Genomic DNA, 144,179 nt, shown 5'->3' on the forward strand with positions numbered 1-144,179 from the left:
ATGTTCTCCACGATGATTTGATAAAGGACACTGTCTGAAATCATTCGTCCTCCACCTCTGATAATTCATGTGGAGAAGTTGGCAGTTACTTGTGGTTAACAGGTTTGTACTGGTACAGAATCCAGGAACACTGGTTAGGTTAACTGCCCGCCGTTACATAACTGAAATACTGTTGAAAAACGGCGTTAAACCCAAAACAAACAAATTATGCAATTTAAGGTCTATGATTCTGTTGCAAAAAGAGTATTTTATTGCAAAAAAATTATAATCTCCATACTAACAGACTTATTTAATTAATAGAATGTTGTGAGGGGGATCTCTTAAAATAAATTGACCAGTAGCCGAAAGTTTTTGGGCGAGCACTGTAGTATTGGTGGACGAGGTCATTGACTGAAACTAGCACTGTAGTGTTGGTGGATGATGTCATTGACTGAAACTACCGGTACTGCTCACAATTACACAGTTAGGTCTTTTGCATAGACTTCTAGATACTAGATTGTTTTTTCTAGTGTTCACTTGACTGGAATCGGCCGAAAATCAAATACATTGTGGGGCCTCCAAGGCCAAATTGATAAGGTGCTGTCTTCAAACCACTTGCCCGTCACCACTTTTGGTAGTAGAGTTCTTTTATGCGAGGAAGCCATTTAGATTTCCCTGACAATTCACTTACTTTGAAAAAAAAACAACATTTTCCCCAGATTTTTCAAGGTAAGTGGCAACCCTGAAAAATCGGACAGAAATGCTAAATTTTCACTCGTACAACATGGGGCAACTCGGACATTTAATTTTGCTGGCACAAGGTTAGGGGTACTACCACTGCATTATCAAATCAGAGTTTCGATAATGTCACTTTTTGAAACTATAACCTAGGACCTAGGAGTTAAATTAAATTAAATGTTACCCTCAATAGTCTTGGATGAGTTTGATATTGGGTCATCCGGGGTCAAAAACTAGGTCACCAGGTCAAATCAAAGGAAAAGCTAGTTTACACTGCAGAGGCCACATTTATGACCATATCTTAATGAAACTTGGTCAGAATGTTAAGCTTGATGATAGGTCAAGTTCAAATCTGGGTAAGGTTGGGTCAAAAACTAGGTCACTAGGTCAGATCAAAGGAAAAGCTTGTTAACACTCTAGAGGCCACATTTATGACTGCATCTTCATGAAACTTAGTCTAAATGATGATCTTTAGGTCAAGTTCGAATCTGGGTCATGTGGGGTCAAAAACTAGGTCACCAGGTCAAATCAAAGGAAAAGCTATTTAACACTTTAGAGGCCATATTTATGACCATATCTTAATGAAACTTGGTCAGAATGTTATCTTGATGATCTTTAGGTCAGTAGGTCAGGTGAGCGATACAGGGCCTTCATGGCCCTCTTGTATAAGATATTTCAACATAAATATATCACTTTGATGGATTAAAAGGATAATTAACTAGAAAAATCGGCGTTGGATTGAAACCGCTCAATATTTGTAAATATCACGGTAAAGTATTCTTATATGGTAGTCAAAGTTATTCGACGTTCAGATTGTTATATATTTGTGACGGGCAATCTAAAACTTTGAAGGACCAAAATAATGGAAGCTAAATCACAGTACACAGTCCTGTTAAGTTATTGGTTTTATATGGCATGTAAACACACGGTAAACGTTGATCGTGTACAGTACATACAAAGGTTAAATCACCAGAAAATCCGTAATTTTGGATATTATTTGACAATTTTAACACAGATTAATGAGGAATTGAATCCCCTTTCGATACATGTAAGTTATAGTTTAATTTATGGCCAATTCGTGAAATAATCGACATTTAAACCTATAGCATGTAAAGTGTAGGCAGCGATGAAAATTTCATCCGAAGTTGCTTCAACTATTTCGGTCATTCGAGTGTTTGACGCGGGTGGGGATATTGCCCATATGAAAAAAATCTCAATATTTCCTAGGATCGTGTCAAATTAGTTGGACTATCTTATATGGGTGCTGTACGTAAGAATAATTGACTGTGATACTTACAAAATTCCCCATTTGGGTGAATTTCTTAATTTCATTTACTTCAAAACTATGGAACAAAATGAAAAAATAATAATCTTTATCATTATTCACCAATGAATTATATTAACATTTTACAAGCACTGTTTTGGATGGTAAGCGCAACGAGAAGTAACATTCATTTTCAGCAGTTCAGGATTTTGAATTACCGTCTATAATTCAAGTCGTGAGCGATTTCTATGCTTCAATGCTGATTTTTCTAGTTAATTATCGTTATAATCCATCAAAATGATATATTTATGTTGAAATATGTTATAAAAAGTCATAATCTACGAAGATTTGATCATTCCTATCAAGATTTGGGTAAGATTTGGGTAGATTAGGGTATTTCGTGCTGCCGCCCTGGTTGGTTATACAAAATAGCACTATTCAGTCCATTCTATATTTTACATTTATTTCACATATCTTCCAATAAAACTGACATTTCTTCAATTGTATTTATCAGCATACTGTACACCTGAAAACAGAAAAATGAAACAAATAAATACTTCAGGATTTATCTGAATTAAAACTACATTTATTAACCCTTAGCCTGCTGGGCGGCAAGTGTTTCTGTCTTTGCGACCAGTGCAGACCAAGATCAGCCTGTATATCCTTGCTGTCTAATCATGGTGTGTGTGTTCGGGTTTAACGTCTTTTCAACAATTTTTCAGTCATATAAACGACGGTAATCATGGAGTGCACTATTCCCTATTTAGTCAGTAAATTTCAGTAAACACCCCTTTAAATGATAAAGTGAGCCATGCCATGAGAAAACCAACATAGTGGCTTTGTGACCAGCATGGATCCAGACCAGCCTGCGCATCCGCTGTTCACTAAAGGTTTCTCTAATTGCAGTAGGCTATAAAAGAGAACAGCATGGATCCTGACCAGAATGCGCGGATATGCAGGCTGGTCTGGATCCATGCTGGTCGCAAAGCCACTATGTTGGTTTTCTCATGGCACGGCTCAAGTAACTTGATTCTTGTAGAGAAGTTGTCAGTTACAAGTAAAGTAATTTAGTATTGGTAAAGAATCACGAAACTGAAACTGATCGACATTACTTAACTGAAACACCATATATTTTATAAGACGCAGCATATAAGATGCACCCCGAAATCGGATATACAATCTGGGGTTTCTTTTTTTTATTTCCTTGTACAAGATGTTCCCCACTCTTGAACTGCAAATATGACCCCTAATAATGCATCTTATAAGGAAAATATACGGTAGCATTAAAGAGCACAGTTCAATAAAAGTAAGTACATATCATGACAATACCTCCAAATAAACTTTTTCATCATACTGTGCTAGTTCTGGGCAAAATTTCTCTGCATTGTCAGTCCTAAATTTATCAGCAGCTGAGAACACAAGCTTTGGTACTTCTGGCGAGACTGTCGGCTCGGGAACAGGTGCTGCTTCTTCTGGTGACTTCCCTTTCTTACCTCCCTTTGAAGAGTTCGGCTAGACAATGGAAGAATGGGAAAACGTAAATCAAGAACATTCTCTACCTATATAATACAAGTATGCCAACGGGCAGAATGTTGAGCCCGCCAACTGTCAAGTGTGATCTTGACCTTGGACCTAGTGACCTGGTTCTTGCGCATTACACTCCGTCTAATAATGGTGAACATTCATGCCAGGAAGTTACATCAAAATCCCAGCATGCATGAAGAAGAAATGCTCCGCCTTTGACCTCAAACTGTGACCTTGACCTTTGAGATAGGAACATGGGGTTTGTGCATGACACGCTTCTTATTGAGGTAAACATTCGTGCCAAATATAAACAAGGTCCATGCATGTCAAAGTTATGGTCCGGACAAAATTGGATGCACGGACGGACGCACATACACCAAAAGTGGCGACTATATCAAGCTCACCGCAAGCGGGCTCGAAAAAAAACACTTTAAAACTAAAAGTCTAGAATGCCAGATCTGTCCCCTACCCCCTTCAAACAACAATTTTTTAGGTCCAAAAAAATTGACCTTATTTGATGAACCTGAAAAGGAGAAGCTGGCCCTCAACTCCAAAAAGTGAATAATTTTTCTAGACCACACTTCTTTTAAGCAGCAAAAAAATACTCTTGAAAATCGATTTTGAAGGCAGTCAGAATTTTGACACTGGCATGATTATGTCCATGAATACTTATTATAATAAATGGTGTTGTTTCATACAGTAACTAAACAAGATCATTCAGTGAACTTGTATCCACCACCAAACTGGATATTAAAGATTTTACCTTTGAAGAAGCACTCTCTGCCTAGAAAAAGCACATAAATGTAAGTGAATTTTTTAGAAAGCTCCTCATTCTAAATTATTGATCAAAAATCTTTCTTCTTCACATAAAATTTTAGGAAAAATGACCTTGACCAAAGCTACCTAAAACCCAATGATGCTACCCGTTGCATGTGCTTGGAGCAGATAATTAAGTAGGTAAGGTAGAGTTATGGTTCTTTGACACTGTACTTCCCGTCAATGGCCTCTTATCATTTTGTGAAGTTTCAATGAAAGTAATGTTCTTGACAAAGCCTTATTTTGTATAATAAAGGGAGATAATTCAAAAACTAGGTAAAATAGTTATGATTCTTTGACACTGCACTTTATCTCAATGGCCTCTATGATTGTTTAAAGTTTCAATCAAAGTCCGTTTATACTTTTCAAGATATACACTGGACAAGCCTTATTTTGTATAATAAAGGGAGATAATTAAAAACAAGAGCTGTCACTAATGGTGACAAATGCCCCCCCGCAGCACCTTGACCTTTGACCTGGTGACCTTGACCTTTGACCTGGTGACCCCAAACTCAGTAGGGGTTTTGTACTCAATAAGTACTATCAGCATGTGAAGTTTGAAGGTCCTGGGTGCAGTGGTTCATGAGAAAAGTGCCTTCATGCAAACAGTTAACCTTGGCCCCTGTGACCTTGACCTTTGACCTGGTGACCCAAAAGTCAGTAGGGGTGGTGTACTAATTACGTACTATCAGCATGTGAAGTTTGAAGGTCCTGGTTGAAGTGGTTCGCGAGTAAAGTGCCTTCATGCAAAAAGTTAACATTGTTCCCTGTGACCTTGACCTTGATCTGGTGACCCCAAAGTCAGTAGAGGTAGTGTACTCAATAAGTACTATCAGCACATGAAGTTTGAAGGTCCTGGGTGCAGTGGTTCACGAGTAAAGTGCCTTCATGCAAAAAGTTAATGTTGGCCCCTGTGACTTTGACCTTTGACCTGGTGACCCCAAAGTCAGTAGGGGTAGTATACTCAATAAGTACTGTCAGCATGTGAAGTTTGAAGGTCCTGGGTGCAGTGGTTCGCAAGTAAAGTGCCTTCATGCAAAAAGTTAACGTTGGCCACTGTGACTTTGACCTTTGACCTGGTGAACCCAAAGTCAGTAGTGGCGGTGTACTCTGTAAGTACTATCAGCAGGTGAAGTTTGAAGGCCCTGGGTGAAGTGGTTTGCGAGTAAAGTGCCTTCATGCAAACAGTTAACGTTGGCCCCTGTGACCTTGACCTGGTGACCCCAAAGTCAGTAGGGGTAGTGTACTCAATAAGTACTATCAGCATGTGAAGTTTGAAGGCCCTGGGTGCAGTGGTTCGCGAGTAAAGTGCCTTCATGCAAAAAGTTAACGTTGGCCCCTGTGACCTTGACCTTTGACCTGGTGACCCCAAAGTCAGTAGGGGTAATGTACTCAATAAGTACTATCAGCATGTGAAGTTTGAAGGTCCTAGATGCAGTCGTTCGCGAGTAAAGTGCCTTCATGCAAAAAGTTAACGTTGTGACAAACGAACTAACGAACGAACGAACGGACGGAGAGTTGAAAACTAATATGCCTCCCTTCGGGGCATAAAAATAGGTAAGATAGAGTTATGATTCTTTATAGCACTGCACTTTGTCTAAATGGCCTCTGTGATTATGTGAAGTTTCAATGATACTTTTCAAGTTATACTCTGAACAAAAGTGTGACGGACGGACAGATAGACAGACAGACGCCGGACAGACAAAGCAGCAACTATATGCTTGCCCTTCGGGGAGCATAAAAATTGTCTCTATGAAAGCCACCTATTTACCAGGTTTGGTCTGCTCACATCGTACTGAAGTTATCATGAGAAAGCCACTTTCCTATTTTCCATAACAATGATACTGACCCCAAAATACATCTAAAGCCATGCTTCCTAAATTTCAAGTTAAGGCGGTGGGACATGCAAGCTTTTCCATAACAATGATACTGACCCCAAAATACATCTGAAGCCATGCTTCCTAAATTTCAAGTTAAGGCGGTGGGACATGCAAGCTTTCTAAATTGCAAGTTAAGGCGGTGGGACATGCAAGCTTTCTAAATTGCAAGTTAAGGCGGTAGGACATGCAAGCTTTCTAAATTGCAAGTTAAGGCGGTAGGACATGCAAGCTTTCTAAATTTCAAGTTAAGGCGGTCGGACATGCAAGCTTCCTAAATTTCAAGTTAAGGCGGTCGGACATGCAAGCTTCCTAAATTTCAAGTTAAGGCGGTGGGACATGCAAGCTTCCTAAATTTCAAGTTAAGGCGGTTGGACATGCAAGCTTCCTAAATTTCAAGTTAAGGAGGTGGGACATGCAATCTTCCTAAATTTCAAGTTAAGGCGGTGGAATAACAAGATCAGGATTGTAAATGGATCACATTACAGTAAAGACTGTCTACTGTGACCAACCTTCGGAGAATTTCAAAAAGGTCGTTGTAGACAGGGAGTCTCTACACACAATCTGACTAGGAGAGGTCTTGGTTTAAGGCAAATAAGATATGTTCTAGTTAGCATTTTATTTAAACACTCTGATAAAACATGGTATATTTTAAATAAATGACTTTTCAGTCTGCTTCACTTATTTTTCATCGATAAGACAGTGAGGCAGTTATTAAGATCAAGAACCACACTCCATGATTTGTACTGGAGAAGTTTTCTCCCTTTGAGAGGAGGGGTCAAAAAGTCGTTATAAAGGTTCAAAGTCTTGGTTTGGGGCTAAGAAATCATGGTCCCTGAATGCATCAGACAGGGGATCACTAGAAACAAGCCAATTTTAATGTGAAATGGATCGGGAGGAAATAAAAAGGTCGTTGTTGACAGAAAGTTGCTGAAAGCAAGGGCTCGCTAAGGCAGTCTTTACTGTACTTGATAACTATATAACATTTATGTCATGTAGTCGAGAGACTTTGATTAAGAGGGGTTCTACTGTAAATATATTGGTTGTGAATCATCACATGTTTAAGGTATTTATGCATTTTCAAGGTAATTGTGTATGTTCAGTTAAAGTTTCCACAAAATTTGATTCAACCCTGATTTTTCAAATGGCAAAAACCATCTGGTTGTGCCTTTAGTATTTACTAGGCTGACTTTGAAAAATTTAGACATTCCACATATCTTCAGATTGGAAGTCTATGCAATTTTATGACATTTTCAACAGATTTTGATTAAATTTCTCAATAACAAAAATTTCCACAATATCATCTTTTCTTCTTAACCTCGAGTCTGCTGTCAGCAAGTGACAGTGCAGACCAAGATCAGCCTTAACATCTGTGTAGTCTGATCATGGTCTGCACAGTTTGCTATTTAGTCAGTAAATTTTAAGCAATCACCCCTTCAAATAATAAATGGTATTGCTGAAACTGAATGATGAACCAGTCCATTCTAGAAATTTAGGGTTAATATTACCTTTCCTTTATTTTTCTTTCCTTTTTTATCTTGCTTTTGTGTGTTATCTGTTTCTTTGGCTTCCTCTTTAGGAACCAGTCTGAGGCTGTTTGCCAGATCATGGGCAAAACTAACCATGTGATCTATACCAGTCTGCAGCATTGTGTACCTAAAATAGAAACAGACAGTGTTAATTTTCTGTCTCAATAATTTTTCGGTTTTATTAAAAACAATATTTAAATGGAAAACTTATACAACGCTACATGAAACGACCAACACTAACAATATTTTCCTAAACAGTAAATAGATTTCAATACTGGCTAGTTACACAAAATTGTTTGGTATAAGTAATCATGTTTCTCAAACAAAAGGACCCCAAACATCCTGTATCGCTCACCGGACCTTGTTATTATCAAAGATAAAACAGTACATATGGGTAATTTGACTTTTGCAGAGAAAAAAAAATATTTTGACCATGTTTTACGTAAATCAGGTAGATCATTAACAAAGTTTTTCAAGATTTGACCTAATCAGACAATTTTTGACCTCGGATACCCCATTTCTGAACTAGACCTAGATTTCATAAAGAAACCCTAACCCTAACCCCATAAAGATCAAGTAGAGTATGTGGCTGTGGAGTCTATCCCCTCGAGATCCCCAAGCCCTTGAGATCCCTAAGATATTGCGGGCACTTTGATTTTACTGTGTGCTATATTATTAAACCCATCCCCTTGCGAACTCTAAGCCCATCTCCTTGAGATATCTGAGGTCTTCCCCGTAAGATATCTAAGCCTAACCCCTTAAGATCTCTAAACCCATCCCCTTGAGATCCTTAAAGCCCCAACTTTTACTACCCTGGCAGTAAGTTTTGTAGGAGGAGCCTATCAAATAACAACGCTACTCTAGGCTGTCTGTTAGCTAAAAATAGCTCACTTTAAATGATTCACAGGCAAATGTAAACAATGGTCAGTTGAAGAAGAAATTTGAACTACTTTGCATGTTTTGATGGTAAAAAACTATTATTACCCATTATCCATATTGTGCATCCATATCAGTATCAATCCTATGAAAAACTGAGTCAAGACTAGCATTCCTGATTTTTAATCTTGTTTATGTAAATTTAACAATGAAACTCAAAATCAAACATTCATTTAACTAAAATTCTGTCATTGCTGGCTGGTCCATTAATTGAGATAACCTAGCAATAAATGTAGAAATAATAAACTTTAAGTCTGGGATGCAGAACAATACACACAAATTAGCAAGTGCTGCTGTGATAAGGACTAATAAAAATGATAAGCTATTTGAAATTATTTTTATCACTGTATGTCTGTAATTAGTAGTTCCCTATTTCTTTAAAACATTTTTATGATATGACATATAAAAATATAACTGTAGAAATGACTATGATATTCTATTTGGTTTAAAAATTCAAAATTACTTTCTGGAGAAGTTTTGCAATGCACTCTAGCTAGGTGTTAATTCCACTGATACGAAGCCTTCTGACGATCAGGTTTGTTGATAAAATTAACCACGTGGGAATTGTTTACATTCTCTGTTCCTCTAGGGTTCATGACCTCATTAGCTCCTCCCAGCAAATTCAAATTTTTGGCAGTTAGGTTTAAATAATTTTTTGAAACTATACTTCAACATTTTTTGTTTTAAAAAATAAAAACACCAATTGATAAAGAATATTTCAATGTGTATTTATGCAATTTTTCATAACTTTTTATTCAGTGGTTTATTTAAAATTTAGAAAAAGGGCTCTCTGATGTGAAACATGCATAATTTATGTAAAAACCTGCCCCGGCACCATCTTGTGGCTTTTATATGGCAGTTGGGGGTTTAAGCCTATCCCCTTGAGATCCCTAAGCCTATCCCCTTGAGATCTCTAAGATATTGCGGGCACTGAGATTTTTACTGTGTGTTGTATTATTAAGTACTTACATCATCATACATTTCAACTGAAAACTTGACTGTAAAAGTACTATGGGCCGAAAAGACAATGTAGAGATATCACTGTACAGCTGCCATAGTAACATTTGTTTGCGGGTCAGATTGGTGTAACTCTGATCTTCAGAATCACTGTCTCCCTCTACATCATCATCCGGTAAGGCAAGGTATGCCTGAAAAGTTAATTCAGGTTTTTTAAAAATGTTAAAAACATGGCTATGTTTAATTAGAACAAGACCAAAGTATGGGTATGTCTAAAATATTCATTCAGTTTATTTCAAACACAGTTTCCTCATATTGCTGAGGGGAGCGGTGGTCTAGTGGATAAGGTGTTGGCTGCTCAATCCAGCAATGTGGGTTCGAGCCCCACTGGGGTCACAACCATGATTTCTCATATGACACCAGTACTGGTTTTTCCAGGAAGCGGACTCAGCTTTCATCACAATCGGGCTAAAACAAATGAGTATAAACTAAACTATATTGCTGTATCACCTTTCCACCTAATTACTTCTGATATTTTTAAGTCAATACCTTTGTTTTCTCAACTCAAAACAGCCGAGGCTATTTTAAAAGCATGTTTTCCCTGGCTCAAAATTTTTGTGAATTTGAAATTTTAAGTATGTTAGCGAGGTTTAATATTCATAAAATTGTAAAAATGGTATTCTACTTAATATGAATTATACTGGTAAATATTTACGCGAAGATTAATTTTTGCGAGACGTAGGGCCTTGTGAATATACCGGTAATGAAAATCAAATCCTTGTGAAAAATCTGCCACTACAGTATTTTTGGTATTTACCATATTGTATGATTGTACAAAATAACAGCAACAAAAATTTGTGCTTTTATATATCTTTTGCTAGTATGTGGTACACAATTTGTACTTAAATATTATTTCTAAAATAAAACGCTAAATTCTTACCGTTTTACTGTAAAAGCAGAAATTTTTGCAAGGTTTTAATTTTCACTATATTTTGCGTCGCTCTACATTTCGTGAAAATCAATCTTCGCGTAAATATTCACCACGCATATAATCAAACAAGAGGGCCATGATGGCCCTATATCGCTCACCTGTTATCATTGCACTTAAGGACAAGTCTTCAAGGTCAAAAGATCATAATAGAAATCAATCAAAAGAATTATGAGAAAATATAGTCGAAATTTTCTTTAAGTAACTTTAAAAACAAGATTTGAAAACTTTTTGTAGAGGTCCACTAGGCAATGCTACATGTCAAATATCTAAGCTCTTCTGGTTTATTTTTAGAAAATTTTGAATATTTTTCTATGTACAATCAAGTAACCCCATGGGGCAGGGTCAATTTGACCCCAGGGGTCATGATTTGAATAAACTTTGTAAAAGTCTAATAGGCAATGCTACATGTCAGATATCTAAGATCTAGGCCTTCTGGTTTATTTTTAGAATTTTTTTTTAAGATTTTCCTATGTAAAATCAAGTGACCCCTAGGGCGGAGTCAATTTTGACCCCGGAGGACAAGGTTTGAACAAATTTTGTAGAGGTCCACTAGGTAATGCTACATGTCAAATATCTAGTCTCTAGGCCTTCTAGTTTATTTTTAGAAAATTTCTGAAGATTTTCCTATGTAAAATCAAGTGACCCCTGGGGCGGGGTCAATTTTGACCCAGGGGTCATGATATGAAAATTTTTTGTAGAGGTCCACTAGGTTATGCTACACGTGAAATATCTAAGCTCTAGGCCTTCTGGTTTATTTTTAGAAAACTTTTGAAGATTTTCCTATGTAAAGTCAAGTGACCCCTAGGGCGGGGTCAATTTTGACCCCCGGGTCATAATTTGAACAACTTTAGTAGAGGTCCACTAGGCAATGCTACATGTCAAATATCTAAGCTCTAGGGCTTCTGGTTTTTGAGAAGAAGATTTTTTAAATATTTTCCTATGTAAAATCAAGTGACCCCTGGGGTGGGGTCAATTTTGACCCCGAGGGCCATGATTTGAACAAATTTTGTAGAGGTCCACTAGGCAATGCTACATGTGAAATATCTAAGCTCTAGACCTTCTGGTTTATTTTTAGAAATTTTTTGAAGATTTTCCTATGTAAAATCAAGTGCCCCCTGGGGCGGGGTCAATTTTGACCCCGGGGTCATGATTTGAACAATTTTAGTAGAGGTCCACTAGGCAATGCTACATGTCAAATATCTAAGCTCTAAGGCTTCTGGTTTTTGAGAAGAAGATTTTTTAAGATTTTCTTATGTAAAATCAAGTGACCCCTGGGGCGAGGTCAATTTTGACCCCGGGGTAATGATTTGAACCAACTTGGTAGAGGTCCACTAGGCAATGCTTCACACCAAATATCTAAGCTCTAGGGCTTCTGTTTTTTGAGAAGAAGATTTTTAAAGTTTTTCCTTTCTGTTGCCATGGCAACCAGTGTTCTGCATAGAATTCAATTCTTTGAACAATTTTGAAAGGGGGCCATCCAAGGAACATCCCTGTGAAGTTTCATCAAAATTGGCCTGTTGGTTTAGGAGGAGATGTTGTTTAAAGGAAAGTGTGGACGGACAGACGGACGGACGTCGGACGGTGAGCGATCACAATACCTCACCCTGAGCTCAGGTGAGCTAAAAAGGATACCATTTTTACAATCTCGAGAACAAATTTCAAATTCAAGAAATTTTGACCCAGCGAAAAAATGTGCTTTTACAGAAAGTTCAATGACACGGTTATTATTCTTTTTTACCTTCCAAAGGCTAGACACAGAAACAACAAGAACACCGTTCTCTAACTTCCTATGTTCCGTCTCGGGAATGAAGGACTCGCACAACAACTGCAATCTTCTTATAACATGGGCGTAGTAATACAACTAAAAAACAAATATTGCTTCAGATCTTTGTCCTAGAAAGGGTTTTTTGTTTCTCATTAAAAGATACAAAAATTAACATGCAAGGTTTTCGATGGGCATTGACATGACAAATAAATTTTCATGGAAATTATGGACATTTTTCATCAGGCAAATACTGCAAAAACCATTCAAAAAGTAGTCCGTTTGATTCAGATTCTGGGGTAATGAGAATAAATGATACATCATCTGTACAAATCCCGCCATGCATTATAAGTTGCATACTAAACTATAATGTAGTTTATTTTCTAAACTGAAACTACAGTCGAGACTTTTTTAAGAGACCGACTTTGGGAAGCAGCGAAAAAGGTCACATATGACAGGGAGTCTCTTAAAACAGTTTCACTTAACAGGATGACGCTGGTTTCATATATTTTTCCAATTAAAGTACATGTATATCGGATACTTATATATTGGCCTCTTTTAAGGTACTGGTAGGAGTGGAAAATGATTAAATACTATTTCTTTAATTGCATATTGATAAAATATAAATTTCAAATAATTTGCATCATTCGTATGATGTTGATAAAACAAATTTAAGCTCATGATCTGGCAAGAAAATAAAGGGGAGCAGTAAAATATAAATGTTCCATTTGAACTATTTTACACACTGAGGTTTATGATATTTATATGTTTGTGTACTTCTTGTTCATTGGCATTTATTCGACTGCATATTTAATCCGTGTTTACTTCGTCGTTTCCTGTTAAATACCGCCATATTTTTGTTTCACCAGGAATAAAGTAAATTTATGCACCGACTCCGAATTCTTCAGCGACTTTATACGCTGGTTTTCCTTAATCGAGCAATTCAAGTGCCTTAACACGCTGTTCTAATGTCAAAACAGTTCTTTTTTATGATTTTCATCGGCCATTTTTTGTAAACAAAATAGTTCTCGTCTCAAACAACTTCAAGCAAGATAACGAACTGTAACTCTGTCGTGTAAAATCTTGCGAGGGAGCGTCTCAAAGTCGCTGAAAACGGTCTAATAATCGATTCGGGAGCCTGATTTCACAGTCGCTTGTCGCGTAAGGCAGGGGGTTGCTTAATTCAGACTCTTTTCATAGTAAATTGCATCCGGAGCATAAAATAGGGTCGCATACGACAGGGAGTCGCTAAATTCAGGGGGTCGTTAAGGCAGTCTCGACTGTAATTTAAATGTTTAAAACGTGGCCGCCACTTTTTTCGTTACGAACACTACATCAATTCCTTGTTTATCCTATTTACCAGTATGATAATCGTTTCCTCTGATATCTGTGAAAGGTTTGAATATTGATGAGCAAAGTAGAAAGTTTTATTGAATTTGTTGCTTTTGATTACCTCCCTTTAAATAATGACTAACTGTAAAAGTTCATGCGCAGTAATAAAAGTAGCACTTTTCTAAGCAAATAATTATGCATGTTTAATCTGTTTTTAACATAAAATTTGATAATGTATGAAACTTTAATTGAAATGCTCAACTTATATGTGAATAATCAAGTTGCTCATCCATGAAAGTAAGTGCTAATCCTACAAATACAAGTTTGATCATACACCATGCTAGCAGACCTGAATATTTTTTTTTTTCAAATAAAGCAAGATTTACCCCTGGATTTGTTTGCACGAACATTTCCTCTATGGACGGTTCCACAGGATCGTATCTCAGGCAACCAGGTTTCAGTGATGCTTTCAATAGGGCGTAGTCCAATATAGATTTTGTCTGTAGTGAACACAATGTCTGAGCCTCCTTCTCTTTCAAATAGTCCTAAAATAATATTCATAACAATCATACTGTGAAATCATTAATATTCGTGGGGGACTAATTTTCGTGGATTTCATGGTGGAGTCAATCCACGAAATTTAATCCCAATGAACAAGTAAAATTCCCATTCATTTTTTGTTCAAAAGTTCAAATCCACGAATTCATTTCCCCACGAAATTGCCATTTTGATCAAAAACCACGAAATTAAATGATTTTACAGTATTTTTTTTATTTATTAGAATATAAAACAAACATTTCATGTTCTGTAACGAAGTGTGAAAATCCAGCTTTTTGTTAAAAACAATACAACATTTTAAAGGTTGAAATTTTTGCTGGTACCTGAACTATGAGATATCATACTGTTAAAATTTAAATGAAAATGCCTTCTGGACAGAACATTAACCCTTATCATGCTGGACACGATTGATTCTGCCTTTGCGACCAGTGTAGAACATATCCATGCAGTCTGATCAAGATCTGCTCTGTGTGCTATTCAGTCAGTATCTTTTTTGGTAAGCACCCCTTTAAACAGTTAATGGTACTGACCAAACTGAAAGATGGACAAGTTCATTATAGAAATTTAGCAAGGTAACGGTTAAGTCAGCCCAGGTGATGCATTAGCGAGCAGCGTTTCAGTGTTTAACAAATATTCACAATACTTCTAATAGTATATTATGATATTTCACTATTTTCTCTAACCTCAATGTCCTGAAACTGCCTACTGAAATCTGGTTCATATCTGGCAATGGCCTTGAAGGTAAACTTCACTTTAGCCCCGCCTTCTAACTCTGGTTGTGTTGACAGGAGCCATGATTCGGTAAAATATCCAGGTATCTGACTTTTGAACAACACCGGCACAGAGACTGTCTCCTTTGGCAACATAACACCTACAATATAAACTGCATATTAGCCATGCATTCTGTTGGAGGTTTAGTGTCGATACAGGTTAGTGTTCCATAAAGTAAATTTGTATAGAAAATGAGATATCTAGACTGTCTGCCTTGACATATATCTAGACAGTCTCCCTTTGCACATATCAAACTGTTCCCCTTGCCAGATATCAAGATGTCTACCTTGGCAGATATCTAGATTGTCTCCTAGACTGATATCTAGACAGTCTCCCTGCGCACATATCAAACTATGTCCCTTGCCAGATATCAAGATGTCTACCTTGGCAGATATCTAGATTGTCTCCTTGACTGATATCTAGACAGTCTCCCTTACTTACTTACCTTGCTTAGTTACAAAGACAGTCTTCCATCAGTCCATAACTTTCAAGTGACGTTATAGATTGTGTAACCCTCAGAAGGGCTTTTTTTTCCTACAATATTTGAAAATACCTGTAATGCTACTTGCAAGTTCAAAACAGTTGAATCATCCCTTTTAACAGTTAATGGAACTATCCAAATTGAAAGATGGACAAGTTCATTATAGAAATTTAGCAGGGTAAGGGTTAGATAATAGAAGACTTTGAAAAAGGTGACAAATCAGTTACCCTGATCATCCAAGAAATAGAAGAACCGCCTGTGAGGTCTGGGGACAGGTAGTGGCCTATTTTCTGGAACTCGCTGTTAGTGAGACAGGAAACAGGTAGAGTGAGAAAGGATACAGATGAATTTGAGAAATATAGCTATCTTTGTTAATGACAGAAAATAGAGCAGAAATTAAAACAAATAATGAAAATAATGTAAAAGGTATCAAGAAATTCGAACAAAGAAATCAAGATGTCACAAACAGAAAGAGAACAAAATGTCAGAATAAGAAAATAAAATGGAAGTCATTCAGTATATGATGTCATCACAGAAAATGGCTAGATATGGCTCAAATCTGAGTTTTATGAAGGGTTCAATTTAACATAACCTCACCTTCATTAAATACTTTTATGTGATATACCAGTTTTAAATATTATGTTGTATTAAATTCTCTCCCAAGAATATAAAGGCAGCTGCATTACCTTTTCAATAATCCTTGCATTCTGACTCAGTTGTATTATAGTCTCAATCCCAAAACAGTTTATATAGTCTCAAACCCGAAACAATTTATAGTCTCAAATCCAAAACAATTTATATAGTCTCAAACCCAAAACAATTACCTGCCAGGAGTATCTGATCACTGTTGTTCCAACATTTTCAAACTGGGCACATCCCCTCAACATCTCTCCTGGTTCTCCTTTGATAAGAACAAACACTTCCATCGATATACTGTTACCATCCTCCTCACTACCACTGCTGCCGCACCACTGTAAAGTAGTTCCATCTATAAATAATGCAGGTCCATCAACTTCTTCCCTGAAATAAACGATGTAATGGCAACTGAGATATAAACTAGAGATGCTTTGAGAGAAGCACACGTCTCCCACAAATGCCTAATCATCTGAATAGTAGTATATGAGTCAACCATGCACTCAGACCTCAACTGCCTTATCAGACTTTGAGTGCTTTGATTATCAAAAACAAGTTTCAAGGGCCATAATTCCTAAGTGCCTGGGCCGATTTGGCTAGTTATTTAACTTGGTCGAGGACTTATTGGCAAACACATTTTGTTCAAGTTTGTAGAATATTGGATGAGAAATGTTCGACTTAACAATGCGGACAAGCTTTGTGACAACTTTTATGGAAAAATATCTTTCACGTTATCTCAAGATCCTATTTTGCTATTTCTTGTCAAGTTTTCAGTATTTGTCGCCATAGCAACTGCATTTTTTACCATAGTAACAAAAAAAGAATAAACATAGTCTCCATTATGCCTTCTATGCACCAGGTTGCATGAGAAAACATCTTGTACTCCTAATGTTATTGCACTATCCAACTTTGTATAATGGACTGACAGACTGGGACAAACAATACAAGTCCCCTCCTCTGAAAGTCAGGAAGAACCTACCTCTCTGGTCCAATGAATTTGAAATCAAGAACCGTTCTGGTATCTTTTAGAGATCTCGACAATTTGTCTAACATAGCGATATGCTTGTGTAATGTCCCCCTTCTAGAACGATTGAAAAAAGCCGATTCAGCCTCTCCACAAAAATCATCGTCTGGTTCCGCAGAGATCCCCTTGAACTTCATCAACTCTCGTGTTTGTCTCACTACTTTTGACATTCTTCTTGCCGCAAAGAACTTGCTGAACACTGAACCATAGGTGTTTTCTACATCAGCATTTTCAGCCTTACTGGTACCATGTATGTCCTCTCCGTTTTCGAATTTCACATTCTTTACATTCCTTACATTACCTCCTCTAGCATCAGTTACTTCCCCTTGCAATAGTAATTTATCAAAGAGCTGAAAAAAAGACATCTTGCATCAGTTACTTCCCCTTGCAATAGTGATTTATCAAACAGCAGAAAAAAAGACATCTTGCATCAGTTACTTCCCCTTGCAATAGTGATTTATCAAACAGCTGAAAAAAAGACATCTTGCATCAGTTACTTTCCCTTGCAATAGTAATTTATCAAACAGCTGAAAAAAAGACATCTTGCATCAGTTACTTCCCCTTGCAATAGCAATTTATCAAACAGCTGAAAAAAAGACATCTTGCATCAGTTACTTCCCCTTGCAATAGTAATTTATCAAACAGCTGAAAAAAAAAGACATCTTGCATCAGTTACTTCCCCTTGCAATAGTGATTTATCAAAGAGCTGAAAAAAAGACATCTTGCATCAGTTACTTCCCCTTGCAATAGTAATTTATCAAACAGCTGAAAAAAAGACATCTTGCATCAGTTACTTCCCCTTGCAAAAGTAATTTATCAAACAGCAGAAAAAAAGACATCTTGCATCAGTCACTTCCCCTTGCAATAGTAATTTATCAAACAGCAGAAAAAAAAGACATCTTGCATCAGTCACTTCCCCTTGCAATAGTAATTTATCAAACAGCAGAAAAAAAAGACATCTTGCATCAGTCACTTCCCCTTGCAATAGTAATTTATCAAACAGCAGGAAAAAAAGACATCTTGCATCAGTTACTTCCCCTTGCAATAGTAATTTATCAAACAGCTGAAAAAAAAGACATCTTGCATTAGTTACTTCCCCTTGAAAAAACGACATCTTGCATCAGTTACTTCCCCTTGAAAAATGACATCTTGCATCAGTTACTTCCCCTTGAAAAAAAAGACATCTTGCATCAGTTACTTCCCCTTGCAATAGTTATCAAACAGCTGAAAAATAAAGGCATTCCAGTCAAACTTTGTTCTCTCAAACTCGACGTGGCATGCACAATCAGAAAGAGTTACTCCGTTACAAGGTGAGGAGAAACAAGAGCTGTCTGATGACAGCGCACTCGACTATTCGAAGAATTGATAGAAGAATGGGGTCAAAATATTTCCACGGATATTCAGACAAAAGAAATAAATAGATTAGACAAACAATGTTCCTGTATTACTTTGATTTTGATAAGTCTTGCACTAAATTGCAATATATGAGCCAATTTCAAAGTCCAACAAGAGTGCCAGAATGTCACAATATACGCCCGTCACAGCAAATTTCTTTACTCTAGCACTTGTATTTGCAAATGGAATTTTAATTTTGTGGTTGTTTAGTAATCATTGTAAGTCTTTTGTTTTTGTAAGTCCACAAAAAAACTCCTTACCAGGTAGAGATACCTTAAAATACACCTAAAATTTGAAAGTAACATCTATATTGTACCACAGAAAAGTGGTCTTGTTTTTTCTCTACGGTCAATTATAAAAAAGTTACAATATAAGTTATTTATAGTAACAACTAAGGGAAGGTAATCTTAAAAAAAAAAAAAAAAAAAAAAAAAAAATCCAAAAAAAAATTCTAAGTCCACACAAAAATCTTTACCAGGTAGAGATTGGTCAAAATACACCTCATAATTGGATGTAGCATGCATGTTGTACTACAGAAAAGTGGTCTCGATTTTTCCCTGCGACTAGTAATGAAAAAGTTACAATATAAGCTATTTATAGTAACAACAAAGGGAAGTAATTCTAAAAAGGGAACTGCGCATGACACTTCATCTCATGATGGTGTATAATTGTGCCAAGTTACATCAAAATCCCTCCATGCATGAAGAAGAAATGCTTCGGACAAAGTCATTCTTGTATCTGACCTTTGGCCTCTAAGTGTGACCTTGACCTTAGACCTAGGGACCTGGTTCTTGCGCATGACACTCCGTCTCGTGGTGGTGAACATTTGTGCCAAGTTATATCAAAATCCCTCTATGCATGAAGAAGAAATGCTCCGGACAAGGTTTTCATTCTTGTATCCTTTGACCTCTAAGTGTGACCTTGACCTTAGACCTAGGGACCTGGTTCTTGCGCATGACACTCCGCCTTGTGGTGGTGAACATTTGTGCCAAGTTATATCAAAATCCCTCCATGCATGAAGAAGATATGCTCCGGACAAAGTTTTCTTTCTTGTGTCCTTTGACCTCTAAGTGTGACCTTGACCTTAGACCTAGGGACCTGGTTCTTGCGCATGACACTCCGTCTCATGATGATGAACAACTGTGCCAACTTTCATCAAAATCCCTCCATGCATGAAGAAGATATGCTCCGGACAAAGTCATTCTTGAATTTGACCTTTGACCTCTAAGTGTGACCTTGACCTTAGACCTAGGGACCTGGTTCTTGCGCATGACACTCCATCTCATGATGGTGAACAACTGTGCCAAGTTTCATCAAAATCCCTCCATGCATGTAGAAGATATGCTCCGGATAAAGTCTGTGGACGCCGCCCGCCCGCCCGCCAGGGGCGTTCCCATAATACGTCCCGTTTTTCAAACGGGCGTATAAAAAGGGCCATAATTCAGTCAAAATAGTTATGTACTCTTGCCTACAGATGTAAATCATAATGATAAGCAAGTGTTCAAAGTTTAAAAGCCATATGTCAAATAGTCTTGACAAAACATGGACTTGTATGAAAACAGAACCAATTTCAAAGTCCAAAAAGGGCCATAATTCAGCCAAATTAGATGACAGAGTTAATATGTTCTCTTTCCTACAGACTATTATACTAAACAAGTGATAAAAGTTTCAAAGCCATATGTCAAACACTTTACAAAAAATATGAACTGGTACGGAAAACTTAACCAAGTCAAAAGGGGCCATAATTCAGCCAAAATCCTCGATGGAGTTATGTACTCTTGCCTATAACTGGACATGGTGATGGTAAACAGGTGTTGAAAGTTTCAAAGCTTTATCTCAAAAGACTTTGTCAAAATATGAACTGGTACGAAATATTAACCCAGATTTCTAAGTAGAAAAAGGGCCATAATTCAGCCAAAATCCTTGATGGAGTTATGTGCTCTTGCCTATAACTGGACATAGTGATGGTAAACAAGTGTTGAAAGTTTCAAAGCTTTATCTCAAAAAAATTTGTCTAAATATGAACTGGTACGAAAAACTTAACCAAGATTTCTAAGTCGAAAGGGGCCATAATTCAGCCAAAATCCCTGATGGAGTTATGTACTCTTGCCTATAACTGGCCATGGTGATGGTAAACAAGTGTTGAAAGTTTCAAAGCTTTATCTTAAAAGACTTTGTCAAAATATGAACTGGTACGAAAAACTTAACCATGATTTCTAAGTCAAAAGGGGCCATAATTCAGCCAAAATCCTTGATGGAGTTATGTGCTCTTGCCTATAACTGGCCATGATGATGGTAAACAAGTGTTGAAAGTTTCAAAGCTTTATCTCAAAAGACTTTGTCAAAATTTGGACTGGTACGAAAAACTTAACCAAGGTGTGACGCCGACGCTGACGCCGATGCCGTGGTGAGTAGGATAGCTCTACTTATTCTTCGAATAGTCGAGCTAAAAATATCTGGATGGTTCCTTAACTTAATAAGTTTTGTTTTTAACTGGATGGTTATCAATTTACTGACTTGATTCGTATCTGATTGGTTCCTTACATCCCTATCTGGATGATTCTTAACTTAACACACTATGGTTTACCTTAACTTACCACTTTGTTTCCTGTCTGGATAACATAACTTATCACTTTATTGTATGGATTGTCCTTAACTTTCAAATTCGTTTGCTATCTTAATGGTCCCCAACTAAAAAACATTGTTTGCTATCTAAATGGTTCCCAACTTAACACCTTGAGTTCTTAACTTACCACTTTGTTTGCTATCTGGATGGTTTCTAACTTACTACGTTGTTTGCTATCTGGATGGTTCCCAACTTAACACGTTGTTTGCTATCTGGATGGTTCCTAACTTACTACATTGTTTGCTATCTGGATGGTTCCCAACTTACCATGTTGTTTGCTATCTGGATGGTTCCCAACTTACCACGTTGTTTGCCATCTGGTTGGTTCCCAACTTACCTCATTGTTTGCTATCTGGTTGGTTCCGAACTTACCACTTTGTTTGCTATCTGTATGGTTCCTTTGACAGACTGTATTCTCTCTTGTACTGTGTCATCCTTCAACCTCTTGCATAATTCGGCATCACAAGTTTTACCTGCATGAAACATTACCGGATGATGTAACAGCCCTCTCACATATGCAGTCAAACCTGTATTAAGCAGTGAGTCAAGGAAACAACACAATCTGGTTTCTTAATACAGGAGGCCACTTAAGACAATTTGAAATTAGAACAAAAATCAATTCTGGACATCACCTGACGGGCTGCTAAATGCAAGTGGCTGCTTCAATCATTTTGAAACTAGAACTGCTTTTGAGAAAAGCACATGTCTCCCACAACTGCCTAATCATCTGAACAGTAGTATATCTGTCAACCATGCACCAGGACCTCAACTGCCTTATCAGACTTTCAGTACTTTGATTATAAAACACTAGTTTCAAGGGCCATAATTCTGAAGTGCCTGGGCCGATTTGGCTAGTTATCAAACTTGACTAAGGGCATATTTGCAAACACATTTTGTTCAAGTTTGGTGAAGATTGGATGAGAAATGTTCGACTTAAAGAGTGCGGACAAGCTTTGTGACAGCCACACAGACAGGAATAAATCAATGTCTCCCACAACACTGTGTGATGGGAGACATAATTAGAACACAAAATTTGTTATGGATGATCAACCTCCATATAAAGTTTCGTGATCCTATGCCAAAACGTTCTCAAGTTATCGTCCGATAAATGGTTAAACTGTTCTGGGTCACTGTGGCCTTGACCTTTGGCCTACTGACCTCAAAATCAATACTGGTCATCTGCTGATCATGACCAATCGCTCTATTAACTTTCATGATCCTAGGCCTCAGCGTTTTTAAGTTATCATCCAGAAATGGTTTAACTGTACCTTTTCACTGTGACCTTGACCTTTGACCAACTGACTTCTATATCAATAGGGGTCATCTGTTGGTCATGACCAACGTCCCTCTTAAGTTTTGTGATCCTAGGTCCAAATGTTCTGAAGTTATCGTACAGAAGCTGTTTAACTGTTCAGAGTCACTGTGACCTTGACCTTTGATCTACTGACCTCAAAATCAATAGGGGTCATTTGCTGGTCCTGACCAACCTCCCTATCAACTTTCATGATCCTAGGCCTAAGCATTCTTGGGTTATCATCCGGACACTGTTAAACTGTTCCTGGTCACTGTGACCTTGATCTTTAATCAGTAGGGGTCATCTGCTGGTCATGACCAATCTTCTTATGAACTTTCATGATCCAAGTCCTAAGCATTCTTGAGCTATCATCCGGAAACTGTTTAACTGTTATGGGTCACTGTGACCTTGACCTTAAATCTACTGACCTCAAAATCAACAGGGGTCATTTGCTGGTCATGACCAACCGCACTATCAACTTTCATGATCCTAGGCCTAAGCATTCTTGAGTTATCATCTGGCAACCGTTTAACTGTCCCAGGTCACTATAACCTTTGACCTACTGACCTCAAAATCAATAGGGGTCATCTGCTTGTCTCGATCAACCTCCCTATCAACTTTCATGATCCTTACCTAGGCCTATGTGTTCTTGAGTTATCATCCGGAAACAGATTGGTCTACGGCCCGAACAAAATACCGACCGACAGACTTCTGCAAAACAATATACCCTCCTTCTTCGAAGGGGGTGCATAACTAAGACAGAATAACTGCAATGTCATGTAAGTAATGTTCTCCCTGGGTGCTTATGAGCATCGTCAAAACAGCTGCACTTTATCACTAAGCAATGTTTTTTTGTAACTCTGACCTCTTTCCTTCTGCAGCCCACACAAAATGAACATCAAAATTTGTAATGGAGTGAACAGGAAAAAGTAAATATTCTACTATAAACATTTCATTTAATTAAAAAGTTACTTACCTTTTTCTTTCAAGATAGTATCTGCATCTCCACTGAGAACAGGAGTAGGTAGCTGACCTCTAGCTGATTTCGGCAGTGTTTCACTGCAACAGGAAATAAAACAGTTTTGACAAATTCATTATAGCTAAAGAAATACTATAAATTCAACAAGAGAACCGCAATGCGAAGCAATTTACGCTCGAAGGTATGACCTTTGACCCCTAAGTGTGACCTTGAGCTTGAAGCGAGCCATCCAAAACATGCGCTCTGCACGTCGTCTGGATGTGGTGAACATTAAATTTTGTGCAAAATTGCTTTAAAATCCTTCAAGCAGTTCAAGAGTTACAGAGCGGATACAAAACAAAGTCATATGACCTTTGACCCCTAAGTGTGAGCTTGACCTTGAAGATGGCCATCAAAAACATGCACTCTGCACATCGACTCAATGTGATGAACATTTGTGTCAAGTGTCAAGAGTTACAGAGCAGAAATAGAATTGCTAACAGACAGACAGACGGATAGACACCGGCGTTATATAAAAAGTTCACATCTCTATAAAAAGGTAAAGTTTCTTGTTTAGTGTGGGTAACTGATGGAACTACTTATTTCCAGTTAACAACCCATGACGGATGTCATATTTTTACCTTCAAAGCATCCAGTCTTGGCAAATATTGCTGGAAATAGTCTTAATTCGATCAAATTACCCAGTACTGACCACTAGTCAGATCATCAGACGTGAATCGAACCTGGCATTGTAGTCCAAACTACTAACCATGTCCCACTGACTTTCAATAAACTGGTCTGACAGAACAAAAGCAATCTGGTACAATGTGAACTGAATTAACATGCTTTAGTGAAACAACCAAGTTTTACCTTTCAAGATTTGCTTATTCACCAAAGTTTAAATCATACGATTTGATAATGACAGGGAAAAACTACAAACATTTAAATCTCATGAAAAAATGTTTAACATGTCTGGAATAAGTCTTCTTTCACAGAAAAGTCTTGTTCAATCTACTGGTGTACGAGTTGTTAGCAAATTAAAATGAACAAGATGATACTGAAACTTCAGCTATGATCTAGGAGATCTAGGAGTTTCATTATTATTGGATAATGTCCAAGATAATAAAATTGTAAGTAGGTCCTATCAATTGGAATCCTCTGACTTTATCGCTGTTTTGCCTATGAGATATCTCTGTTCTAAGGTATGAGATATCTTGCATTTCGTTAAATTAAATGTCTGGAATGTCAAAATTAGACACTTTGGTGTTTATAGAATATGTAGATGAAGGCATTTTTAAATCAACAGTCATGATGATCAATGACTAAGCTTCATTTACATCATATTTTTTCAAATAACATAGCAATAACAACAGAGTAATCCAAATGAAAGGACCTACTTACTTTCATAGAGTATGAAAGGGAGATAACTGACCAAAGTCTCCCAATGAGAGATCATAGCTTCAAACCATACTGGAACCACAATTGTATCTCCTCATACAAAACATTTTAAGTGCTGGCTTTTGAAAAGAACAAAGATACCTGTAGCTCCAATTAATTTAGTTTACAAAAATTCTATTTAAACTGTTCATATATTGTTACAATAATCCAAGAAGACTGGAGAGTAAGCCAGTGTGTCTGAAGTAAAGTAAATACTTACTGTAAATGTCCTGCAGTGCAGTGTTGCGCGAGCCTCCAGAAACAGACCCGAGGGTCGTTACTCCAGTCCTCATACTGCAGTATGTTTATCAACTCTTTGTCAGCTCGGGTTTCACTTTTACACATCAACAAATCCTTCTCCCGACAGTTGAGTATACCTACATAATAAGACTTCAAAATCAGATATTTTTGCATGACAAAAATTTCAATATTTCTGTAATTAAACTCTGTAAAATATAGTGTCATAAAATGAGGGCAGTTTTTTTTTTCACAAAGTAAAGATTTCAATATTTCTGTAATTGGAATACTGTAAAATATATAATGTCATAAAATAAGGTATTTTGGCATGACAAAAATTTCATGTTTCTATAATAAATTATTAGAATACCGTAAAATATATTGTGCCATAAAATTATGTATTTTCTACGGGCAAAAATTGCAAAATTTCTATAATAAGAATTAGTTCCCGTGGTAGAATGTTCTTGAACAGCGTGATTTGCAAATTACAAACAATTATGCATACTGTCTTTTGTTTTTGTTGGGTTCATCATCACAAAGACACAATTATATAGCAACTTCTAAGCTTTTCATGGTGGAGGAAGACCCCAGGTGCCTCTACAGGCATTTTTTCATCATCGCTTAGGGTGCAGGGTTTCGAACAATCCAAACATAGAAATTATAATATGCTTTTTATGACTTTGTTGAGTTTAAAGTCACACTGACAAAATGCCCCCTTAAGGCAATGTTTCAGGGATGGGTGGGTAACGGAACAGAAACAGCCTTATGTCAGTTGGATAGATTCTTAACATAAAGATTTCTTCACATAAAGCGAGGTATCAAACCCACACCGGTAAGGGGCAAGTGATCTTAATTCAAATCAGTGAAATTAACTGTTCGGCCAGAGGCCCCAAGTAAAAGGACAACTTCTGGAGACATCATAAACTGATCCAGTAAGTTGGTGCTCAAGTCACGTTTTTCACTGTACCTGCAAGTCTATTCTGCTCTTCACATCTCATTTCCATTTCAGTTTTCCATGTCCGCAAAGCATTTCCCTGATTCAACAATGGATTGTTAAACATACTGGTTTCCTCGGAACTCTTGTGTACAACTGCTCGTGTTTCTGACGGATGGACAAGCAATATATTGCTCACTTTGGCTGCCTGTCCAGAGTGTTTAAGGAAACTTTCAACGTCACCCAGAATGCTGTGCGGAATGATTCTACCTAAAGGGTCATAGCGTGGTCCCTTGTAATCTGAAAGAGAAAAATATTTAAAATGCATATACAGTGTTTCTTCCCTTAAGCAATATGTTTGAATCATTTGAAAAAATTAAATATATTGCACACAAATAATGTAAAAGTAAATATTTTTGCTGGGTCAAAACTTCGCGAATTTGAAATATTGCGTATGTTCGCAACATTTAATATTAGCAAAACTGTAAAAATTATATCCTACTTGAATTAGAACTACACTAATGGTGAATATTTATGCAAGGATTAATTTTTGCGAATTGTAGGGCCTCGCGAATATAGCAAAATATTAAACCCTCACAAAAATTTCTTCTTTTACAGTTATTAATTTTCATTTAAATATAACATTTTATCAGTCAGTAACAATTTTTTTTTCTTCTTCTTACCCACAATGCAAATAATAAAATGAATTGCCATAGATTTGAAGAGTAGGGGAATACTAAGAAACCATTAAAGGTATCTGTGGGATTTCAAATGTCTTGAAATGAATGGCAGTTTCGTTTGAAGGGATTAAAATTTGTTGAATGACACAACCACAAAATCCATGAAAATTAGTCCCCCATGAAAACTAGACATCATAAAAATTAGACCTCCATGAAAATTAGTCCCCTATGAAAATTAGACCCCCATGAAAATAAGACCCCCATGAAAACTAGACACCATGAAAATTAGTCCCCTATGAAAATTAATCACCCTTGAAAATTAGTCTCCCATGAAAACTAGACACCATGAAAATTAGTCCCCCATGAAAATTAGACCCCTATGAAAATCATACCCCATGAAAATGACTCCTATGAAAATTAGACCCCCATGAAAATTAATAATTTAAAAGTAGTCGAGCTAAATGTTCATGCACTTACTTGGCTTCATTAGCTCAGCACCAGGATGCGCTGCCTTCAGTTCAAGTGCACTTCTGAAATATAAAATCTCTTAATAGTTTTGTTTTGTTTTTAAAGACACTGGCCTTCATATCGTATGACAACAAAAAATGAAAGCAAATTTAAGTGTCTTAATGCTATATTTCTTAAGACAAGGCAGTCTGAAAGACAGCTAAATCCCCCGCCACTGCTATGGATAGTGAAAGGGTAAAACCTTTGATTTTAGCTGTGACCTTGACCTTGAACTGACACGGCTGACTCATGAATTCTGCACAACGTCTTGATGAGGTGATCATTTGACCAAAGTTTCATGAAAATCCTTCAAGGGGTTTAGGAGATACAGTGCTGAAACCTTTGACCTTCAGTTGTGACCTTGACCTTGAGTTGACATGGCTGACTCATGAGTTCTTGATGAGGTGATCATTTGACCAAAGTTTGATGAAAATCCTTCAAGGGGTTAAGGAGATACAGAGTGGACACCAAATGGAAGGCTCAAACCTTCGACACTTAGTTGTGACCTTGACCTTGAGCTGGCATGGTTGACTCATAATTTCTGCACATCGTCTTGATGAGGTAATCATTTGACCCAGGTTTTATAAAATTCCTTCAAGGGGTTTAGGAGATATAGAGTGGACACGAAATGGAAGGCTCAAACCTTTGACCTTCAGTTGTGACCTTGACCTTGAGCTGACATGGCTGACTCATAAGTTCTGCACATCGCCTTGATGAGGTGATCGTTTGACCCAAGTTTGATGAAAATCCTTCAAGGGGTTTAGGAGATATAGAGCGGACACAAAATGGAAGGTTCAAACCTTTGACCCTAAGTTGTGACCTTGACCTTGAGCCGGCATGACTGACTCATGGGTTCTACACATCGACTTGATGAGGTGATCATTTGACCCAAGTTTTATAAAATTCCTTCAAGGGGTTTAAGAGATATAGAGCGGACACAAAATGGAAGGCTCAAACCTTTGACCTTGAGTTGTGACCTTGACCTTGAGCCGGCATGGCTGACTCATGGGTTCTGCAAATCGTCTTGATGAGGTGATCATTTGACCCAAGTTTTATAAAATTCCTTCAAGGGGTTTAGGAGATATAGAGCGGACACAAAATGGCAGGCTCAAACCTTTGACCTTGAGTTGTGACCTTGACCTTGAACCGACAAGGCTGACTCATGGGTTCTGCACATCGTCTTGATGAGGTGATCATTTGACCCAAGTTTCATGAAAATCCTTCAAGGGGTTTAGGAGATATGGACCGGACACGAATTTGTTACAGACGGAAGGACGGACGGATGGAAGGACGGACGCAGACCATTCCTATAATCCCTCCGCCACGGCGGGGGATTAAAAACTTTAAAACTTAATTACTGACAGACTATTATGTTATGAAAACAGATGAGATTTAGTTGTTTTTACAAATTTAGAAATTTTCACACTGAAAAGCATTTGTAATGCTTTACTCGAGGTAAATTGCCTTAATTATAAATATCTATATTTAACAGTCATTAGATACATATTCCTTCATGGCGGTATCGGTAAAGACAACGGGAAAGTTTCTCTTGCTTTGGTATTTTCAAGATAGTTCAGAAACAAAAACTCAGGTTCTGTAATATGACCAAACTTCAATTTTAAAGAAATTTAAGATCATTTTTAGCAAAAATCTGGAGGTCAGTGCCTTTAAAATCCCCTAACTCTATAATCTTTCAGGTCTAAAAAGTTACTTCTGACACAGAAAGTTACTATTTCATTTAAACTTAAAATATTTAAAGGCAAGGAAAGTCTGATAACAAGTTAATTTCACATGAAAGCCATATTCAAGCCTTTCATAATGCAAAAAGAATTTTTAAAATCAGGTCACTAATGAAAAAGATATTGCAGTTTGAAAATTAAGAAAATCACTGATCATGGAGGCAGCCATTTTGTGTGTTTATGATGTCATTTACACACTGAATTTTTTATTTAGAAAAATAACCTTTTAAATAGATTAATTTTATATGTTTCTTGAGTGTAAGATGTAAAACATGGTAATTTCTTTCATTATTCCTATTAAAACAGAAATTATTTTACAGAAATAAGTAAATACAATTCAAGTATGTGTCTAGAAATTTAATAAATCCGCCATTTTGTTTTTTGTTGCCTGTCTAGAAATTTAATAAATCCGCCATTTTGTTGCCATGGAAACAAAATGGCCGCCATTTTGATAAAATATCTAAATGATCATAACTTCCTTATTTTTAAGTGGATTTTGAAAATTCTTTCACTTCTTTTAATGATTACAGATATCCCATCAGATGGAATAACATCAAAACAACATTGCCTTTCCCTTTAATATATAAAGTTATTGACTTATGTTGAGGTCAATATGTGTTTTTACAGACCTGTAAAAATGATATTGAGCGAGGATGCAGTCCAGGTCAACATGTAATTTTAAAGGTCCGTAAAACACAATATTGACCGAAACAAAAGTCTATAATTGTTATATTATATGCCTTTCTCAAATGCACTCATTCGACTGGCCTGTGTTTCATACATATAAGAAAAAGTGATACCAAAAGTCATTAGTTTGTGGGTCAATATCGCTTTTTGCAGACCCTTGTGTGCAACCCTTTCGACCTATCAAATAAGTGCATTTGAGAAGGGTATATAAAATTAGAATATAAATTGTCTAATTTATTGATGAAATATCAATTTTATCAAATAATCAATGCTTGCCAGACTTACCATGGTTCAGAGTGCAGATACTTAGGAACCGAACAATGAGGGTGTTAGCTTGAGTGGTTAAATATTCAAGCATCTAAATGATAACATAAAAGTTCAACCATGTTAGAATATGGATTAATATTATTCTACTCTTGATCAATTTCAGGGTTAAATCAAGAATACTGTGAAATCATTAATATTCGTGGGGGACTAATTTTTTGTGGATTTTGTGGTCGAGTTAATCCACGGAATTTAATCCCAACGAACAAGTAAAATTCCCATTCATTTTATGTTCAAAAGTTGTTATCCACGAATTCATATCCCCACGAAATTGCCGTTTTGACCAAAACCATGAAATTTTATGCCCATGAAATTTATTGATTTTAAAGTAATGCAAAATTGATTAATTCCTATTTATTTTACACTCAAAGTTTGGAATCTTTATGCTCATATAAAATTGCCTTCATCAAAATTTCACACCACTGAAACTTACCCTTACCATCCTATATTTCTATAATGGACTGGTCTATCTTCCAATTTGGGCAGTACCATTTATCATTTGAAGGGGTGTTTACTGAAAATTTACTGAATGAATAGCGAACAGTGCAGACCATGATCAGACTGCATGAATGTGCAGACTGATTTTGGTCTACACTGGTCGCAAAGGCAGAATCAATTGTGTCCAGCATGGTAAGGGTTAACAATAACAAAGTATTTTCCATTTCAAAATTCTGAAGAAACTTTAACACTGATGAAGACTATAGAATAATTGAAACGTCTGTATTATGATAAAATTATTGAAACCTGACCAGTTGTAATGGTCAGTATTTTCCCCAGTCAGTTCTTTCCCCGGGGAAAAAACTGACTAGTTAGTTTCTTCCCTGGGGGAAAGAATTGACTAGTCAGTTTTTTCCCCGGGGAAGAAACTGACTGGTCAGTTCTTTCCCCCCTTAGTCAATTTCCCCCCCCCCCCCCCCCAATCGCAACTGGTTACTCTTGATCATTCTTATGGGGGGAAAAAACTAACTAGTCAATTCTTTCCCCCCTCATCAATTTTCCTGGCTAGTCAATTATTTCCCCTGTTAGTGAATTGGAACTGGTTATTCTTGGTTATTCTTAACTAGCCTGTTTTTCATTTCCGATAGTCGGTTTTCATTTAAATTTCATATAAAATAAGAAATATGTTTCATATTTTGTGTAAATTAAAGAAATGTTTTTAAATGAACTTATTTTAATTTCTGTTGTATTTTTTTATTTGCCTTTTTCCTGTTTCAATTTCTTCTAAGGTAAGGAAATTACTGCTGGTCAGTTCTTTTCCCACGTAGCCAGTACTTGACCAGTAAGGTGGGAGAAGTAAATTGACCAGTCAGTTCTTTTCCCCCAGCCTGTACTTGCTCTGTTAGGTGGGGGCAGAAATTGACCGGTCAGTTCTTTCCCCCCTAGCCAGTACTTGACCTGTCAGGTGGGTAAATGAAATTGACCAGTCAGTTCTTTCCCCTCTAGCCAGTACTTGCTTTGTCAAGTGGGCGAAGAAATTGACCAGTCAGTTCTTTCCCCCCTAGCCAGTACTTGCTCTGTTAAGTGGGAAGAATTTTTATTGACTGGTCAGTTCTTTCCCCCCTATCATATACTTGACCTGTCAGGTGGGGGAAGAAATTTACTGGTCAGTTCTAGAAAGAACTGACCATTTCTTCCCCCTCTAGCCAGGACTTGCTCTGTTAGGTGGGCTAAGAAAATGTCTGGTCAGTTCTTTCCCCCCTAGCCAGTACTTGACTTGTCAGGTGGGGAGAAGAAATTGACAGGTCAGTTCTTTCCCCGCTAGCCAGTACTTGCTCTGTTTGGTGGGAGAAGAAATTGACTGGTCAGTTCTTTCCCCCCAGCAAGTACTTGACCTGTCAGAGGGGGAAGAAATTAACCGGTCAGTTCTTTCCCCCCTAGCCAGTAATTGACCTGTCATCGGGGAAATGAATTTGACCAGTCAGTTCTTTCCCCCCTAGCCAGTACTTGACCTATCAGGAGGGAGAAAAAATAGACAAGTTAGTTATTTCCCCCCTAGCCAGTACTTGACCTGTCAGGTGGGGGAAGAAATTGACCAGTCATTTCTTTCCCCCATAGCCAGTACTTGTTTTGTCAGGTGGGGGAAGAAATTGGCCAATCAGTTCTTTCCCCCCTAGCCAGTTCTTGACCTGTTGGTTGGGGAGAAGAAATTGACCAGTCAGTTCTTTCCCCCCTAGCCAGTGCTTGACCTGTCAGGTGGGGGAAGAAATTGACTAGTCAGTTCTTTCCCCCCTATCCAGTACTTGACCTGTCAGGTGGGGGAAGAAATTGACCTGTCAGTTCTTTCCCCCTAGCCAGAACTTGACCTTTCAGGTGGGAAGAAAAAATTGACCAGTCAGTTCTTTCCCCCCTAGCATATACTTGACCTGTCAGGTGGGGGAAGAAATTTACAGGTCAGTTCTTTCCCCTCTAGGCAGTACTTGCTAGGGGGGAAAGAACTGACTGGTCAATTTCTTCCCCACCTGACAAAGCAAGTACTGGCTTGCGGGGAAAGAACTGACCGGTCAATTTCTTCTCCCCACCTGACAGGTCAAGTACTGGCTAGGGGGGAAAGAACTGACCAGACATTTTCTTCGCCCACCTAACAGAGCAAGTACTGGCTAGAGGGGGAAGAAATTGACCAGTCAGTTCTTTCCCCCCAGCAAGTACTTGACCTGTCAGGGGGGGAAGAAATTAACCAGTCAGTTCTTTCCCCCCTAGCCAGTACTTGACCTGTCGGGTGGGGAAATGAATTTGACCAGTCAGTTCTTTCCCCCCTAGCCAGTACTTGACGTATCAGGAGGGAGAAAAAATAGACAAGTTAGTTATTTCCCCCCAGCTAGTACTTGACCTGTCAGGTGGGGGAAGAAATTGACCAGTCAGTTCTTTCCCCACTAGCCAGTACTTGCTTTGTCAGGTGGGGGAAGAAATTGACCGGTCAGTTCTTTCCCCCCTAGCCAGTTCTTGACCTGTCAGGTGGGGAGAAGAAATTGACCAGTCAGTTCTTTCCCCCCTAGCCTGTGCTTGACCTGTCAGGTAGGGGAAGAAATTGACTAGTCAGTTCTTTCCCCCCTAGCCAGTACTTGACCTGTCAGGTGGGGGAAGAAATTGACCAATCAGTTCTTTCCCCCCTAGCCAGTGGTTGACCTGTCAGGTGGGGGAAGAAATTGACTAGTCAGTTCTTTCCCCCCTATCCAGTACTTGACCTGTCAGGTGGGGGAAGAAACTGACCGGTCAGTTCTTTCCCCCTAGCCAGAACTTGACCTGTCAGGTGGGAAGAAAAAATTGACCAGTCAGTTCTTTCCCCCCTATCATATACTTGACCTGTCAGGTGGGGGAAGTAATTTACCGGTCAGTTCTTTCCCCTCTAGGCAGTACTTGCTCTATTTGGTGGGAGAAGAAATTGACTGGTCAGTTCTTTCCCCCCAGCAAGTACTTGACCTGTCAGGTGGGGGAAGAAATTAACCAGTTAGTTCTTCCCCCCCTAGCCAGTACTTGACCTGTCGTAGGGGAAATGAATTTGACCAGTCAGTTCTTTCCCCCCTAGCCAGTACTTGACCTATCAGGAGGGAGAAAAAATAGACAAGTTAGTTATTTCCCCCCTAGCCAGTACTTGACCTGTCAGGTAGGGGAAGAAATTGACCAGTCAGTTCTTTCCCCCATAGCCAGTACTTGTTTTGTCAGGTGGGGGAAGAAATTGACCAATCAGTTCTTTCCCCCCTAGCCAGTTCTTGACCTGTTGGTTGGGGAGAAGAAACTGACAAGTCAGTTCTTTCCCCCCTAGCCAGTGCTTGACCTGTCAGGTGGGGGAAGAAATTGACTAGTCAGTTCTTTCCCCCTATCCAGTACTTGACCTGTCAGGTGGGGGAAGAAATTGACCTGTCAGTTCTTTCCCCTAGCCAGAACTTGACCTTTCAGGTGGGAAGAAAAAATTGACCAGTCAGTTCTTTCCCCCCTATCATATACTTGACCTGTCAGGTGGGGGAAGAAATTTATCGGTCAGTTCTTTCCCCTCTAGGCAGTACTTGCTAGGGGGGAAAGAACTGACTGGTCAATTTCTTCCCCACCTGACAAAGCAAGTACTGGCTTGCGGGGAAAGAACTGACCGGTCAATTTCTTCTCCCCACCCGACAGGTCAAGCACTGGCTAGGGGGGAAAGAACTGACCAGACATTTTCTTTGCCCACCTAACAGAGCAAGTACTGGCTAGAGGGGGAAGAAATTGACAAGTCAGTTCTTTCCCCCCAGCAAGTACTTGACCTGTCTGGGGGGGGGGGGGGGGGGGGGAAGAAATTAACCAGTCAGTTCTTTCCCCCCTAGCCAGTACTTGACCTGTCGGGTGGGGAAATGAATTTGACCATTCAGTTCTTTCCCCCCTAGCCAGTACTTGACGTATCAGGAGGGAGAAAAAATAGACAAGTTAGTTATTTCCCCCCAGCTAGTACTTGACCTGTCAGGTGGGGGAAGAAATTGACCAGTCAGTTCTTTCCCCACTAGCCAGTACTTGACCTGTCAGGTGGGGGAAGAAATTGACCGGTCAGTTCTTTCCCCCCTAGCCAGTGGTTGACCTGTCAGGTGGGGGAAGAAATTGACTAGTCAGTTCTTTCCCCCCTAGCCAGTGGTTGACCTGTCAGGTGGGGGAAGAAATTGACTAGTCAGTTCTTTCCCCCCTATCCAGTACTTGACCTGTCAGGTGGGGGAAGAAACTGACCGGTCAGTTCTTTCCCCCTAGCCAGAACTTGACCTGTCAGGTGGGAAGAAAAAATTGACCAGTCAGTTCTTTCCCCCCTATCATATACTTGACCTGTCAGGTGGGGGAAGTAATTTACCGGTGAGTTCTTTCCCCTCTAGGCAGTACTTGCTCTATTTGGTGGGAGAAGAAATTGACTGGTCAGTTCTTTCCCCCCAGCAAGTACTTGACCTGTCAGGTGGGGGAAGAAATTAACCAGTTAGTTCTTCCCCCCCTAGCCAGTACTTGACCTGTCGTAGGGGAAATGAATTTGACCAGTCAGTTCTTTCCCCCCTAGCCAGTACTTGACCTATCAGGAGGGAGAAAAAATAGACAAGTTAGTTATTTCCCCCCTAGCCAGTACTTGACCTGTCAGGTAGGGGAAGAAATTGACCAGTCAGTTCTTTCCCCCATAGCCAGTACTTGTTTTGTCAGGTGGGGGAAGAAATTGACCAATCAGTTCTTTCCCCCCTAGCCAGTTCTTGACCTGTTGGTTGGGGAGAAGAAACTGACCAGTCAGTTCTTTCCCCCCTAGCCAGTGCTTGACCTGTCAGGTGGGGGAAGAAATTGACTAGTCAGTTCTTTCCCCCCTATCCAGTACTTGACCTGTCAGGTGGGGGAAGAAATTGACCTGTCAGTTCTTTCCCCCTAGCCAGAACTTGACCTTTCAGGTGGGAAGAAAAAATTGACCAGTCAGTTATTTCCCCCCTATCATATACTTGACCTGTCAGGTTGGAGAAGAAATTTATCGGTCAGTTCTTTCCCCTCTAGGCAGTACTTGCTAGGGGGGAAAGAACTGACTGGTCAATTTCTTCCCCACCTGACAAAGCAAGTACTGGCTTGCGGGGAAAGAACTGACCGGTCAATTTCTTCTCCCCACCCGACAGGTCAAGCACTGGCTAGGGGGGAAAGAACTGACCAGACATTTTCTTTGCCCACCTAACAGAGCAAGTACTGGCTAGAGGGGGAAGAAATTGACAAGTCAGTTCTTTCCCCCCAGCAAGTACTTGACCTGTCTGGGGGGGGGGGGGAGGGGGGGGGGGGAAGAAATTAACCAGTCAGTTCTTTCCCCCCTAGCCAGTACTTGACCTGTCGGGTGGGGAAATGAATTTGACCATTCAGTTCTTTCCCCCCTAGCCAGTACTTGACGTATCAGGAGGGAGAAAAAATAGACAAGTTAGTTATTTCCCCCCAGCTAGTACTTGACCTGTCAGGTGGGGGAAGAAATTGACCAGTCAGTTCTTTCCCCACTAGCCAGTACTTGCTTTGTCAGGTGGGGGAAGAAATTGACCGGTCAGTTCTTTCCCCCCTAGCCAGTTCTTGACCCGTCAGGTTGGGAGAAGAAATTGACCAGTCAGTTCTTTCCCCCCTAGCCTGTGCTTGACCTGTCAGGTAGGGGAAGAAATTGACTAGTCAGTTCTTTCCCCCCTAGCCAGTACTTGACCTGTCAGGTGGGGGAAGAAATTGACCGGTCAGTTCTTTCCCCCCTAGCCAGTGGTTGACCTGTCAGGTGGGGGAAGAAATTGACTAGTCAGTTCTTTCCCCCCTATCCAGTACTTGACCTGTCAGGTGGGGGAAGAAATTGACCTGTCAGTTCTTCCCCCCTAGCCAGAACTTGACCTTTCAGGTGGGAAGAAAAAATTGACCAGTCAGTTCTTTCCCCCCTAGCATATACTTGACCTGTCAGGTGGGGGAAGAAATTTACAGGTCAGTTCTTTCCCCTCTAGGCAGTACTTGCTAGGGGGGAAAGAACTGACTGGTCAATTTCTACCCCACCTGACAAAGCAAGTACTGGCTAGCGGGGAAAGAACTGACCGGTCAATTTCTTCTCCCCACCCGACAGGTCAAGTACTGGCTAGGGGGGAAAGAACTGACCAGACATTTTCTTCGCCCACCTAACAGAGCAAGTACTGGCTAGAGGGGGAAGAAATTGACCAGTCAGTTCTTTCCCCCCAGCAAGTACTTGACCTGTCAGGGGGGGGGAAGAAATTAACCAGTCAGTTCTTGCCCCCCTAGCTAGTACTTGACCTGTCGGGTGGGGAAATGAATTTGACCAGTCAGTTCTTTCCCCCTAGCCAGTACTTGACGTATCAGGAGGGAGAAAAAATAGACAAGTTAGTTATTTCCCCCCAGCTAGTACTTGACCTGTCAGGTGGGGGAAGAAATTGACCAGTCAGTTCTTTCCCCACTAGCCAGTACTTGCTTTGTCAGGTGGGGGAAGAAATTGACCTGTCAGTTCTTTCCCCCCTATCATATGATAAATATAATGCTAGGGGAGAAAGAACTGACTAGTCAATTTCTTCCCCCACCTGACAGGTCAAGTACTGGCTAGGGGGGAAAGAACTGACTAGTCAATTTCTTCCCCCACCTGACAGGTCAAGTATATGCTAGGGGGGAAAGAACTGACCGGTCAATTTCTTCCCCCACCTGATATGTCAAGTATATGTTAGGGGGAAAGAACTGACTGGTCAATTTCTTCCCCCACCTGACAGGTCAAGTACTGGCTTGGGGGGAAAGAACTGATTAGTCAATTTCTTCCCCTACCTGACAGTTCAAATATAATGCTAGGGGAGAAAGAACTGACCGGTCATTATTTCCCCCAACCTGATAGATCAGGTATATGCTACAAATGTAGGGGGGAAAGAACTGACTAGTCAATTTCTTCTCCCCACCTGACAGGTCAAGTACTGGCTAGGGGGGGAAAGAACTGACCAGTCAATTTCTTCCCCCACCTGATAGGTCAAGTATATGCAAGGGGGGAAAGAACTGACTAGTCAATTTCTTCCCCCACCTGATAGGAGAAATATATGCTAGGGAGGAAAGAACTGACTGGTCAATTTCTTCCCCCACCTGATAGGTCAAGTATATACAAGGGGGGAAAGAACTGACCGGTCAATTTCTTCTCCCCACCTGAAAGGTCAAGTATATGCAAGGGGGGAAAAACTGACTAGTCAATTTCTTCCCCCACCTGATAGGTGAAATATATGCTAGGGAGGAAAGAACTGACTGGTCAATTTCTTCCCCCACCTGATAGGTCAAGTATATGCTAGGAGGGAAAGAACTGACCGGTCAATTTCTTCTCCCCACCCGACAGGTCAAGTACTGGCTAGCGGGGGGAAAGAACTGATCGGTCAATTTCTTCCCCCAACTGATAGGTCAAGTATATGCAAGGGGGAAAGAACTGACTAGTCAATTTCTTCCCCCACCTGATAGGTGAAATATATGCTAGCGGGGAAAGAACTGACTAGTCAATTTCTTCCCCCACCTGATAGGTGAAATATATGCTAGCGGGGAAAGAACTGATTGGTCAATTTCTTCCCCCATCTGATAGGCCAAGTATATGCTAGGAGGGAAAGAACTGACTGGTCAATTTATTCCGCCACCTGATAGGTCAAGTATATGCTAGGAGGGAAAGAACTGACCGGTCAATTTCTTCTCCCCACCCGACAGGTCAAGCACTGGCTAGGGGGAGAAAGAACCGAACGGCCAATTTCTTCCCCCACCTGACAGGTCAAGTACTGTCTAGGGGGGAAAGAACTGACCGGTCAGTTTCTTCCCCCACCTGATAGGTCAAGTATATGCAAGGGGGGAAAGAACTGACTAGTCAATTTCTTCCCCCACCTATATGCTAGGGGGGAAAGAACTGACTGGTCAATTTCTTCCCCCACCTGATAGGTGAAATATACGCTAGGGGGGAAATAAGTGACTGGTCAATTTTTTCCCCCACCTGACAGGTCAAGTATATGCAAGGGAGAAAGAACTGACCAGTCAATTTCTTCCCCGCACCTGACAGATATTAAATAGTAATGGCAATCAAACAGAAGTTAAAAAATTTGATTTGACAAAAAAAACATTGATTAAAGTTTCAAAAAAAAACATACAGGTTTATTCAAATGAAAAACAGTACCTGTTTCATCTGAAATTTATATGGAAAATGAATAGACACTTGTGTCCCAAATAACAATACCGAAATAATCCAGTACTTGAAGGGTTAGGGGGAAAGAACTGACTAGTCAGTTTTTTCCCTGGGGAAAAATCTGACTAACTAGTCAGTTTCTTTCCCTATCAGAAAACTTATTCCAAGGGGGGAAAAAACTGACTAGGGGGGAAAGAAACTCATTAGTCAGTTTTTTCCCCGGGGTTAAGAATTGACTAGTCAGTTTTTTCCCCGGGGAAAGAACTGACTGGGGGAGAAACTTGGCTGTTACACCGTCTTGTCCACCCTGAGGAAGTCGAAACATTGATATTATAATAAAATTATTGAAACCTGACCCGTCTTGTCTGTGTGTTCCATGTACATTATTCTTTTTATAAACTTAAACTTAACAAAGTTTGCAAAACATGCACCCCGCCCTACATGGCCTGTCTAAACTTTGGGTACATAATTTTGTAAGCTGTGACCTTGACCTTTGGGCAAATTATTTTCTGACCTTTGCTACTGACCTTAAAAACAATTGGGATCATCTACTGACCACATGCAATCTTTCTATGAAGTTTGACAACTGTAGGCCCAAGCATTTTTTAGACATCGTGTGGGATGTTTTTTAGTCTAGAGGCTACTGTAACCTTGACCTTTGATCTACTAACACCCAAAACAATCAACCCCTCTTCTTGAAAGGGGTCAATGTAACCCTGACCTTTGACCTACTAACACCCAAAACAATCAACCCATTTTCTTGGAAGGGGTTACTGTAGCCTTGACCTTCAACCTACTAACACCAAAACCAATAAACCCCTCTTCTTGGAAGGGGTCACTGTAACCTTGACCACTGACCCAACCAAACTCCAAACCCCACTTCTTGGAATGTGTGGGGGACGGAGGGGTTGGAAGCATAAAAATACTTAATGATATATTCGAAATGATTGATAAAGAGCACACACAGTTTTATAAATTGAGCCGCATCATGAGAAAACCAACACAGTGCGTTTGCGACCAGCATGGATCCAGACCAGCAGCATCTACGCAGTCTGGATCCATACTGTTCGCTTTCAAAACCTCTTGGAATTAGAGAAACCATTAGCAAACAGTATGGATCCTGACCAGATTGTCTGGATCCATGCTATCCGCAAATGCACTATGTTGGTTTCCTCATGGTGCAGCTCATTTATAAATTGAAGTATTTACTCACAGGTCACTTTGTTTCTTCACACATTTTCTCTTGACAGCTACATTTTCTATCAGCGGTGATGCAGGAATAATGCGTATTTGTTTCAACCCAATTTCTCTATCAATCTGTAAAGTAAACTAATTGTCTGTATTTGTTTCAACCCAATCTCTCTATTAGTCTGTGAAGTAAACTATGTCTGTATTTGTTTCAACCCAATCTCTCTATCAATCTGTGAAGTAAACTAAGTCTGTATTTGTTTCAACCCAATCTCTCTATCAATCTGGAAAGTAAACTAAGTCTGTATTTGTTTCAACCCAATCTCTCTGTCAATCTGTAAAGTAAACTAAAAACAAAGACAAATATCAAAGTCTGTATTTGTTTCAACCCAATATCTCTATCAATCTGTAAACTAAGTCTGTATTTGTTTCAACCCAATCTCTCTATCAATCTGTAAACTAAGTCTGTATTTGTTTCAACCCAATCTCTCTATCAAACTGTAAACTAAGTCTGTATTTGTTTCAAACCAATCTTTGTATCAGTCTGTAAAATAAACTATGTCTGTAATCTCTCTATCAATCTGTAAAGTAAACTAAGTCTGTATTTGTTTCAACCTAATCTCTCTATCAATCTGTAAACTAAGTCTGTATTTGTTTTAACCCAATCTCTCTATCAGTCTGTAGTTGTTTCAACCCGATCTATCTATCAATCTGTAAAGTAAACTAAGTCTGTATTTGTTTCAAACCAATCTCTCTATCAATCTGTAAAGTAAACTAAGTCTGTACTTGTTTCAACCCAATCTCTCTATCAATCTGTTAAGTTAACTATGTTCATATTTGTTTCAACCCAATCTCTCTATCAATGTGTAAACTAAGTCTGTATTTGTTTCAACCCAATCTCTCTATCAATCTGTAAAGTTAACTATGTCTGTACTGTTTCAACCCACTCTCTCTATTAATCTGTAAGGTACACTAAGTCTGTATTTGTTTCAACCAAATCTCTCTATCAATCTGCAAGGTAAACTAAGTCTGTATTATTTCAACCAAATCTCTCTATTGATCTGTAAAGTAAACTAAGTCTGTGTTTGTTTCAACCCCATCTCTCTATCAATCTGTAAAGTAAACTATGTCTTTATTTGTTTCAACCCAATCTCTCTATGAATCTGTAAAGTTAAATATGTCCGTATTTGTTTCAACCCAATCTCTCTATCAATATGTAAACTAAGTCTGTATTTGTTTCAACCCAATCTCTCTATCAATCTGTTAAGTTAACTATGTCTGTATTTGTTTCAACCCAATCTCTCTATCAATCTGTAAAGTTAACTAAGTCTGTATTTGTTTCAACCCAATCTCTCTATCACTCTGTAAAGTTAACTATGTCTGTATTGTTTCAACCTAATCTCTCTATCAATCTGTAAGGTAAACTAAGTCTGTATTTGTTTCAACCCAATCTCTCTATCAATCTGTAAGGTAAACTATGTCTGTATTTGTTTCAACCCAATCTCTCTATCAATCTGTAAAGTAAACTATGTCTGTATTTGTTTCAACCCAATCTCTCTATCAATCTGTAAAGTAAACTATGTCTGTATTTGTTTCAACCCAATCTCTCTATCAATCTGTAAACTAAGTCTGTATTTGTTTTCAACCCAATCTCTCTATCAATCTGTAAACTAAGTCTGTATTTGTTTCAACCCAATCTCTCTATCAATCTGTAAAGTTAACTATGTCTGTATTGTTTCATTTTACCCACTCTCTCTATTAATCTGTAAGGTAAACTAAGTCTGTATTTGTTTCAACCAAATCTCTCTATCAATCTGCAAGGTAAACTAAGTCTGTATTGTTTCAACCCAGGGTTTTTTCTTGCTGTTTTGGGAACATAGCCTATACCCCCAAAATTGGGAATATTGACGTGTATGTGTTCCAGATTGGGAAATATTTAGTCCCATAGGATATAGTAAGGATGTGTTAAGCACTTTCTCATACACTTGTTTCACATTGTACAACCTCTTTAACATACTGCCATTACAAAATTGTCCATAATTTGGTCAATGTTTGTGCAATTTTGATGATTTGTTTTTTTCAGAATGTAGATTGGGAATTTTTGCACTCATTTTGGGAAAAAAACATACTTTTTGGCACTGGGAATATAGCCCAATAACGGCTATAAAAACGGCCGAAAAAAAACCCTGCAACCCAATCTCTATTGATCTGTAAAGTAAACTAAGTCTGTATTTCTTTCAACCCAATCTCTCTATCAATCTTTGAAGTAAACTATCTCTGTATTTGATTCAACCAAATCTCACTATAAATCTGCAAAGTAAACTATGTCTGTATTTCTTTCAACACAGGATGACAGCCAAAGTTCATGACATTTCTGACATCGTGAAATCTGATGATTTTCGAAAGGATGGAACAGAAAATTTTTTGTATTTATGACCACTTCATAACCTGTATAAACAAGCTTTAGTGTTGTTTTTTTTTATTTGCTCTAAATACATGTCATTGTGCATTTTATGGCTGGTGTTAATCAACAATAAACAAAACATGATGAGCAAGCAAACGATTGCAGGATTCCAGTCTGTACTGTAAGTAGTTTTTGTTAATTTTACAATATGTGTGTCCATTAAAGCATGGAAATAAAGGGTAGTTGGCTCTCACGCTTGATAGGGATTTCCTTGACAGGGTATATCCTGTATCCTGTCACCAACAAGCAGTGTAACAAATAATGCTCACTGGAATACTGTTACACTTACCACAAAAAAATAGTTCCCCACAAAAAATAGTCCCCTACAAACATTAAAACATTCACTGGAATATTGTTACACTTACCACAGATACTCTCTTTCTCTTAAGAGCTAATTTCTCAAGTTTTTCATCCCAGATCTTTTCATTTCGAAGTTTCTGTTTTTCTTCTACATCATCTGCTTCCTCCGGTCTGTCTTGTTTACATTTTCCAATAAACATTCTGACAGTTTTTGTGTCACCTGATAAAGAAAAGATATTTTTTTTAACTCTATAAATGGTGATGAAAGCTCAATAAAGATATTATTTAATTACTCTGGAGTCAAATTCCTGGAAAGTCTAGTACTGGTGTCATATGACAAGGTGGAGTTTGACCCCAATCGGGATCAATCAGCGATTTTTTTTGTCACTTTGGGAAAAGGTTCGATACCGACTGAATTGGGAAAATTGCGGCATATGCCTGTACTGTATTCTTGCAAGCAATCTTTATTATCTGCATACTAGTAAAAATTTCTTTTGCATGAACAAGTCAATAAAATAACAAACCATTAGACAATTTGACCAGTGTTCTTTACCCTTTTGGGTTTTTACTGCTTGGAAATTGGGAAAAATTGTAATTTTTTGAACTGGGAAAAGGTCCTTTTACTGGTACTTCATAAAGAAGGAAAAAATCACTGTCAATACAACCTCTGAGCTGAGCAGCTGATTATCTAACTGCTAGACTACCACAAGTTTTTGAGTACTGTGAAATCATTTTTATTCGCGTAGGACGAATTTTTGCGTATTTCGAGCTAGGGCCGATGCGCGAATTTAAGGCTGCGCTATTATTATTTTTTGATTTTATTTTTTCATTTCTAAAATTGAAAATGCGTGAATTAAAGCCAGCACGAAACAGTCCTTTTTCACTTTTGCGCAAAATTTCATGCCAGCGAATTTTAATGATTTCACAGTACATGCATGCAAGTACTGCAAACATCTGACAACTTCTTCACTTTTGTTTCGTTTTGTTTTTGTTTGGGTTTAATGATGGACCAACACAATTATAGGTCTTACGGCACCTTTCCAGCTTCGATGGTGGCACAAGACCCCCAGTTGCTCCTCCAGGCATTATTTCCCTGGGTAGAACTTCTTATCTTCCATAAGCCTGCCGAATGGCTTCCTCACGTGGAAAATTCAATAGCACAAGTGAAATATGAAATTGTGACCATCAGTATTCACTTGAAACCAGAATCAACATCAACTAGAGCTGCTTTTGAGAAAAGCGCATGTCTCCCACAACTGCCTAATCATCTAGATTGGCATTTCTTCTCCATTATGTATCCGAGTCAACCATATCACTGGCATCAGTAACTTTGGTAATTCAAGGGCCATAATTCCGATGTGCCTGGGCTGATTTGGCTGGTTATTTAACTTGGTCGAGGACTTATTAGCAAACACAATTTGTTTAAGTTTGCTGAAGATTGGATCAGAAATGTTCAACTCAGAGTGCGGACAAGATTTGTAACAGACAGACAGACACACATACAGGCTGACAGGAGTAAATCAATATGTCTCCAACCACAGTGGTGTGGGGACATAATTTCCCTAGATTAACAGTTCCATGTTGTTAGTACAGAGTTCATCAAAGAAGCTCCAGTAAAGATGGCTCTATAAATGGAAAAAGTTTTCTACTCAAAGACCCATAAATCTGAAGCTTGACTATTCAATAATTTTAAAGTTTAAATAAAGCAATAGCTTTCACTATTAGTGACAAATGCCCCCAAAGCGTGCCCAAGAATGCTGCAGTAGTCTGTGCAAAATATGCCAGAATAGTTTAGGTGTCAACAATAAGCCGTAAGTTATAATGACACTTGAAAATGTGCAAGTATTTCGAAACAAAAATAATGACTGCATGCAAAAAACCAATATGTCAAATAGTGATCTTGACCTTGACCCAAGAGATCCGGAGGATTAGATTAGGATTAGATGAACATTAAATTTTGTGCAAACTTATTTCAAAATCCCTCCATGTGCCAAAAAGATATGGACCGTACACGAACAAAAATCACACACCATTTTGTGACTTTGACCTGAGAGACCCGGGTCATAAGCATGACACACCTTCTCAATATGGTGAACGTATCATATTATTTTCAAATCTCCCTATAAATGCTGAAGTTATAGCCGGGCAAGAATTTACATGGACACACACATGCACACACACACACACATGGACGGACAGTGCATTTTAATGTGCCCACCTTCCGGGACATAAAAAACCAAAGATTTAAACAAGCACAAATGGAGTATTACAATTTTGAACCATAGAACTTTTCCTTCTTATGTTATTCCTTATCCGGCTCAATTTCTGAAATAAACTTGCCCATCTTTCAATTTGGGCAGTACCATTAACTGTTAAAAGGGATGTTTACCAAAAAGATACTGACTGAATGGCGAACAGTGTACATTTTTATCAGACTGCAAAAATAGAGTTATGGAACCTGCACAGTATATGTCAGATCATCACAGTGAACAGATGTGTGAAATTTCAGTCCGGTCTTCTAACGGTACACCCGCTAACATACAAAAACTTAACCAAATCAGAACTTGAATGCAACAGACAAACTGATGAGTACATTAACGCCACCTACTTTTTTTTTAAAATTACTGAGCAATAAAGTAGTCACCCAAATTAAAAAAGACTGTAAAAAAAATAAAAGAACACTTTAACCCACTACAGGACCTGTACTCTCTAACATAAAATACTTTTGTTACTGATACATCCTGATAGTACACTTCTTTTTATTCGAACTATTTTTCAATTTCTCCAAAGAAAGGGAAGTTTTCTCTCTCCACCTCACCTACACCTCTCTTCATAGCACTTTTCTTTCTCTCCACACCACTTTTCTTTCTCTCCAAACTAACTGAAGACTTATCAACTGAAAGAATAAAAATTCTGTGACTAGTAACAGTACATTACTGTGAAATCATTTAATTTCGTGGGCATGAAATTTCATGGTTTTGGTCAAAACAGCAATTTCGTGGGGATATGAATTCGTGGGATTTTAACTTTCAAACATAAAATGAACGGGAATTTTACATGTTCGTTGGGATTTAATTTCGTGGATTGACTCAACCACGAAATCCACGAAAATTAGTCCCCCACTAATATTAATGATTTCACAGTATTCTCAAAACATGAATCAAGACTTATCTATCCTATAATATATTTAGGATGGCATGAAACCAGACATTGTGTATTCTAACACTTTTAAGATTTCATTTTATATAAACAAAGAAGGATTTTACCATGTATTGTCTTGTCGATTAAAACATGTTTAAAATAATGACCTACTTTTGGCTATTCTATTAACTACTGTATCATTTTGTCTAATTTGAACCCGCCCTTTAACATGATGCCCACTGGCATCTAGTTATTTTCTAAACCCTAAAACCCTAACTATGACCTTGATCTCTGAGACTGTAACCTGGGGTCTGTCTCACCGAGTTATACAATTGTGCCAAATATAAACAAGATTCTTCAATGCATGTCAAAGCTATGGGCTGGACAAGATCTGATGTGAACGTTGACTTCCAACTGTGACCCTGAGCTTTAAAATAAGAGCCTGGGATTTGCGAAAGACACTCCATCTCACTGAGATTAACATTCATGGGACAAAGAATAGATACCAGACAAATGATTCCTCTCGAAATAAAATATTTAACAAGAGGGACATGAAGGCCCTGTATCGCTCACCTGACCTATTGACCTAAAGATCATCAAGATTAACATTCTGACCAAATTTCATTAAGATATAGTCATAAATGTGGCCTCTAGTGTTAACAAGCTTTTCCTTTGATTTCACCTAGTGACCTAGTTTTTGACCCAGATTCAAACTTGACCTAAAGATCAACAAGATTAACATTCTGATTAAGTTTCATGAAGATATAGTCATAAATGTGGCTTCTAGAGTGTTAACAAGCTTTTCCTTTGATTTCACCCAGTGACCTAGTTTTTGACCCAATTTGACCCAGATTTGAATGTGACCTATAGATCAACAAGTTTAAAATTCTGATAAAGTTTTCTTAAGATATGATCATAATTTTGGCCTCTACAGTGTTAACTAGCTTTTTCTTCGATTTGACCTGGTGACCTAGTTTTTGACCCCATATGACCCGGATTACAACTTGACCTAAAGATGATCAATGTTCACATTCTTACTAAGTTTCAAGAAGATACAGTCTTGAATGTGGCCTCTATGGTGTTAACAAGCTTTTCCTTTGATTTGACTTGGTGATCTAGTTTTTGACCCAACCTGACCCAGATTTAATCTTGACCTAAAGATCTTCAAGATTAACATTCTGACCAAGTTTCATTAAGATATGATCATAAATGTGGTCTCTAGTGTTAACTAGCTTTTCCTTTGATTTGACCTCGTGACCTAGATTTTGATCCTACATGACCCAGATTCAAACTGGACCTTGAGACCATCAAGATTAACATTCTGACCAAGTTTCATGAAGTTACAGTCAAAAATGTGGCCTCTACAGTGTTAAGAAGCTTTTCCTTTGATTTGACCTAGTGACCTAGTTTATGATCCCAGATGACCCAATATCAAATTTGTCCAAGATTTTATTGAGGGTAACATTCTGACTAAGTTTCATTAAGATTAGGCCAAAATTGTGATCTCTAGAGTGTTAACAAGCTTTTCCTTTGATTTGACCTAGTGACCTTATTTTTGACCCCAGACAACCCAATATCAAACTCGTCCAAGAGTTTATTAAGAGTAACATTCTGACCAAGTTTCATTAAGATCGGGGCAAAAGTGTGACCTCTAGAGTGTTAACAAGCTTTTCCTTTGATTTGACCTGGTGACCTAGTTTTTGACCCCAGATGACCCAATATCAAAATCATCCAAGATTTTATTAATAGTAACATTCTGACCAAGTTTCATTAAGATTGGGCCAAAATTGTGACCTCTAGAGTGTTAACAGTCAAATTGTTGACGATGCCGACGCCGACGGACGACAGACACAGGGCGATCACAAAAGCTCACCTTTGAGCACTTCATGCTCAGGTGATCTAAAAACCATCTGTTGGCATGATTTTGGGAAATCTTGCCTTGCATTTTGGGAAATATCTCTGCCACAGTTGGGAAAGAATAGTACATTTTTGGATTGGGTAGAGGCCTCATATAGACATCTGTTATATATGGATAAAAAGCCCTGAATTGCATACTAGTATATCACTTACCTTTCACCAAGGATTTAGACGACTTCGCAGACTTGACCCTACTTATAACATCTGTGAGTTTGGTTAAAGGTTTCTGTGGCGAAACTGAAATATACAAAAACCTTTCATCATTACTGAGGGAACAATAATACACATAATTGAGCCGTGCCATGAGAAAACCAACATAATGGCATCCGCGCAGTCTGGTCAGGATCCATGCTGTTCGCTTTTAAAGCCTATTGGAATTGGTGAAACTGTTAGCAAACAGCATGGATCCTGACCAGACTGCACGGATGCGCAGGCTGGTCTGGATCCATGCTGGTCGCAAACCCACTATGTTGGTTTTCTCATGGCACGGCTCAATTATAACATGATTTTTTTTCCAAGGGCTGCACTTATTTAATATCAAAACTTTTAGCACAATATACTTTAAAACACAAGGCAATGTGCTGTTATTTTTTTCTAAGCTGAAGATATTTATGAAAATTACTTTCAGTTTGATTTGGGCACAATTTTCCCCTTATTTTAGTCGTAAAATGCAATTTTCCCTTCCAAACAGGGCTTTTTTCCCATCAAACAGAAAAAACTTTAACTTGTTAACAATCAAATGAAATATTTCTCTCCTGACTAAATAAGAGACCTCAAAATCTTGTCTGATTCAGACAAGCTACTTTGGAATCTCAGTACTATTGCAGATTCAGACATGCTACTTTGGAACCCCAGCACTATTGCAGATTTAGACATGCTACTTTGGAACCTCAGCACTGCTGAAGATTCAGACATGCTGCTTTGGAACCTCAGCACTGCTGAAGATTCAGACATGCTACTTTGGAACCTCAGCACTACTGAAGATTTAGACATGCTCCTTTGGAACCTCAGCACTGCTGAAGATTCAGACATGCTACTTTGGAACCTCAGCACTACTGAAGATTTAGACATGCTCCTTTGGAACCTCTGCACTGCTGAAGATTCAGACATGCTGCTTTGGAACCTCAGCACTACTGAAGATTTAGAAATGCTACTTTGGAACCTCAGCACTGCTGAAGATTTAGAAATGCTACTTTGGAACCTCAGCACTGCTGAAGATTCAGACATGCTACTTTGGAACCTCAGCACTATCGCAGATTCAGACATACTACTTTGGAACCTCAGCACTTTTGAAGATTCAGACATGCTACTTTGGAACAGCACTATTAAAGATTCAGACATGCTACTTTAGAACCTCAGCACTATTGAAGATTCAGACATGCTACTTTGGAACAACAGCACTATTGGAGATTCAAACATGGTACTTTGGAACCTCAGCACTATTGCAGATTTTGACATGCTACTTTGGAACCTCAGCACTATTGCAGATTCTGACATGCTACTTTGGAACAACAGCACTATTGCTACTTTGAAAAATCAGCACTACTGAAGATTTAGACATGCTGCTTTTGAACCTCAGCATTACTGAAGATTCAGACATGCTGCTTTGAAATATCAGCACTGCTGAAGATTTAGACATGCTCCTTTGGAACCTCAGCACTGCTGAAGATTCAGACATGCTGCTTTGAAAAATCAGCACTACTGAAGATTTAGACATGCTTTTTTGGAACCTCAGCACTCCTGAAGATTCAGACATGCTGCTTTGAAAAATCAGCACTACTGAAGATTTAGAAATGCTCCTTTGGAACCTCAGCACTGCTGAAGGTTCAGACATGCTACTTTGGAACCTTAGCACTATCGCAGATTCAGACATACTACTTTCGAACCTTAGCACAATTGAAGGTTCAGACATGCTGCTTTGGATAAGGATGAAACGACAGAAATTCGCTGTACCATAATAAATTAGTCTGGTGATATGTGTATGGTATCATAGGCCTCTTTCACGATACAGACATTTTACCTTTTTTCACAAAGTGGTGGAAAAAAATTCACAATTTCATGCAGATTCCATGAATTATCGGGGTTTAAGATTTTGTTGTTTACGTTCCAGTAAACTTGAAATTGTAAAAATTTTTATAATTTGGTGACTATTTTCCAATCAAGTAATTTAGCAGTAATGTATCCGGGAAAGTACCTACCGGTAAGTGAAATGGAAAGTACCTAAGTGAAATGGAATTTGTTGAGGAAATATTGATAAACAAGCCAGCTTTAAAAAAATTTAATTGTGTTTCCGGTTTCAAATTAAGATGCTGATGTCGGAAAATACAAAATACAACAACTTACTCTTTTTCCCATCAGCACTTGACTTCCCTTCTTCCGTCTCAGACCCCGCCTTCTTCTGTCGAGATTCTGGTCGACTCTTCATCTCACTCATTTAAATACTACATTTCTGCAAAAGATAAGTGTTCACTTACACTTATCTACAAAACTTGTGCTACTATTAACATACAGGAGTTGTTTTTTTCTCTAACAAATTATTTAACCCTTAGCCTCTGCTGGCTGCAAGTGATTCTCCTTGCGACCAGTGCTGATAAAGATCAGCCTGCATGGATGTGCAGTCTGATCATGGTCTGCACTGTTTGGCATTCATAATCTTTTTGGAGAACGCCCCTTTTTGAACAGTAAATGGTACTGTCCAAATTAAATGATGGTCCATTTTAGAAATTTAGCAGGATAAGGGTTAAAATTATCATTCCACTTTTTTTGCTTTTTATATCAGGCTAGATGAAACAAACATTGGATAGGTCCAGTAAGTTCAATGTCAATGTAAAGTAAATCCTGGGAGAGAAAATACCAAGGTCCCTCCTGGGGCTCGAACCCTGGACCTCGAGATCTGTAGGCGGACACTCTAACCACGTCACTAAAGGGTTAACCCAACAGCAAGGCTGTTGGAAGTGGCCTATCAACCTACTATCACTACACTTCTCCCCCTTTACTTTTCAGAGCTTAAATACCAGCTCTCCAGAATAACACTCCATGCACACCACATGAGTCCGTCAAACACTTCTGACACCATTAAAGTAAATCCTGGTAGAGAAAATACCAAGGTCCCTCCTGGGGCTCAAACCCCGGACCTCTGTAGACGGACACTCTTAACCACGTCGCTAAAGGGTTAACCCAACAGCAAGGCTGTTGGAAGTGGCCTATAAACCTACTATCACTACAAATGTTATGAGAGGCACTGCATGGTTGAAGGACCAGAAAAATAAATTCTGGATATAAACATGATTTGCATATATCATCAGAATCTAATTTTGAACAATATTTCATCTTTTTCCATCCCATACACTGATACATGCTGAGAGAAAAAAAGTGTTGTCAGGTTCATCCAAACAACTACACTTGAAAAAAGAAAATGAAAATTATTTGATAACTGTACGAATAAACATAACAGAATATGTGTAATAAAATTTTATGAAATACAAACCATCACTATACATCATAAGAACAAAATTCACGTTTACTTTCGGTTTGTTTCCCGCGGAAACGTCACAATATAGACTGATTATAGAACTAACATAAATTTCGCCAAATTTCGCTAACTTATAATACAGTCTGAATCTGGGTTGCCTGGAAGCTTTTTGACAAACGAATAAACTGCAAGCGCCTGTCCGTTTGTATGCCGGAACAGACGAAGTCCAAATTATTCTCTTTCATTTTTCGGCTTATGCCATATACCTTTCCAACAGATTGTTGCCAAGGCTTTGGGCAGATGGATTTTTCAAAGGTATTGTTTCAAAAAACGAGATATGATATCAGAAATGGTTGTCAATTGTGAATTTGAATATGGCATGCTTGTTGTGTGAGAAAGTTGGGTCAGTTATCAGCTGTTGTCCTGCTCAGGTCACGGTCGCAGCACGTGAAGTAAAATTCCATTAGAGTGCATGTAAAATGCATCACACATTAATGTGCACAAAGACAAAACAGCATTATGTCAACTTGGATTGGATCCACATTGCAGGTATACATGGTTATGAGTTTTATTTTTCCAAGGCCATGTTGAACATTTGCCATATACCGCTTGCTGCTATTTTCATGTTACATCCAGTCTCGTGGTAGATTTGATTTTTGCGAGAACAAAAATGTGCAGCACTACCTACTGGAAATTAACACATTTTACCTACTTTGAAAGCTGATTCTTTTTCACACCCTATTTGTGTAAAAGTAGGTTTGAGATTATTTTTAAGGAAGTGTCTAGCCGTCCGGTAACCGGACGCCTAGCCTGCGTTCTAGTCATCCGGTTACCCGACGGCTAGCAAATCCTCAGGGATTTTCTAGTCGTCCGGTAATTGATTTCCTAATGAATAAGACGTGATTTTATATAGTTTTAATGTTATACTAACTTAAGATATCGATACTTATCTGCAAACAAAATTTTGTGTAAATACATACTATAAACATTTACAATAAATCACTGTATTATTCAGCCAATAGAATGGAAGTTTGCCGAACTCAATAATGGCGAGATTGACGTGACGTCACTTATTAAAATCTTTTCATCTGGAGGCTTTTATGGGAACGGAATTTTTAAATTTTAACAACTTTTTCACTGGATTTTCAAAATTAAAACAGTTTTTAAGTACTTTCAAATTTTCATATTTTAGTATTCAAATATTTTTTAATGAATAACTGTTTTAAATGACATCTAATTTCAAAAGCGGCAGCATGATGTTCAAAACTTTAAGAAAAACAGTAGTTAAGCGTTTATTAATCCATTTTATTTTGAAATAATTATAATCAAAATTAATGAATGAATTGCTTTTTTAAGCTTTCCATTCTTCAAAAAATATATATATAATTGTGTTTTAATAATTAAAGTTTAGGCCGTTAGAAAAAACCATCACTTTTTACAAAATAGCATATGGACGTTCGGCGATCAATGTTTTATCATTTCTAAAAATAGAATATTAAAGGATTTGTAAACAAACACGATCTCTTGCGTTTAATCGACTGAAAAATCAGATAAGTTTTGATATTTTAAGTAAATAACATTTAAAACTATATAAAATCATTACTTATTCATTAAGAAATCAATTACCGGACGACTAGAAAATCCCCTGGTTACCGGACGGCTAGACACTTCCTATTTTTAAATGTCGATCATTTGACACAGTGATTTTTATCTCAAAAATGTGAATGGGTTTGGTACTGGAAAAAATGTGAAAATTAGCGTCGTTTCTCTAAAAATTGTGAATTTTTCCACCATAATTGTTAATTTTTTAATACTTTAAATTGTTAATCAAAATGTTTAATGATTGAATGTGTATCAATTGTGAATGTATTGGTGTAAAAAGATAGGCATCTAAAACTTACATTCATATATTTATTCCAAAACAAAATTAATGAGGATACCATTTAAACGATTTGTACCTTAATGTACTATGACTTAACGTTTCGTACCCAAACATACTATGAATTAACGTTCAAGGGTCGATAATATAGGGTGACGATCGTAACAAATCTTGAATTCCTTGCAAAAGTTGATAACAAGTAAACTTCTTCAACTCTTACCATGCTATAGACAGATCAATCTGCCTTCCAGATTTTAGCCCTATCTCGCGTGCGGTGGAAAATTTCACCCTCTTGGGTACTTTATTACATCATACTCTAATCATAGGAACGGTGTTTCCCAATGCACATGCACGGTATGATTACTACCAGTAGACAATGCAAACATGGCAACCTCCATGAAATAATGCTTTCTTTATGTTCTGAATAAACTTGAAACTTGAAGCTTTTTTTTACGTTTTTCTACTATTTTTAAAGGTTTTCACACCAATTGAGATTGACCGTTTGCAGTTGTTAACCGATCAGATATTCGGTACCACTTATATAAGGAAAAAAATCACTGTGACAAAGTAAAAAACCGGTAATAAATTGTGTGTTGTCCAAATATTTGATGAAAATTACCCTGCCGCTGTCTTACAGTTACTTTGCAATAATTATTAATATCTTATATTGGGGTCCGGTACATTTTACGCTTTTATGGGAAGCGCTTTATCAAGTCCGATGCTGTACCGTGAAATTAGAATTAACTCCCTTGGCAAAAGTGAAGGTCACATGCACCGGAAACATGCTGCCAGGGTTTAAAGTAAACAAGGACTAGGATAATGATTTTCTGTTCGAAATAATATTGGAAAAGAAAAGGTTTACAAAGTTAATAGAAAATAATAGCAACATAATCTTGTTTTTCAATCCTTTATTCATTTATTCCCTTAGTACCGCGAAAATAGATGCTAACAGATGCTAAGAAGGATTTCACACACTGTCTTTTATGAAATTGACACAGAGAACATGTGCCCTACCCAGGGATCGAACTCACGACCTTAGATCTGCGCTCTCCATATTGAGCTTAGCCGGCGGGCTTGCCACAAATTTTACCACAGTAAAGCTGTAGAACAAAAACCCCAAATCTTTTTGAATACATTTTATATAGACCAAATCTATATGGTAACGCATTACAAAGTGAACTGCATTACATTTTTAGAAATAATTTGAATTATTAATTGAATGACAGGGCTCAACTGATTAACCTGTCCACTTGTAAATTCAGGTAAAAATCAGCTTATTGATTTGACCAAAAAATTGTAGCAAAATTAATGAAACAGCAGTTGAACAGAAGCTGATGTATTGTTTGCAAATCTCGTTTGCCTGGTCTATTAATTTATGGTACTGTACCTTGATTGCAAAATAATCTAAGACAAGATTCCAGTGCATACCATTTTCACCAGCTAGCAAATAAAATTCATTTTTCCTTAGTTAAACTCTGGAGTGCAAATAGCAGCAGGACGAGTGAAAATTCCTAGCAGATCGCCCAGCTGGAATTTACTTGTTTACGAACAGTTTGTCAAGGCCTGTCTACATACTAGTGATACCGCTGGTTTTATTTTGCCTCTAGAGTAGCCATTGAATATTACATAAATATCGAATGTGCAACAAGGATTATTTGTGTTTCAGGTTACCATACCAGATATTTACATAGACTGGACAGATAGAAATCTATGGATCTCGATGGCAACTATAGCTTTCAATCCCACATATTGGAATGTGGTAAGTTTGTGATCTTTTCACGGATTTAGGCCAGAATCTTTTTATTTTCTGGTTCTCAAGGCGCCGTCCCAATTTTTTAGATTTGAAATAAAAATAAAAGTGATTTTCACTGATTTTATTCTTATTTTCTCCGCCAATAGTCCGAAGTGAACACAAGCGAAAATAAAATCAGTAATAACATCAATTCCACTTATTTGAATACTAGTTATTGGAATATTCTGCTTATTTGAATACTAGTTATTGGAATATTCCACTTATTTGAATACTAGTTATTGGAATATTCCGCTTATTTGAATACTAGTTATTGGAATATTCCGTTTATTTGAATACTAGTTATTGGAATATTCCACTTATTTGAATACTAGTTATTGGAATATTCCGTTTATTTGAATACTAGTTATTGGAATATTCCACTTATTTGAATACTAGTTTTTGGAATATTCCGCTTATTTGAATACTAGTTATTGGAATATTCCGCTTATTTGAATACTAGGTATTGGAATATTCCGCTTATTTGAATACTCCGCTTATTTGAATACTAGTTATTGGAATATTCGGCTTATTTGAATACGAAGTTAAAGCACCAATCAGTCCCAATTATACATTATATTGTGTTTGTGATATGATGTCTTGGATTAGAATAACCATTTAATTAAAGTAAATGATCTTCCACATAATGATTGCAAAGAAAATGTTTTAGGACATACATGTACAAACGTTATTTTTTTGTTATCCCCCGACGAAAGTCGGAGGGATATAGTTTTGGCGTTGTCCGTCCTTCCGTCCGTCTTTCCGTCCGTCCGCCCGTCCTTCCGTCTTTCCGTCCGTCCGTCCGGAGCCATATCTAGGAAATGGTTGGGAATATTTATTTAAAACTTCATATACATGTTCACCACAATGAGTTCTTGCGGCCCGTCAAGTTTCAGTCAGATTGCCCAAGTAACACCAGAGTTATGGCCCTTAGAAGTTTCTAGTGTTAACTATATAGGGTACTATAAATATGGCAATTTCTGCATCATAACTTTTGATATATTTGACCTAGAACTATAAAATTTAAACAGAATTTAGATCACCATAATGTGGTTGTGTACACACAATTTCATTTGGATTTATTTGTAAATTAAGAGTTATTGCCCTTTAATTGTATAAAAATCCACATATTTGTACATAACAAACTTACCATTTGGTAGAATTTCATTAAGTTTCTTTCATTCTTTTCCATGAACATTTATTGTAAACATGTGAAGTTGTGTACCCACACCTGTGCACCACCTTACCTTGATCACACACCTCCCCCCCTATCCCCAAACCCCCCCCCCCCCCCCCCAAAAAAAAAAAAAAAAATTCATTCCTTATTTTAGATTTTATTCAAACAAATTTCATATACATGTTCACCACTATGAGGTTATGGAGCCCATCAAGTTTCAGACAGATTGCCCAAGTAACACCAGAGTTATGGCCCTTAGAAGTTTCTAGTGTTAACTATATAGGGTACTATAGATCTATAGATATGCCAATTTCTGCATCGTAACTTTTGATATATTTGACCAGAATTTAGAGCACTATAATGTGGTTGTGCACAGACAATTTTGTACGGATTTCTTTTATGTAAATTAAGAGTTATTGCCCTTTAATTGTCTAAAAATCCACATATTTGTACATAACAAACTTACCATTTGGCAGAATTTCATTAAATTTCTTTCATTCTTTTCTGTGAACATTTATTATAAACATGTGAAGTTGTGCACCCACACCTGGTCATCCACTTGCCTTGGTCACACCCCCTCCCCCTCCCAACCCCCCTCCCTCCCCAAAAATTTTTTTTTTTTTATTTTCATTTCTTATTTTAGATTTTTTTCAAACCTTCCAAGTTGTACCATTCCCCCACCTCACTTCTCCACCCAGTCATGCCCACCACTGATCATGCATCCTCTTGCCCCCCCCCCCCCCCCCCCCCCCCCCCTCCAACTTCACCCTTTTACCTTTTTTTTTTTTTTTTTTAATTTTTAATTTTCAATCAATATTTATAATCAACATGTGAAATTTTGTTTCCTCTCCCGTTCCCCTGCACCCCCACCCCCTAAAAAAATAAATATATACATATATCTATATATAGATATATATATTTCAATTCCCTTTTTTTTTTTTTTTAAATGTTCAAACCTTCAACATGTTAAGTTGTGACTGCACAAACCTTGCCCTCAGCCATGTTCAAGATATCTTACCTGTGTTCTCTTAAGGACATCTGATCTTTTAAGTTCAAACGTAAAACAGCAACACCTGGTGCCAAACCACTCAAAGACAATATTTCATTCCAGTTAAACTTCAAGCTCACATTTCAATTAACTGCATTTAATTTTAAAAGCTAAGCTTATTACAGTAAGCATATCCCATTCAAAATAAATTCTTTAGTCAGGATCAAAGTATCATACATTTATTATGTACTCTTTAATTAAACATTTGTTTTCTGTTAAATTGATTTTGACTAATGAAATTATTTGCTTCTTATTAACATCCTTAACTTTTTGCCGGATATATCTTTTTGCCATTCCTCACCACAAACCCTTTCGGCGGGGGATACCAATTCATCGAATTTGCTTGTTTCAGTTAGCAAGATGGGAATACAGAAGTAAAGGCTTATCTCGAATATTTGGCAGTAAACATGTTGCATGTTGGGTATTGGGGGCATCTATTTTTGGACTTGGAATTTTCAGAGACATGAGGTAAGAAAAGTCAACAAACATCAGCTTTTCAGTTATTTAGTTCATTATTTTGTTTTGTAGATTTAAGAGATTTTTAGCCATTATGTTATGTATTCCTAGTTACCTTAAACTCAAACCCTAACGGTCACTCCAGACCCTAAGACACTCCACTACCATGATATTCCTTGTAACTAAACTTTCTAGTCTTTACAGATGGCATTCTTATTTAAAGGGGGACAACTTTTGGAGAATTTTTGAGTATCCAGTATAATTTCTGTGGTTTGGTGATACTCTGCTAAAGCAGAAAGGTTTAGTACATCTTTAAAACATGCAGTCAGAAGAAAAAGCTTTACAATGAATGGTTCAGCTATGGCTGTATATTAACAATATGGACTATATTTTGTGATAGAGAGGTACAGTGCAGCTTTAAACACACAGCTAGGATTGTAAACTTTACAACAAAAACTGACCTTTATGGTTCAGCTGTGACTGCATTACGCTAGGGACTATATTTTTACAGTTTTAAACACACAGCAAAGCCCGCCTACTTAGCTTAACAATAGGGAGAGCATGGATTGCGGGGTCATGAGTTCGAGCCCTTGGCAAGGCATATGTTGTCTGTGGCGATTTGATAAAAGACATTGGGTCTGAAATCATTTGTCCTCAACTGCTGATTCATGTGGAGAAGTTGGCAGTTCCTTGCAGAGAACAGGTTTGTACTGGTACAGAATCCAGGAAAAATGGTGTTAAACCCAAAACAAACAAACAAACACACAGCAAAGATTGTATACTTACCACAAAACTGAATTGTGTGGTTTGGTTGGTCGAACATGTATAACGATACGGACTGTATTTTGTTTTTACAGGTTTAGTACAGCTTTAAATACACAACCAAGATGGTATACTTTACAGCAAAACTGGATTCTGTGGTTAGGCTATGGTTGTATAACAATAGGAACTATATTTGTATTTATGAGCTTTTATGCACTTGGGTATTATGGAACGTTTTTAGGTAAGTGCACAAAGGTCACAGGTATTTTAAAGCTAGGAATTTAACAGTTATTGCCCCCTGGCCTATTTTAGAAGAGAAGGGTGTGAAAAAATAGGCTACATTTGTTAGTCTGTACATTTATCACACTTTGTGCCTCTGCTCTGCCACCTATTAGGGAATTTGAAATTACACATGGCACTTTAAAAAACCACAATGAGATAATGTGTCTAGCACAAGTCTTTAAAACACAGCCCCCAAGCTCCCTGGTCAAGGTCACTCTTGGAGGTTAAAATTTATTAAACATGGTCCATTTCTGTCTTGGTCAGTGGTTAAGCAGTACATCAAAGGATTTTGATATTACTGGCTTTAATACAATGTAGCACCCAAATTGATCATTATTTCTTTTTCAGTTCATTTCTGTTCATTTCTGTTATTGTTGCAGTTTTATATTGTGGGTGAAGTAGATACACTATGTTTTATTTTAAGTAATGTTTTAAAAAAAAATTTTCTAATTACATTTCAACTCTTGCACCTGTTGTATGATGATTTACAGCGGTTTTATAAGTACACCGACGAGATATGAAAACACAACAAGCATATGCCGTAATATATTTTTTTATTTTACTACAAAAAGCATCACCTTGAAATGTTCAACACATACCTATCTCGATACTCTATACCCATTGTGTTTAAAATTAATCAGCACAACAGACTGTAAAATTAATACAATGGGTATAGAGTATCGAGATGTGTCTGTGTTGAACTTTTCAAGATGATGCTTTTTGTAGTAAAAAGATATATTCAGACATAGTCGTTTGTTGCGTTTTCATATCTCGTCAGTGTAATAATAATTGCAAATGTGAAAGAATTGGCTGTTAGATCTCATATTGTATTCACACTTTTAATGTGTTCATTAATAATTTTTAATTACATCAGTTTCGTTCTACATGTATGTATGCCATTTTCATAAAAATTACATGTAGAATTTATACTTTACAGGAGTGTGAGTCTTGCATGACCCCATGTTTTAAACTAATATTTGTCACTAGTATTGTGAGAACATATAACGAATTTTACAATTTTTATCCTTTGTGTGTCTTGTAGTTACCTCTAAATGAAATATAACCTCCAATAATTCTGTGTTCAAAATGCAAAATATATTGCCAGAACAGATCATAATTATATGGGGACTTATTAATGGATTTCAAATTTTTAAGTTAGAATGACGAGAAATTTTGCTTACGGTAGGGATTTAGTTTTGTTGATTGACATGGCCAGGAAGTCCATGAAACTAGGTTCCCCCACAAATATTAATGATTTTACACTACTTGGTGACTAACTGGTATATTGAAACTCCCAAACCACCCACCTTCCATTACAAGTATTAAATTCAGCTATGTTTATTGTAAAAAAAGGTAAAGGTAAAGTTTCTTGTTTAACGTGGGTAGTCGAAAAAAATCAAACCTGGAATGGATGGAACAACTCATTTCCAGCCGAGCCCATGGCAGGTGTTGTATTTACCTCCACAGCATTCAGTCTAGGCCAGTACTGCTTAAAACTGTACAAATTTAAGTAAATCACCCAGCACTGAACACGAGTCGGGATATCGTCCACAACCGGGAATCGAACCCATATCGCTAGTGTAGTAGTCCAACCTGATAACCATTGTGTTACTGGTTCCCATATTGTTTTCTTTCTTGTAATTTCAGGAGATTATTTTGGTATACTAATGGATAAGAAAGTAACCAGTTTTCCATTCAATGTCATAGACAATCCAATGTACTGGGGATCTTTCTTAAACTTTTTTGGTGCTGCTCTTGTGTAAGTATGTGAAATAATCATGCATTTGAACTTTTGTTTTATTTTGGCTCAACATTTCAACATGAAGGATTTTTAGGTCAGTGGGTCAAAGGTCAAGGCCATAGTGTTAGTACAAGAACTGTTTCTGCTCATTATCTGGAGACTGCCTTGAAATATGATCCAAAAACATTGGCATGTTGCTTATAGGTATCAGACTACCTCTTTTGGTTTTGCGGTCAGTGGGTCAAAGGTCAAGGTCACAGAGACAGCACAAAAAAACTTATCTGCTCAGTATCTTGAGAATCTTTTTACTTATGATCCTTAATCTTTGCAGGCACATTATCTGTGTATTGTGCATGACCCCCTGTTGATTTTGAGGTCATTGGGCCAAAGGTCAAGGTCACAGGGAGCAGTTATACAAAAAGCACATTCACTATGGGTGGACTGTCTATATTCTGAGGTACATTTGTGTATCTTTGTCAGAGGTCATGATTACTCCCATGATGAATGTGATTGTGCTAGTCGCCCGTCTGACTGCTTACCATTTGAGCCGTGCCATGAGAAAACCAACATAGTGGGTTTGCGACCAGCATGGATCCAGACCAGCCTGCGCATCCACGCAGTCTGGTCAGGATCCATGCTGTTCGCTTTCAAAGCCTATTGGAATTAAAGAAACTGTTAGCGAACAGCATGGATCCTGACCAGACTGCGCAGATGCGCAGGCTGGTCTGGATCCATGCTGGTCGCAAACCCACTATGTTGGTTTTCTCATGGTACGGCTCATTTAGATTCCACTAGATAATCTCAGAATGCTTTGACTGATGATCCTGGAACTTGAAAGTCATATTGCTTTTGGCATAATTTTCTGTACACAGTATTGCTCCTGTTCGTATCAAGCGTTGTGCCCTTGTAATTCTACTGTAGAGCATAAATTTTGCGAAGGGTTAAATTTCGTTATATTGGTGAGGCCCTGCCTACCACAAAAATTAATCCTCGCATAAATGTTCATCATTAGACTAATATAATTCAAATTCAAGTAGAATACCATTTTTACAATTTTGCAAATATTAAATCTCGCTAAACTTTCGCAAAATTTCAATTGCGCGAAATTTTGACGTCGTTAAAATATGTGCTTTTACTGTATATTTTTATGCCCCCAAAGGGAGGCATATTAGTTTTCAACTGTCCGTCCGTTAGTTCGTTCGTCACGTTTACTTTTTGCATGAAGGCACTTTACTTGCGAACCACTGCACCCAGGACCTTCAAACTTCAGATGCTAATAGTACTTATGGAGTGCACGACCCCTACTGACTTTGGGGTCACCAGGTCAAAGGTCAAGGCGCTGCGGGGGCATTTGTCACCATTAGTGACAGGTTTTGTACTTATCAAAAATCATTTTCATTTCAGCAAAGCCAGTCAGAGTGGAATATTGCTGAGTTTGTTAGTAGCTGTGTGTTATAAGATTGCAATTATGTATGAAGGGTAAGTACAGGTTTAGGGCCACTGAGCTCGACACAGCCTTTGAAAGCTAGTGTAAGTACAGGTTAAGGGGCACTGGGCTCGACATAGTCTTTGAAAGCTAGTGTAAGTACAGGTTAAGGGGCACTGGGCTCGACATAGTCTTTGAAAGCTAGTGTAAGTAAAGGTTAAGGGGCACTGGGCTCGACATAGTCTTTGAAAGCTAGTGTAAGTACAGGTTAAGGGGCACTGGGCTCGACGTATTCTTTGAAATCAGGTAGTCCTTCAGAATGAGCTGCCTAGAAATTTCACTTCTCCTTCTATGACCACAACAACAAATCTGGATATTGACTAATAATGTCCAGACAGGGTTCAAAACTCGAGTTTTATAATATCAAGGTAGCAAGTGTTACAATATGGAGTTCTTTCTACATTTAACAACTTGTTTAGTTGAGTATGATTACCAACTTTGCTATTGTAAATCACATACATTTTTTGTATGTACGAGAGGAACTTATACAAGGTACTATGCGAGTCAGTCAGTGTAGTATAGTTACATATGTTGTAGGAACATTTTTTTAAAAAATACGTGTTTAATGAGTGTATCAAATGTAAATCTTTAATGAAACTATTTTCTTTTTCAGTCCATTTACAGAAAAAATATATGCGGAGAAAGATAAAAAGAGCAGTAAGTCAGCATGAGAGTGAGAAAAAGTGGAGATAACTGTTTGAAGGAAGATTGCATGTTAACATTCTATTTTAAATATTTATTGGTTGTGATGATTGAAAAACTTGCAAAACATTTTATTCACATATTGTGTCTCAGTATTTAAAGTACTATTGATGTTATGTATTATTCATTTGAGCCGCGCCATGAGAAAACCAACATAATGGCTTTGCGGCCAGCATGGAACCAGACCAGCCTGCGCATCCGCGCAGTCTGGTCAGGATCCATGCTGTTCGCTTTTAAAGCCTATTGGAATTGGTGAAACTGTTAGCGAAGAGCATGGATCCTGACCAGACTGCGCGGATTCGCAGGCTGGTCTGGATCCATGCTGGTCGCAAAGCCACTATGTTGATTTTCCCATGGCACGGCTCATTTATTGGTAATATTATACAGAAATTCATTTTTTTTTTTTTTAAGTAATCGGAGGTAGTTTTTTGTCATTATTACATATTTCACACATTTTGGGCCCCCTGTCAATTTGAAAAGTGGAAATAATAAATCGATTTCCTGGCATTTTCAGAATGATTAATTTTTGCAAGCATATGGAAAACATGTAAATGTGAATATCAATTAAATTGTTGAAGAAAAAAGGTTTTAATAAAGAAGAATTCCGTAAAAATCAAACTCAGTCTTGAAAACATTCAGGATGATGTTTTTTAACATTTATTCATTTGCTGGAAATTTGTTTGTTTTGGGTTTAATGCCATTTTTTAAAACAGTATTTAAGTTATATATTGGTAGGCAGTGACCTTACCAGTGTTCCTGGATTCTGAACCAGTACAAACCTGTTCTCCGCAAGTGTCTGCCAACTCTTACACATGAATCAGAAACGGAGGACAAAGATACTAAAAATACGTTATGTAATGTGTGACTTGAAAGATCTTAGAATTCAATGTGTGACTTGAAAGATCTTAGAATTCAGTATAAAGGCGTTTGCTAGAATTCCCTGTATATGAGATAAGCGAAATTTTTCCCAATAATGGAATTTCTTCAAACTTTGGATATTGAAGGACAATCATCTAAGAAACAAAAGTATGCAATAAAAATCATATTTCACCATTATTAAAAAAGAGTTATCTGCCCTTGAAAACGTGATTTTGGGGAAAATGCCATTTTCAAGGGTTGATAACTCTTTTTCAGTACCGATGACCTATGTTTTTTATGCCCCCAAAGGGAGGCATATTAGTTTTCAACTGTCCGTCCGTTAGGTCGTTCGTTTGTTCGTTAGTTATAACGTTAACTTTTTGCATTAAGGCACTTTACTCGTGAACCACTGCACCCAGGACCTTCAAACTTCACATGCTGATAGTACTTATTGAGTACACGACCACTACTGACTTTGGAATCACCAGGTCAAAGGTCAAGGCGCTGCGGGGGCATTTGTCACCATTAGTGGCAGCTCTTGTTATTACATATTTTTGTTTCTTAGATGATTTCTCTTCAATATCCAAAGATTGAAGAAATTCTTTTATCGGGAAAAATTTTGCCCAAAGTTCTAGCATATGTCCTCAATGTTTATTGGTAATTATTATGCCTAGCTTCATAGAAGAGGAGCGAAATTGTTCCGCTCATTGCTAGTCTGCTGGTTAGTCAGTATTATATTTTTTTCTCGTGTCAAAATCCACAATACTTAATATTGAAAACTGTGATAAGCTGTAGTTATCTCAAAATGATATGATCGTATAATACACTGGCAGCTTTGTTACATAAACATATCAATTTAACCCTTAACCTGCTAAATTTCTAAAATGGACAGGTCCATCATTCAGTTTGGGCAATACCATTTATTAGTTAAAGGGGCAGAAGTATTCACTACCAGCAGGTTAAAGGGGTTACCAGATGAACATAAAATTTCACAACAAATACCAGCATTTATGTTTAAAGATTAACCAATCTGTATTGTTCAAGATGATGTTTTAAGAGTAATATTTAATCTCGATATACTATGTGGCTTGTGCTGTTGAAACTTCCTTATTTCATATTAGTTACTGCAGTATTACATTCAGCCCTTGACCTGTGAAGTTGTAAAATAATTAAATATACAGAAAATGTCTTCACCCTGTTTGTCAGTTGGTAAGACCTGGAAGAAACAATATGGTTTAAGCAGTCCTTTTAAGTGTATATTAAAGAGATCAACTTCAAAGTTTCATTCCAACAAAATCAATAGACTGTTATAGTGTTCTCATTTACTGTAAAATCATTTGATTTCGTGGGCATGAAATTTCGTGGTTTTGGTCAAAACGGCAATTTCGTGGGAATATGAATTTGTGGATTTTAACTTTTGAACATGAAATGAATGGGAATTTTACTTCTTCATTGGGATTAAATTTCGTGGATTGACTCAACCACAAAATCAATGAAAATTAGTCCCCCACGAATATTAATGATTTCACAGTATATTTATTGTTCACTGTACATATTCTGTTACAAGATTATTTCTTGTCCCATGCGGTTCTGGGACGATCTGTGTATGAAAAGAATAGGGTCTTAACACTTGGTTTTGCAGTAACCCTGTGATTCCAGCAGGTATGCAAATTTTGATTCCATACCTCATGTTTTTATTTCGATGTAAATGAGATGTGGAACCAAAATTTGTAGTCCTGTTTGGTGCCATATAACCTATACTGTGTTGGTTTGCCGTAAAACCCAAATAAATAAATAAACTGTGTTTTTCTGGAAGAGAAATTTAAGCATAACACACTCCTAGGGCGGCAAATGGAACTTAAGAAATCAATTAAATATCCAAAGTTTTGTGTTTAGAAATAATTTCAGCAATTTTGTGCCGTATGCTTTTGAAAATGTTTAATTATTATTCCATTTGAGACAGGATCTGTATTGAACTTCTTTTCTTGAGTCAAACATTTACTATAAAAAATGCATTTTTCCCCCATTATGGTAAATTATTTAAGTAACATTAAAAAATTTAAAATTCCAACTAGGAAGAGTTCCCAGGAGAACTTTAGAATACTTCTCTCTGGATCTTGTAGAATATAGAAGTAAACCATGTTTCTGATCAGACTATAGATGGATACTTAGCCAATAGGATTGAATTTTATGAATTACTGTGAAATCATTTAAATTCGCTGGCATGAAATTTCGCGCAAACGTGAAAAAGGACTGTTTCGCACGGGCTTTAATTTGCGCATTTTCAATTTTAGAAATGAAGAAATAAAATAAAAAAAATAATAATAGCGTGGTATTAATTTCGCGCATCGGTCCTAGCGCGAAATACGCGAAAATTCGTCCTACGCGAATAAAATGATTTAACAGTACTCAGAAGCCTATTTAGACAGCTTGTGACAATTTCATCAGTGTAAATGAGCCGCGCCATGAGAAAACCAACATAGTGCATTTGCGGCCAGCATGGATCCAGACACCAGTAACTTATCATTTCAAATGTGATAATCCTAACAGAGACCATGTTTTAAGTCTCAGACTTCAAAATTCTAAATTCTCCTTGTTCTCTCATTGTAAAGTTAGCACACGTTTATGTGACAGAGCATGAAACATATATTATATAACAGAGCATGAGACTTTGGGTCCAAATGTCATTTTGATGGTAAATGGGGTTTTGGGCTAATCTGACAGATAACAAAGTCTGGTTATAAATCTTTGTGACGAATCACTTACCAGTAATATTGAAAAATATGTGAAGATTAATTTAGACACGGATACAAGAAACAATTACTTACAGGACGTCACACTTAAAGTGCGATTTGATGCATTTGGACAAAAAGTCTCATAGACTGACACATATTGTAATGAAACTTTGCTTTAGTGTGTACTTAGAAGCCTATTTAGACAGCTCGTGACAATTTCATCAGTGTAAATGAGCCACGCCATGAAAAAACTAACATAGTGCATTTGCGACCAGCATTGATCCAGACCAGCCTGCGCATCAGTGCAGTCTGGTCTGGATCCATGCTGTTCGCTTCAATGCCGATTGCAATTAGAGAAACTGTTGGGGAACAGCATGGATCCTGACCAGACTGTGAGGATGCGCAGGCTGGTCTGGACCCATGCTGGACACAAATGCGCTATGTTGGTTTTCCCATGGTTCGGCTCATATTTTGTTCAGTTTTGAATTTGTCATCAAAGAAACACTATATATTTTTTATTACAAAGTTCTTTAAAAATCAATTTTGACTGTACTGGTCACTCGACTGTTATTAAACTTTCAGGATAACTATATTAATATAAAAATCAACATTTTTCTCAGATTTGTAACATCTCAGGATTTGTTGGTGTGGTTTTTTTTTAGCTCACCTGAGCTATGCTCGTGGTGAGCTATTGTGAATACGCCTTGTCCGGCATGCATCCGTCTTCAACAATTGTGTTTAAAAGACATCTTCTCCATAACCATTGAATGGATTTTGATGAAACTTGGCATGGATGTTCCTTGGATGGTCCTCTACCAAAGTTGTTCAAACGGTTCCACTTGGTTGCACATAGGGGCTGAAAAAAAAATAATTTTCAAACGACATCTCCTCCTAAACCGATGGTCCGATTTTGAAAATGATTTCACACAGATGGTCCTTATATCACCCTCTACCAAGATTATTCAGATTATTTTGATTTGTCAAAAAACATGGCCACCAGAGGGTGTGGTCACTTTTCCCTATAGGTATATAGTGGAAGCTTTTAAATTCTTCTTGTGTGAAACTGCTGGCCCAATTTTAGAATAATTTTGCAAATGGTCCTTATGTGACCCTCTACCAAGATTTTTCAAATTATTGCGATTCATCAAAAACTATGGCCGCCAGAGGGCGTAGTCACTTTTCCTTATATGTATATAGTGGAAACTTTAAAAATCTTCTTGTGTGAAACTGCTGGCCCGATTTTAGAATAATTTTTATACAAATGGTCCTTGTGTGACCCTCTACCAAGATTGTTCAAATGATTTTGATTTTTAAAAAAACATGGCCGCCAGAGGACGTGGTCACTTTTCCCTGTACAAATGTATGTATATAGTGGAAACTTCAAAAATCTTCTTGTGTGAAACTGCTTGCCCGATTTTAAAATAATTTTACACAAATGGTTCTTGCGTGTCCCTCTACCAAGGTTATTCAAATTATTCTGATTCGTCAAAAAACATGGCTGCCAGGGAACGTGGTCACTTTCCTTCTCTGAATCAATAATAACTAGTGCCTTGATATTTGGCGTGTGAAATCAGATTTGTAATGTCGACCAAAATTGTTTAAATTATTGCCCTATTTTCAAAAGTGTATGTGACATGTATATAATATAGGCTAACATAGAAGAAAACACACTTGAAGCCTTGTTCGCAGGTGAGCGCTTTAGGGTCAATGACCCTCTTGTTTTTCAAAATTGTGATTTTGCACAACTTTTACATAGAGTAATAATTTTTGGCCAGTGAAGTTGATGGACATGTCGAGTATAGATATCTATTAAACAAAAAGATCTTACCACCACCCTTGGAAATCTTAGTATAATGTAAAGTTTATATTTTGATCTTGCAAGAGAAACCCACAATGAAAATTCTTGTGAATTAGGCTGACCAATAAGTACCGTAGATACTTGTATATAATGCGCAATTATTTAGCCCCCGGGACCACCTCTGAATCGCAGGTACAGATGATTTTCCAGCTTCAAAACAAGTTTGTTTAAGATTTTCCCCATTCCAATTTAAGATTTAGACTTTGATTGGACCCACATCAATATTTTGTGCCTTGATGAATTTTTGAGAACTGTAAAATTGATATACCATATATTTTCGCTTATAAGACACATTATTAGGAGTAATATTTCCAGTTCAAGGAGTGGGGAGCATCTCATTAGCTTGTACTACAAGGAAATTAAAAGAAATAGAAGCGCCAGATTGCATGTCCAATATCTGGGTGCGTCTTATTAGCAAGTGCGTCTTACAATCGAAAATAGGCGGTAGGTATTAAGATTTATGCTGGAATATCATGAAGATAGTATAGAGACCTCTGTGCTACCTCCATGGTATTATATTGTAAATTTGTAATAAAATCTGTTTCTCAGTGATTATATTTTTACCAAATAAAATTATTGGTGGTAAATATGCTTTATGTATTGTAAGTCAGTATATCTATAAACTGTTATATTTTCCTGACACTTTGTTGTTTTTTTATTTGTAGGGGTAAAATATCAGATTTTAGAATATTTTACCTAATATTGATTTCAGTTTTGATTATTTATGTTTTTTGCTCACTTTTGGGAGAAGGGATTTGTACCCAAAGAAAAATGGGTGGGGGCATTTGGGCGGGGTATTGTGCTGTAACCATAAGAAAATGAGGAAAAATCACACCAAAAGATAAAAGGATAAAGGGGTAAGTTCACTAACCCTACTATTTTGCCCTGTAATTTCAAATACATTAAATACTTAAAGAAATATCATTTACGTCTTCTTTCAAATAGACTAACCTTAGAGCTTCTCAAAAACATCAATAGACCAGTTCTCTCCACAGTATGTGAATATTTACATCGCTTCAATCCAACCCTAGTTTCGCCAAAAAAACCTGAATTTTCGCTATTTTTCACTGTTCAGGTGAATAATTCAGTATCAGCGCATCCGTTGTCAAAAAATATTTTTATCAGTGAAGGTATTAAATCCACAAATATGGTGAAATGTATAAGTGTTGTACTCAAATTGATGGATTTGTATAATACCAGTGGCAGCTTTGGTACAAAAATATCATTTAACCCTTACACCTGCTTAATTTTAAATGGACGGTCCATCTCAGTTGGCAAACATTTATTGTTACAGGTGCAGAAGTATTCACTGCCAGCAGTTAAGGGTTACCAGTGAAACATCAAATTTCAAAATTAACACTAGCATTTATGTTTAAGAATCTCAAAAAAATCTGTTATATAGCTTCAAGATGTAGTTTTACAGAGTAATATTAATCTCGATACTTGTTGGCTTGTGCTTTGAAACTTCCTATTGTTATTAGTTTACTGCGTATTACATAGCTTGACTGTGAAGTGTAAATATTAATTACAGAAAATGTCTTCCCTGTTGCGTTGGTAGACGGAACGAAACATATGGTAAGCAGTCCTTTTAAGTGTATATTAAGGTCAACGTCAGTTCATTCCACAATCAATAGACTTTAAGTGTTCTCATTTACTGCTAAAATCATAATCGTGGGCATGTGAATTTCGTGGTTTGGTCAAAATGGCAATTTGTGGGAATATGAATTCGTGGTTTTAACTTTTGACATAATGAATGGTTTTCTTCTTCATTGGGATTAAATTTTGTGGATTACTCAACCAGAAATCAATGGAAATATTCTCCGACGAATTAATGATTCAATGTATATTTATTGTTCATATCATATTCTGTTACAAGATTATTTTTGTTTCGGTTCTTGGAAGGATCTGTGTCATGAAAAGACATAGGGTCTTAATCACTTGGTTTTGCAGTAACTCTGGATTCCGCAGGTATGCAAATTTTGTCCATACCTCATTTTTATTTCAATGTAATGATGTGGAACAATTTGTGTCTGGTTTGGTTCAATAACTATATGTGTTGGTGCGCCGTAACCATAATAAATAATAAACTGTGTTTTTCTGGAAGAGAATTTAAGCTACCAACTCCTAGGCGGCCAATGGAACTTAAGAAAATCAATTAAATATCAAAGTTTTGTGGTTTAGAAATATTTCAGCATTTGTGCCGTTATGCTTTTGAAAATGATTTATTATTATTCATTTGAGACGGATTGTATTGAACTTCTTTTCATTGATAATACGTATACGTATAAAAAATGCATTTTTCCCCCATTTATGAAATTATTTAAGTTACTTAAAAATTTAAATTCCAACTGGAGAGTTCCCAGAGAAACTTTAGAATATTCTCTCGGATCTTGTGAATTGAAGTAAACCCATGTTTCTCCCGATCAGACTATATCTGGTACTTAGCCAGTTGGATTGAATTTTATGAATTACTGTAAATATTTGAAATGCTGATAAATTCGCGCAAACGTGAAAATATGGACTTTTCGCGCGGGCTTAATTCGCGCATTGTTCATTTTAGAATGAAAGACAATAATAAAAATAAAATCATAGCGTCGGTATTAATTTGCCATCGGTCCTAGCGCGAAATCGCGAAATTTCCTACGCGATTAAAATGATTTAACATGTTAGGAGATTTTTGTTGATCTCAGTATGGTTACTATCATTTTGGTGTACTTATCATTTCAAATGTGATAATCCTAACAGAGACCATGTTTTAAGTCTCACTTCAAATTCTAAATGTCCTTGTTCTATCATTGTAAAGTTAGACACGTTATGTGACAGAGCATGAAACTTATTATAAACAGAGCATGAGACTTGGGTCAAATGTCAATTTGAGGTACAATGGGGTTTTGTCTAATTCTACATGCTACAAAGTGGTTATAAATCTTTTAAAGAAACTTACCAGTCATATTGAAATATTGAAGTTAATTTAGACATCGATACAAGAACAATTACTTCAGGACGTACACTTAAGTGCGATTGATGCATTTGGAAAAAAGTCTCATAGACGCGCATATCAGTAATGAAATTCTCTTTATGTGTACTGAAGCCATATTAGACAGCTGTGACAATCTTCTCAGTGTAAATGAGCAGCATGAAAAAACTGCATAGTGCATTTGCGTACCAGATTGATCAACCAGCTGGCACATCATCTGTTGGATCCATGCTGTTCCTTCATGCGTATTGCAATTAGAGAAACTGTTGGAACAGCATGGTCTTGACCGACTGTAAGGATGCCGGATGGTCTGGACCATGCTCACAAATGCGCTATGATTGGTTTACCCATGGTTCGGCCTCATATGGTTGTTCAGTTTTGATTTGTCATCAAAGAAACTATACATTTTTTATTACATAAGTTCTTTAAAATCAATTGGAACTGACTGGTCACTCGACTGTTATTAAATTTAGGTAACTATATTGAATAAAATCAACATTTTCTCAGATTGTAACATCTCAGATTTGTTGGTGTGGTTTTTTTTAGCTCACGCTACTGCTCGTGTTTGTATTGTGAATCGCCTTGCCGGCTGCACGTCTTCACAATTGTGTTTAAAAGACATTCTTTCCATAACCACTGAATGATTTGATGAAACTTGCATGGATTCCTTGACTGGTCCTCTACAAAGTGTTCAACGGTCACTTGTGTGCACATGGAGGCGAAAAAAATAATTTTCAAACGCATCTCCTCCTAACGATGGTCGATTTTGAAAATGATTTCACACAAGTCCTTAATCACTCTACCAAATTATTCAGATTTTTGATTTGTCAGAAAACATGGCGCAGGGTGTGTACAACTTTCCATTAAGGTATTGCTGGAAGCTTGTAAATTCTATACGTGGAACAGCAGGCCAATTAGAATTTGAAATGTCTTATGAGACACATATACCAAGATTTTTCAATATTGCGATCATCAAAAACTTGCGTCCGAGAGTGCGTGTCACTTTTCCTTATAGTATATAGTGAAACTTTAAAATCTTCTAGTTAAACGCTGCCGATTTTAGAATAATTTTTTACAATGGTCCTTGTGGACCTCTACCAGATTGTTCAAATGAGTTGATTTTAAAAAAACATGCCCCCAGAGGCGTGCATTTTCCTGTACAATGTATGTAAAAACTTATATGGAAACTTCAAAATTTCTTGTGTGACAAGCTTGCCCGATTTAATAATTTTACACAATGTTCTTGTGGTCCCTCTACCAGGTGTCATAATTATATTCTGATTCGTCAAAAAAATGGACCCAGGGACGGTCATTTCCTCTCGAATCAATAAAACTGTGCCTTGATATTGGCGTGTGAAATCCAGATTGTAATGTGACCAAATTGTTTGAAATTGCCCTATTTTCAAAGTGTATGTGACATGTATAATATAGGTAACATAGAGAAAAAACTTGAAGCCTTGTTCGAGGTGAGCGAATGTCTAGGGTCAATGAACGCTTTTTTTCAAAATTTGATTTTGCACAACTTAATAGAGTAATAATTTTTCGCCAGTGAAGTTGACAGGACATGTGAGTATAGTACATTAACAAAGTCCACCACCCTTGGAAATTTAGTATATGTAAAGTTATTTTTGTCTGCAAGAGAAAGCCACAATGAAAATTCTTGTTGGTTAGGCGACCATCAGTACCGTAGATATATTGTATCGCGTCATTATTTACCCCGGGACCACCTAATCGTGATGAAAATATTATACACAGGTATAGATATTTTCCAGCTCAAACAAGTTTGTTTAAGATTTCCCATTCCAATTTAAGTTTAACTTTAATTGTTACCACTCAAATTTGTGCCTTGATGAATTGGACTGTAAAAATGATAACGTTTTTCACTTATTATAAGACTCATTATAGGAGTAATATTTCCAGTTCAAGGCAAAGGGATGCACTTATTAGCTTGTACTAGCAGGAAATTAATAGAAAAGAAGCGCCATGATTGGCATGTCCAATACTCGGGTGGTCTTATAGCAGTGCGTCTTCATCGATAAATAGGCGTAGGTATAAGATTACTGAATACATGAAGTGTATTAGGACCTCGTGCTATTCCATGGTATATATTGTAAAAATCTGTTTCTCAGTGATTATATTTTTACCAAATAAAATTTTGCTAGTAAATAGCTTTTATATATGTAAGTCATATATCTATAATGTTATTTTCTGACATTTGTTGTTTTTTTTATTTGTAGGGGAAAATTATCAGTTGAATATTTTACCAAATATTGATTTCGTTGATTATTAATGTTTTTTGCTCACTTATGCGATGGGGTTTGTACCAAAGCAAAATGGAGCTAGGGCGTGAGGGCGGGGTATTGTCTGTATTCATAAATGAGGAAATTCACACCAAAAGTATATGAATAAAAAATATATTTCAGAAGTATAAAATGGTTCAGTTGTTTTTCAAAGATTTTCAATGGCCAATTTGTACACAGTAAAAATACAGTTTGCAATCAAGATACATTGTGTAACTTTTAGATGCTGTGTGGCAAGTGAGTCGGCTTTTGCAACCAGTGAGATCAAGATCAGCCTGCAACACCATGCAAGTTGATCTTGGTTGCATGTTGCTAATTGAAGTCAGTAATTTCAGTGAACACCTTTAATAAGTGGTACTACCCATAATGTGGACGTCCATTAAGAATAATAGCTTTAAGGTTAAGAATTTCAAACATCAGTTTTTACACAAGAGACTATTAGAATGTGTAAATATAACTTCTATCTGCGAAGGAGATGCACATTTTCGGACCACCAGAGCTAAAAATAGAAAAATCGTCTTGAGAACTTTTTCTCACAAACCATTTGAGGGATTTTCAACAGATTGGTGGCCTGTAGCATTATTATTGTTTCAAGTTTGTTCAGATGATGCCACATTGCTCCTTTTATGGGCCTACAGATTTAAAAATAGGACTTCTATTCACGAACAGCTTGGTGGATCTTCACCAAACTTGGTCTGTAGCATCCTTGTATAGTCCTCTCTCAGTTTTGTTCAAATTGTTCTGCTTTGTGCATTTTATTGCCCACTTGAACTACAGAAAGAAAATAAAGAAAGAAAATGAAATTCTTCTCATGAACCACTTCACGGATCTTCAGCAAACTTGGACTGCAGCATTCTTGTGAGATCCTCTTACGTTTATGTCAAATGATTCATTTGACCTTTAGGGGCCACAATTCTGTAAATAGGTAATTCCCATGATTAATTCAACAGTATGAGTCATCAAATTGATTTAAACCTCATCATTATATGATCTTGTTTCAAATTCAGAAATTTTGACTTGGCGAAAATATGTGCATTTACAGGATACAAATGCTGCTGCTTGATCCTTTTTGGAGCCGACTGGTGAAAATGCAAAAATGATAAAAACTACTTATTCTCATGAACCGCTTAACAGATTTTCATCACAATTGGTCTATAGCAGTCTTGTAAGGTCTTCTCTCTACTTTTGCATTGAAGACTTTCTGGTGTACACTTTATCTTGTCTATTCAGAACGAGGTTGCGTTGTTTTCATGCTACATGTAATTGAGATCAGTGATAAAAGTGTGACTTGACACATTTCTTAAGGTGACATCTTCAAGGTCAAGGTCACAGAGTGATAAGTTTTGATGTTGTATATAGTGGATGGGCCTTTATATGTTTTAGCAAAGATTTCAATAGCTAGAGTGCCATGAAGGGCCCCAGTCGCTCACCTGACCATGACTACTTTACTTTGAATATATGTAAGATATATGGTAACAAATTGTGGTTCACATGAAAAAATAAATACTGAAATGTGCAAAGATATATAAGCAAAACAAGAAATCGGGACTGATAAGCCCTTGACCTTGAAAGAAATACCCTCTAGAGACCTGAATTGGGTTATATTTAAGGAAGCATAAAAAACTTATCTCAGATCTTCTTCCAAGGTTGTTACAGCAATAAGAAAAAAAACCCACCTCACAAAAAAAAAACAATCACAATCACTTTACACAAGAAAAGTTCTTTCCCAAAACGTATGGTGTCCCATAAGTGACTTAGTAAGGTTTCCGAAAACGTATGGTGTCCAGTAAGTGACATAAGGTTTCACAAAACGTATGGTGTCCCGTAAGTGAAATAAGGTTTCCCAAAAGTATGGTGTTCCATAAGTGACAAAGGTTTCCCAAACAGTTCATATGGTGTTCCAACGTTGTGAAGTGAGATAAGGTTTCCCAAAACGTATGGTGTTCTTCAGTTAAGGTGAGATAAGGTTTCCAAAACGTATGGTGTTCCATAAGTGACAAAAGGTTTCCCAAAACGTATGGTGTTCCGTAAGTGGCATAAGGTTTCCCAAAACGTATGGTGTCCCGTAAGTGAGATAAGGTTTCCCAAAACGTATGGTGTTCCATAAGTGACAAAAGGTTTCCCAAAACGTATGGTGTCCCATAAGTGACATAAGGTTTCCCAAAACGTATGGTGTCCCGTTAGTGAGATAAGGTTTCCTAAAACGTATGGTGTGACATAAGGTTTCCCAAAACGTATGGTGTTCCGTAAGTGACATAAGGTTTCCCAAAATGTACGGTGTTCCATAAAAGGTTTCCCAAAACGTATGGTGTTCCGTAAGTGACAAAAGGTTTCCCAAAATGTATGGTGTCCTGTAAGTGAGATAAGGTTTCCCAAAACATATGGTGTGACATAAGGTTTCCCAAAACGTATGGTGTTCCATAAGTGACAAGGTTTCCCAAAACGTATGGTGTCCCTTAAGTGAGATAAGGTTTCCCAAAATGTATGGTGTTCCATAAGTTACATAAAGTTTTTCCCAAAACGTATGGTGTGACATAAGGTTTCCCAAAATGTATGGTGTTCCATAAGTGACATAAGGTTTCCCAAAATGTATGGTGTCCCATAAAGGACACAAGGCTACACATAATAATGAATGTAAACTAGATATGAATCTATGTCCTGTTTAGATGAAAAATGAAGTCAAACTGTTTTCAAGTATTCACTCGACCTTTCCTGTATTCATCGCAGACACTTGACACCAGATGGTTATGGTATGTATTGCGTATAGTGCTCGGTCATGATTTTTGTAATTCATTTTTACGTAACCCTTATGCTGCTAAATTTCCATAATCAGCTTGTCTGTCTTTCAATTAGGGCAGTACCATTAACTGTTACACTCTCTTGACAAAAGGATTGTAATCTCCCTCTTGCGAAATCTCTCTATGATATCATAGTCACGTTTTCGAAAATAATGCTTCTAAGTAGTTAGTTTAGTTTAAACATATTTTATTGCAAAGGAATTAATACATGTTTATAATACAAATAAACACATGCGTTATTTTAACATAAATTAATGAAAATTAGAAAGACATGTTAAGTACTATATACATTGAAATCAGAAGCAAAAGGTTGCGCCACAAGTTTTCCCAATATCAGCGGGCCCTTCCCCAAGAGTAAGTTCAGGTAACGGATCTAGAATCTAGTATAAACATATATTGTTATACAGAGAATGATTATACAATAAAAAAAACAACAACATAAAAGTCTAATTCAATAAAGAAAGACAAAAAGCTCAAGAAAGACAGACAAAAAGCTCAAGAAAGACAAAAAGCTCTAGAAAGAATGACAAAAAGCTCAAGAAAAACCGACAAAATGCTCAAGAAAGAAAGACAAAAAGCTCAAGAAAGACAGACAAAAAGCTCAAGAAAAACCGACAAAATGCTCAAGAAAGAAAGACAAAAAGCTCAAGAAAGACAGACAAAAAGCTCAAGAAAAGCCGACAAAATGCTCAAGAAAGAAAGAAAGACAAAAAGCTCAAGAAAAACAGACAAAAAGCTCAAGAAAGAAAGACAAAAAGCAGCTCAAGAAAGAAAGACAAAAAGCTCAAGAAGGAAAGACAAAAAGCTCAAGAAAGACACAAAAAGCTCAAGAAAGAAAGACAAAAAGCAGCTCAAGAAAGACAGACAAAAAGCTCAAGAAAGAAAGACAAAAAGCTCAAGAAAGAAAGACAAAAAAGCTCAAGAAAGAAAGACAAAAAGCTCAAGAAAGAAAGACAAAAAGCTCAAGAAAGAAAGACAAAAAGCAGCTCAAGAAAGAAAGACAAAAAGCTCAAGAAAGACAAAAAGCTCAAGAAAGAAAGACAAAAAGCAGCTCAAGAAAGAAAAACAAAAAGCAGCTCAAGAAAGAAAGACAAAAAGCTCAAGAAAGAAAGACAAAAAGCAGCTCAAGAAAGAAAGACAAAAAGCTCAAGAAAGAAAGACAAAAAGCTCAAGAAAGAAAGACAAAAAGCAGCTCAAGAAAGAAAAGACAAAAAGCTCAAGAAAGAAAGACAAAAAGCAGCTCAAGAAAGAAAGACAAAAAGCCCAAGAAAGAAAGAAAAAAACTAATGAAGATTTGATATTTGACCACCCCCGATTCTCGTGCCTTCTAAGTAGTTACCGTGAATAACACGCTTTTAAATATAATATGCTGATGATTTCAAATGCTTTTTTTCTGAAAATGTCTCATTACCGATACATCATTATTAAGTCGAGAGAAAGGCCCGTGCCGGCGTCCCGTACAGTATCGATATCTAGTGCTACATAGAACCAACGTACCTCCAAGGAAGTATTTTTTACGGGGGAGGGGTGGGGGCAATGTATATTATTTCTAAATATTTCTCATAGACTAGACACTTATCGAAAGACTTGTCTATAGAAACTGATGCCCGATGTCTGAAGGTTTTGACTACTGACAGACAAGTCACCCCGCGTGACATTAGAATTAAATTTTCAAATGAAAGATGCGTTTTAGAAAATGAATGTATACAATTTATAAAAATAAGGAAGCGTAATTTTTCATTCTTTAAATTTCTAACACATTAAATGTTCTTTTATGACAGGGCATGACAACGCCACTATTCTGTTTGTGTTGTCACTTTCTTCCTTCACAAAGTTTTTTGCTGGTTTGTAAATTCTAGATGTTTTCGTGTATTTTTGTGACTTTCCAAAACTGGATTGAAGACGTAAAATGAACGAATTTATATGATAGCATATACTTTGAATTTGTTGAAATTCTGAAATACTTAACATATTGTTCTAAGCGTAGACTTAATTTCAAAATTTTGCGTTTAGTAATCTTTAAATTACTGGCAAAGACCTAACGGAGTGTAAGCTGTATTTTTCAGTATATTCTTATATGTCTAAACACGCTTACGCTAGAATGACGTCGCGTTAACATGCGGTGACGTCAAAGTTTTTGTTGCAACCAAGAAAGAGCGCTACAGTACTATATTTTATCTACTGTTTTAGATAAAAGGCATATTAGAATTGAAATAATTTATAGCAAAACCGTGTTTTAACACTATTTATGCACTCGAACACTAATACGTCGTACAAATAATTTCTCTCGGGCTGCGCCCTCGTGAAATTATTACGCCCGACGTATAACAGATAGTGTTAAGGTAGTTCTGCACGTTTGATTAACCGGAAGTGATGGCGTAACGTCATTTTTCCGGAAAACGTTGAATAAAGACTGGATTCGGCGTACGGAAATGAAAATCATTTTATGAATTAATCGCAACCTGCGAGTAAATTTATTACAATGGCACTGTTGCCATATTTCTAAAGTCAAAATATGATATTAAAACATATCACATGTTAAATAATTCAAATGGTCAAAGATCTCAAAAATTAGCACACGGACCTATACATTTTATTTCATCAAATTATAGGCCATGCCTTTACTTACAACTGTGAGAAGTTTCATCAAAATCTACATTGTAGAGAATTTTCTATTCGCGAAAATGTTATGAAAATTATGATTTTCCCATAGACTCCCAGTATGAAATATTGCGTGAGGTCTGTATTTTTCAACTCAGTGCAGCAAAAAAATCAAGCACACGACCCTATCTTTTTTATTTGCTTAATTTTCTAGATATATTCTGAAGTTTGGAAAAATCAGAGTTTAATGAAATTCTACATTGTAGAAATAATTTCGATCCAAACGTGCAGAACTACCTTAAAGCACTCTTTTGCTATAAATTATTTCTTAAGTACGACTATTTCGGAAATATGAAAATATTTCTGTTTTGATTGTCAGCTGAGATGCCACTTAAAGTAAGAAGTGTTTTCACAACAAGGAAGGAACCATACCCTAAAAAAAGGAAAACACTTGAGAGATTCATTGTCTACTTTAGTATTAGGAATAAAAAGATAATTGACAGATAAGTGTTTTTAAAGGGGGGGGGGGGGGGAAACAATGCAGTGTGTCGTGAAAATGAATTTGATTTCCAAGTATCATAAGAGAGAAACAAAAACACAACAAATGAAGGAAAAATAACCCTGAGTCTAGTTTGTTTTATTTCCTCTTATGTTTATAAAAAAGATGTAAAAAAATAAACTTTATACTTGTGAAAGTCATACCTCCGTTCCAAAGCATTTATTGTTGCATACAATGAAGAGCCTGTTTTGATTCAAGCCTGTTTTTGACTCAAGCCTGTTTTGATTCAAGCCTGTTTTTTGACTCAAGCCTGTTTTGATTTAAGCCCGTTTTGATTAAAAGCCTGTTTTGATTGAAGCCTTTATGACCGAAGCCTGTTTTGACCAGAGCCTGTTTTGATTGAAGCCTGTTTTAACTAAGCCTGTTTTGATTTCAGCCTGTTTTGACTGAAGCCTGTTTTGATTTAAGCCTGTTTTGACTGAAGTCTGTTTTGACTGAAATCTATTTTGACCGAAGCCTGTTTTGACCAGAGCCTGTTTTTGATTGAAGCCTGTTTTAACTAAGCCTGCTTTTGATTGAAGCCTGTTTTGATTTTTAAAAGCCTGTTTTAACTGAAGCCTGTTTTGATCGAAGCCTATTTTGACCAGAGCCTGTTTTGATTGAAACCTGCTTTAACTGAAGCCGGTTTTGATTGAAGCCTATTTTGACTAAGCCTGTTTTGATTGAAGCCTGTTTTGATTTAGCCTGTTTTGACTGAACCCTGTTTTGACTGAAGCCTGTTTTGATTTAAACCTGTTTTGACTGAAGCCTGATTTGATTGCAGCCTGTTTTGATTGAAGCCTGTTTTGACTGAAGCCTGTTTTGATTGAAGCCTGTTTTGACTAGAGCCTGTTTTGATTGAAGCCTGTTTTACTTAAATGTTAAAAGGTATCAATGCCGAATGACAAGGTACCAATGCCGAATGACAACGTACCATTGCCGAATAAAAAGGTACCACTGCCGACTGACAATGTACTACTGCCGATAAATGGCAAGGTACCACTGCCGAATGACAAGGTACCATTGCCGAATGAAAAGGTACCACTGCCGAATGACAAGGTACCATTGCCGAATGACAAGGTACCACTGCCGACTGACAATGTACTACTGCCGATAAATGGCAAGGTACCACTGCCGAATGACAAGGTACCATTGCCGAATGAAAAGGTACCACTGCCGAATGACAAGGTACAATACCATTGCCGAATAACAAGTACCACTGCCGACTGACAATGCACTACTGCCGATAAATGACAAGGTACCACTGCCGAATGACAAGGTACCATTGCCGAATGAAAAGGTACCACTGCGGAATGACAAGGTACCATTGCCATTGACAAGGCACCACCGCCGAATGACAATGTACCATTGCCGAATGACAATAAACCATCAAATAGTGGAGAGAATTACTATAAGCCCTAGCAGCTTTCAATTCAATCCAGTTGTCTTGATATTTGAATTGTATGGATGTTATATGTATGTATGTTATAATATGTAATGTATATCTTGATAAATAAATATGTTTAAACCAAACCATCAAATTCTTGTTTGGCATTTCATAATAGCGCGTTTTATACTGGTGCGTTTGAAGGGCGCAAACACGCCAACAAGCTAGAAGGACAAATAAGTTTTGGAGCGCTAATATGTCGTTCACGGGTGGTGTTGCCGCCCGTCAACATTGGGAGGGTGCCAGCACGCCAGAAGGCGCTATAACGACATATAAGTATTGACGCGCTAATATGTCGTTCACAGGTGGTGTGTTGCCGCTCTTCAGATGCGCAAAAGAAATAAAAGCAATCAGCCACCATAGATAACGAAATATGCATTACTTTTCACACGGAATTTTATTAAAGTAACTATCACACAATACAATGTCTCAGATGTGGACGGTATTTATGAAAGTGTCTCGGTTTACATCTGTACTTTCATTCATTAACAGAATACTAGATCCCTTCCAAGTACTTTTTTCTCAATTGAAACTGAGACTGGCGTAGACACTTGTATTCACGAGTTTCAAGTATTTCTTTTCTGACATACTAAAACGCTCATTTTTCTTCCTTTTATATTGCATAATTATGAGCATAGTCAGTACGAAAAAAAAAAGAACATACTGCGCTCCGTCTTGTTGAAGTTTTACGAATTTGCTGTGGATTTCACTGAATACTTTCGATGGTTTTATGGTAACTGATAAATTATTATCTTATGACTACGAGTTTATTAAAAGAATACGAGTTATACTGTCGAACACGTATATCTACTAAGTTTTATGTCTGCTAGAGACTGTGTCGGTCATTGAAACAGCTAAATACGTCTAAATTAAATCTGCGAGAATTCTAGTCATTTTCATCGGTTTTATCCACGTGCGTAACCTCTTTCCGTCATGAAAGGCACGTGCGGTGAAGTTGTAGGACTAATATTATTAGTGAATACAGTGTTAGCAGCAATGATATCCATACCTGCACCATTTTGGATTGAGGATGTTGATAGTCACTCTGGTCTCATAGCTAAGTGTAAGGATGAATGTGTATGGTATTTCGAGGACGACTTTCACATGCAGAAGAATCTGCCTGGTAAGTTAAACATACTTCAGTTTAAAACATTGAGATAATTAAAGGCATGTTTATCTAAAACCATAGAGCTAATCGTTTGACTACTGAGAACAGTGATCCAAATATTAAAGAATGTACAAATTATCGTCAACGGCATGAAATGGTACACTGTTCTACTCAATAGTACCCAGCACTATATTTTTTATAATAAACTGAACAATATGAGAACTTCTTAAACTGCTTATTAAGAAATACAGGAAAGTTTTTAATGAGATCTTACTGTAGGTTCTGCCCTGACCTCAGACAGCTTTGAATTACTATTTAAACTTTCATGGAAGGTTCCAGAACGTTCATGTATAACCAAGAATAAAGAAAAGTTTCTGGGAAAAAAACAAGAACCATCCAGACTTTAAAAATAATCGAACACTCTGTTTAACAGTATTGTGGTAGAACATTCTGGAACACCATAGAAAATAAACAATTTATTGACATAATGATGCCTCCAAAACTATGCCAATAAACAATAGGTTATCAATAAAGCCTAATGGGAAATGACATGTATGTAACACATGTTGAAAAAAATCGTTTATCGTGGTAGATACATGTCATGTTGTTGCTTTTATTTATGAATATATAGCAATTAATCATTTTTAAATGAACTTTGCTACGTATGACAACTCTGAAAAGCTTGTATACTTTATACGTATTTATAACTTTATCATGACATCAAGAGTTCTAACAGACTAAACAGAGAGCTGCTTTTTCAAGTACCTGCCAGTTTCCACTTTGGTAAAACGAAGAATTTTTACAATGAATATATAGTGACTTTAGAAATTAATGTCACATTATTTCAGAAATCAAATTACATTTTTGACAGCTGATGTTATAAACTACAAAAAAAAATCGAAGTTTCATCGAAATATTATTTGGATTTTAGTTTGATTTTAGTTAAAATTTTGTCATTATACACAAGGAGTATATGATAAAGTCCGAGTTAAATGTAATTATTACCCAAGTGAAATTAGCATCATTCCGCAATGTTTCGGACATGCTAAAATTATGCATTACTAAAGTGACATCTTTAGTCCAGAATACAATTAATCTTACTCCTTATATATTCTATTTAAAATGTAAAATGTTCACCAATAGATAAGTCCATAGGATTTCAAAATATACATCATTATCTCATTTTGAAGACTTTCAAACAAAAAATGTAGGGACCATGTATCTTCTAAGAAAGAATAGACTTGTCCACAGTCTAAATATAAACATCACGAAGATACAGGCATGCGCAGTGTAACAGTTTTTAAGAAGTTTGAATTAACTTCCAATTGAATTACATGTAAATGCAAGAGATACCGCCTTGACACAGGGTCCAAGAGGCAAAGTGAACCCGTCTTTCTAAAAAGCTGTCCAAGAGAAGTGCAATCTGAAACCAGTATCATTTAACCGTGTCCGAGGAATTCTAAATGTTTGTATCTCTTGAACACAGTAGTCACATATGATGTTGAAAAGTTCTATAAATAGTGTCTGAAGCTCCAGGGATACCATTGCTGCTTAAAATTATAAAATTGATTAAAACCTAAAATTAAAATTCTGGGCTTTTGAGTTTTGATTATCAAACCCTTGAAAGAATTTCAGGCTAATCGGACTTGCACTGTATTTCCGTTTTTTTTTCTATGAAAGAAGTATTTCTTAATCCACCGTGTCTGTTTTCAGTATGGTTCCATGCCACCCAAGGTTTGATGAGTACTGGGCTAGTGCTTGGACTTACAGCGCTGATCATTTCCATAGCATCACTTTGTTGCGCGTGTCACAGCTGCAACCCGCACCGTCCGATATCTGGGCTCATCCTGTTGTCATGTAAGTTTTCTTTGACTTTTGCAAATCTCTTGTTTATCTATCTTGTATGTCGTTGCGTGAGTTTTTATTTCCCTTTAGTGTATTGCAAGTCTCTTGTTAAACCGTACGTCAATTATCTACATTTTTCGTCTTTTGTTAGTCCCTTGTTTAATCATCCGGCATATAAATTTTTCCTTTTTCGTCATTTTTAACCATCCAGCATGTTGTCATGTAAGTTGTTCCCGTTTTAGTCATCCAGCCTGTTATCATGTAAGTTGTTCCCTTTTTGTCATTTGTAAATCCCTGCTTTAACCATCCAGCATGTTATCATGTAAGTCGTTCCGTTTTTGTCATTTGTAAACCCCTTGTTTAACCATCCAGCATGTTATCATGTAAGTCGTTGCCTTTTTGTCATTTGCAAATCCCTTGTTTAACCATCCAGCATCTTATCATGTAAGTTGTTCCCTTTTTGTCATTTGTAAATCCCTGGTTTAACCATCCAGCATGTTATCATGTAAGTTGTTCCCTTTTTTGTCATTTGCAAATCCCTGGTTTAACCATCCAGCATGTTATCATGTAAGTTGTTCCCTTTTTGTCATTTGTAAATCCCTGCTTTAACCATCCAGCATGTTATCATGTAAGTTGTTCCCTTTTTGTCATTTGTAAATCCCTGGTTTAACCATCCAGCATCTTATCATGTAAGTTGTTCCCTTTTTGTCATTTGTAAATCCCTTGTTTAACCATCCAGCATGTTATCATGTAAGTTGTTCCCTTTTTGTCATTTGTAAATCCCTGGTTTAACCATCCAGCATGTTATCATGTAAGTTGTTCCCTTTTTGTCATTTGTAAATCCCTGCTTTAACCATCCAGCATGTTATCATGTAAGTCGTTCCCTTTTTGTCATTTGTAAACCCCTTGTTTAACCATCCAGCATGTTATCATGTAAGTTGTTCCCTTTTTGTCATTTGCAAATCCCTTGTTTAACCATCCAGCATGTTATCATGTAAGTTGTTCCCTTTTTGTCATTTGTAAATCCCTGGTTTAACCATCCAGCATGTTATCATGTAAGTTGTTCCCTTTTTGTCATTTGTAAATCCCTGCTTTAACCATCCAGCATGTTATCATGTAAGTCGTTCCCTTTTTGTCATTTGTAAACCCCTTGTTTAACCATCCAGCATGTTATCATGTAAGTCGTTGCCTTTTTGTCATTTGCAAATCCCTTGTTTAACCATCCAGCATCTTATCATGTAAGTTGTTCCCTTTTTGTCATTTGTAAATCCCTGGTTTAACCATCCAGCATGTTATCATGTAAGTTGTTCCCTTTTTGTCATTTGCAAATCCCTGGTTTAACCATCCAGCATGTTACCATGTAAGTCGTTGCCTTTTTGTCATTTGCAAATCCCTTGTTTAACCATCCAGCATGTTATCATGTAAGTCGTTCCCTTTTTGTCATTTGCAAATCCCTTGTTTAACCATCCAGCATGTTATCATGTAAGTTGTTGCCTTTTTGTCATTTGTAAATCCCTGGTTTAACCATCCAGCATGTTATCATGTAAGTTGTTCCCTTTTTGTCACTTGTAAATCCTTGGTTTAACCGTAGAGCGTGTTATCATGTAAGTTGTTCCCTTTTTGTCATTTGTAAACCCCTTGTTTAACCATCCAGCATGTTATCATGTAAGTCGTTTCCTTTTTGTCATTTGTAAATCCCTGGTTTAACCATCCAGCATGTTATCATGTAAGTTGTTGCCTTTTTGTCATTTGCGAATCCCTGGTTTAACCATCCAGCATGTTATCATGTAAGTCGTTGCCTTTTTGTCATTTGCAAATCCCTTGTTTAACCATCCAGCATGTTATCATGTAAGTCGTTGCCTTTTTGTCATTTGCAAATCCCTTGTTTAACCATCCAGCATGTTATCATGTAAGTCGTTGCCTTTTTTGTCATTTGCAAATCCCTTGTTTAACCATCCAGCATGTTACCATGTAAGTCATTCCCTTTTTTGTCATTTGCAAATCCCTTGTTTTACCATCCAGCATGTTATCATGTAAGTTGTTTCCTTTTTTGTCATTTGCAAATCCCTTGTTTAACCATCCAGCATGTTATCATGTAAGTTGTTCCCTTTTTTGTCATTTGCAAATCCCTTGTTTAACCATCCAGCATGTTACCATGTAAGTTGTTCCCTTTTTGTCGTTTGTAAATCCCTTGTTTAACCATCCAGCATGTTACCATGTAAGCTGTTCCCTTTTTGTCATTTGCAAATCCCTTGTTTAACCATCCAGCATGTTATCATGTAAGTTGTTGCCCTTTTGTCTTTTGCAAATCTCTTGTTTAACCATCCAGCATGTTACCATTAAGTTGTTGCCTTTTAGTCTTTTCAATACCCATTATCTTGCCATCCTGTATGTCGTCACCTAAGTTATTCACCTTTTTGTGTTTTGCAACTCCCTTGTTTAACTATCCAGTATATCATCTCGTAAGTAGTTGTTTTGTAAATAACTTTCAACCGTCCGTTGCGGCATCAGGTAAGTTGATTACATTTCTTTGTCTCAAATATTTTAGTTCACAATCTAGTATGAGCCTTAATTTTTTTCAGTCACCATTCAATACTAGTATATGGGCTATTCATAAATACACTCGTAAACATGGTTACTCTTGCGGGTGAAGTATGAAATTTGATAGATTAACTTTATATTTTCAGGTATCTCCATGGCAGCAGGCATTATCGTATTTGGCGTGAAAGCTAACGACGAATGGAATATCGAATGGAAAAAGAGCTCACACAAGTGGTTTAGCTGGTCGTTTTGGCTTGCAACAGCGGCGGCTGCTATGGCTCTCTTGGCCACCTTCATATTCCTCTGCATTGCGAAAAAACAAAATAATGATTAAAAACAGACGGGACAGTTCGTCCTGCAATCATGTTAAAGGCACTGACCTCCAAATTGTGGCTAAGTTGATCTTTCTTTAAAATCGAAGTTTGGTCACATTATAAACATTAGAATATGAGGTTTTATTTCTAAACTGTCTTTAAGGTATTAGATCACTAATAGAGAACCTCCTTTTTGAAGAGTATTTAATTCCTACCATAAACCTACTTTTACTGCAATTGTTAGGGGGGCGTAGGTTCAAGCCCTACTGGGATCAAATTTTTTTTCTTTATTTTCCTTTTTTACTAGTAAGTTTTTACTTCTTTCAAGACTTATTATTGATGTTTTGTACATGCTTTCACTCTTAGATTATATATTGTGGAAGAAATTTAGGTAGGTTTTACGTCTTCCCTAAGGTTATTTTTAAATGGAGTAAGCAAAATTCAAAACAGAAACACATCATTTGACCTTATTTTTTCAATGTTGAAGTATGAATTCTGTCTCAATAAATCTGTTTACTTGAGGCACCATAGAAAAAATGATATTAACATTTTTATTTTGTGTTTTATAATTGGTTACCAATAGTTTGATGTTTCTTCTATTGAAATTAATAGTAAAATGAGTTCTCTGCAAACGTTTTGGATAGTGGCTATCACTTTGAAATTTGTCTCTACTTGAGCTTGAGGAGATACCATAAGTTATTCAAAATTTATAAAAAAACGGCACAGTAAAAGTTTTTTAAAATTTGCAAAATAGAGCAAAACACGGTTACCTTTCAGAATATACCAAGCAAAGGCCATTTTGTAAACATTACTATTAGTGACCTAATACCTTAAAATGGCAAAATAAAAAAAGTCAACGCGGCGATAAAATGAAATTATGTATTTCAAAACTATTCATACGATTTCACTTCTTCAGATAAAATTGCATTAAATTCAAATTTCATATTTAAAAACATGAACACTAATTGCAGTTTATGTGTACTATGCATGATGATTGAATTAATACACACTATATGTTTGCATAGATAAACACAGTATAAATGTGTAGCTGTTACTGCTTGACGTTTGATTATGAATTTAGCTCTATATATGGAAACATGGAAACTTAATTTAAATATTAGTTAACCTAAATATATGTGATATTTCACCCTTAGCCTGCTGCAGGCGAATTTAACAGCCTTTGCAAACAGCTTGGAACCAGATCAGACGCCGATTAAATCGGCGTCTGATCAGGTTCCAAGCTGTTTGCTACTCTGACAATATTTCTTCCAATTTTGGAGCAAATTGAATGAACTTTACAATTTTAGCAGACGACATTTCCAGCAGACGACCATTTATCTAGCATGCTAAAGGTTAAAGTAAATACCTAAAGATGAAGTATTTTAGTGAAAGATGGCCATTGGAAATCTTTAATAAAGTTTATTTATAATTGATTATTATAGAAGTGCTGCTATAAATTAACAACTATGTCTGCCGGTCTGGTGCACATGGATCTGTTTATGTGCAAATATTGTTGATAACTTCATGCATGACATGTAAAATGGTTATTATATCATTTGTAATATAAATTTGGTATATTGCATGTTATTATCGCTCAGTATTTATTTGTTAATATTTTAGTGCATGACTATACATGCTTCATTTAGACCCTTGAAGCAGTGTAAAATACATAGCTCTTTGGAATAATCAATTAAGAGGACTCTGTTGGACTTAAACACATTGGGTGTGTTTTGTGGATAATATATATCCATTTGGGCTACCTACTCTAACAAAAATAAGAGCTCCAAGAACAAGAAGTGTCCCCTTTGATGCATTCAGTAATTGCCCAAGAAACAGAAATTATTTGGTCTCCGTGCACTGGTTTGACGTGCTGACCTCAAGGCTATATACCAATAAAAGAAATTGTTCTTTGTTCAGCTACTTCAGAACAATTTTGATACAGTTTCTAGATTTTCACTCCGTCTTAGACCTGTTTTCCACAAGATATCCATACATTTGCTTCAATAAAACGAAAAGAAAAAGGGGTGTTGAATAGTATGCAGTGAATGCATGCCAACTGAAGTCAACAGGTACCCTCATATTGCCGCATTTCAGAAAGAGGTCCTTAGAATAAACACCCAAACTTCGTTTTCAAGTAAACAACTCTAAAACCTGCAAATATTAGCACGGAAAGTGTCTTATTTTAAGTAAAATCCATTCCACGAATGAAATAATGCCCATTTGGCCCACGGTTTACGCGCAAATGCGCGAAATATGGAAACATAGGATCTATATATTAGGGACTTCTTTCGACTACACCACGGAAGTACATTTTTGACCAAATTACGGCTACATAACCCCAAATCAATTATTTTGGGTCATTTACAGATTAAACAGACATGTAAATCAAAACGGTCTTTTGCATAAGAACAAGTCTGCATATAGGAAGTATCATTCCTGTGAATCTGCGCTGCATTGGTTGGTTGATGATCTTCTAAGTGATATGGAGAAACAGGAAGTCACGACTGCAATTGACTTTAGTGCGGCATTTGACACTGTCGTACATGACAGCCTAATGAATCATTTGAACTATTTCAAACTTTTACATGAAACTCAAAGTGGATTTAGAAAAGCACGCTCGACTGAAACAGCTCTTTCATTTATGATTAATAAATGGTTGAATGCAATAAATGAGGGATATCTTGTAGGAGCGGTAATGATAGATTTTAGAAAAGCGTTTGACCTTGTAGACCACGATATCCTTTTATTGAAATTAAAACTTTATAAATGTAGTGAATCAACAATAAACTGGTTTAGTTCTTATTTGCATAACCGTTATCAACTTGTGCAAGTCAATAGTAAACTCTCAAGTAATAAAAATAAAATTTCATGTGGCGTGCCTCAAGGGTCATTATTAGGGCCTCTTTTGTTTCTCTTATTCATTAATGATCTACCACTTACAATCGGAAATACAGTGACATCTACTGACCTCTACGCGGATGATACAACGTTTTATGATATTCAAAAAAGCAAGGATTTGCTACAGACAAACTTAAACAAGTCATTATATTCTTTAGAACGTTGGTGCTTAAATAATGGTATGCAATTAAATACAGATAAAACAAAGGTAATTTTCATTGCAACTGCTCAAAGAAAACGTGCTTTACCTGACTGTAAACTTAAGCTTAACTACAAAGATATTTTACTTGGACAAAGTTCAGGCGAAAAACTTCTTGGCATATATTTTCAAGATAATCTTAAGTGGGATACTCATATTAAACATGTTTGCAAAAAAGTAGCATCATATATTTGGCTACTGTATAGAATCAGAGATTTTTTAACAGTATCATATCGAGCTTTGTTTTATAAAGCATATATTCAACCGCACTTGGATTATTGTGCTATTATTTGGGGAAAAACGTCTATAATTAACACAAACAAAATTATAAGACTACAAAAACGAGCCTGTCGCACTATTTTAGGTAACGAATTTCAAGATTTTGATCAAGCTTTGAAATTACTTAATATTCAAAGATTTGATAAGCGTCTTTTTTTCCAGAAGGCATGCTTTATGTATAAAGTGTCAACTGGCTTACATCCTTCTTATATAAATGAAATGTTTCTGCAAAAGCCACAAACAAATAACACATCCTTAACATTGCGTTCTAATACAAACTTAAATTTTTATATACCAAATACAAACTGTGAACTATTTAAAGGTAGTCTTTTATACTCAGGGCAAATTGTATGGAATTGTTTGCCAATAGAAATCAAAACCTCATCTTCATTGTCATGTTTTAAATTTAAACTGTATAAAATGGGTCGATGAATGAATGGATTTTAATGCTAACTACATTTCATGTATTTTTACTTTTATTTTATGCATATATAATTTCTTCTTTGATTTCTGTTAAATATTTGTTACTATGATCACAATACTGTATATTCTAGTCGTTCATTCTAGTCGTAAGAGGGCCCCATGGAAGATTAGCTTTGCTAAATGGGTTACCCTCTTTAAATAAAGAATTTACTTACTTACTTACTTACTTACTTACTTACTCGGCCACGACATTCTTCTAGATGTCCTAAAAGCACAGTATGGTGTCTGTGAAACAGCTCTTTAATGGGTAGACACTACTTAAGGCCTCGTACTTGTAAGGTTAATATCAGCAATGCATATTCATCAGACCACAATCTTGAATGCAATGTGCTCCAAGGCAGTTGCCTTGGTTCGTGGCTGTATCTCACTTATGCTGGAACTCTTTTTTTTATGTCATTCCCAAATTCATATCAGTTTACGGTTTCGCTGATGATCATATAGCAAATAGAAGCTTCCGTCGCATATATGCTTTCATAGAATCACAATCGGTCGGAGACCTCGAACGGTACGCAGTTATAATCAATGACTGGATGAATAGAAAGAACACTTCAAAAACTGAATTTATTATAAACTGATGATTTTATAAAAAGGGATTTGACAAAATAATCCCTGTTTGAGGGTAGTATACGCCATTTTGGATGTCCTTATTTTGACTAAATAACAGAGGACTATTTAGGAAATGGTCGAATTTGTAAATAAATGCTAAGGTTATGACATGGATTAATCCATGCATTGACAAACAAACGAATAAAATACGTAAGCTTTTATTTCAATTTTATTCCAAGTGCATTATATAAACATGGATTAATCCATCTGCAAATATAACATCCATTGCTGATAATGCCTTTACAATAAAACTCCAATATTTATCGTAGATCTTCGGGTAACAGTGCATGGATTAATCCATCATTCAGTCCAAGTCATTTCCAAATAATTTCTACAAAATATAGAAACCAATACAATCTTAAGCATGGATTAATCCATCATACAATCAGCAAAACTCTAATAAGCAACGCAATCGACTGAAATCAAGAATTGTTCCAACTTTATCTCATTTTAGTTTGATCAAATACATGATCAGTCCACTTCAAGTGTAATATAAAAGATGGATTAATCCATCCTTTCATCTTGGATTGTTATTACAATGCCATTACTGACTGTGAAATGCACACTGTAGGTTTATCTAAAATGTAAAACCAAAAACATGGATTAATCCATGCATTGACTTTATAAGAAAATCAATACTTCTACCGAACAGTGCCAGCATTAATTATAGAAAAAGATGGATTAATCCATCCTTTCATCTTAGATTGTTATTACAATGCCATTACTGACTGTGAAATGCACACTGTAGGTTTATCTAAAATGTAAAACCAAAAACATGGATTAATCCATGCATTGACTTTATAAGAAAATCAATACATCTACCGAACAGTGTCTGCATTAACTATAGAAAAAGATGGATTAATCCATCCATAATTATTGTTAGCAGACCTCAATTGAACAAGTGTTTAACAAATTCATTTAACTTTGCTGGTGATTATATCTAACGTGGAAACACAATTGGATATATTGTTGCATTTCTGACGAAACTTTGAACTTTAAAGATAATGTAAATCGCAAATCCCGTAAAGCCATGTTGAATTACCTACTAATTAAGCAACATCCGAAAATACTTAACAAAAGCACCCACTGAAATTTTAGGTTTGTCTCTAGTTATTTCAATTCTGTATTATTGCAATGTCATACTGTATGGTGCAGATAACTGTGAGGTGTGTGAGATGCAACGTTTTCAAAACATGTGCGCAAAATGTGTCCTAAACTGGAGGAAATTTGACAGTTCTAAACAAGCATTGTATGAAATACATTGGTTGTTAGTGAAAGCAAGGACTGAGTTTAAGATTCTTACTTTGAAATTCATGTATAGCTGTCACATTAGCAGAACATATAGAAACATATACACTGGGATCCCGTTATAACGCTGTCGTCGGGGTCCAAGGTTCGAGACCCGCGGATCTAGCGGGATTAAATTTATAACGCGGGTTGGCCGTAAGCAGTGTATGCAATACCCCACCCACCGGTACTATATTAGACGTATCATAAACGCTGTTTTATGTTACATAAGAAATTCTAAGCGTTTAAACGTGGCATTTATTTACTTTAATATATATATGTATTTTATAATTTGATGCGTTATTGTTTGCAAGGTATATAAAATCTGCAAGTTTGTAAATAATCTTTCTGACAAAAATGAAGACTAAACAATAGTATTGTGCAGTTAATCATTATTGTCAAATTAATAGACTCAAATCGGTTATACGTCCCGAGAATAATTCAATCGGGCTACGTTCCGCACCTATTACGGTGCATTAAACCTTAGCGAACAGTGCAGACCATGATTAGCCTGCACGGATGTGCAGGCTCATCTTGGTCTGCATTGTTCGCAAAGGCACGGTTTTTCTACATATTATGTCCTAAATAATTGATCTCAATGATAGGCATTTCTAATGCCGTTAGAGATCATCAGTCTTACGTTTAATTATAAATCTTCAGCTGTTCGGGTGAAATTTGAACAATGCTACTTTTAAATATTTGTGTGTATTTGCTAGTTATACACCTTAATTGCCATTTATTTTACATTCTTAAAACACAAAATGTCTGAGCCAGATAAAGCATGGTGTAATATTTCATTATGCTGTGATTAATTTATCTTTAATACTGGTTTTCAACGCGAGCACCTACTAGTATATCTTATTTATCTTTAAACTGGATTTAAAAAGTACACTATGTCTTTTTTAATATTTTAGATAACATTTTCATTCTTCAATGATATTTTTATTTGACAATGATTAAATTATTATATACATTTTCGACTTGTTCTGCTTTTAACTGCAATATTTAAACACTATTCAAGTACATCCCGCCTGTAAAAATATCAGAAGCTGTTTATCGATTGTGTCCCCTACTACAACAATAACATTTAATATCGACGAACCCGTCCGGTATTGGATTACATGTACTGATTTTTGAGACAGGTATAGTGGACGCAACTTGACCCCGATGGTTGACCTTTGCATTATAATACATAATGAGGCACAACCTATTATTGAAAAGGAGTGTACTATGTAAAACACGAGCTGCACCAGAAAAAGGAAATATAAATTTGCGTAAATATAAATTAGTGTATTGGAAAGTATTAACTGATCAAAGTATATATATAATTTGATACTTAAATATATACAAACTAATTCCGTATAAATATACACGCGTACGGCTACCCTAAGCACCCTTGATTTCTATAGTGAAATAATCGATATGAATAATCAGCCTAAGGTCAACCATCGCGGTCAAGTTGCGACTACTATATAGTGGACGCAACTTGGCCTCGATGGTTGACCTTTGCATTAAAACACATAATGAGGCAAAATCTATTATTGAAAAGGAGTGTACGTAAAACACGAGCTGCACGAGAAAAAGAAAATATAAATTTGTGTAAATATAAATTAGAATACTGGAAAGTTTCAACTTATGAAATGTAAGTATATGTACTTTGATACTGCATTGTATACAAACTAATTCCATATAAATATACACGGCTACCCTAATCACCCTTGATTTCTATAATGAAATAACCAATATGAATAATCAGCCTAAGGTCAACCATCGCGGTCTAGTTGCGACTACTAAAAACTCCCTGCTTTATCGGTTAAGAGATTTAAAGGTATTTTAAATATTGAGCGAAGTCACGGTATTGAATGGCTCTAAATTTTGTGTTTTTGAGATGGAAATATATGGAATTTTGTGATAAATTTTATATGGATTTAATGTATGGAATCTGGACTTTGCTATGGTATATATGACTTTATGCTGTCAATTCTTTGTAAAAAGATATTTGAAGATATTTAAAGAACAATAGAGGACAATAGAGTTTTGATATGTATCGATGGTTTCACGCATGACGCTTTCATTTTAATCCGTCTATTGTGTTGTCTATTTTATACAGTATATGCTACATATGAGCTCACGGCTCAGTGTTATATCTGAAATTATAAATTACGGAAGTCAAAAAGGGACAAAATTACTATCAGCCGTACAACATATTGATACAGAATTGATATAGAAATTATGGGGGTTGATATTGACGTGTACAGAAAACGGATTGGAGGTTTTAGCGGTGGTAGGCACTACAGTGGATCATGTTCGAAACAACAATATAACCCTTTCACAAAATCTTCTGACATACATTATCGTGCTTTTGCTTGTGGAATAGTAATCATTAGTGCATTACTGGGATATAGACTCCTTCTTGCGTCTTGTTGTTATCTTAAGACAGGAATTATTGAAGAGTTAAGGTATTTCCGCAAATTGAAATTAGAAATCCATGTGAAAAATCAGAACCCTCGAAACAGCTTTCGAAATGCAAGGACACAAAAAATATATGATAAAAATTGAAAAGATATATCTGTAGGTAAACTTGCGAGCATGAAAGCTACGCTGAACCCTATCTCCACAGTGCTTTGGAAGAAAATGAGTGAACATTTTTGGTGCAAAATTTCGGTATCGTATGCAACCTAAATTGCTATAAAACATTTATTTTCAAATCAAAGAAATGCCAAAATAGTGCACACGAGCGTTACTTTTTCAAGAAAATGTCGTTAAACATTCTAATGCGCAAAACACGTGCACAGTTTTTCTAAAATATTTCGCCGCCATGTTTATTTCAAGGATTAAAATATATGATTGTTCTTTTACCTCAGATTTCCTTACTGAAATATGTATGTCTCCTTATTCATGGTTAGAGATATCCATTTAGTATAGTTTTTCACTGTCCGATCTCCTTAATCTGTTACCGATCCTTCACATTTAAAGAATAAACGCAATGTGTAATGATAGCTTTTCGCTTTACACACCTCCCTTGGACAAGAAAGCCGTTTCACTTAAAATTTGTAAGCATCCGCTGACAAAATATTACCGAAAGATCGAAACTTTTTCTAAAATAAAATTGAATTTCAATCATTTTCAAAAACTGGAAATATTACACTTTGTGTTGAATTTATAAATAAAACAAAAATCCCCAAAATAAACCATTTTAGATCTTTTCCGGGAACTATACGTTTCAGCCGAACAACGCATTTCAAGATGACACAAAACTGATTTCTCTTCGTAAACAATGTCAAAGTTCACCTGAGGAACATTGCTGAAAAAGTAAAAGTGCTTACTTGTTTCATTTTTACGTCCTGTAGAAAACAATCATCTTTCAACTTTAAATGCATAGATGTTCTATAATTATTCCAATATAAAAAACCGTCCGATCTTTTCCGTTAGAAACAAAACGAAGCAAATTTAACTATTTGTTTACACTTCAACCATGTGAAATTAAAGGCATGTATTATCACGAGACTCCCGTGCATTTTGAACCTCGTGGTGAATAAACTGAATTTACTTTAAAGTATGGTGTCTCAGTTGAGCCAGTTATTTGTTCATTTCAGAATTAAAGAAATGTTTATGAGATTATGCATGTGTACGAATATTTACTAGTCTGCTTTATATTAACGACGATAGAAAACAAGTGTGCACTCGGCAAATAGCAATTCTATCATTTTCAGGTGTATACTGAACACTGATCCCAATGTTCGTAATTTTCAGATAAAGAACTCGTTATCCTTGGTTTCGTAGACAGTCTTAGTACTGGACCGCTGTTTCTGCTGTCAACACCGCAGTAATGTAAAGTCAATGTCCATTTCTATGCCGGAATTTCAATGCACATTTATTAATTTATCAGTTTAAATCTGTGAAAATGTGAAAAAATATCATTGTTTAACGAAGAACCAAGATGCAGAAAAGTTACTTTTGAGATATTGCTGATTTTAATCATCAGGTTTTCGCGTGAGAAGTTCAACTGATTGCATTTTGTAAAATGTTTCGTAGTTATCTACAACTGTATACAAATTGTATTTCCTCCTAACATATTTGGCTGTACATTTTTTTCTGCGATTTATTCTCACTGTGTTTTCAAAAACATGCTGCATTATTCTCATATTGTTTAAAAAGTCGATAGATCAAAATTGGTTAGTTTACGACGCATGAAACATCTACTAAGGAATCACTATACACATCGAACTTGTCCCGGACCAGTATGCGGAAATACTGTGGCCTAATGTTTCAAGATTGTCTAAAAATATTTGCATATATCGTGATAAAGCAAATATTTTGATTGTTTTTATAATTCCATTTCCACCAAATTTTCCGTGAGATAAGCAGCGCGTAAGTACATAAATTCCACTATAATAAATTAAACCTTTCTTATACTTGCACAATCTTTGAAAAGAATTTTGGATCGTTGCCAAATCTTGTTCACATTAAGTCTGAGACTTGTCTTACAATTTTAGGCAGTTTGGTACACCATACGTACAAAAATCATTGTCCGCACATTGCACTACTTTTATGTATGCTGAAAATAGCAATATGTACAGATTTATTTTCGTTTTAATACATGAGGTGGTCAGGTTTGAGAACAGATTTTGTAATAAGTTTAGTTCTATTCAGTAAGACAATTCTCCTATGCACTAATTGAAACTTTGAACTAACTTTTGCCATTCATGAATTTTTAATAAAGTATTTTGAAAGGATTTATAAATCTAACCAAAAATTTGGAAAAATACAGGTAAAATATCTTCTTTGTTTATTTCCAAATTTTAGTTTTACTTTTTATACAGCTACTTTTAGTTCAGGTCTTGCAAACTGAGCTGTTTTTTTATTCTGGAACAGCTGCATTTGAAAGCTTTTGTTCACTATATTTTCACACTTCAAATGAAGGTCACTGTAAATTCAAGATGGCGGAAGTACCTTAACATCACGGGGGAGGAAGTGTCACACGAAGGATGGAGTTCTTCTGATAACCTGTCATGTTTTCTTCTGATAACTGTTACGGAGTTCCTGGAAAACGTTAAAGAGTTCGTCTGATTTCTGAATGACGTGCCAAGGAATCGGAGGAAAAAATGGTAATTATTTATCTTTAAATAGAGAGAATGGGGTGTAAAACTTAAGTTTGATGATCAAGGTTGCCTGATGTCTTGTGCTATGCGTCAGAAAAAACTGTTTAGTCTAATAATCAGCGCCACTACTTTGAAAAGAAGACATTTTGAGTAAAATATCGAAATCGTTTGCTCATTCATACATATTATTCTTCTTATTCACATTCTTCATCCGCAGCACATGCAATAGAATAATTTTAGTGCAAAGTTGCAAACATAAACCACTTTCTAACAATTTTATGCCCGATTTTTCAAATGTTACGGAATTCCGGTGATAACTCTGAAGATGTCACAGAGTTCTTATGATAACTTTTATTACTGCCAGGGTGTTTCTTGAGCTATGTTAAGATACTTTTTAGCTAATTTTATTATTTAAAAAGGGTGTTAACGATGTTCTAACGTAATATATTTATCCAAGGCACAGTATTGTGGTTATATAATGTACGGTATGTGTGTTTTTGAGTTCCAATGATAAGTTTTTAGTGTTATATTTGTTATTCTGACTAGATGTTACTTTTAAAGGGACTGTGTACGCTAATAATGATGATCTGGCTAACTATGGTTATTTTTTTAAATACAGATTGCACTTAAATGATGTACAGTATTAAACAGTTACAGAAATATACTCTTATTTTCATTTAATTGGCTTGGAAATTACATTGTGGATTCTATTGTAAGAAAGTGCAGAATCCTCTTACTTTATAATATTTCCAGCTTAACTCTAAAATGCCATTCTGTTCCTCTTATAGCATTTAGATAGCACTTTAAAATTCACATTATTCACTCATTATGATATTCTATATGACAAATAGTATATGCACGTATGAGGATGACAACCCCCTATTTGGTACGCAGTATTCAGCGCATCGAAAATTATATGCATTCTGTAAGATGTAATGACAATACTGCAGTATTAACGCCAGTCACATTACGAACATGTCGGTTATCTGCCCCGAATCTGTGGTAAATATGCTATAGCATCATATGACCCACAGGAATGCACAGTGTTGCCGGTGTCTTCCATAAATCTTGTTATAGCGATTGCTTCATGTTTGCGTCCATGTTCCAAGGCGGCCGCTTTAATTTCTCTTGTATCAACTAAAGATCTGGCTAGTTTATCTTTATCAGTCCGGTCAGTAGACTTGCATATTTTACCAAACATCGAATTTGCAATTTTTGGGTGCATGTTTCTTCCGTTTTTACTGTCTTTTTCTGGGAGAACATTACTGCACCATAAAGTACTGTGCACACATGTTTGCAGTGAGCATATGGCCCCATACCAGCAGCACATTCACACTGTGCCTCAATAACTGACCCCCCGCCCCCCCCACAGAGTTAAATTCAACATCTACAGTATAACAGACACCTTTCTTCATCTCTGCATGACAACTTGATTTAATATATACAACATCCTGTCCTCGTGACATACGGACATATCTCAAACACTGCTCATAGTACAGTCTTTGAATACGATTATCCAGGGTTTTCTCATGCTGTGCCAGATACTTATGCACACTGTCTAGTTCTGTTTTCGGAAATTTTGAATCCGTGTTGACATCCGCATATTTTGTGGGATCTGGTAATGTCATGTTGTATTCAGGCTCTAAAGTCTCAAAGTTTTGATTTCTCTCGTAAGACACTAATCTGTAAATAGAATAGGGAACTATTTCAAATAAGATGTATTACACGGCAGAACAAATAAATTCGTTATGAAAACGTTGAAGCCAAACCCCACCCACTCACAGATGTATGAACAACAACGTAAAATAAAAATGTCTGGAAATAAAGAAATATCAAGAAACAAAGGAAAATATATTTTCTGGTTATTTATTTAGACTAATATAAAATAAAGCTACACTTAACTCTTCAAACATACGCTAAATAGCAAATAATACGCGAAATAAATGTTGACAGCGTTCTTTTTCGCCGCGGCGGCATTCTACTTTCGTTTTCAAAATATCTGTTTTCTCTCTAAAATAACGGGAAATGTACGTACCTTTCAACCAATTCATTCTTACGTCCAGAAAGTCTAGCACCCCTTTTTTCAATTCTGCCTTCAGTTGTGGAATTGTAAGTGATCCGAACTTAGATTCCATTTTTAAAAGTAAAGAACGTTTGTTTTGATTTGTCTCAGAATGATGCTAACCGATAAGGGATTCTGATGGACCGGGAACAGTGGCGCCACCTATCGGTTGGCAGGGGAAGATAACCAACTATTATCTGCCATTGATTACACATGAAGCGGTAGCTCGCTCTCTGTGTTGTGTAGTGTCGCATTGTGACTGTACTTTTTCATTGTCAACTATATGAAGGATTAAAAAAAATATGATGGTAAAGTTATAATCATCATGGTAAATCATACTATATAGCATTATTTTTTATCATTAATCCGATCAACCACTTCAGAAAAAGACAGCCCCTGCAAATGCAGCAAATAGATGTACCCTAAATTAAACATAACAGATTTGATTTCAATTTAGTGATCAATCAAAACGGAAACCAATAAATCGTTGTTCACGAACATTAGCACATCCTTTGATAGAACGAAAAAATACAATTTACTGCATTTATTATCTATTCGTATTTTACTATATATGTCATTATACTGCATATAGTTTTAAACTTTACAAAAGACTCATACCGTACATTATATAACCACAATACTGTGCCTTGGATAAATATATTACGTTAGAACATCGTTAACACCCTTTTTAAATAATAAAATTAGCTAAAAAGTATCTTAACATAGCTCAAGAAACACCCTCGCAGTAATAAATGTTATCATAAGAACTCTGTGACATCTTCAGAGTTATCACCGGAATTCCGTAACATTTGAAAAATCGGGCATAAAATTGTTAGAAAGTGGTATATGTTTGCAACTTTGCACTAAAATTATTCTATTGCATGTGCTGCGGATGAAGAACGTGAATAAGAAGAATAATATGTATGAATGAGCAAACGATTTCGATATTTTACTCAAAATGTCTTCTTTTCAAAGTAGTGGCGCTGATTATTAGACTAAACAGCTTTTTCTGATGCATAGCACAAGACATAAGGCAACCTTGATCATCAAACTTAAGTTTTACACCCCATTCTCTCTATTTAAAGATAAATAATTACCATTTTTTCCTTCGATTCCTTGGCACGTCATTCAGAAATCAGACGAACTCTGTAATGTTTTCCAGGAGCTCCGTAACAGTTATCAGAAGAAAACATGACAGGTTATCAGAAGAACTCCATCCTTCGTGTGACACTTCCTCCCCCGTGAACATCACCGCATGAGATTTTATGCACCAATTATGCAGTTGTCAGAATGAAACCCGATTACTGCTAAATACAGTGACCAATTGTTCAAATACATGTCCTTTGTCAGAAATTCTGTATAACATTTATAGCCAGAGATTATTACTTTTATCATCTGATGTGGAATTGAACCCAGGACCAACGGCCGAAACTCAACAAAGTTTGGATGCTATTTCGTCGTCTAACATGATAATATCACCACATATCGAACAAGTAAAACATGAAATACTTGCTGTTCGTGCGGATATGGCAGAAGTTAAAAACGAAGTAGCATATATAAAATCCAAAGTTTCTGGTGTTGAATTAGAACAGCGAAATATGAAATGTAAATTACAAGAAATTGACTCTCAGATGGATACATTGACATATAAAAGTGAAATTGTTGATGGTGACGTAAGAGAACTAGCAATAAATTTTGAGATGAAACTTGAGCAGATTGATGACATACAGAGACAGATGCACTATCTTGACAAGGAAAATCGTAAGAATAATCTGAGAGTTTTTGGACTTAACGAATCTGACGATGAAACACCGGAATCCTCGAAAACCAAAATTGAAAATGAACTTTTGAAAGTTGCCTATCCAGATGACGATAATATGTTTTCCTCGATCCTATACGCAAGAAGTCTTGGCAGCTTTGACGGTGACCAACCAAGAATGGTATTGATTAAATTTGCAACTTTTGACATTAAATTTAAACTTTTTTCAGTGAGAAATAAATTGCGAGCAAATGAAATAAGAATCTCAAATGACTTGACTAATTACGAAAGGGGAAAACTAAATGAGTTAAAAAGGCAAGGGAAAAAAGGTTATTTCTTAAATGGAAAATTAAATATTTTGCCTGAAAGACAAGAACACACTGAAATTAAAACCAGGGTATACCGTAAAGCGGGTAGAAGGGTTGAGAGAAACAGTAATACTGTTGAGCTCGACGTTAGCACAGAAAATGTTATGGAAAACGTTTCAAGCGAAAATGTAACAACCTATGTTCCACCACCAGATGTTGAATAGGACATCGGCCGAAGTCCAACACATGTATATAGTAACATAAACATAGTATGTTGGAATATTAATGGTTTAAGTGAAAAATTACATGACTCAAATTTTATTGAATATTTAAAAACATTTGACATAATATGTTTAATCGAAACTTGGATTTCTGATTTTGAAATCGTTCAAAATTTATTATCAGACTACAGCTGCTTTTTTTGTTCTGCTAAACCTTCAAAGAAGGGTGGAAGGAATATGGGTGGTGTGTTGGTATACACGAAAACAATGATAGCTAAACATGGGTCTCGAATACTTTATGATTGTGACTTTGGTATTGTTTTTCGTTTTGAAAGGTCTTTCCTTTCATTATCACGTGATGTGATATTTGTATGTATTTATTTGCCACCAGAACATTCTCCATACTATGTTGATAAATCAATGATGGGTATACAGGGTCTTGAAAACCTATTAGTTGAAAATCATGACATATTTAATAATTGTGAAATATTAATTTCTGGCGATTTAAATGCACGCATAGGGGATCTTAAAGACACTGTTCCCGTTGAACAAAATATCCCTGAAATGAACGAATACCTTGATATTCTAGATGACAATATGGTTTTACCTAGAAAATGCTGTGATTGTAAAATAAATAGATATGGCAGAGAATTAATTTCCCTTTGTAAAGCTTATTCACTATACATATTGAATGGTAGGTTTAACCCTGGTAGTGGAGATTATACCTACATTTGTAATACTGGGTGTAGTACTGTTGACTATTTTATAGGTACGCGTGAACTGATTGATAAAGTTATTCATATGACAATCGATTCGAAATCGGATAGCGACCACTTGCCTATTTGTATGTCTATATCGGTAGATAACGTACAGGACAATGTTGATAGTAACGAGGTTAACCAGGCAATAAATAATAAATTTGCCATTAACAACGAAAACCGTGATACATTTAAAACTGTGTTGTTTGACTATATAAGCAGTGGATTAGTTGATACAACTGATCTGCAAATAGATGATAATGAATCAGATGTTAATGAAATTGTAATTGGTTTTGAAAAATCTTTATATATGTGTAGTGATCGTTTTAAAATACCTACACGTAAGCATACAATTTCTTCCAAAAAAAAAAGTGGTTTGACAACGAATGTTATAATCTTAAGCGTAAAAGCAATAAATTATTGAGAAAGTTTCGTCTATCCAGGACTGTTGCTGATTTGACTACGTATTCTGACAGTAAAAAACAATATAAGCTTGCATGTAGATTGAAAAAGGAAGATTATAGAAAAAGTTGTCTTAAGAAATTAGAATCATCGGTAAGAGACTCAAAATTATTTTGGAGAAATCTTAAATTTAATATTAAGGTTGATAAGCCTGTTCCAAATATTTCGTCAGAGGAATGGTTTCAGCATTTTAATCGGGTATTCGGTACTGAAAATGAGGATGATGAACTGCCTATTCAAGATCAAGATTTTAATTTAGATGAGGTAGAACAAATTTTATTTAACAATGACATTACTGATGAAGAGATCTTAGCAGCAGTAAAAGATATTAATCCAAGAAAAGTTTCATCAGGGAATCTCATAGCGGAACATTTTATCTATGGGGTGGATGCGTTATTACCTTTTATTAGAAAGTTTTTTAACAGATTATATCCATCCGGTGAGTCAAAATTTGTTATTGTGCCTTTACATAAAAAGGGAAATATAAATGACCCGGATAATTATAGAGGTATTGCCCTGATAGAAGTATTCAGTAAATTGTATATTAGTATTTTAACAAAACGAGTAACTTTCTATGTAAATGCTTTTCATAAAATTACGGAGTCCCAGGCAGGTTTCCGCGCGGGATACTCAACAGTAGATAATGGTTTTGTGTTGTACTCGTTGGTAAACAAATATTTGTCTAAGAAAGGTAGAAAACTTTATGTAGCATTTGTAGATTTTAAAAAAGCGTTCGATTCCGTAAATAGGTCAAAGTTATTCTTTGCACTGCGCCAAAGTGGTATAAAGGGGAATCTTTTAAAATCTATTATGAGTATTTATACAACTATTAAAGCTTGTGTTAGGAACGGCACATATTTTACAAGTACATTTGATTGTCCAATTGGTTTACGACAGGGGTGTAAGCTCAGTCCTATATTAATTTCAATCTTTATCAATGAATTAGATAATTATATAAAATGGCTGAGTATGTGGCATTTAAGGCTAAAAAGGTATTAATATCCCTGTTGAATAGTATGTACCTATGACTTAAAAAACGTTTTTTAAAATATTTGATACTAAAATAAGTCCAGTTTTGCTGTATAGGGCTGAAATCTGGGGTATGGAAAAAATGGAATGCATTGAACGGGTACATATATATGCGTGCAAAAGGTTTATGTGTGCGCCTTTAAATTCATGCAATGCTGTAATTGTTGGTGATTGCGCCAGATATCCAATGTATATTAACACTTACAAACGTTGTATAAAGTTTTGGATTAGAATTTTGAAGATGCCAAGTGATAGATATGTAAAAAAATGTTATATTATGCTTAAATGTTTTGATAATCTAGATTACAAAAATTGGGTTACGTCTGTTAGATTAAATCTCTATAGAAATGGATTTGGTTATATTAGGGAAAGCCAAATTGTGGACAATCCAAAGTTATTTATGATGCAATATGGAAATAGATTAATGGACCAGTACCTACAAATATGGCAAACAGAGTGTTTTGAAAATAGAAAGCTGACTCTATACAGGGGTTTCAAACCTGTTTTTAAATTCGAACCTTATTTAGATTGTATAGATGTCTTAAAATTCCGAAAAAGTATTGTATCCTTACGAGCATCGTCTCACAAATTAATGATTGAAAAAGGCAGACATATTGGTTTAGCCAAAGAATTACGTTTTTGTATACATTGTAATGGAGTTGTAGAAGATGAATATCACTTTACGATGAAGTGTCCACTGTACGATGGTATTCGCAAAAGATATATTCCGCCAAAATATTACGATATCCCAAGCCTTAATAATTTTTTTCTGTTGATGTCATGTAGGAATGAAAATACAATGAAGAATTTGGCTGCATTTATCTATCATGCTTTTGAATTAAGAAAAGAAATTATAATCTAGTTACCTTTTGAAATGTACATTGAAAAAGTTTGCTAAATTAACTTTTGATATTTTTATGTAGATTAACATGAAATTGATGCGTAATTATATTGTAATTGTTACTGTACATGTTACATGACTAGTGTTAAAATATGCTATTGCTATGTACATACTGTGTCATGATGATGTATATGATGTAAGCTATTGATATGTATATATGTTATGTGTATGGACCGGAGGCCTTAATGCAAAATAAATAAACTATAAACTATAAACTATATTACTTAAAGGCACTAGCTACAGTTTTTCCGGCCCGGTCGATATTTACCCCAACACCGTGCCAATTTGGTTGTGTTTCTAATCGATGTAGCTCACTGCAGACTTGGTGCGGTCTTCTTCGCATGCCCGGAAGTGATTATCTAGGTAGCAGTTGGTAGTTTCCAGCCACAGATTCGAATTGGCCAGGTCAAAATCTGTCATTAGAGATAAAACCTTGAAGTGAAGGCTGTTTTGATGTTTGAAATATTTGTTGATGTGAGTTTGTGATTAACAAGTTTAAGAATGGTATGTTGCAGAAATTCTGGCAGATGCGAATGTAAGCTTGATGGCATCATTTTCATATAACTGCTTGAAATGCGTATATACCACTATCAGCATTGAGCGTCTCGTGAGCTGTCAAATGTCATATAGGCCTCACACAGTTGAAAATAATGAAAAAAGTAATCGGTTGACAGGTATTTTTGTCCAGCTCTGCAAGTAATACTTGAAACTGAGTACAGAATGCAGTGGCCATTTGGCTCTATCATTTCCCCTAACATTTTAAGGCCAGTTGGAGATATGGCTAATTTGGGCTGAAATGTCATGCATTTTCGCGGACTGAAATTATCTTTCAGGTGGCTTATGGATTTAAAAATCTATGCTTTGTATGAAGTTTACTATGTATTTTATTTCTTCTTCAAGTAAGATGTAAACAGGTTTCTTTTTATTTTCAGGTCTGCATCTCGTAAGATATCAGAAGCCGTCTGACTGGGCCACATCGCTCGGAAGTCCGAAATACTAGAAAAAACCGGCATCTGCTACCTTAAGACGTTTGTCAATTTTTGTAAGTACTATTTCATGCTTTCTTTTGTGTTGTTCAAGCTCTCCAGCATGTGTTATTTAAAAATCGGAGCTGAATGGATTCATAACATAGACGGATGTTGTTTGATATGGTATAAGTTAAGGGGAGGTAACTCTGATTTTACCAGGTAAGTAAATCTTAATTCTGTTTGTAGTGTAGGGTTTTCTTAAAATTTCCAATGGGAAACGCATTTCTTTTGTAGTTTATATCAAATTTAAAGGAAGGACTATTTAAAGGAAATATAAGTGCAACTTTTTGGCATTTTGTAAATACATGGCTGTTTCACAAGGCTCGGAACTGGATTTTGTGGTGATATTTCTTTCGAAGATATTTCTCGAGTGGCAGGTATGATTTTAGTTCTTACAAATTTCTATTGTGGTTTTATCGGTGTCAGGACATGACGACAGAAGAAAAGTGTAGAGAGTGGATACATCTTGGGTGCATTTAAAGTCCTGGAGTGAGGTAACATTTGCAGATATTTGTTTTTAATTAAGGGAAGATATGGTTTCTCGGAGATGTACTGGGAGATTGCTCGAATTCGTTAAAATAGGTAAGTTTGGCAACAACAACAACAACAACAACAAAAGTGCATTGTAAAATATTTATTTAAAGCTATTTTATACTTACTGTATGTAAGGTAATATGAAAAAAGTACTTGTAAACAGGGGCGGCTTTTTCTGAGCTTGCGGACTTGAAGTACTGTTAGTCTTGGGTAAGTAAGCTGTGCTGCTTTTAATTCTGTTCCTCAAGTATGCAGGGCTGTGCTCAATGCTAATACAGTACATTTATGGCCATCATGTAATGGTAGGTAAGTCTTTTCTTAATGTCAGAAAGATAGATGCAGTAAGGAATATGTGTGTAAAATGGGGCCAAATCCACAATATTATAGACATTGTTTGGACATGTGCAGTTTGCAAGAAGAACAAAGCATTGTTTAAATATTGGTAAGATTTTATTTGTCATAGATCATTTTCTTAGAATCAGGTGCCAGACAGTCCATGGAGATGCATGTCTTGGTCCTTAAGGTAGCAGTTGGTAGTTTCCAGCCACAGATTCGAACTGGCCAGGGTCAAAATCTGTCATTAGAGATAAAACCTTGAAGTGAAGGCTGTTTTGATGTTTGAAATATTTGTTGATGTGAGTTTGTGATTAACAAGTTTAAGAATGGTATGTTGCAGAAATTCTGGCAGATGCGAATGTAAGCTTGATGGCATCATTTTCATATAACTGCTTGAAATGCGTATATACCACTATCAGCGTCTCGTGAACTGTCAAATGTCATATAGGCCTCACACAGTTGAAAATAGAGAAAAAAGTAATCGGTTGACAGGTATTTTTGTCCAGCTCTGCAAGTAATACTTGAAACTGAGTACAGAATGCAAGAGGCCATTCAGCTCTATCATTTCCCCTAACATTTTAAGGCCAGTTGGAGATATGGCTAATTTGGGCTGAAATGTCATGTATTTTCGCGGGCTGAAATTATCTTCCAGGTGGCTTGTGGATTTAAAAATCTATGCTTTGTATGAAGTTTACTATGTATTTTATTTCTTCTTCAAGTAAGATGTAAACAGGTATCTTTTTATTTTCAGGTCTGCATCTCGTAAGATATCAGAAGCCGTCTGACTGGGCCACATCGCTCGGAAGTCCGGAATACTAGAAAAAACGGGCATCTGCTACCCTAGTGTCGCATACGGCAAAAATTCGCAAATTATTGTATGTTCACATGCATTTAATGTACAAAATGTATAATATACTGACTAAAGGTTAGGGTAAGTATCACCATGGTTACAAAATATATACATTTAAAGTACTTTTAGTTCAGATTGCTTCAGTCCGACATATACTGTAGTCTGTTATTTATACCAGCGCTGCATAGAGTCACAGCTGTTTCTAATCCCGTACCATACATTCGTAAACTATAGATTTTGTTAAAAAGAACAAGGGCGGAAACTTTCATCGTTCTATGCCATCAAAATACTTCAGAAACACCTTAAAATCCGGTTATTAAGAAATCTGCCGTTTGATAATTTTATATATATATTTCTAAGTCATTTGCTCAAACACTGAAAGAGTATTTCGTACCAACCTGCGTTGTATAAATGCCCGCCACACCCCACCTCGTTGTAATTTAATGTGATTAAATTCTATTATGTGAAACTCGATAAAATAGCAGAAGTACCAACTTAAAAGTGACAAAAATATGCAAAAATAGCCCTTGAGTCTGCTGAACAAGTATTCCTTTCTTTACTAAATCATGTTCTTTTTTATTTCTCTGAGCATGTTTCAAATAGATATATTGTTTTCCGTTGTGAAAATGCTTAGATAATCAAATTTATGCTGATTATTGTACTTTACTGAAAAATATTTTAGGATTACTGAAATTTTGAAAAATGTTTAAAATAGCACCATATCTAGGGCAAATTAAATTGAAACAAAGCTGGTGACCTAGTATTTTTATTTCATTTTTCAATACATCATAACATGATCTTTTAATACAAAACATTTCATCAAAATCTATTATTGAGAAAAAAATACGAAACTGTAGCGAGCGTCCTTAAGTTCGTGATGTCTAAAACATTCGATCAGTGAAATCACAGGTAAACTGTGTAAAAACTTGGAAAACGCATTTGTTTTTTTTTTAAATTTGCTTTATAAGTGCATTTTTATGGATTTAAAAAAGGTTATCATAAAGATAAAGGATCACTTTAGTGGTGCGAGTTATTCATCAACTAATCATATATTTCACGACTTAAGGTAGATCTTCCATGTTGTGTCGTGCAAAAAGTAGATAAAACAGGCTAAAATTGAACTCTCAGCCGATCATTTTAAAGGAAGGGGAAAGAAAAGGTTAATTTTGCCTGATCCTGCGGTCTGACGTCACACAACGGGCATTTTGACATTTTTCCTTATTGTTGTAGTTACTATTTTTTATTTCTCACTTTCTGTTTTATTTTATCCGGGGGTCAGGGGACAGGGGTGTGTTTATAGTTATAGGTGTAATGTTCAGATCAGGCAGGGGTTATGAGTCAGGGTCAAAGTTGTTTTTATAACCTCATAATTCTCACTATAATTATTAACTTTTATCATCAAAATAAAGTTATCAAAATATAACGCATCATTTCAATTATACATGCATAGGTTTCCTTTCATTTTCAGGTCCTACTCAACTGGTAATACAAAATGGCTTCAAGTTACGATACGCTCGTTTACGGTTTTGGTCGAGGGAACACACTAGATGGAAAACGTAATATGGAATGGGAATCTGGTTATGCGCCAAATAAACCACTGTCTGATTTTCAAAATAAAAGTTTCTATGACACAGTAGCTGAACTGACTAACATCATTAAACAGATCCTGAACGATTTAGAACGCGAAAGAGGGCCAGTAGATGAGTTTGTGATCGGTAAAACATTTGCTAGAAAGAAGAAAAGACAGGCTTTTGACCCAACAAACTTCAAAACATGGAAACTAGATGGTGGTGTAAATGGACGATGGAATTCTAAATACAAACCTGAAGGATTCGACGGGCTTGTAGTCCTCTGTGCTTTCACAAAAGAATCACTTCCCAGAAAAGAAAATGAAGAGATTGAAGATGACGAAGAGGATGGAAATGATAAAGGCGATAAAGATGATAAAGGGGATAAAGATGATAAAGGGGATGAAGATGATAAAGGGGATAAAGATGATAAAGGGGATGAAGATGATAAAGGGGATAAAGATGATATAGGGGATATAGATGATAAAGGGGATGAAGATGATAAAGGGCATAAAGATGATATAGGGGATATAGATGATAAAGGGGATGAAGATGATAAAGGGGATAAAGATGATAAAGGGGATAAAGATGATAAAGGGGATGAAAATGATAAAGGGGGGGGGATGAAAATGATAAAGGGGATAAAGGTGATAAAGGAGATAAAGATGATAAAGGGGATGAAAATGATAAAGGGGATAAAGATGTTAAAGGGGATAAAGATGATAAAGGGGATGAAAATGATAAAGGGGATAAAGATGATAAAGGGGATAAAGATGATAAAGGATATGAAAATGATAAAGGGGATAAAGATGATAAAGGGGATGAAGAGGCTAAAGAGGCTGAAAAGGCTACACCGGATCCGCTGTTCAATCAACAAGATTACTCACTGGCTGTCGAACAACAGCTGATCCACTACTTTGCTTATAAGAAAATGGATCCAAGATTGGGCAACTGTTCATTGAGTACCGGAAATGTGGAAAAGAAAGGCGCAAAAGCGTACGTCATTTATATGGCCTTTAAACTCGATCGTGAAGAATAATTGGAATATGACAAGAATTCAAAATTCAATATATGTATCCATTAAAACATCAAAACCCTGTAATTTAACATTTGTGTTACGTTTGAGGACATGCCATTTCGTAGTTTTAGAGATTTGGAAGAATATCCATATGTTTACATTTTTGCTTATCAATTTCATATGTGACTAGGGCTGGATAATGAGAGTGATTTATTAAAAATACTTAAGAGACATTGTTCAGGACTGAAACTTTATTGTAATGTAAACGATGTTATTTCTTTAGTTATACTATTTTTTTTAAGACTTTTAGATACCCTGTTCTCTTGGAATCCTTTTATAAACAGGGCCTTGGATACGAACAGTAATTTTGGCAGCCATATTGGATGTTTTTGTGATAATTTATTGGTCAATTCGTTGACGCTTAATTTAAGTACTTTTGAATCATTACTTGTAGTTTGAAATATACTGATAAGGTGGAGTGTGTTCCCTAGTTTATGTTTATGTAAATAGTTTTTAATTACCTTTAATCTATTTCTTGCATTTGATGAGAAACATTTTGGAAAATATGTCATTGACCAAAATTTACATTGCAGCATTTTTGGTGCTTCTCTATCAATATGGGTTTATCAGTTATTACTTGGCTCTTCAAGTTTACACTTTTGGGCTTAACAGTTCTTTTCTTTTGAAATTATCAAAAACTTAGAGGCATTTTTAGGGACTTTGGACTGTATTTTAAGTGGAGAAGAAATTAAACTTTATTTTATTTGTTTAAGAATGCAGGGATAATGCATGTTTTTGGGTTATAACGTCTACAGAATACTGAGGAATTGGTTGATACCTGAGCCCCTGAGGGATTCTGAAGATGTTATTATATGAAAAAAACATGCGCTAACGCTATTCTATCATAAAACACGTAATAACAGGTAATGACTATATTGTCCCTCAACGTCATTACATTTCTTTGAAATGCGCGGCAAAGTCTATGTTTTATTTACGTTGACGTCATTTACTTTTTAATCATCCTTTTTCGGGCCGTAATACGTTAACGCTTTGCCACGAAACGCGCATATATAACAAGGTGTTATAACAGCGCGTGAGCGCGAGAATCTCTCTGTTAAGACACGCTTTCTCTCTTGCTAAAACAACCCCGAAAAGTGACAATAACAACAGTTTTATGCAAGAATATACTGAAATTTATGTGTGTTTAATTTGGAAAAGGTATTGTTATTAGTATTATTATCATTATTATTTTGTAGGGATAACGCATATTTTTTCGTGTCATAACATCTGCAGAATCCTGAGGTATGGTTGGTGCCCTAACCCATAGGGCGTGCGTTCCAACATATCCCGAGGGATTCCGAAGATGTTATAACACGAAATGAATATGCATTAACGATATTCTTGCATAAAACGCGAAAAAAACTAATAGATGAATACATTATCCATCAACGTCATTCAATTTCAATTAAATGCGCGGGAATATCTGAGTTGTTTTTTCACATTGACGCCTTTTCCACTTGAACAATCCGTTTTGGGGCCGTCATACGTTTGCGCTTTGCCACGGAACACGCTTATATAAAAGGTGTTATAACAGCACGTGAGAGCGAGAATCTCTCAACACGCGTTTTATGCTAGAATTATTATCATTATTATTATTATTATTACATGTATTACAATTAACATTACTACTATATTTTTATTATTATATCACATTTTTATAGCACTCTTTTCATATAAAAATACGTTCAAAAGTGTTTTAGATATTTAGATAAAACATTCATATAATGTTCAATAAAAAGGGTAATTGTGGTTATTGTACTAATATAGATTGAAATAACGTTTCACTACGTTAATAAGATACATAGCGTAAGCAAACAAAATACAACAGCGTAAAAAAACTGATCAATCAAGGTTACAGGTTAGAACAGAAGATATCCTACATTTTGAACAGAAAGAATTAACAAGTACGTTGCCCGTGAAATGCATCACATCATGCAAACCGTCCCGGATGATTGGGTCCGTCCCGGAGAACATCCATTGCATGAGGTTATTCTATAACCTCGTAGCTGCTGTATAAAAACTCCTGTCACCATATCGCATTTGGTCACCACTAGTCTTGACGCATTATTTTGGGATCTCAGATTTCTTGATGGCTTATATGTGTTTAACATGTTCACTAGATCAGCTGGTGATTGATCATCGAGTGCCTTATATGTATGTGTTAGAATTTTTTATTCTATCTCCTGCACTGCAAAATAAACCAATGGAGTTCACACAGCATAAGTGTTAAATGCTCGTATCTGGATGTTCTGGTTATGATTCTAGCTGCTGCATTTTTGACATATTGTAGTTTGTTCGTTGACCATTTTTGAATCCCATATACAAGAGAGTTACAATAATCCAAACGTGATGTAACAAGAGAGTTAGTTAGAGATTATGTTGCGTTTGTGGTGATATATTTTCTGATGTGACTAATTTGCCGCAACAGTGTACAGCTGTGGAATGTTCTGATAATATTGAAATACATATTTTCAACTGAAGTAAATTTCAGAATATGTGTATGTATTTATTGTAGAAGTTTATAAGTAGAAATATTTTTAGATCTTTGTAGTTGTGTATGAGTGGACTGCAGAATTTTAATAGATTTATAAAAACTGGGTTTACTCTTGTGTCTTCATTTTTTACTTAAGTATTGATCTTCCTTGTTCATAATCAAAGAGGGGTGATAATAATTAAACTGATTGTTACAGCACTTAGCATTACAATAACTTTGAAATAACCAGAAAGTGGTTTTATAAGGATTCCTGGCTTTTCCTTTAAATAATCAAGCCAGTACTGTCGATCATCCTGATCATTCAAGCCTAGTTTCCGGGCAATAAGTCTTGTGAGGAATCACGTTTTATGTCTTTGTTAAACATTTTACCCCAAATACCGGGCTTTACGACAAACAGATTATTCGGGCAGACTTTTAGTGTATTTAAGTATGTTTTTATGTCACCATACTTCTTCCGTCAGACACCGGTACCAGTCATTTTCTTCTATGACACAAACGATAGGAAAGCGTACCTGCCCTTAACTGGACGAGTGGACTTGTAAGGCTGAGCAGTAATACTAAAGTAAGTAAGAGCCCAATCGGATCACCTCGGTCTTTATGCTACGGAGAATACGGAAATACCCGGTGTTTTACGATTGGTAAGAGCCTAGCTATCTCAATACTTAGAATGACTCAATGTACTTTTTATTAAAGTTATATATACATGTATATAATTTAAGATGATGCACGTTTGGCTTAAAAACGACATGTGGCGGCAGCAATACGCGGAAGATACTAGATGATGTAGGCATTTTCAAAAATATAGTCAACAATTTTCTCCAATCACCTCTAACATAAATTACAGTCACTTGTGCTAACAATTTTTTGTCAAAAAGGCTGGAAAAGTGCGATTTGTCTTGTACATTTCGTCGGGGTCTCAAGAACTCCCATCCATGTCTATACTTAACTAGTAAGACTATTAGACTATTACCCATGGTACCGTGTATTTTCAACATGAACCTACATCCATGCATGTACTTCATAATCACGGCTAGCAATGTAAAAGTTTCAACCTGATTCATTGATTTGTTCAGATTTGTTTTGTCATAAATAGTATCTGAATATATCACTTTGTCTTAAATAAGTTTTCTCACGAAGGGCCATTGAACACACATCGATGTGTTTATATGTGTTTACTTAATTATCCAGGCTAGGAATATATATACATACACAGCCTGTTTGTTCTGATTTATTTTGTCTGTTATGGTTCCTGTAGAATTTCAAACTTTCTCGAAAGTGTCGGACCCCTGAACTCCCACCTATACGCAGGCTAGTACTGTGTACTTTTCAACCAATATTACCAAAGCTATCTATTAATTTTATCTTAAATGGTTCCTAAATGCTTTGGTTTCTTTTCAAAATGTAATACGAAGCTGCTTTAATACATTTCTATTTTTAGTTGTAATTAAAATAAGCAGAACCCAAATCTATTTCATAGTTACAAAGAAGAAAATGTCTTAATTTGTTTTCTGTCTTTTACTCTGGTGTTCGCTTGAAGAGGTCGAACAAAGTTATTTCAACATACTCGGGAGGGTCTGCATAAGGACACTACATAACATTGTTAGGTGAAAAACTTCATTTTTAATAATTTTAAATCTAAAGGCTCCAATAACAGGCCAAGAAGGATTGCTTCACAAACAGTTAAGAGAAGGTCGTATGAGATACATTAGATTTTTCATAGGAAGAAGTCGACTGAATGTTCTCATCAAGAGGTTCATGCATTAAAAGTTATTTTTATTTATTTGAGCTCTGGTGGTCCATAAAGGGGTCATGCTGAACTATTTGAACAAAACTTGAAAGAAGACCATGCCAGGATGCAGTCCAACTTGAAGTAATTTTGACTATTAGTTTCAGATGAAAAGATGTTTATATAAAAATTTTGGCCATGACGGTTCACGTATAATAAAAATGTTTGTTTGTTTGTTTGTTTTGGGTTTAACGCCGTTTTTCAACAGTATTTCAATAAAAATGTAGACTGATACTGAAAGAAAACGCAACTTGTTATAACTAAAGATCACAGAAACCTTTCATAAGCAAAAAAGCTAAGCTAAAAGAGTTAACTTATTATGTTGTACTATATTCAAATCTTCAGCGCTTAGGGGCCTATGTCATATATAATCAATCAGTGATTTCATTTCAAATTATCATCCAGTTATTGTAAATTCAATTGTTCTGAGTAAAGTTTCCAGGTTAAGGAGGTAGTATACCTTAAAATTTCTACATGCGCATACCAAGCTGGAAGCTAATGCGAGGATTTACGACAAAACTTAGGGCAAACTAAATACGTTTGTATATTTAATCTCTTGAAAAAAATCATTAACCTGTCTCTAATACGATGCTAAATGGTTTATTCTAACACGACTCGTTTATTTTCCTATTAAACAAAGAAGACTGAAAATTATGTGTTAGTTTACAACACATTTTTCTGTCGTTTTGTTACGTCATAGCGGCAAAAGGCATAGCGGCGTGCTGGAAAAAAAAACCAACAGAAAAAGGCAAATGTTTGATGGCTGTCGTCAAGGAAGTACTTAAAAATCTTTGGTAACGTGTTAAATCATTATTTGTTGTTCAGATGCGTATTATTATAGAGTGGGCGCCTGTGATGAATTACAGATTCTGGTAATACCTGATTCAAGCGATTTGAATGAAAAGTATCCTTAATATATATATATTGTAACTATGGTAATCCTAATCCAAACCTTTAGTCAGTATATATTATACATATTCTACACTAAAGGCGTGTGGGACAAATAATAATTTTCATATTTTTGCCGTGCGCTCCGATTTATGATCACTTCCGGACATGCGCAGAAGACTGCCCCAGGTCTATAGTGAGCAACATTGATTTCTATATCACGAACTCCAAACAGTGATTTTATTCAACGATTAATCACAAAATGAGATATATTATTTCTTGAATAAAGCTGAAATAATGATTAAATTAATTCAACGCTAGGAAACATTGTAGTCTTAAAACGTCATGGCGTTACGAGTCAGTTACCGCACAAAATCAATAGCTTTTTAATCTTGAAAGAACGTAATTTTGTGTGTTGTCAAACACTCACAAATTTATAAAAGTATAACAACACTTCATCTATCAGTTCATATGGTATATATATTTCTTCAAATGTCTGATAAGGTGATGTATACATTCTAGGCACTGAAATAACAAACAATTACATTCGTATTCATATAGAAACAAATTAACAATTAATTACCTTTACATGTATACATAATAAATAGGAAATGTTCTCGGTTAAACATTCTGTACTGATAAATATCTCATTTATATAAAGTCACAGTTTACACACAATAGTGGTCTAATGCCTTAACTATACATGTCATAAAATAATGTATACAATATATGTATAATGTTCACAATATAACAAAAAGGCTTACTTAAAGATCTAGGGTTATCTTAACCCTTTATATACACAGTGACACTGGTCTGCACAGTTTCTCTCCCTACCTCTGCCAAACGTGATGCTGGTACTGTGAACAATGATTTAGATATTGATACATGCATGTTATAAATAGAAGTTCAGAAGTTACATACATGACCGCCATTTTGGAACACAAAGACAGCGCGCTAAATCATTAAATTGCACCAAAACTGAATCATAAATAATCATTCCAGCCGCCATTGCAAAGTTACCTCTTAAAGCTATAGTAAATGCATGAACTGCATTTACAAGGCAAGCAGATAAAGAACATTCGTCAACCAAAGTGCTGTACGACAGCTCCTTTACTCAATCTACCTGGGAGAATGACGTTATACACTTCTGATAAACACATGACCACAAATAAAATCAAGATACTCGCAATACAAATATATAAACCCAAAGAGATAAAAACACCGGAAAGCAGCAATGAGACAGACATAAACAACATGTCATATGATCTGGAAAATATGACCCGGCTACATGAGCATTTTTTATTTCAGAATATTTAAACAGCTATTATTTGCCGAAATATTTTAATAAGTCTTTTGCTTTGAAAATGATCAATATTTTAGGGTTTTTATGTTAAAATGTTATGTGGAATGTAAGAAAATGGATGATGGTAATTGATTGTTATTTGGAATATAGAGATGGGTGAAAGGTTACTTTATATGGATTGTTTAAAAAAATTGGTTTCATTAGTAATACATATTTTTCAATTTCCATTGATAATTTGGTATTTATTTACGAAAACTATGCCCTTAAAGAGTTCAATTTTCAATAGAAAATAGTGTTTTGAAACTAGATTAAGCGAGAAAGATAAATTTAAAATTTATCGCTCATCTGAGTTTAATTGCTTACTCGAACAAATTTCTTTGTTAAAGCTTAAAAAAATCAAAAAAATCTAGGCAAAGATATTCAAGATAACAACTGAGATCTGTTACAAATTATACAGATTGTCCAAATCTGTCTGCTGTAGTTTCAAAAACAAGAAAGTAGGTCAGTAGGTCGGTATTAAGAATGTACACTCCATTATCCTTGAACATTAGCACACGTTTTTTTACTATTTTTTATTATCCCGACGGCCCTCTTAATACATGTGAAAAATTAAAAAGAAAACATAGAATAAAAACATTAAATTAAAAAAATATCATAAAAAGGAAATTAAGAAAAAAGATAAAATACATATTTAAAAAAGAAAATCAAAATAAGAAATAAGATTAAAAGAACATGGAATAGAATAAAATTGATAACAAAATAAGATTTAATTAAAAAATAAACAAAAATATAGAATTCAAAATTATAAAAAAATGAATGTAGGGATAACGCATGTTTTTTCGTGTTATAACGTCTGCAGAATCCCGAGGGATTCTGCAGATGTTATAACATGAAATGAACATGCGCTAACGCTATTCTAGCATAAAACGCGGAAAAAATACTAATAAATGATTATATCCTACCTCAACGTCATTGAATTTCAATGAAATGCGCGGGAATGTCTGAGTGGCTTTTTACGTTGACGTCATTTTGTTTTGAATTATCCGTTTTGGGGCCGAATGACGTTTACGCTTTGCCAAGGAACTCGCATATATAAAAAGGTGTTATAACAGCACGTGAGCGCGAGAATCTCTCTGTTAACACACGTTTTCTCTCCTGTTAAAACACCCCCGAAATGTGACAATAACAGCAGTTTTATGCTAGAATGAAAAGTGACAGTGATTAAAAGTCAGCGACATCTCGACAACAGAGGCATGTCTTATATAAACAACAAATAAGTGGTCTGTTTATCATCTGACATCCAAATTCGATTAAATACATGGCACTTTTAACGATACGTGTATTCGATTGTTTAAATTTCAGGAAGTTGAAATTGCTTCCCGACATATCATACACATTTTCAACTTCCCGCCATATCATAAAAAATAAAGAATACTTACCACCACTTTTAGTAGAAATTTCGCCTCGATTCAAAACCGGGGTCCGAATGTTTGAAAAATATACATGTACACCCGTCCAACGGCAAAATCATGGTTACAAAGATAGAGCAAACTGTGCTGTTCGCACCACTGGCACCAGAACAGAATGAAAATGCCTCTGTACATGTTAAACCCTACCCCTAGGTATTCTATAAGAACCATGGTCGTGAACGGGAAAATGCACTAACCCAATTCAATCGTACATTTTTCACCTAAAACGCGCAGTTCGGTGAATGGGTATCTAGTGTATTGAACAAGCGATAATTTATCTCCCATCTTGCTCCAGTTACATTGTCTCAATATTCCATATGGCAGAGATGCTCCACATATTTTATGCTTTCGTCAACGTTACTGAAAAAACTTGCGTGAACTCCCCTAATGAACATCCGGTCTAGAGGTCACGGCAGTGTGCACATGTTAAGCGAAATGTAAACAAACAAAAACAGAATGCAAAATATTCACAGTTTTACGATAAGACTCGAAATGATGAATTAAATTCATCTTGTATATGATTTTGAATTTGAAACCATTCATTGGTATACATCTGTTCTGTTTATTTAATTCATTTTGCACATTTATGCTGCATATACACATTTTTAGCGTACACGTGTAGTAAAATGACGATTGACATACATTTCCACATCAGCCAATCAGAATGGTTTTGTAATCTAGACCAGAACTTCACCAGAGAAGTTCAAGCAAGTTTTTTTGTGTAACGTTGAAAAAACTATAAACTACGCGTTGTTTTGCTAAGATAAGAAGTAATGAAGAAATGTGACCGGTACACAAGGAAGATAAATTACCACTTGTTCAATATCCATAGTACACATTTACCGAACTGCGTGTTTTAGGTATGGAATGCACGATTGAAATGGGTTAGTATATTTTCCCGTTCATGACCATAGTTCTTATATGATAGGTAGGGTATAACATGTACAGAGGCATTTTCTTTCTGGTCTGGTACCAGTGGTTCGCATTGCTCTATACGGTTTCAAAAATGGTTGTGAAATAAAGTCGCTAGCCTAAAAGTTACCTGGCACTAGCTTTCATTTACATTTCCGCCATTAAACTCCATATCATTTATGATGTCACAGGTTAAGTGGTATCTCCACCCTTTACTTGTCTATTCAGAAAGTGTCTACTCTGTTTTCATGCTACACGTGATTGAGACCATTAATGATAAATGTGTGTCATGTTACATTTCTTAAGGCCATATTATCAAGGTCACAGGGCCTCTAAGTCCTTATTATAAAGATTTATAGTGGATAATCCTTCAAAAGAGTTCAATAACAAGAGGGTCATAATGGTCCCCAATCGCTCACTTGACCATGATTACTTTACCTTGAATACATGTATAACATACTGGATCATGAATGGTAACAAATTGTGTTAAATAGTGTAAAAAGCAATGCGGAAATGTGTTGAGATATAAAGAAGACAAGAAATCATCGGGTCTAATAAACCCTGTGACCTTGACCTTAGAAGATAAAAGCTCTAAAAACCTGAACTGCTTTATTTTTTTTGAAGCAAGCAAACTATATCAAATATTCTTTCAATGTAGTTATGGCCAAGAAAAAAACACAACCCTATCACCTAACAAAGGAGAATCACAGAAAAATGGCTTCCCAAAACATGTGATATCCAATAAGTGACATAGAGTTATTACACAAGAAATGTAGTTTCCAAAAATGGTTGGTGTTCCATAAGTGATATAGACTTACACTTGTCAGAATAATTCGTAGCTGCCTGTTGCAAAACGGCGTTAAACCAAAAGGTGTAAATTTATACTGTACGCTAGCTTAAACAGCAGCTTAAAACAAGTTTATCTATACGCTATATTGTACAACTTGTTAAACCTCGCTGATAAAATATTCACTGCAGTATAGAGAGAGAGTGGGCAAAATAATTAGGTGTTGACAGGTACATGGAATTTTACACAATTTTATGAGAGTTTATCAGTTTTGGTCGCGCTTTAGCGAGAGAAAGACGCATGTTATACATGCAGTATTTTTAATGTTGTTTAGAGTCAACTGGTGGCTCGATTTTAGAAGGAAAGATTTGTTTCTTGATTTATTTGTTGGAGATTGGTGGCGTACATTTTATTGTACATAACTGTTGATTTGCTCGGCGAATATTTTGGTTGTTTGGGTGTTTAATCGTGGTTTTGTTTTGAAGTTGATACTTGGTTGTTGACGGTTGGAATTGTTGGTTCTTTTGTGAATTTGAAGTTTATGATTTGGTTGGTTGTTTGAATTTGTGTGTTGATGGGTTCTTTTGAGTTTTAGAGGTGTATAAATTGATTTTCCGCAGTTTGGTGTTGTATCGTTGGAATATATATTTTGCTCTGAGTTTTGCAGATTAATTGTTTGGTTTTGAATGGTTGTTGGTTAAAGCTTGTGCTGGCCGAGCATAAGTATTGAGATACTTGCGATTTTTTTGTATATCATATATACCTGCGTACATGTGATAAAGTTTGACGAAAAGCGGTGCAAATTTAGTTATACTTGTATACAGAATGTTTGTGGTGTGTGTTTGATCTAGGTGTAAATAGTACGTTAGCATGCTTAAGTATATAATGTATATACAGTGAAAAAATATACAGAAAAACTACAAAAAAATACACACAAGAAAATACATAAGGAAACAATTAAGTGCTAGTTTCCGAGGTAAAGATTAGCCATAGTCAGGCGGTGCATACTACCTCCCTAACCGTTGGTAACGCCTCGCACCGGCCACCATCAAATCCTGACAAACTGGGGGCTCGTCCGGGATCTTTACCAAATTGGCAAATAACTAGCAAAATATTGTTTGAATGCGTGTTAAAATATTGTGTTATTTAACGGTGTTTTGAAATACCGAAAAAGTGTTCAAACGGCGTTCAACATAGTGTTTTTCAATTGAATGGTATTAGTTGAATACTGAAATTTTAATGATGGATTATGATAAATGGGTTTCATTGGGCGAGAGATTAGGCTTAAAGGAAGATGCCTTACTAGAATACGTGCAGAAGAAAGAAGCTGAATGTCTTGAGAGGGACGAACGTAGGGAACGGCGCGACCAGGAACGTCGGCGCATAGATGCTGAAACAGAGGAAAAGAAGCGTTTATTCGAGCTTGAAAAATGCAAGTACATAGCAGATGAGGCCGAGAAGCAGAAGCATATAGAGCTCAAACTCAGAGAGCAAGAAATTAAACTTATGCGACTGAAAATAGAAGCAGGGGCGTCAGCCGATATCAAGCCTTCTGTTGAGGCACCGCATGGCAGAGGTCTTAGGCCAAAGCTTCCAAAATTTGAAGAGAATAAAGACGACATGGATGCTTATCTTGAACGGTTTGAAAGATTTGCACGTAGCCAAGAATGGAAAGAAGATACTTGGGCCATAAGCTTGAGTTCTTTGTTAACCGGGAAGGGTCTTGAAGTATACACTAGTATGCCCACGGAACAAGCTACATATTACCAGGCATTGAAAACAGCCGTTCTTAAAAGATACCAGCTTACGGAAGAAGGTTTTCGGGCTAAATTTAGAGAAGGTAAACCAGAGCAAGGGGAGACGGTTTTTCAATTCATGGCTCGTCTTGATAGATACTTCAGCAGATGGACGGAAATGGCGGAGGCCACAGATACGTACGATAAGTTGAAAGACTTAATTATTAGAGAGCAGTTTACTAGAACCTGTTCACCAGACTTAGCGCTTTTCCTTAAAGAAAGGAAACCTAAAAGCCGCAACGACGTCATTACTCTGGCAGAGCAGTACATAGAAGCTCACGGTGGTACGATTATGTACAGTAAGAATCCTAAATCTAATAATAATTCCAACAAATTCACACCACACCAAGTTCAGTCGCCAAGCTCAAAGCCCCCGTCCTATGATAAGGCAGTGCATAAGAAAGTAACATGTTTTATTTGCAACAGAGATGATCACATTGCGAAATTTGCCGTGATCAAAACAGAAAACGATATGGTGCAGCAGGGATGATGTACAGAGGTCAAAATGGTAGTAGTTACCGCGATAGGCGTGATCCATCACCAAAGAATTGGCGCATGGGGCCAACAGAAAATAAGCGTGATGGTAGACCAGGTAATGAGAAAATATCGGGCATGTGCATGTCACTTCCTCCGCAAAGCTCATACGAAGGTTGCATAGAAAAGGGGAAGCTCAAGCTAGCTAATGGGAATTCAGTTCCAGTAGTTACTAGTAGTTGTACTATTGAATCATTAGAAGGTGAAAGGCAGTTAGACTTGAAGCAGGGTTATGTCGGAGACCAAGAAGTTAAAGTACTTAGAGACACAGGGTGTGAGTTAGCAGTTGTTAGAAAGAAGTTGGTTACAGAAGATCAAATGTTGAAGAAAAACTGCGTAATGATAGCAATTGATGGACGTGCAAGATTAGTCCCTATGGCTCAGATTAGAATTGACACACCATACTTCAAGGGTGAAATAAAGGCCATGGTTTTAGAAATCGTAATTTGTGATTTGGTATTAGGCAACATTAGTGGCGTGCTAGATAAACCAGATGACAAATGGGTTGGTCGTGATGCTAGAAAGGTAGAAGCAACGGACACAAATGTAGCTGCTGTAGTCACAAGGGCACAAGCGGAGAAGGAGAAGAAGCCTATGAAGCCCCTTAAGGTACCTGTAATTAAAGAAGATGAAATAACGGTTGAGTTGCTTAAGAAAGCACAGTCAGAGGATAAGTCATTGAACAGGTTATGGAGATACGCCGAAGAGAAAAAGATAAAGTCGACAAAAGGTGGCAATTAGTACAGATACGAGATAAGCAAAGACGTATTGTACAGGATCTTTGAGACAGTGAAGGGCGATAAGAAAGTAGAAACCAAGCAGATAGTGGTCCCGAAGATATACCAGAAGCGTGTTATGTTTTTAGCACATGAATCTATAGTGGGTGGGCATCTTTCAGTTCGCAAGACTGTGGACAGAATACAGTCAAGCTTTCATTGGCCAGGAATATCAAGCGACGTCACAAGGTTTTGTCGTTCATGCGATATTTGCCAGAAAACAGTACCGAAGGGTAAAGTTCAGAAGGTACCGCTTGGTGAGATGCCAATCATCGATGCTCCATTTCAACGGGTTGCTGTTGATTTGATTGGACCAATTTCGCCTGTTTCAGAAAAAGGAAACCGTTACATCTTGACAGTAGTTGATTATGCTACGCGTTATCCAGAAGCAGTTGCTTTACCAAGAATAGAGACAGAAAATGTTGCAGAAGCATTACTAAACGTATTCTCTAGAGTAGATTTTCCTTCTGAAATCTTAAGTGACAGAGGTAGCCAATTTACATCGCAACTTATTGAAGAAGTATGCAGGCTCGTGTCCCTTAAACAGTTGTTTACGACACCTTACAACCCGAAATGTAACGGCCTTTGTGAGAGAATGAATGGAATTCTCAAAAGTATGCTAAAGAAAATGTGCCAAGAGAGACCCAAAGACTGGGATCGATATATATCTGCTGTATTATTCGCATACAGGGAAGTCCCACAAGCCAGTACAGGATTTTTCCCATTTGAATTGTTATATGGTAGAACAGTGAGAGGTCCAATGCAGGCACTGAAGGAACTTTGGACAGAAAGCGGAGTTCCAGAAACCAGGAACACGTATGAATACGTGCTAGATCTACGGAACAGACTAGAAGAAACGTGCAGAATTGCAAGGGAGAGCCTCAGCAATGCACAAGTAGAATACAAACATCATTATGACAAAAAGGCAAGAGCACGAAGTCTCGAGCAAGGAGACAAAGTTTTATTCCTCCTGCCTACATCTCACAACAAACGCATGTTGCAGTGGAAGGGTCCATTCGAAGTAGCTGAAGTTGTAAACAAATTTGATTATAAAGTGAAGATAGGCGACAGAGTAGGTGTTTACCACATAAACCTTTTGAAGACGTATGAGGAGAGAGAAGATAAGGTCTGTGCAAGTGTAGCAGTTATAGAAGCAGAGATTGAAAGTGAAACTGGTGTAGTTGACGATGAGAGTTTACTGAACTTAGTAAACACCAGTGGTACAGAGACGTACAGAGACGTTTGTGTAAATGAGCAGTTATCTAGAGAGCAGAAAGCAGAAGTGTATGCTCTGCTTGAAGAATTTAAAGATATATTCACTGATGTACCAGGGACAACTGACCTGGAAGAGCACAAGACTGAATTGACTGATGAGACACCGATACGTGTTAGGCAGTACACTATACCTTACGCAAAGAGAAAAGACGTTGAAGACGAAGTTAAGAATATGTTAGAAGCTGGAGTTATAGAACCTGCAAATTCAGATTACAACTCCCCGGTTGTTCTTGTAAAGAAGAAAGATAATACAAACCGCTTTTGTATAGACTTCAGACGCATTAATTCTTTCACGAGGTTCGACACGGAACCTATGGGTAATGTAGAGGATATTATGGCGAAGTTGAGAGAAGACAACTACTTCACAAAGATTGACCTGACCAAAGGTTATTGGCAGATACCAATAGAAGAAAAGTCGAGGCATTTGACCGCATTCTCTACTCCAGAAGGCAGTTACCAGTTCAGAAAAATGCCGTTCGGAATGGTAAATTCTGGGGCAACATTCAATCGAATGATGAGGAAGTTGTTGGCTGGCATCAAAGATGCAGTTAATTATGTGGACGATGTCCTTGGACACACTATAACATGGGAGAGACATGTGATGATGTTGAGAAATGTATTCACCAGAATACGGGAAGCAATATTGACAGTAAAGCCATCAAAATGTATGATTGGATTTGGTAGTATTTCGTTTACCGGCCACGTTGTAGGTGACGGCATGATGCAAATGGAGGACGATAAGTTGGACAAGATACGTAGTGCTGAGAGACCAGAAACTAAGAAGAAACGTAGGTCATTCCTTGGTTTGGCGGGATACTATCGGAAATTCATCGGGTCCTTCGCAGAGATCGCCACCCCTTTGACAGACCTTACGAAGAAAGGTCAACCAAACAAAATAGTATGGAAGCCAGACCATGAAACGGCCTTCAGTACACTGAAGCAATCATTGACTCGTGCGCCGATATTACGTTTGCCAGACTTCTCTAAACCGTTTGTCTTGCAGTGTGATGCTTCGGATACTGGGGTTGGAGCAGCACTTCTACAAAGGTTTGATGACGCGTTGTTTCCTATTGCATATGCAAGCAAGAAGCTTTTGAAACGAGAGAAGAACTACTCAGTAATAGAAAGGGAATGCCTAGCTATGGTGTTTGGAATTAAGAAATTCCACAAGTACTTGTATGGACAACAGTTTGAACTGCAAACTGATCACGCACCCTTGACCTATATTCAAAAATGTAAAGTTGAAAGCGGTCGAATTATGAGATGGGCCTTGTTTTTGCAGAACTACAAGTTCCGAATCGAGGCTGTCAAAGGAACAGACAACGTCTGTGCAGATTACCTGAGTAGACTAGATACCTGAGGAGTTAGTGTCGAATTATTCTTTGTATTTGGAAAACAGCTGAGTGTTTTCTTGAGTGGGGGGCTGTCAGAATAATTTGTAGCTGCCTGTTGCAAAACGGCGTTAAACCATAAGGTGTAAATTTATACTGTACGCTAGCTTAAACAGCAGCTTAAAACAAGTTTATCTATACGCTATATTGTACAACTTGTTAAACCTCGCTGATAAAATATTCACTGCAGTATAGAGAGAGAGTGGGCAAAATAATTAGGTGTTGACAGGTACATGGAATTTTACACAGTTTTATGAGAGTTTATCAGTTTTGGTCGCGCTTTAGCGAGAGAAAGACGCATGTTATACATGCAATATTTTTAATGTTGTTTAGAGTCAACTGGTGGCTCGATTTTAGAAGGAAAGATTTGTTTCTTGATTTATTTGTTGGAGATTGGTGGCGTACATTTTATTGTACATAACTGTTGATTTGCTCGGCGAATATTTGGGTTGTTTGGGTGTTTAATCGTGGTTTTGTTTTGAAGTTGATACTTGGTTGTTGACGGTTGGAATTGTTGGTTCTTTTGTGAATTTGAAGTTTATGATTTGGTTGGTTGTTTGAATTTGTGTGTTGATGGGTTCTTTTGAGTTTTAGAGGTGTATAAATTGATTTTCCGCAGTTTGGTGTTGTATCGTTGGAATATATATTTTGCTCTGAGTTTTGCAGATTAATCGTTTGGTTTTGAATGGTTGTTGGTTAAAGCTTGTGCTGGCCGAGCATAAGTATTGAGATACTTGCGATTTTTTGTATATCATATATACCTGCGTACATGTGATAAAGTTTGACGAAAAGCGGTGCAAATTTAGTTATACTTGTATACAGAATGTTTGTGGTGTGTGTTTGATCTAGGTGTAAATAGTACGTCAGCATGCTTAAGTATATAATGTATATACAGTGAAAAAATATACAGAAAAACTACAAAAAAATACACACAAGAAAATACATAAGGAAACAATTAAGTGCTAGTTTCCGAGGTAAAGATTAGCCATAGTCAGGCGGTGCATACTACCTCCCTAACCGTTGGTAACGACTCGCACCGGCCACCATCAAATCCTGACAACACTACACCTGTACAGTAATGAATGAATAACTATATGGACCGTGCCATGGGAAAACCAACATAGTGAGTTTTCGACCAGCATGGATTCAGACCAGCCTGCGCATCCGCGCAGTCTGGTCAGGATCCATGCTGTTCGCTATCAGTTTCTCTAATTCCATTAGGCTTTGAAAGCGAACAGCATGGATCCTGACCAGACTGCGCGGATGCGCAGGCCGGTCTGGATCCATGCTGGTCGCCAACCCACTATGTTGGTTTTCCCATGGCGCGGCTCATATATGAATATATGACAACAGCCCTGTTTAGATGACAAATGTGCATAAAGCCAAGTCAAGAACACTCCTGTTTTCCGCTACTCAATTGACCTTTCATGTATTCATTTTTAGAAGCCTTTGCACATCAGATGGTTATGGTATCAAACAAAATGCATTTAAATTTGGTAAGACAATTTTTTTTCACAAAAGTAGATCTATGTCAATTAATTTCAAGTTTTAAACATCAGGTCTTTCGAATTCAGATACAAAACAGTATTTGCGACAATCAATTGACACGAGTTAAAGTCATGGATTAATATTTGAATGTGATCTTCCTCTCGTGAAATCCCTCTATAATAGTTAAGTTCTCGAAAATAATGCTTCTAAGCATTTACCGTATATATGGTATCTATAACACGCTTTAAAACATATGATGATTTCAAACGCTTTTGCTGAAAATATCTCATTACGGATACATTATTATATAGACGAGGAAAAGGCACGTGCGTTTCATGCCGTGCAGTGTCGAGATCTGGTGCTACATCGCATACCAACGTACCTCCAAGCAAGGCATTTTTACGGGGGTAAATATATTTTATTTCTAAATATTTCTGATAGATTATACACTTATTGAAGGACTTGTTTGTATAAAGTCAAAACTATTACCCGAAGATTACTGACAGGCAGGTCATTTGGCATGGCTTTAGAATATTTGGCTCAAGCTTTTACATACCACGGACGCGATAAAAGATTTTCCTGCATGGCGGACAGGTTTTTTTTTTTTTTTTTTTTTTTTTTTTTTTTATCAGCCGCTTCATCCTTTTTAATATAAAATTTAAAACCTTTTCTGGGACATTAAACTTTTAGGTAACGATTTTTACGCTCTGTGTTTGTGTTATTGTAAAATTACATTAAGAAATATTATACTGGAAAATCTTTATAACAGATCCATAAACATTGCAACTTTAATTATTAGAGAATAATGGGCGTTGTCAATACACAAAAATAGTTCCCCCTACAAATCATATTATTAATCACCAGTATTATATACGACCGACCTTTGGATCGTAATTATAGTTTAAAAAGGTGATATTTTCATGTTACTATATACTCGGAGTTTTTTTTTCTATTTTTTAAGACCAAAAATGCAACATGGTGTTTTAAAAGTATGTTATTTATGGGCATAATAACGATCACGTGATGTAATATTCCTATGCATGTTTGAGCAATTCTCATGCGCAATTATATCATGATGAAAATGCTACCAAAATGTCACGCTAAAAATATCTCATCACGGATACATTATTATGAAGTAATTACGGATACATTAATATGATTTAAGGCACCGTCTAGCATGGGGATTTAACTTTTTATATATCAACTTAGAAAGAAATATTTAACACTCAAAAGAAAGTGAAACCTCGCTCTTTAGTTTACATTTAGTGTCATCATACCTCTTACAGCGAATAATTATCATACTTTGCAAAATTTATGGGAAGCCATGACGGTGACGTCATTCACCGCGTTCTTGCACTGGCTTTAGGATTTTTTTGTTTGTTTGTACTCCTCGCAGAAACTTGACGACCTTTACACTTCCTTGCTGTTTTAAAAGTGTTTTTCCAGTTGCATGTACAGTTTTCATTACGAAAAAAGAAACAAGAAACGCGGCAATGCCACGAAACCAGGTTTTCAACACTTTTCATAAGAATAAACAAGAGTGCCAGAATGTCACAATATACGCCCGTCACAGCAAATTTCTTTACTCTAGCACCTGTATTTGCAGATGTAATTTTAATTTTGTGGTTGTTTAGTAATCATTGTAATTCTTTTGTTTTTCTAAGTCCACAAAAAAACTCCTTACCAGGTAGAGATACCTTAAAATACACCTAAAATTAGAAAGTAACAACTATGTTGTACCACAGAAACATGGTCTTGTTTTTTCCCTACGGTCAATTATAAAAAAGTTACAATATAAGTTATTTATAGTAACAACTAAGGGAAGTTAATCTTAAAAAAAAAAATGTAAGTCCACACAGAAATCCTTACCAGGTAGAGATTGGTCAAAATACACCTCAAAATTGGATGTAACATGCATGTTTTACTACAGAAAAGTGGTCTCGATTTTTCCCTACGTCTAGTAATGAAAAAGTTACAATATAAGCTATTAATAGTAACAACAAAGGGAAGTAATTCTAAAGAAGGGAACTGCGCAAGACACTTCGTCTCATGATGGTGTATCATTGTGCCAAGTTACATCAAAATCCCTCTATGCATGAAGAAGATATGCTCCGGACAAAGTTTTCATTCTTGTATCCTTTGACCTCTAAGTGTGACCTTAACCTTAGACCTAGGGACCTGGTTCTTGCGCATGACACTCCGTCTCATGATGGTGAACAATTGTGCCAACTTTCATCAAAATCCCTCCATGCATGTAGAAGATATGCTAACCCTAACCCTAACCTAACCCTAACCCTATTTTTAGTAACAATGACCTTGACCTTGATCCCAGAAACCCAAAATCAATCCCAAGCTACAACTTGATATAAGTTTTCTATACACCAAGTTTCATCATCATAGCTCATTCCTAAGTTAAGTTATTGACCGGAAACCCTTTTTCTATTTTAAGTAACAGTGACCTTGACCTTGACTCCAGAAACCCCAAAATCAATCCCAGCCTTTGTCTTGATATAAGCTACATACATACCAAGTTTTATTCAAATATCTTTACCGAAACAAAAGTTATTGACCGGAAACACCAGTTTGACGCCGCCGCCGCCGCCGCCGCCGCCCGCCCGACCGACATCTACCCCAATCTAATAACTCAGGTTTTCAACTGGTTAATAAAAGAAGCATGTTGGTGCGGTTTACAAATTTCTGTGACTGATTCAAATGCAGCCACACAGGGCGCATAATTCATCCTCTACTAGTACAGACACAGAGCGATCTGACCAGAGGGAGAGAGTGAGACAAAGCCCCCGTGACAGAGAGATCAGAAATCAGATACAGGCTTGTCCGGCTAACTTAGCCTAGCTCTTTGCAAAAAGACAGCCTGGTTCTTTAACGTGCCCAGTGTATAGCACTGATACACGCAAGGATTGCCTGGGTTCTTGACCAGTACACCTCACAAAATTGGCTCAGTATAGGTTATAACACACTAAATAGTTGTTGTTCTTTATTCTATATAAAATTGACTTATTTCCAATGACCGCAGCACACACCATGACCCATTTTAAATGTCTGTAACTTACATTTTCTTGAAGAATATTGTCAATGCTAACTAAAAATTAAAAGAAAAAAGGGGCCATGTTTGATGCAAGAAAAATAATTTCAGTCAAACATACAAACTGCAAATTCAGCTAAAAAATGAGACCCCAAATTATACTGATGGTGTATGATCTACGTTTCCATGAAAAATTTTGTCATGTTGTTATTTCAATATGAAAATGCTACCTACATGTCAAGCATAGATCTGTCATGTGATTTTAGCAAACCAATTGCAAAGAAAATAAGGAAAATAGCTCTACAGAGCAAAAACACTGAGAACTGTTGTATCCGCCATTATGCGACTACCATTTTTTCGCGCCATTTTTCTATTTAGTGTCTGTATGCTTATAAGAAAAACTTTTTTCTCTGACACTGCGCCAGTTTCATTTGAAATGTACAAAAACCCAAATGCATGAAAAAATACAAGGTTTTAGCTTGATATCAACAGTTTCCAAGTTTTTACGGCATTTTCAATACCATAAGACAAAGCGTCAGATTTTGTCAAAAATAGCTGTCGCGACATAATTTTGAAGCAGTTACCCTAAATGTAGCTTTGTTTTGCACTGTTTTGACATTTTCTACTCTGATCTGCATACAAATTATACATTTAAACTGTTAAATATGTTCACTTTTACCTCTGATGGCCAGAAAATAACAATCAGTACCCTTTCGAAATGGTAACAGTTACGACTGTGAGAGGGTCTAGAAAACAGACTACACACAAACCCAAATAGACCAAATAGAAGCGGTCCAAAGACGGACAACTCGTTGGTCTAAATGCGGCTGTTGCGCACCTCCAGTGTCACTGACATGCTTTACAGTCTACAATGACGCAGGCTAGATCACCGGCGCATTCACTCCCGACTCTCTCTTATGTATAAAATCTACAATCAGTTAGTTACAATCCTCATGGAAGATTATCTCATCCCCCTAACAAGGTAATCATGGGCTTATCATCCACTGTCTTACAGCTCTGCAACTTGTGACACCTACAAATACACATATTTCTTCACCTGACATACCCTAGAGCAGTCCAATGCGGCTGTTTGCACTATTGACCACACTTCACCATAAACTTGCTCATCACTCCTGTTTTTAACTTTTAAATCACTAACAAAGTTTCCTTTCCCTTTATTTTGGCCCGATTTCTTTTATTTTCTACTAACAAGTCTACGTCCCTGTAAAGAGTTAACAAGTCTACGTCCCTGTAAAGGGCTAGACAGACAGTACTGGAAGATAGATAGATTATTTATCATAGGTACATTTACGTACTGTAGCGTACCATAGTAGTTTACACCTTGTACTTGTGATAAACGGAGATCACAGTGGATTTATCAGATCACAAATTGACAATCAGTTATCATTGTTAGTTATCAGAGCGAAAACTGTGGGACATTCATAAAGTGCCGGTCCCTGTAACGTCAAAGTATTCTGTACTTGCACGTTGCACTTTTTTCGCAACCATTACAATCGGAATAATAAAAAGAACTTAGAAAACGCTCTTCGTAAAGTCAAAACTGGTTACAACTTATACAATGTACATAACAATCGCCATGCCATATTTTGCGGTTTAAAACAATCATGTATATTTGACCTCAACAGCTAATCGCGTAGCGGAACATTTGTATTTCTGTAAAATCTAGGTATTTCATAGGTCATGCAGTTTAAATACTTCTTGCTATAAGATTCAGTTTTAAAAACCTACAAAGACCGACGGTGACTAGAGGTATTGTGCTATTTAATTGACCTGTCAAAACATGTTCCCGGCTTTCATGTTAATCTTATATAGGCTCGAATAGAATATAATGAAAGCCGGGTCCATTTTTTGACAGGTCAAATAAATTGGACAATACCCAGATCAGTGAACTACTACTGTATATAACTCGTATCCCATCTTTATCAATTTGTGAATAAAATGTATGTAGGTTTGTTTTTAATGTATTTGTTTTATTAATATATCTAAAAGGTGAGGGCAAACATTTTCCATAATGTTTACCAATTGTTCTATGTGAAAAAGTCCTTTTAAAAAATTAACAACAGCGAAAATAACAGCATATTTCTACTTGATTTAGTTTCACGAAAAAAAAAAAATAACATATAAGAAAAAATAGTATGACTTTAAGAATAAGAAAATAAAAGATTTCTATTTCTAATATTCCACAATTTAACAGAATAGAGACACTTACGTCTTTATTCTTTGGCAATATAAAGAACGGTTAATGATATAAATAATGCATAAAAGTATAATGATACGAAAATTTCAATTTTAAATTTAAATCATTAAAACGCCACAGGCCTGGAAATATGAATAGCCCTCTCGCTTCAAAGTAAAATGCGTTTAACCTCATATCGCAATTAAAAGCTAATAAGTAGTTAAAATTTTACATTATATTAAAATTCATTTGTTTGTTCGAAGCATATAAACCGGATTTTTTTAGCGGTAAGTGCTGCATTGAATATGAATATATATGTACCTTTTATAAACTGTTTTCGGTGAATTATTCAAGAGCTAGTTTTTTTACTTTATGACGGGTATAAACTAGGTTACTAGCGATTCTTGGATGATTTTGCAGAAAGTCCTACTGTGGTCTTAAAGCATAAAATAACATTCAGGCCTTTGTTTTATATTTTGTCGAGCCCTCTTGCGGAAGCAAAGACAGGCGTTCGAATGGCGGTTGGGTGTATGTGCGTTCGTGCCTGCGTGCGTCCGTATGTCCGGATGTGTTTATCAAGACCGTAACTTTAACATGCATGGAGCATTCTTGGTTATATTTAGCATGAATGTTAACCTCAGTGAGACGGAGTATTATGTTCCTATCTCAAAGGTCAAGGTCTCAGTTGGAGGTCAAAGGTCATGTCATATCTTTGAAGCTTGTTAGGACCATAACTTTGACACGCATGGAACGATCTTTTTTTATATTTGGCATGAATGTTAACCTCAGTGAGACAAAGTGTTATGCGCAAACCTTAGGTTCCTATCTCAAAGGTCAAGGTCACAGTTGGAGGTGAAAGGTCATGCCGGATCTTGACAGCTGAAGGCTCGACATGTTGCCCACGGGCTTCTATTTACAGATTACTTTCCATAAGTACTAGAAAATGGAGAAAATTTCATGATTTCAATCTTTTAATATCTAACTGAACATCCATATAATCTCGCCAACGTAAAATGTAAAATACATCGTCTCTGAAAAATACAGTACCTGAGTTTTATGGTATCCTTAATTAGTTCCAGATAAAAATAACAAACTCGAGTCGATTAAATTTTATTGCTTTTGGAAGAAAAAAATGTTTTAGCTATAATTTAATGTTCTTTTTGATTTTTTGAGCTTTTATCGAGGCCATTCCGTTCATTTATTTTATTATATGACAGAAAGAGCTATCATTGACATTATTGCACCAGATTTTTTATACGAATATAATCCTTTTTCTCTTTCTATACAACACACAGTAAATGTTAATCTTGAAATATTAGGGTTCAATATCTGCTTATTTCGTAGTGAAAAAAATGTAAAATAAAATCTAAGTGTCACCTCGTATGAATCAGGGCTTACATACCTTAAAGGGTCAGCTGGAATGTAGTCAGTGCTGTATCAATGCAGTCAATGATGTAACCAAGGGCTGTGCTACTTTATCAATGATCATTCTAGAATGGATCTTTTTTCTGAATAATTCAAGAAAGTGTCTATTTTCTGAATCGCATGAATTTTTCTTTTAGATTTTGTTATAAGAACATTTTTTTTCTGAAGTATTCTTTCAGTCCTGGCAGCGAGTAAACCCGCGCTAAAATGCAAAAAGGCTCACTTAATAAAAAATATTTTTAAAAAAGTTCTGATCTACCTGCCCTAATTTTTTAGCATGTTACCGGATTTATAGGCCTAACCGATATTACAATTTCATTTCTGTTTATATATTATACACAGTGACGAATAAAAAAACAACAACAAAGAGCCAGCTTTCAAAGCCATCGTTCTGTTATAAGTAAGTATTAATAACGTGATTAAAATATTATGTTTTATGATCGGTGGTTAGATTACAAAGTTTTAAATCATACTTTCATTTTCAGATCCTGCTCAGTTGGTAATACAAAATGGCATTGGCGTACAAGACTCTCATCGGTGATAACCGTAAGGGATATGCGCCACATGAAAAACTGTATTTTAGTCCTGGTGAAAGTCTATCTACCACAGTTGATAAAATGTTTGACATTATTGATAAGACAATCAAAGATTTAGAAACAAATAGAGGGCCAATAGAAGAGTTTGTGATCGGTAAAACATTTGCTAGAAAGAGGAAAAAACAGTCTTTCGACCCAACCAACTTCAAAACATGGAAACTAGATGGTGGTGTAAATGGACGATGGAATTCGAAATACAAATATGAAGGGTTCGACGGGCTTATAGTCCTTTGTGCTTTCACAAGAGAATCGCTTCCCAGAAAAGATTCTGAAGAGGATGAAGATGATGAAGAGGCTGAAGAGACTGAACCTGGTCCGCTGTTCAACCACCAAGATTACTCGCTGGCTGTCGAACAACAGCTGATCCACCGCTTTGCTTATGAGAAAATGGATCCAAGATTGGGCAACTGTTCATTGAGTACCGGAAATGTGGAAAAGAAAGGCGCAAAAGCGTACGTCATTTATATGGCCTTTAAACTCGATCGTGAAGAATGACTGGAATATGACAACCATTCAAAATTCAAAATCTGTATCCGTTAAAACTTCAAAACCCTGTGCATTTTATATATGTTTTAACATTTGTGTAAAGTTTGAGGATTTGACATTTTGTAATTTTAGAGAAATCTTGAACTTGAATGTCCATGTGTTTACATTTTTATTAGTCAATTTCATATGTGGCTAGAACTGGACAATGAAAATGATTTATTAAAAACATTTAGAGGCATTGTTCAGAGCTGAAACTTTAGTATCATGTCAAGGGTGATATTGTTCTAATTATATTGATTTTTGTAGCTTTTTCAGATGTCTCCTTTTAAAACATGCCTGTAGATATGAACATCTAATTTGGGCAGCCATATTGGATAATTTTGGAAGAATTTTTGTCAATGTTTTGACACTTTAGTTAGGTACTTTTAAATTATTATTTGTAATTTAAAATATACTGATAAGGTGGAGTGTTTTCTCTAGTATTTGTTTATGTAATTGGTTTTTGATAACATTTAATCTATTTCTTGCATCTGATGAGAAAAGGTTTGCATATTTGGAAAATGTCATTGACCAATTAGATTGCAGCATTTTGGTGCTTCTCTATATTAATAATAATATATGGGCTTATCAGTTATTTCTTTTGGACTTAACACTTCTTCTTAGCTTGGAAATTATTTAAAATTTAGAGCCAATTTTAGGAACTTTGGACTTTATTTCTGTTGGAGAATAAATTAGAATTTGTAGTGTATTTTATTTTCTCAGAAATATACTGAGATTTAAATGTATTTTATTTGTTAAACATTTTACCCCGAAGACCGGGCTTAAGACAACCAGATTGATGGGACAGACTTTACATGTATTTAATAATTAAAATCTGGAAAGTAGATCCCTCGGAAGCACCGAGAACAAGGCAAACTGAAAATTGCAGACTCGGTTTGATTGAGTCTGTTCATGAGCAGTAATGGAAAATGCAACACTGCCCACGCCCCCTATCACCGGCTGAAGCAGTATTCAATCTTCAAATCTAAATGAGTTGAAATCAATGATCCCGAAGGACCAGAAAATATAACAACACTGAGATGAAGTTGGGGCGACTTTTTACGGTCGCCACACAGCACTTAACACCCGCTGTTGTTAATAAAATCTGGAAAGTAGATCCCTCGGAAGCACCAGTTTGCTTATGAAACAGAAGTTACCACACTTTTTCCGTCTATTATTACATACTCATACAAAACTCCGTTGTGACACAAAGGAACCTGAAACGTCAATGCTTTTTCCACATTTTCGTTCAAATTTCATATCAGGTATAACGACGATACTTTAAATTTCACTCAGGCTTAGCAACAAATTTTAATCATTTATAGAATAAGGTTTAGTGTAGTATTTAATAAAAATATTAGATTTGCAAAATGAAATATGAATGAAGAAATCCTGCATATTTCTCGATACAAACCTAATATTATAACTTATAAATTCAAGGCGTTTAATACTACTAATTTGAAGGCCGCAGGTATATTGGAATGCAACAAGTAGTGTAGCACATGGGGACTGGGTGATTTCACGTGACTTTTTACCGATATGCGATTGGCTTATCGCATTTATGGAACGCCGTTTTTGCAATATAGCTGGCACTCTATATGATATATAGAGAAATGTTTGTGACCTGAATTCCTCATTCATTATTTCATATAATTTATTCAAACTTTCAGCAATGATCAATATTGATACCTAGTTGTGCATAAGGGTTTTTTGTGTTAATTGCTCTTCAATTTCCTGGATTATGGTCCTGTGTTGTCAAATAAGTCCAGGTGAAGGCATGAATCACATTTATGAAAGCTCTAGTAAAGTATTTCAATAGTCAAGGAATGTAACCAGTTAAGCTAAAAGTTAATATACAGGAAAGGGAAATATAGTTATTTTTGCTCAAAACAAAAACTTTCAGAATTAAGAAATACATAGTTCGTAGATCTACTTAGAAATCATGTTGAATGGAGTAATATTTTCTACATTAAAGCGAAATGGTATTTTATTGAAAAAAAAACAAGTACGTTATTCACCCATAAGTTACTGTCAACAATTTCTGGTCTGTATAACTTGTGGCCGCAGGAAATCTTTCGACTTGTTTGTAATTGAACAGTGCTAGTTTCATACACATGAATTATCAAATGCTTTATGTAAAAATGATAACGTATTATGTTACGATGCAAATGAATATCATTAAACTCTGAATAGAATACAAAAACAATCCAGATAATACTCCAAAGAAGTTGCATACAGCTACGAGGCAAATATTTGAAAGTTAAATCGCTTATCTTCTACGGAACATTTTGTGCAGAAGACACCGGAACACTACGACAAATGACGGCAGCAATACGCGAAGGATACCAGACGCTGTAGGCATTTGCAAAAAGTATAGTCAACAATTTTTCCCAATCACCTATATTCCCTAGTAGTGTCTACCTTTAACATAAATTGCAGTCAGTTGTGCTAACAACTATCTGTCAAAAAGGCTTGAAAAGCGCGATTTGTCTTGTACAATTCGCCAGGGTTGACCACCCTACCTGTGGACCCAACATCCATGCCTGTACTTAATTAGTAAGACTAGTACCATGTATTTTTCAACATGACCCCATCCCCACCCCGAATCAATGCATGTACTTCATCATCACGGCTAGTACTCTATAAGTTTCAATCTGATTCGTTGATTTGTTCACATTTATTTTGTCATAAATGGTATCTAAATATATCACTTTGTCTTGGAGAAGTTTTCTCAGGGAGGGCCTCTAAACACACATCAATGTGTTTACTTAATTATCCGGTCTATGATCATAAACTATCTACATTTCAACCTGATTTGTTCTGATTTATTTTTTTTGTTATGGTTTCTTAATGCACTTTTCATCCTGTAAAATTTCAAATTTTCTCAGAAGTGTGGGACACCTGAACTCCCACCTATACACAGGCTAGTACTGTGTACTTTTCAACTTAGTCAACTCAATCTGTCTAATTATTTTATCTTAAATGGTTTCTTAATTCAAAATTCTTTCAAAACAAATAATGAGAAGCTGCTTACATACATTTGTATTTTCATTTGTAATTAAAATAAGCAGAAACCTATGAAAAAGATGGGGAAAGAACGCTAAGGAATAAGTCTGACAAAAACCCATCAAGTGGAGCAAGTTATTTAAGAGGCTTTACATTTCTAGCTTTGGTTGGACTGAATGGAACTGCGAGATGTCAGATTAAAGGCGCTTCAGACAAAATTGGTCGAAAATCCATTTAATAGTTCAAAACAAGGAAATGTCTATTTTTTTCTATTTTCAACTCTGGTGTCCGCTTGAAGAGGTCAAGCAGAGAGAAAGAGAGAGATAGAGAGAGAGAGAGAGAGAGAGAGAGAGAGAGAGAGAGAGAGGATTACAAAAGGATTCTACAAAACCAAGTTAGGGGAAGGTCCTTAGTCTGGTTCATTTTTTAATAATTTTAGATCTAAAGGCCACAATAACCAGCCAGGACGGGCTCCTTTAAAAACATGTTAAGAGAAGAACGTATGAGATACTATAAACCAAATTTAGCGTGTATAAACGTACACAGTGGCTGAGCACACGTACACAGTGGCTGAGCACACGTACACGGTGGCTGAGAACACGTACACAGTGGCTGAGCACATGTACACAGTGACACATAGCGAATGTAATTACATAACAAAGAAGTAACAAACAGACAAAAACATACATGAAGAAGGATAGCGTGTATAAACGTACACAGTGGCCGAGCACACGTACACAGTGGCTGAGCACATGCACACGGTGGCTGAGCACACGAACATAGTGGCTGAGCACACGTACACAGTGGCTGAGCACATGTACACAGTGACACATAGCGAATGTAATTACGTAACAAAGAAGTAACAAACAGACAAAAACATACATGAAGAAGGAACACAGTAGGGTACCGCATTGCAAAGATCAATGGCAAAAACAACCACTGGAGAGTTTAAACTGGTTAACTGATGCCAGACCTCACTCTTTAAGACCTAACATGTTCCTGTATGAAAAGACAGTGTAAATAAAATGACACCCCGCTCACATAATATTGTAAGACACAAACAGTGCTCGTGTAAAGCTATATAAGCAAAACCGTAAACATGTGTTCTCGATAACCTTGCAGAAGACTGAGCACAAAATCAGATTACTTAACCATCTTTACTTCAAGAGAAAAACTGTTTTATATGCTTTTCTAAAGCATGCATATGTTGATTTTACAACTTGCGTTTTTAGTGCTACTTTTTAGTGACCTCACAGTATCTGTGTTACCTTTAGCTGAAGACGCCATACTCAGTCTGTTAATATTTCTTTGTTGTATTGGTTTTCTTATTATTCTAGATATTTGTTGTCTGTTTACTTTGAAATATTTTGTTATATATATAATCAATAGGAGGGGTTTCTTAAAGTTTTGATACAAACTTCAGGATTGTCAATAGAAATGTTAAAATGTTATCATCTACACGTAAATATCTTTACCAAGTCTGTACATCTTTAGGTTTATACAGCATAGATAAAATTAATAGATGTAATTATAAAATACGCTTCTATGTCCAAAGTAATAGCTTTCTGCAGTTATAAATATTTTGGATAATATATCATGTATTTTTACCTTTTTTTTTTTGGGGGGGGGGGGGGGGGGGAAGAAAATCCATGTCATCAAGGCACCTGGTTGTATTATTAAGCTTTAAACCTTGTTTTCGGTGGACAAACTAATAAACACATCACAGTCTTCTTCATCATGACAATAAAGTTATTCTGCATCGAGTGTTTCACTGTTAGTCCCCACTGGGATGCAAATTACTTATACTTGTCTGTTTGTATTATTTCCAAATCTAATACATGTTACCCGACAAAAACCATAATGCTTTACATACCCAATTACATGTCCAAAAGGTGTATTTGTGAATATGAACACTCTGTCCGAAAGGTGTATTTGTAAAAATGAGCATTCTGTCCGAAAGGTGTATTTGTGAAAATGAGCATTCTATCCGAAAGAAAGAGCATTCTGTCCAAAAGGTGTATTTGTGAAAACGAGCATTCTGTCCGAAAGGTGTATTTGTGAAAAAGAGCAGTCTATCCGAAAGGTGTATTTCTGAAAAAGAGCATTCTGTCCGAAAGGTGTATTTGTGAAAAAGAGCATTCTGTCCGAAAGGTGTATTTGTGAAAATGAGCATTCTGTCCGAAAGGTGTATTTGTGAAAATGAGCATTCTGTCCGAAATGTGTATTTGTGAAAATGAGCATTCACAGAAAGTACTTTTTTCTTCATTTTCTGCCAAAAAGTAAGTAGTTTGCTCAATAAATGCTACGAGGTTTTCCTATATATATTGTAGTATAAATAGTTTAAAAGTCTTAAGTGCTTATCATCGAAAATGTGTACGTCTTATCAAGTAGCACCGCCAAAATCTTAGACAGACCGAGAAGATTAGCACCAATGGTTGAACAATTCTTTTTATACCTGATTGTTGACTTGCTAGCACGTTTGAACATCCCTCAGACGGTAGTTTCAAGTAAACGCATTATTACTTCAAAAGTTTGAAGTCTTGTGACAAAACAATATTCAACCTCAAACCATTACTTGTTGGTAGAGAATAGATAGATAGATAGCGGAGACAAATATTCTTTAGGAATGGATAATATTTTCTAACTTATTTCTAACTTTTAAATAGTTACAATTATATCTAACGTTGGAAATGGAATACGCAAGGACTAGAAATATAAGTACCGTACAGTATGGCGATTTTATTTTTAGCAACATGTAAATAAACAATCAGTACTTTATAACAAAAATATTAGAAGTAAGATTAATAGTTAACTTGACGGCGCAGTACAGTCCATTTCCGATAACTTCGGAGTGACTATTTGGACGAGTCCAAGTCAGGAGCGTCATCGATAGTTTTCATTATCTAAGTACACACTTATATTATACTACTAAATGGAACGCTTACTTTGAAGTAGAAGATTATTACCGGCTCTAGAGAGCTTTAACCTTACTTGTGCGATTCTTTTTATTTCCATTGTCGTGTTGGTTCGAATCCCACTGTGATTTATACTTTTTTTAGGGTTTTGTTTTTATTTATGTTTTATTACATTTTTCATAAACAATTGAACATATTCAAAATGCAATAATACAGCACTATGGTATACAATAACAAACTGAAATATGGAAAATGATGTAGGCATACATGAAAGAAGGAAACAAAAATACGGGAACAAAGAAAAAATCACAAAAAGAGAATAACGAAAAAACCCTAACGAAGATTCGAACCCACAAAATGATTTGCTAATGATATTCAATTGCGTTTTACTCGACTGAGCTATGTTTCCATGTAATCATAGTATATTTAAGATTAAAAAATACTAATATTTACATAGATGGTAATGTGTAAGCTTTATGGATTGGTATTTCATCGGTTATCATAAAATAGAATCGTCCTCTCGTTTCGGCGGGAATCTTGTTATCATTGGAGATTAGTAACTTTGAAATGCACATACTGTTTTCAATTTTAGACAAATGTTATCTACAGTATTCTGCCAGCTTAAGATGAGTGAAAGTCACATTTTTTCTGAAATATCACAATTCTCCAGACAGAATTAGAAAAAAATAATAACTTGCAAATTTCTTTAAGAAAGTTTCTCATTATTTTATTATTGTGAAAATAAGTTTCTCATTATTTCATTGTTTGATCAACAATATTTATCTTCAAATAGAAATGCCAAAAAAAAAACAACCTAGTATAACTTTAAATGTTATTAATAAGTCATTAATTTAAAATAAATTACATGGTTTCTCCTTCTCACTAACTGACACACTTCAAATGTAGACTGACTCTCCAATAAACAATGACCCTTGTTTATTGGAACCATACCGTGATGGTCATTAGCCCCCAACTGTGCTGGTGAAGACAGAAATCCCTTGGCCCACTGCCAAAATCTATGCCTTTAACAATCAACTGTTACTGCTGGACGTTTAATTATGAATTTAGCTCTATATACGAAACATGGAAACTTAATTTAAATATTAGTTAACCTAAATAAATGTGATACTTAAAGTCAACTTAAAGCATGTCAACTGAAGTCAACAGGTACCCTCAAATTGCCGCATTTCAAAAAGAGGTCCTAAGAATAAACACCCAAACTTCGTTTTCAAGTAAACAACTCGAAAACCTGCAAGTATTAGCACGGAAAGTGTCTTATTTTAGGTAAAATTAATTCCTCGAATGAAATAATGCCCATTTGGCCCACGGTTTACGCGCAAATGCGCGAAATATGGAAAATAGGATCTATTTACAAGGGACTTCTTTCGACTACACCACGGAAGTACACTTTTGACCAAATTACGGCTACATAACCTCAAATCAACAATATTGGGTCATTTACAGATTAAACAGACATGTAAAGCAAAACGGTCTTTTGCATAAGAACAAGTCTGCATATAGGAAATATCACTCCTGTGAATCTGCGCTGCATCAGTTGGTTGATGGTCTTCTAAGTGGTAATGAGAAATAGGAAGTCACGACTGCAATTGACTTTAGTGCGGCGCCACGACATTCTTCTAGATGTCCTAAAAGCACAGTATCTTGTCGGTGAAACAGCTCTTTAATGGGTAGACTCCTACTTAAGGCTTCGCGCGTACTTGTAAGGTTAATATCAGCAATGGATATTCATCAGACCAACATCTTGAATGCAATGTGCTCCAGGGCAGTTGCCTTGGTCCTTGGCTGTATCTCACCTATGCTGGAACTCTTTTTGATGCCATTCCCAAATTTATATCAGTTTACGGTTTCGCTGATGATCATATAGCAAATAAAAGCTTCCGTCCTACATCTGTTTCCGTAGAATCACAAGCGATCGGAGACCTTGAAAGGTACGCAGTTATAATCACTGACTTGATGAATAGAAACAAACTGAAAATGAACACTTCAAAAACTGAATTTATTATGTTTTCTAGCAGACCTCTATTGAACAAAATGTTTAACAAATTCGATTAACATTGATGGGGATGATATCAAACATGAAAGCACAATTAGATATCTTGTTGCATTTTTGACGAAACTCTGAACTTTAAAGATAATGTAAATCGCAAATGTCGTACAGCCATGTTGAATTACCTACAAATTAAGCAACATCTGAAAATATTTAACAAAAGCATCCACTGAATTTTAGTTTTGTCTCGAGATCTACTTATTTCACCTCTGGATATCTGCAATATCATACTGTATGGTGTAGCTAACAGTGAGGTGCGTAAGATGCAATGTATTCAAAACATCTGCGCAAAACTTGTCCTAATGAGGAAAATTAACATTGATTGATTTACATTGGCTGCCGGTGAAGACAAGAACTGAGTTTAAGATACTTTCTTTCATGTATAGCTGTTACATTGGCAGAGCAGCTATATATTTGACAGAATTGCTTACAGAGTATGTTCCCAGTAGACCAGGTCTGAGACCGTCAGAACATTTTGGATGTCGTTTGTTTGTTTGTTTATTTATCTATTTTGAGTGTAACGCCCTAGTGAAATTATTCCGCGACTATTTCCTACATTAATAACGTTAAAACACGGTTTTCTACACATTATTTCCGAAATAATGTTATTTCTAACGCCGCTAGAGATCTTCAATCTTACGTGCGGGTGATCTTTGAATGATCCTACACTTAAATATCTTTATGTCTTTGTTAGTTATATATATATATACTATATAACACAATCGCCATAAGTTTACGTTCTTAAAACACAAAATGTCAACAGATAAAGCACACAGTAATATTTCACTATGTTCTGATTAAAACTGACACCTATATTTTATTTATCTATCAGCTGAATTTTTAAAAAAAGCACATTTAGAAAATTCGATCAGTGAATTTACATGATAACTAAAGGATAACTGTGTTAAAGTTTTGAAAACAAATACCGCTGTGGGGAATCACATGATCAAAATAATCTCTAAACCAAAGTTATATTTTGAAGAACATGAATAAATTTCCTGTCATGATAAGATATGAAATTTAAACATAGCCTATCATATGACTAATGAAAATTGTTAAATTATCATGGAGTTGACAATAATGATAGATTTCCTGTAATTACAAACACTAAGGAAAATAAGAAGTATCAGTTTCTTGAAGTGTTCCAGATAACCAAAAGGTGATTGTAATTGAAATCTATGTAGTTTTAGGATACATGTATGTTGGTGTATGATAGGCTGTATCTTAGATTTACAGCAAAAGATTCTTCAATATTATCCGACATTATTCATAAATTTATTTTGGTTTAGAGATTATTTTGATCATGTGATTCCCCGCAGTGAATACGTAATGTTTTATTTTCTTCAAATTTTGTTCTAAAAGTACAAGTTTTAATGGATTTAAAAAAACAATTATCATTAACATAAAGGATTGTTTTAGTAGT

At 36.2% G+C, this 144,179-nt stretch overlaps 5 protein-coding genes across 7 annotated transcripts in view; 4 read left to right on the plus strand and 1 right to left on the minus strand.

Annotated features, from left to right (window-relative positions):
- Nucleotides 1–2,423: 2,423 nt before the first annotated feature.
- Nucleotides 2,424–51,218, minus strand: LOC128551272 (uncharacterized). 2 transcript variants are annotated; one of them, XM_053532038.1, is made up of 21 exons: nt 51,108–51,218; nt 49,964–50,069; nt 47,774–47,857; nt 45,381–45,458; nt 42,628–42,782; nt 39,824–39,927; nt 27,211–27,263; nt 26,087–26,353; nt 25,103–25,259; nt 23,464–23,546; nt 21,566–21,666; nt 17,128–17,522; nt 16,340–16,535; nt 15,743–15,815; nt 14,947–15,134; nt 14,092–14,250; nt 12,350–12,472; nt 9,633–9,811; nt 7,707–7,854; nt 3,311–3,493; nt 2,424–2,507 (listed from the first exon to the last, which is right to left on the minus strand). In XM_053532038.1, exons 2-21 carry the CDS (start codon nt 50,052–50,054, stop codon nt 2,448–2,450), a joined length of 2,877 nt encoding a protein of 958 aa, XP_053388013.1. In that variant the 5' UTR covers nt 50,055–50,069; nt 51,108–51,218; the 3' UTR covers nt 2,424–2,447. The 2 variants fall into 2 exon arrangements, with proteins under 2 accessions (XP_053388013.1, XP_053388014.1); XM_053532039.1 differs by lacking the exon at nt 45,381–45,458.
- Nucleotides 51,219–51,255: 37 nt separating this feature from the next.
- LOC128551274 (phosphatidylethanolamine N-methyltransferase-like) lies at nt 51,256–63,294 on the plus strand. 2 transcript variants are annotated; one of them, XM_053532041.1, is made up of 7 exons: nt 51,256–51,407; nt 54,638–54,730; nt 57,338–57,453; nt 58,299–58,444; nt 60,133–60,244; nt 61,631–61,705; nt 62,326–63,294. In XM_053532041.1, exons 1-7 carry the CDS (start codon nt 51,300–51,302, stop codon nt 62,381–62,383), a joined length of 708 nt encoding a protein of 235 aa, XP_053388016.1. In that variant the 5' UTR covers nt 51,256–51,299; the 3' UTR covers nt 62,384–63,294. The 2 variants fall into 2 exon arrangements, with proteins under 2 accessions (XP_053388016.1, XP_053388017.1); XM_053532042.1 differs by lacking the exon at nt 51,256–51,407 and adding an exon at nt 51,457–51,641.
- A 37,152-nt stretch (nt 63,295–100,446) lies between these two features.
- LOC123565929 (uncharacterized) lies at nt 100,447–109,498 on the plus strand. Its single transcript, XM_045359686.2, has 3 exons — nt 100,447–105,730; nt 107,338–107,517; nt 108,905–109,498. Exon 1 carries the CDS (start codon nt 100,516–100,518, stop codon nt 101,539–101,541), a length of 1,026 nt encoding a protein of 341 aa, XP_045215621.2. The 5' UTR covers nt 100,447–100,515; the 3' UTR covers nt 101,542–105,730; nt 107,338–107,517; nt 108,905–109,498.
- A 22,581-nt stretch (nt 109,499–132,079) lies between these two features.
- Nucleotides 132,080–135,513, plus strand: LOC128551189 (uncharacterized). Its single transcript, XM_053531764.1, has 2 exons — nt 132,080–132,508; nt 134,132–135,513. Exon 2 carries the CDS (start codon nt 134,156–134,158, stop codon nt 134,735–134,737), a length of 582 nt encoding a protein of 193 aa, XP_053387739.1. The 5' UTR covers nt 132,080–132,508; nt 134,132–134,155; the 3' UTR covers nt 134,738–135,513.
- An 8,159-nt stretch (nt 135,514–143,672) lies between these two features.
- LOC123565940 (uncharacterized) overlaps nt 143,673–144,179 on the plus strand; it is a 3,334-nt gene continuing 2,827 nt past the window's right edge. Inside the window, exon 1 of the mRNA XM_053531616.1 lies at nt 143,673–143,915. The gene's annotated coding sequence lies outside the window, so the exon portion shown is untranslated. The remainder of the gene's footprint in view (nt 143,916–144,179) is intronic.

Source organism: Mercenaria mercenaria, chromosome 19 (genome assembly GCF_021730395.1).
Source record: "Mercenaria mercenaria strain notata chromosome 19, MADL_Memer_1, whole genome shotgun sequence".
Lineage (NCBI taxonomy): Eukaryota > Metazoa > Mollusca > Bivalvia > Venerida > Veneridae > Mercenaria > Mercenaria mercenaria.

Excerpts from the sequence above, each read along its gene's own strand:
- LOC128551272 (XM_053532038.1), bottom strand. The coding sequence starts at position 50,054 with ATGAGTGAGATGAAGAGTCGACCAGAATCTCGACAGAAGAAGGCGGGG. Across the intron at positions 25,260-26,086 it reads AGAGCAGAATAGACTTGCAG|GTATACTCAACTGTCGGGAG; the intron begins GTACAGTGAAAA and ends CTTATTATGTAG. Across the intron at positions 16,536-17,127 it reads AAATTCATTGGACCAGAGAG|GGAAGAAGTTGATGGACCTG; the intron begins GTAGGTTCTTCC and ends CGTTTATTTCAG.
- LOC128551274 (XM_053532041.1), top strand. The coding sequence starts at position 51,300 with ATGCCGGAACAGACGAAGTCCAAATTATTCTCTTTCATTTTTCGGCTT. Across the intron at positions 51,408-54,637 it reads GGCAGATGGATTTTTCAAAG|GTTACCATACCAGATATTTA; the intron begins GTATTGTTTCAA and ends TTTGTGTTTCAG. Across the intron at positions 60,245-61,630 it reads TTTTTTGGTGCTGCTCTTGT|CAAAGCCAGTCAGAGTGGAA; the intron begins GTAAGTATGTGA and ends TTTTCATTTCAG.
- LOC123565929 (XM_045359686.2), top strand. The coding sequence starts at position 100,516 with ATGCACCAATTATGCAGTTGTCAGAATGAAACCCGATTACTGCTAAAT.
- LOC128551189 (XM_053531764.1), top strand. The coding sequence starts at position 134,156 with ATGGCATTGGCGTACAAGACTCTCATCGGTGATAACCGTAAGGGATAT.